At 34.8% G+C, this 105081-nt stretch overlaps 7 protein-coding genes, 2 long non-coding RNA genes and 1 pseudogene across 14 annotated transcripts; 8 read left to right on the forward strand and 2 right to left on the reverse strand.

The window, feature by feature from the left end:
- Positions 1 to 29984: 29984 nt before the first annotated feature.
- On the forward strand, positions 29985 to 33301 carry LOC18042313 (subtilisin-like protease SBT4.8). The gene is made up of 10 exons (XM_024183599.1): positions 29985 to 30086; positions 30410 to 30501; positions 30588 to 30679; positions 30753 to 30999; positions 31095 to 31599; positions 31676 to 31733; positions 31891 to 32095; positions 32198 to 32309; positions 32399 to 32612; positions 32703 to 33301. Exons 1-10 carry the CDS (start codon positions 29985 to 29987, stop codon positions 33299 to 33301), a joined length of 2226 nt encoding a protein of 741 aa, XP_024039367.1.
- Positions 33302 to 40391: 7090 nt separating this feature from the next.
- LOC112098006 lies at positions 40392 to 50017 on the forward strand (annotated as a pseudogene).
- On the forward strand, positions 42273 to 42778 carry LOC112098271. The gene is made up of 2 exons (XR_002905363.1): positions 42273 to 42363; positions 42454 to 42778. It is a non-coding gene; the product is annotated as an uncharacterized LOC112098271 (long non-coding RNA).
- Positions 50018 to 50953: 936 nt separating the features above from the next.
- LOC112098007 lies at positions 50954 to 51748 on the reverse strand. The gene is made up of 2 exons (XM_024183600.1): positions 51274 to 51748; positions 50954 to 51117 (listed from the first exon to the last, which is right to left on the reverse strand). The coding sequence occupies exons 1-2, from the start codon at positions 51746 to 51748 to the stop codon at positions 50954 to 50956; spliced, it is 639 nt and encodes a 212-aa protein (XP_024039368.1).
- An 8747-nt stretch (positions 51749 to 60495) lies between these two features.
- LOC112098270 lies at positions 60496 to 62457 on the forward strand. Its single transcript, XR_002905362.1, has 3 exons — positions 60496 to 61097; positions 61374 to 61437; positions 62149 to 62457. It is a non-coding gene; the product is annotated as an uncharacterized LOC112098270 (long non-coding RNA).
- Positions 62458 to 62658: 201 nt separating this feature from the next.
- LOC18042311 (subtilisin-like protease SBT4.3) lies at positions 62659 to 65180 on the forward strand (the record flags this gene model as incomplete). Its single annotated transcript, XM_024183601.1, has 7 exons — positions 62659 to 62807; positions 62900 to 63401; positions 63477 to 63574; positions 63666 to 63893; positions 63980 to 64091; positions 64187 to 64400; positions 64498 to 65180. Coding segments are annotated over 7 exons (1836 nt in total), but the record flags the coding sequence as incomplete, so codon positions are not given.
- A 2699-nt stretch (positions 65181 to 67879) lies between these two features.
- Positions 67880 to 68785, forward strand: LOC18042312 (protein FAR1-RELATED SEQUENCE 1). The gene has a single exon (XM_024183602.1). The coding sequence runs from the start codon at positions 67880 to 67882 to the stop codon at positions 68783 to 68785; it is 906 nt and encodes a 301-aa protein (XP_024039370.1).
- A 5780-nt stretch (positions 68786 to 74565) lies between these two features.
- On the forward strand, positions 74566 to 76803 carry LOC18042345. The gene is made up of 2 exons (XM_006432214.2): positions 74566 to 74681; positions 75191 to 76803. The coding sequence occupies exon 2, from the start codon at positions 75247 to 75249 to the stop codon at positions 76417 to 76419; it is 1173 nt and encodes a 390-aa protein (XP_006432277.1). The 5' UTR covers positions 74566 to 74681; positions 75191 to 75246; the 3' UTR covers positions 76420 to 76803.
- A 987-nt stretch (positions 76804 to 77790) lies between these two features.
- LOC18042346 (tRNA threonylcarbamoyladenosine dehydratase) lies at positions 77791 to 88946 on the forward strand. Of its 4 annotated transcripts, XM_024184065.1 has the most exons (11): positions 77791 to 78085; positions 78262 to 78369; positions 78479 to 78626; positions 80736 to 80948; positions 82294 to 82428; positions 84060 to 84194; positions 84341 to 84556; positions 85544 to 85668; positions 87673 to 87730; positions 88523 to 88673; positions 88776 to 88946. In XM_024184065.1, the coding sequence occupies exons 1-10, from the start codon at positions 77988 to 77990 to the stop codon at positions 88640 to 88642; spliced, it is 1356 nt and encodes a 451-aa protein (XP_024039833.1). In that variant the 5' UTR covers positions 77791 to 77987; the 3' UTR covers positions 88643 to 88673; positions 88776 to 88946. The 4 variants fall into 4 exon arrangements, 3 of the variants coding, with proteins under 3 accessions (XP_024039833.1, XP_024039835.1, XP_024039834.1); XR_002905356.1 differs by lacking the exon at positions 87673 to 87730; XM_024184067.1 differs by lacking the exon at positions 82294 to 82428.
- A 4476-nt stretch (positions 88947 to 93422) lies between these two features.
- Positions 93423 to 103547, reverse strand: LOC18043041 (protein FAM135B). 3 transcript variants are annotated; one of them, XM_024183293.1, is made up of 14 exons: positions 102945 to 103547; positions 102753 to 102844; positions 102011 to 102165; positions 101235 to 101299; positions 100922 to 101108; positions 98512 to 98736; positions 98286 to 98422; positions 96875 to 97061; positions 96730 to 96789; positions 96396 to 96650; positions 94797 to 95055; positions 94512 to 94717; positions 94313 to 94363; positions 93423 to 94180 (listed from the first exon to the last, which is right to left on the reverse strand). In XM_024183293.1, exons 1-14 carry the CDS (start codon positions 103190 to 103192, stop codon positions 93890 to 93892), a joined length of 2418 nt encoding a protein of 805 aa, XP_024039061.1. In that variant the 5' UTR covers positions 103193 to 103547; the 3' UTR covers positions 93423 to 93889. The 3 variants fall into 3 exon arrangements, with proteins under 3 accessions (XP_024039061.1, XP_006432281.1, XP_006432280.2); XM_006432218.2 differs by having other exon boundaries at positions 96875 to 97070; XM_006432217.2 differs by lacking the exons at positions 102753 to 102844; positions 102945 to 103547 and adding an exon at positions 102495 to 102710 and having other exon boundaries at positions 96875 to 97070.
- Positions 103548 to 105081: the final 1534 nt, after the last annotated feature.

Below are 105081 nucleotides of genomic sequence, written 5' to 3' on the forward strand. Positions count from 1 at the left end.
TTCTTTAGTAAAAAGAACATTTTCTATAAGGCACAATTAAACGGACTTGTCTTTACCATAAGACACCATTTATTTTGAAAATTTTCCAACACCTTGTCTTGCTATGGTTTGATGAAATCGTGTTTGGAAATGATATGATTATTTATTTTAAAGTAAGAAATAATTTTTAAAAACTACTATCCACTCACTGATCTCACTGAGTTTTATACTCATCCCGCTTTTATTATAATTAAAACTACTTCATATATAAGTTTTAATTATATATGATATCTGATAATTTATATATTATGGTTTATCGATATGTAAGATACAATTTTCTTTTTATTAAAATATAAGGTTATAATAAGAATTTTAAAAAGGTGTGGCAGCTTATTGAATAAGCAAACATCTACCTGCTTTTAAAAGCTACTGACAAAATGAAGAAAATTATGAAATAAGCAACGTATTGAATTTCAACCTCAATCCCAAATTGGCCCTTAGTGAGCTTCAAATTATAAGCCATTTTACAACTACATTATGAATAGAGGAAAACTATTATGGTGTGTTGACTTATCGGATTGTAGAATCAAAATTTAGAATGCAAATGATTGATGGTGTTTATTTATTAAAATAGAGGTGGAAATGAGAATAAAACATAGGAGACCCACATGTTTTTAGGAACTAAGGAATGAGAACTTTTGTCCCCATGATTTTGGGGATTAAAGAATGGGAACTTGATTACCATAAGGGATAGGGAATCAAGTTCTCATTCCTTGAACTTCTTATTTTACCCACTTAAATTTTATAATTTCACTTTTATCCTCAAATAAAATATTTTTATATTATTGTTATTGTTTGATTGTTTTTTGTTAAATAATAATAATAAGAATAATAATGATAATGGTAATAAAATTAATAATGATAGTAATAATTTTAACAATAATAGTAATCATTAATAATTGCAATTAATTACTATTAATTAATTAGTAAATTTCATAATAATTATTGTTGTTGTTAAAGTTATAATTATAATTATTGTTTTCATTTTCATCATCATCATCATTAACAATAATAATTTTGAATAATAATAATAATCACAATTATTATAATAAATAAATACAATAATCAACTAAGGTCATGTTAATAATTTGCAATAATTTATTCCGATTACAAGACAAAGCAAACATATAAATGACAATACAACTCATTTCGATTTCGATTCATACAATTAAAATAAATAATTTATTATGATTCTTATTTTCATTTCGATTCCAGCCTATTCTAACTTTAGCACACTCTTATTACTATTTAATAAACACACCTTTAAAGAATTGATATGCACATATAAGTACAAAACCAAACAATAATTGCGATAGGAAAATAATTAAATACATACTCCTGTGGTATATTGTATAACACATCAATAATAAGGGTGTCAAATAGATATGTTATAACCTTTCTGCACAAGTTATCACAATTAATTGATCATGTTGGTTAATATAGTAGTGATGATACGTATAAAAAATTAAATATAACTAGGAGAACAAATATATTTAATTGGATAATAATCATAAGAATAATAGTTTCGTAAGTTATTTATAGTTGATTAATAACGGCAAATCATATATATTATCTAGCGGTTTAATAAAAATCAACATAAATGAAAAGCCAAGCATGAAATTTTCAACTGAACTCCTTAACCATTTAACATGAAACTTTTATCATTGAACTGAGACCAATTGCCTATGCCTTGAACGCATGAGGACAAAGCTGCCAAGAAGGAACATATATTCATTTGAAGAGCTCAAGCTGAATGAGGCTGAAGGAAAGACCATGGAAACTAAGAATTAAGCCTCATGCCTGAACCATGTGATAGACCTCATCGAACAGAACAAGGAACACGATGTGGACCTGATCAATGTGGTTGTTTGCTACCTGCTTTGTGCAGGAAGATGCATTGAAAAAGCAATAAGGAGAAGAAGATAAGCTTCTGTCTTGTGTTTGACAAAAGTTAAGAATGAGGATAAGTAGGAGTTTATAGTGATCCTCGAGGCACATTTCAGTGATAAGTATGACGAATACAGAAAGAATTTGGGGAGATGGTATGGTTAAGATATTCTAATTTATTGGTTACAGTACAATCGGTTGAAAATATGAGTTAATATTGGTTCTTTGAACTCCAAAATAAACCAAACAGTGAGTCATATTAGCAAACATAGCATCAATAAATAATGGTTTGAGAATAACAATATAGTTGTTTCACCACAAAGTAGAATCCAACTAGCAAGTAGAGGATTTGTCAAGGTATGCAAGAGCACTTGTCCGTAAGACCCAATTGTGCACCTCAAAGGAAGATTTCTTAGTACAAGAAGGACAAACAAAGCAGTTTGATCTTCAGGATACACTGACATTGTTGTGAGGCAGCACTCCAAACAATAGTTTAGAACAACAAAGTGGTTTTTCTTTCCTAACTAGTGTAGCTTATTCATCTTCTTTCTCCTCTTAGGTTTCTTAACTTCTAAATAAATATGATCTTTCTTTATATGCTTATCCTCAAGATAACAAAGACTATATGATTTCCTTTAGTGTGGTAACCCAATTCCAACTCCAATATCCGAACTCGCAATTCCAAAACTATAATGGACATTTGTTTGGGAGATGCTTCATAAATCACCACCGCAAAAAATTTAACCTTTTAAGACGATATTTTTTTACAACAATTTTAAATTTGATCATGAAATACTACTTATTGTAAAACATTTTTGAAATCGTAGCCAATAGTCTTATATGAACAATAAAAGGTATTATATGAACAGTAAAAAAGAAAGTTATAATGGAATCATGAAAGGTTAGGACCATGAAATCATACAATTATGCTATACTAAGTGCACAAGTTCATGCTCATAGAACTTGATCTTAAAACGTAGGTCCTAAACTACTACTAGATACTTCGCTTGATTTGTCACCATCAACCTCTTCAATTCTTCCTAAAGCTTCCATGCACGTGTCCTTGAGGTATTCACTCAAAAGAGAAAAATACGTTCTTTGAGCAGTGGATATCTATCCATTCATTTGAGAAATCGTATGATAAGATCTTGTAAGAGTCTTCTTCTAGACTTTCTAGTTAGCTAGCAAATGCCCAACTTGAGGTAGTGATTTTTCTTCGTTAACTAGTGTAGATGCTCTGAGAGAAAGTAATTTTTGTCCTGTATATCGAGGATCTAATTTATCTTCTTCTTCTACTTACATTCTTTAATGTCTACTTTCTCTACTTAATTTCTTTTCTTTATTGTGTTTCTCATTTAGTATACATGAAAACCGTATACTTTTCTTAATCTCTTTAATCTAATAAGGAAACATAACTTTATCAATAAAACTAGAACCAAAATAGGCTTCAGTTAGGAGATGCTTCATTCGCAACTTTATTTATTAATGAAGTCTTTGTGAGCAGCACTATATTTTGGAAAAATTTAAATCTTAACTTACAAAAAAAATAATAAGCATGATAAATTAAAAAAAATGAAAAATCAAAAAGTAGCTCTATCGCTTTACCATAAGTAGACATGAATCGAGGGTGTTTGGGATTGGATATTGCTAATTTGTCGTTCAGAACACCAGCAGCTGAACACTGTTGTCGTCTCCAACCTCTAAAGTTATTATGCAAGATGTACAACAGATGGAAAAAACTTTAGATAAAAAGATTAAATCTACTAAAAGTGATCTAGGAATTCAGTGTAAATCGTTGAAAACTCAACTTGAGTTAGAAGGAATTGTTATTGACTGCCATGTCTATACACAACTCACCAAAAGTACCCGTGGTTTTATGTGACAATCGAGAGCGCAATAATTCTAACAAGGAACTACAAATATTGAGATTATGTTATTGTTATTGACTGCCATGTCTATACACATCTCACCAAAAGTACCCGTGGTTTTATGTGACAATCGAGAGCGCAATAATTCTAATAAGGAACTACAAATATTGAGATTATGTTCATGTTATTAAAAATAAAGTTGTAGTGAAGGAAATAGAGCTGTAATACATTCCAATCAGACATTAAGTGGCTGACATATTCATGAAGCTCTATTAATTCAGAGTTTTTAACAATCCAACAATTAAAGTCCAGTCGAAAAGAAAGTTACAGTGCAATCATGAACCGTATTTTTTCTTTAATTAAAATGGTTAGGACCATGAATCATACAATTAAGCTATGTTAGGTGTATAGGGTCATGCTCATATAACTTGATCTTAAAACGCCTGTCCTAAAATGCTATTATTTATTTCGTTTAGTCAGTCACAATCAACCTCTTCAATTCTTTCGTTAAAAGCTTCCACGCAGATGTACTCGAGTTGTATTCACTCACAAGACATAAATAGACCCCTTTGAGCAGTGTATGTCTATCCATTCGTTTAAGAAATTGGATAACTAGGTCTTTCGAGAACCCTTTTCTGCACTTTCTAGTTGGCCAGCAGAAACCAACTTCAAGCAATTCTTTATTAACTAGTATAGATGCGCGAAGACAAAATAATTTTCCTCTGTTGGTACATCAGGTAGTCGATTCATCTTCTTTTTTCACATATATTTCTTAACATATATTTTCTCCACTTATTTCTTTTCTTCAATATAGAAACATAACTTTTCTTAACCTCTTTAATTTAATAAGGAAACATAACTTTATCAATGACACTATAACCAAAATGGACTTTGGTTGCGAGCGGTGTCATACACCACTTTGTTTACCAACGAATCTTTGGTGAGCTGCATCATACTATGGAACAATTTAAACCTCAACCTACAAAACATATAAAAAAAAACATGAGAAATGAATAAATAAACAATAACAAAAAAAAGGCACCTCTATCTCTTTACCATAAGTAGATAGCTTAAGGGTGTTAATAAACATAGAGTTCGCAATTATCGTATTGCATGTTAATAACAATTCCTTATCGTATATTTTCTCCACTTATTTCTTTTTTTCAATATGTTTTTATTTAATATACATGAAAAAAGTATAATTTTCTTAACCTCTTTAATTTAATAAGAAAACATAACTTTATCAATAAAATCATAACCAGAATAAACTTAAGGTGAGAGATGCGTCATACACCACTTTGTTTACCAACGAATCTTTGGTGAGCTGCACCATACTATGAAATAATTTAAACCTCAACCTACAAACCAAAATTAAGAAAAACACGAGATATGAATAAATGAATAAATAATAACAAAAAAAGCACCTCTATCTCTTTACCATAAATAGATAGCCTAAGGGTGTTAATAAACATAGAGTTCACAATTATGGTCTTGCATGTTAATAACAATTCCTTAACGTATATTTTCTCCACTCACTTCTTTTCCTCAATATGCTTTTATTTTGTATACATGAAAAAAGTATATTTTTCTTAACCTCTTTGTTTTAATAAGGAAAAATAACTTTATTAATTAAACCATAACCAGAATAGACTTTGGGTGGGAGAGGCGTCATACACCACTTTGTTTACCAACAAATCTTTGGTGAGCTGCACCATACTATAAAACAATTTAAACTTCAACCTACAAAACAAAATTAAAAAAAATTAGAAATGAATAAATAAATAATAAAAAAAGCACCTCTATCTCTTTACCATAAATAGATAGCCTAAGGGTGTTAATAAAAATAGAGTTCACAAATATGGTCTTGCATGTTAATAATAATTTCTTAATGTATATTTTCTTTACTTATTTCTTTTCTTTAATATGTTTTTATTTTGTATACATGAAAAAAGTATATTTTTCTTAACATCTTTATTTTAATAAGGAAACACAACTTTATCAATGAAACCATAACTAGAATAGACTTTGGGTGGGAGAGGCGTCATACACTACTTTGTTTACCAACGAATCTTTGATGAACTGTACCATACTATGGAACAATTTAAACTTCAACCTACAAAAAAAAATTAAAAAAATAAATAAAAAACAAATAACAAAAAAAGCACCTTTATCTCTTTACCATAAATAGATAGCCTGGGGGTGTTAATAAACATAGGGCAATTATGATCTTGCATGATAATAACAATTCCTTAATGTATATTTTCTCCACTTATTTCTTTTCTTCAATTTGTTTTATTTAGTATACATGAAAAAAGTAGGGTTGCCAAAAACCCGGGCCGGGTCCAAGTATCGCAATGTCCGGTCCTGGCCTGGATGTAATTTTTAGATGTCTGGGTCAGGTTTTTTAAGCCCGGTACCGGGCCAGGTTTTAATCCGAGTACCCGGATTTTGTATTTTTTAAAATAATATATGTGTATATTTTTTTATATTTTTTGGTAATTTTATAAGTTTTAAATTTATTTCAATAAAATTTCACATGAAAATATAAACTTTAAGTGCTTAAAACTTTATATGTGTAATAAATGAGTCAAATAAATATAAATATTTAAAATAATTTATATTTTATAATTTTTTAATAAAATTCAAGTTTCGGGCCGGGCTTCGGGTTTATCAAGTGATGCCCAAGAGCTACCCGGCCCACAACGCTTGCGTGCGGTCCGGGTGGGTATTTTTGCCACCCTTAGAAAAAAGTATACTTTTCTTAAGGAAACATAACTTTATCAATGAAAGCATAACTGAAAGTGACTTTAAGTGGGAGAGGCGTCATACACCACTTTTTTTACCAACGAAGCTTTGGTGAGTTGCACCATACTATTGAACAATGTAAACCTCAGCTGTTATGACCCAATCCAGACCCGACATGATATTGTCCGTTTTGGGCCTCAACAAGATCTGCACGGTTTTGTTCTTGGGGCGCCCATACACTCCAAAACGCATCTTGCCAATTAGGGTATAGATCACCCCTTATAAACCCAGTATCTCTCTCGTGCTTTGCCGATGTGGGATTCGCCTAGGGTGTCACATACACCCCACCTTAGGGACTCAGTATCCTCGCTGAGGTTTGCCCCACCATCGCTCAAGAGGACACACGGAGCCGCTTTGATACCATAATGTCATGACCCAACCCAGACCTAATAAGATATTGTCCGCTTTGGGCCTTTACAAGACCCGCACGATTTTGTTCTTGGGGTGCCCATACACCCCAAAATGCGTCTTGCCAATTAGGGTATAGATCACCTCTTATAAGCTCAGCATCTCTCTCGTGCTTTGCCGATATGGGATTCATCTAGAGTGTTACATCAGCCTACAAAACAAATTTAAAAAAATGAGAAATGAATAAATAAATAAATAATAACAAAAACAGGCACCTCTATCTCTTTACCATAAAAGATAGCTTAAGGGTGTTAATAAACATAGAGTTCACAATTATAGTCTTGCATGTTAATAAACTTGAAAAATCAAGCGAGTTGCTAATTATGAAGTTTTTTTTTAAAAGAAGCTTGATATGTTTTGTTTATCTAAAAATTTATTAATGAAACTTTTATACTCTCTTTTATTTTTCTTCAGTGTGTTTCTCATTTAATATAAATGAAAAACGTGTAATTTTCTCAATGTTTTTAATTTAATAAGGAAATATAACTTTATCAACTAAAATAGAACCAAAATGGACGTTTGGTGGAGAGATGCTTTATACACCACTTCGTTTCTACGAAGTTTTGTTAAGCAGCACCATACTTTGAAAAGAATTTAAATCTCATCCTACAAAATAAATAAAAAGGATAGGAAAAATGAATAACAAAATAAAAAATAACAAAAAAAATAAGCAACTATATTTCTTTACCATAAATAGACATGAGCCAAGGGTGTGTGGGATTGGATATTGCTTGGGTGGGGAGATGCTTTCTTTGCCACTTTGTTTAAAAATAAAGTCTTGGTGATACTTTGCAAGAATTTAGACCTCAAGATATAAAATAAATAGAAAACATGAGAAATGAATAAAACAAGTAAAAAAAACAAAAAAAAAACATAAAGAAGCTCTATATCTTTACACTAAATAGACTTGAGCAAAAGGGTGTTTGAGATTGGATATATTACTAATTTGACATTTAGATCACTAGTAGCTGAGCAATAAAATCTTCTCAAACTAGCAAAGTTCCTCTGCAAGATGTGCAACATATAGATAGAACTTTAGATAAAAAGATAAAATATGCTCAAAGTGATTCAAAAGTTTTGTGTAAATCATTGAAAACTCAACTTGAGTCAAAAGGAATTGTTTATAGATAGACATGTCCATTACACCTCTGAATAAAAATATCAGTGGTTCTATATGACAATCAAGAGTGCAATATCTCTAGCAAGGAACCTGCTTATATAAAGGTATAACTAAATATATTAAAATTATGTATATGTTATATATAAACGAGGTAGGAGGAAAGGAAATAGAGTTGTAATATATTCGAACCCAAGATCAAGTGGCTGATGTAATGATTAAGGCCCTATTAGTGCAAAATGTTTGACCATATAATAGTTAAAGTCCCATATGAAAGGTTCAAAAGAATTGTATGGTGCTTTTTATTCAAAAGATCAGCACCATGAAATCATACAATTATGCCATTTCAAATGCATAGGTTCATGCTCATAGAACTTGATTTTAAAATAAAGATATTGTATTACTGCTTGTTACTTCGCTTGGTTAATCAACATCAACATCTTCAGTTCTTGCCTCAATAGTTTTCATGCACGTGTTTTTAGATTTTATTCATTCATGAGACAAAAATAGACTCCTTTGAACAATGGATGTTTATTCATTTGTTTTAAAAATCATATAATAAGGTCTTGTGAGAACTGTTTTCCATACTTTTCAGTTGGCCACCCAATGTTCAATCTAGAGTGGTGATTTTTCACATTAACTAGCTAGTGTAAATGCTCAAAGACAAAGTAGTTGCCTCCATTGATAGATCAAGAAGATGATTCATCTTTTTTCTCCACTTATATTCCTTAACTTCCAAATAAAGGCAATCTTTCTTTATTTCTTAAGCTCAAGAGAACAAAGAATAGATAATTTCCTTTGGTGTAGTAACCAAGTAGCAGCCCCAATATCTCAGGTTCTAATGTCCAAACCTCAAAAAAAAAAAAAAATGCGGAAGTTGCTAATAATGAAGTTCTTAAAAAAAAAACTTGGTATGTTTTTTTATTTAAAAATTCATTAATTGATCTTTTATGTTTTATACTCTCATTTCTTTTCTTTATTGTGTTTGTTTTCTTCCAAGTGCAATTGACATGGAGGGGAAGATGATTCAAATGGTCATGAAGACTACGAGGTCAAGATCGACGGGAAAGTGTAATTTATATTTTATACTAGTAGCTTATTAGATAATATATCTTTAATTTGATTCATACTAGTAAATTAATTTAAAGACATGATTCTTTATTGGGTTAGTAATTTTATGGTTCTTTATTAGTAGTTGCATGATTCTTTATTAAGAACCTTCTAATAAGGTTGTGTAGGAGAATGTCCTAGATAAGTTTGGATTGGACACTTTTGTGTTGCAATTAAAAATCACTCTTTTATGTAAGGGGATTTTGTAAAACTATAAGCTTTGCTAGTCAATGTGAATTTTATTATTGTCATTACTGATACAAGTAGATAACATATATATGGAATATTTTCTATAGTTTTGGCTTTTTTTAATGTTGCTTTAAGTTTTTTTTGGGCTGTATTAAAGACTGTTAGGAGCAACAATTTAAAGTCATAAAACTGAATGGCAATTTAGTATGAACTTAATGGTTAAAGGGACTTTTATCAGATTCACCTCGGAGGCATCAAAAGTTAGGTTGACATGTGTAAGGAGAACATAGATGACACAAGAAAAGAAGCAGAAGGGAATGAAGTTGATCTTAAGAGCTTTGTTCGCCCATCTCTTATGTTTGAGCATCATGTTTGTGGTAAGTCTGAGATGGAAGTAAAGTTTAGATGAATGGAAAGTTTACAATTAAGGGCTTGTACGCTAAGAAATATGAAAAATCGAGGAAGTTGCTAATTATAAAGTTCTTCAAAAAGAAGTTTGGTAGGTTTTGTTCATTTAAAAATTCACTGATTGCCTTTTTATATTTTATACTCTCATTTCTTTTCTTCACTATATTTATCATTTAGTATATATGAAAAACGTATAGACCAAATAAGCTACTCTTTTATAAAGTGGTATGAGGCTCCATTATTAGTTCAAAATTTTACTGTTCTGTGTCTGCTTCATACTACTATGTTTTCTATTCTAGTCAATTGCTCTGTTTGATATAATTTCTTCTTCGTTCATTCATACTTCTTTGTGTTGTAACTTAGTATAAATGATCATACAATGATTAGTATAAATGATCATACAATGATCTTGTCTTGGGAGTTCTTCATCGATCTTAGGGTTAGATTTAATCTAAGGAAGCATGGATTGTTTTTACAATATATATATATATATAGACAGAGAGAGAGAGAGAGAGAGAAATGTTCCAATCCAGAATTTTAAAGTGTGGGAATGTCCGGGAAAACGCATAAACTGTGCGGTTTAAGCGCTTTAAATTTTAAACCTTTAAAACCCTGCGGTTTTAAAGTTTTCCCGAATATTTCCAGCACTTTATGATCTCAGACCAGAAAACTACTAATATATATATGTATGTATTTATGTATGTATGTATGTATTCACAGGTATGGGAGCCCTTATCATTTACTTATTTTTTTATGCAGATTTTGCAACACCCCAAAAATTTCCCAAGAAAACACAAGGGTAAAATTGGAATGAAAACCTCACATCTTTTATCCTTCTTAATAAATCTCAAGATAGACAATCATTATTCATACTTCAAGTGAATCCTTACATAAAACATATGAAATAAGGTCTCCAAAGAAAAGTCTCTAGTGCAAAATAGGAAGTCTAGCCTAATTTAATCTTTTAAAGCAACTCCAAAGATCCACTAAGAAAAATTCTCCATCTAAGAACCCAAGCCATATCTCTAATCAATCTGCAAAATATTGGAGACGAGGGGTGAGCCGTCAACTCGGTAAGCAAATCTATGCACAATATTTGAAAACCTTTGTCATGTACCGTTAAACATTTTATAACAACATCTCCATTTAGCATAAGGGGTGGATACATATAAAAACATTAAAACATTTATGAAAACATTAAAGCGTAAACATTGGTAGCTCATGCCTCGTAGTCATCATCATTTATCATTCATCATTCATCATTTAGGGTGTTATACCCCGCATTGTTCCTCATTCAGGGTACTATACCCCACATTGTTCGTAACATCCTTGTGCAGAAGATCATCATCATACCAGCAAGCTAGCCATAGCATTACATAACATCATAACATTTGCATTGCATACATTACTACGGACCATGAGCCAAAACATTTTTGAATTCACCTTACATCCTTTCATAAATAGCATTTAAAATCTTCTAAAACATTTAAGAACTTTTCTTTGAACATTTAATTCTTTTAGAAAATTCTTTAAGAAAACATTTTGTTTAAGAAAACTAATTTCTTAAGAAAAATTCATTTTAAAATACATTTATATAAACTCATTTAAAAACGTTTTTATTTTACAAAATTCATTTAAATATTTTAGAAATCAGTTTTGTAAAAATTTTCATTTAAACATAATTCTTATAACAAAAATTGCATTTATTATAAAGCATATCATGCATGAATCTACTTACCTCGCTCCGCAACAATCAACTCAATACTTCAAGAACAAACCAACGAACTCACCAACGTCCTATAATCATCATAAAAATATCCTTATCAATATCATCTCTAACCTTAAATCAAATCTCAATCATAAACTCTAATGCCCTCAAACATCTCAATTTAAACAACTCCTAAGCTCAACCTCAAATGTCTTCGATAATTGGCCCTCAAAACATAACAGTCCATATTCTCCGATTTTTAATAAATTATTTCCTTATTGGAAGAATCTCAAATTTTACAGACCATATGCTGACACATTGAAAGTTCATTGATAAAAATTTCATAACATAATTTCTTCAAAAACTATTGAAAATAATTGACGTTTCAGACATCATCAATACTGTCAAACAGTTTTCTGTTTTGAACACACTTGCTTTAAAAATACAAAACAATTTATTTCTTTATTATAAAATCATGAAAATTTCCAGAATCATACTAGACATATATAAAAATCACTGGTCCAAATTTCATAATTTTTGAAGAAGTCTATCTATGGTGAAAATAATTTCGTAAATCACGTTATCCACTGAAATAATAAATTTCCAGGTTTTTAGACTTGAATTTGAAAACTCGTAATTAATTGAAATCTCATCCGATTAACTTGAAACGAGTTTCAAAACATTCTAGACGATGTCTAGTTTAACATACCCAAAAATCAAAATCAAAATCAAAATCAATTTGTACAAAGTACTATGATTTTCGTAATAATTCACTGTCAGCATATTTCTGTAAAATCTTAGGTTTCTACTTCTATTGCAATCATGCTTCTCCACAACAATTTAATGAAAACCAAGATTAAAACTTACCTCCAAAACTTCTCCCAACAATAACAACTTGATCCCATGTGTTGCCTATGGCAAAACTAAGAAGAAGATGAAGACTTTCTTCTTCTCTTTTTCTTTTATTTTCTTTTATTTTCTCCCTTGTAATGATAAATGTTAAGCAAATAAAAGCACCAGGTCGGCCATGCTACTATTTCCACCCCGGCATGAATCACCTCAGCCAGATGGTACGAGCAGAACAGGGGGCAACATGAGCCGATCAGAGACGAATACTGACCAGAGGTATATACCGAGCCGATACCCGTCCCCCAAAAAGCAGAAACACGATCTCATAGAATCACGGTAGTTGTGCTTTCCTAGAACCGTTGCGGGAGACGCGAGATCCCACGTTTGCCCATAATGCAGCAATTAGAGTCCCATGAGGGGCTGCCACTACCCGAAAAAGGTGGGATGAAGGGCAAACGGGAACGTGGGGGCAGCGGCTATAAAAGAAGAAGAAATCGATGAAGAAAAGGAGAGAAAAATTGAGAGAGAGGAAACGCTGCCAAATTGCAACCAAGCCATTTTCTTACAAACTTTGAGTAAAACAGAAACCATTCTCGAATCCAAATTGCACTGTTTTCCCGTAAACACCTTGTGCTAACTTAGGCATCGGAGGGTTTACGCCGGCAAAACCACCGGCGTCTCTGATCTGTTTTTGGTGAACTCAGGTCTAGTAAGGAAAGGGAGGGCGATTCCAAAGCCCGCGGTTCGAGCAACAGTTGATAAACATAACGTTGGTGAAAGAATCTGGTCGGTCCAAAAGTGAGCAGATTTCAGCATCAACATTTTGGCGCCGTTTGTGGGGAGTTGAATAAAAAGCTACCACCAAATTAGTAAGCACTGGAGAAGCAGCGAACGATTGGATATGGATGTGTCAAGAAAGGATACTTTAAGGGAGGACAATGAAACGGTAGAGACAATCACTCTCCGGGAAATTGCAAATGAAGCCCAAGAGAGGATGATGCAAGATAGACTGGAGCGGATGGAGAAACAAATGGAGACTCTCGCGGCCGTATTGTTTGAGCTGAGGGATGAGCGGAGAAGGGATTGTGAAACCCCCGTGGGAAGAGATGAAGTTGGAGCAGAACCCAGCCTCCGGAGGCGTAGAGTCGAGGAAATCCCTCCGCCCGCAGACCAACCTAATATGGTGGGACTGATGGGGATGAAACAGGAGGAGCATGAATCCCTTTGAGATTTTGTAAAACGATATCACCGAGCCGTGCTGGATCTGGGAGCTTTTAATCACCCGCAGGCGTTGAGGGGATTAAAAGTAGGTGTAAGAATCGGCCGATTGTGGTATAACTTAATAAGCCCCCTCGTACAGAATTACTCGTCGGAGTATGAGCAGGCGAGGCGAGATATAGAAATCGAAGAGGAGAAATCGGCAAGAATAAAAAGTGAACAGCTGGAAGAGCTGAGGCGAAAGGAACGAAGAGCCCCGACAGGGAGCGGGTCGGGAAAATGAGCTAGAGAATCTTCAGTGATGGGCGGAATATCAGCTGGGTCCCGCCCTTACCCCATAGCTCCGAGATCACAACAGTTCCAGCACAACCGGGCTCAACCTCCGCGTCCCCCATTCCTGAATCGGCAGTGAGAATTCCGGCAGATGGCCGCCCACCCCTATCACAACACTCCCAGAGCATTACATGCAACCAATTCCAGGGCTAGACGACCAGATCAGTTAGCGACTGTGCCAGCCTGAGGTGACATTCATGATAGCCGAGCAGTTCAACTGGTAGACCAGAGCTTGGCATATAGACAGTACACTCCATTAAAGATCTCCATGGAGGAATTGTATGAGAGGATCGAGGGACGAGGTTTGCTGTACCCTCCAGCCCCAATAACTAAACCGACTCACCGACAGAATAAGAGCAGATTCTGTAAGTTCCATGACACTCACGGTCACACTATCAGCCAATGTCGTGACCTGAAGATTTATGTGGAGGATTTAGTGAGGAACCGATACTTGGACCAGTATGTAGATGAAATGTCCCCTGTCATGGAATCACAGTACACACGGGATGAAGGAATTGAGAGGGATCTGGAACGTGAACAGCCGACCATCCGTGTGATAGCAGGAGGGCCAACATTGGCCGGGGATTCGAACAGAGCACGGAAGAACTATGGGAGATACGCCATGACTGGCAAAGAGGTGCTTCTAAATTTGCCAGCAGCCAAGAAGGCAAGAGTGCGGCAAGTTCCCATTATGTGGACGGAGGATGACGAGGAGGGCATTTTGTATCCTCATGAGGATACACTGGTGATTAAAGCATTAGTAGCTAGTACAAAATTGAGGCGAATACTGGTGGACACGGGCAGCTCAGTCGATATTCTGTTTAAGTCGGCCTTAGATGATATGGGGATTTCATACTTAAAGTTGGAGTGGACGAATACATCCTTGAAGGGATTTGGAGGGGGACGATTAACTCCCATGGGGGTCATTGAACTCCCGATTACTGTGGAGACAAAGCCATTTGAAAGGACGATGATGCTGGACTTTGTCGTGGTAGAGGAAAGAAGTCCTTACCAGATGATATTGGGGAGACCGTTCATGAGGATAAGCCAATGTATAATGTCCACGCATTATCTGGCGCTGAAGTACATAATAAATGGAGTTGTGGGTGTAGTAAAAGGCGACCAGAGAATGGCCAGGAACTGCTATGCTACAGCGGCCAAGGAAACGCTGCAGGTTACCTCTCTAGATAACCGAAGGGATTCAAAAAATGGTCGCCAGGAACCTGTTGAGAAGTTGGAGGAAGTTGTTGTAAGCAGGAGTGACCCTAGCAGAGTGGTTAAGGTCGGATCAGAATTGGGCGAAGCAATAAAAGGCGAGCTGGTGAAGTGTCTACAGTCCCATGCAGACATATTTGCCTGGTCTCATAAGGATATGCCAGGTATTGATCGCGGGGTAGCTTGTCACAAGCTGGCAATCAAGAAAGGGGCAAGGCCGGTGAGGCAGAAAAGGAGGTGCTTCAACCATGAAAGGTACGAGACCATAAATGCCGAGGTGGAAAAGCTGCTGAAAGCAGGATTTATAAGAGAAGCCAAGTACCCAGAGTGGATTTCCAATGTAGTACTGGTAAAGAAGGCCAATGGGAAGTGGAGAATGTGTGTAGACTTCACGGACCTCAACAAGGCATGCCCGAAGGACAGCTTTCCTCTACCAAAAATAGATCAGTTGGTGGACTCAACCGCAGGTCATAGTCTGCTCAGTTTCATGGATGCCTTTTCCGGATACAACCAGATACCCATGAACGAGCAGGATGAGGAAAGCACTACCTTTATAACTAATATGGGTTTGTTTTGTTACAGGGTGATGCCCTTTGGCCTGAAAAATGCAGAAGCTACCTATCAAAGGTTAGTGAACAAGGTCTTCAAACCATTGATCGGTCACACTATGGAAGTATATGTGGATGATATGATCACCAAGTCAAGAGAACCGAGAGATCATATGAAGCACTTGGAAGAGACTTTCGAATTGCTGAGGAGGTATGAAATGAAGCTGAACCTGGAGAAATGTGCATTTGGGGTCAGCTCGGGCAAATTTTTGGGATACCTGGTGAGCCATCGAGGGATTGAGGCCAACCCGAAAAAGATACGGGCGGTGATAAAAATGAGGTCCCCACGAACAGTTAAGGAGGTGCAGAGCCTTACGGGGAAATTGGCAGCATTGAACCGATTCATTTCGCGAGCCACTGATAAGTGTCACCCTTTCTTCCAAATCATAAAGAAAAGGAGGAAGATGGAATGGACACCGGAATGCGAGGAGGCATTTGGACAGTTGAAGGAATACCTAGCCCGCGCCCCGTTACTATCAACTCCGAGAGAGGGTGACCAGCTGCTTTTGTACTTGGCAATCTTTAAGTGGGCTACCAGCTCGGTCTTAGTCAGGGAAGAAGAAGGGAAGCAACACCCGGTATACTACACAAGCAAGGCCCTGGTAGACGCAGAAACCAGATATCCACTAATGGAGAAGTGGGCGCTGGCTCTGATAACGGCAGCACGTAAACTCCGACCATATTTCCAAGCCCACCAAATCGTTGTGATGACTGACCAGCCCCTTCGGCAAGTGCTTCAAAAACCAGATGCGTCTGGTCGGTTAGTAAAATGGTCCTTGGAGCTGAGCGAATTTGACCTGTCCTACAGGCCCCGAGGAGCAATCAGGGACCAAGCCCTGGTAGATTTTATGGTTGACCGTGTTGAACCAGGGGAAGAGGTCCAAGAGGAACAACCAACAGAACATGAGGATTCAAAGGGGATATGGCTGGTAATGGTTGATGGGTCACGTAGTGAACAGGGATCCGGGGCAGGAGTTATAATACGAAGCCCAGAAGGTGTCGAGGTATCCTACGCTGTAAAGTTCAAATTCCAGCTTACAAATAACCAAGCTGAATATGAGGCCTTCATTACTGGGCTCGGTCTTGCACATGCACTACGAGTAGAAAGGGTAGAAATCCGAGCAGATTCCCAGCTAGTATGTAATCAGCTCAGCGATCAATTCTAAGTAAGGGAAGAGAAATTAGGACTTTATTTGAAGAAGGCGAAGCAGATGGTTGAACTCTTCAATGAGGTAGAGGTGAAACAGATATCCCGGAGTGAAAATTACCGAGCTGACATGTTGGCTAGGATGGCCGCAACTGTAGATCCCAAATTACCTAAATCAGTTCCACTAGAGGTGAGAACCTCACCGAGTATAGGAGAGGAAGTAGAGGTAATGAGAGTAAGCACTGAAGAATCCTGGATGGATCCGATTCTTGCATACATCTGCGATGGCGTTTTACCAGAGGACAAAAGGCAAGCAAGAAAGCTAAAATGCCGAGCAGCGAGGTACACACTACTCGATGGGGTACTCTACCGCCGAGGATTCACTTTGCCCCTTTTGAGATGTCTGGACAAGGAGGAGGCAGAATATGTATTAAGGGAGATTCATGAAGGGATATGCGGAAATCATTCGGGAGTAAGAACTTTAGCCTTCAAGGCACTCCGGCAAGGATACTTCTGGCCAACCATGCACCAGGATGCAAAAAAGATGGCAAAAAACTGTAAAACATGCCAAAGCTTCTCTGAGGTTCCTACACAACCCCTAGAAAAGCTGACCACTATGACATCCCCATGGCCTTTTGCTCAATGGGAAATCGACATGATTGGTCCGTTACCGAAAGGCCGAGGAGCGGCAACCCATGCAATTGTAGCAGTAGACTACTTCACCAAGTGGATAGAAGTGGGGGTCCTTAGCCAAATCACGGAGAGAAAGACAACGAATTTTATCTGGAAGAATATCATCTGCAGATACGGAATCCCTTATACCATCATCACCGATAATGGGAGGCAATTTGACAACAACAACTTCAGAGAGTTTTGCTGGAACCTAGGGGTAGACCTGAAGTTCTGTACCCCCGCACATCCCCAGGCAAACGGACAAGTGGAAGCAGCCAACAAAGTGGTAAAGAAACTCCTGAAGGCTAGACTGGGAGAAAAGAAAGGAGCTTGGGTTGACGAGCTACCAGGGGTACTGTGGGCTTACCGGACAACTCACAAAACTGCTACAGGGGAAACCCCATTTGCCTTAGCTTTTGGTCATAAGGCGGTGGTCCTAGCAGAAATTGGAGTAGGAACACATCGGACGGAATACTTCAATGAGGAGCAAAATGGCGAGCAGATCTGTTTGAACCTGGACCTGCTGGAGGAGAAAAGGGAAGGGCCTTCGTATAAAGTGGCCTAATGTCAGCAAAGGGTCACGCGTTATTACAATAAGAACGTACGCGTGAGGCAGTTCCGAGCAGAAGATTGGGTGCTCAGGAAGGTGAACCAAAACACCAGGGATCCCAACCATGGAGCTCTTGGTCCGAAATGGGAAGGCCCGTACAGGGTGATACGAGCAACTGGACCAGGAGCCTACAAGCTGGCGTATCCAGACGGACAAGAGGTGAAGAGGTCGTGGAACGCCGAGCACTTGAAAAAGTACTTCCAGTAAGCAAAGTGCTCTACTAGTTTTCATTTTGATAAGTTATTTCTGTTATGAGCACGGTGATTTGTGACACACATATATTCCACATTTCTGTAACGCATTCGAAATTCAATAAAGATGAATTCAGTATGGAACCCTTCTACTAGCAAGCCCATTAAATGTTTACTAAGGCAAGAAAGTGCATGCTTCTGCTCGGTCAACAAAAGACCAGCAGCTAATCCTACGAAAATTCTACTAAGGCAAGAAAGTGCCGGCTTCTGCTCAGTCAACAAAAGACCAGCAGCTAATCCTACGAAAATTCTACTAAGGCAAGAAAGTGTCTGCTTCTGCTCGGTCAACAAAAGATCAGTAGCTAATCCTACGAAAATTCTACTAAGGCAAGAAAGTGCATGTTTCTGCTCGGTCAACGAAAGACCAGCAGCTAAATTTACAAAAATTTTACTAAGGCAAATAAGTGTCTGCTCCTGATCGGTCACCGAAGACCAGCAGGCAATTTTGCAAAAATTTTACTAAGGCAAACGGATGTCTATTCCCGCTCGATGCACTAAAGAACCAACAGGCAAAATCAGATAAATTGTCAAGTTATTTCGCAAAAGCAACCCGTAAGCAAAACCAGACAAGAAAGCCAATAGAGAGCATTTAAAAAAATTTTTTATAAACGTTTACAAAGCAAATGAAAATCTAAAGTCTTTACAAAAATAGACCTAAGGATTAGGAGGGTCAACGGCCTCAACAGATGAAGGGTCAGCTAACTCGGGAGGTGAAAGATCAACAATACCAGGAGGAGGAGACGCGGACCCCTGTCCCACTTCAAAAACTCGCTGCCCAGCTTCTCCCTCCTGCACCTTATCCAAAGGAGCCTTCACCTGATCCTGCTCACCCTGCTCCTTATCTCCTTGGCCGGCCTCAGCATGTACCTCTCCACCCCAGCCTCCAGCTTGCTCATGTCCAGTTCGGGATATTCTTCCTTAAGCACGGACATAATGCATTTGTAGCTGAAAGCAACCCCAGAGTCGTACTCGGCATCCAGCCGATCATCCACGTCAGCAGATTTGCCTTTCACCTCCGCCAGTTGCTCACTCAGGGATCTGATTTCCCCCTCAAGGGCGGTCTTCAAAGTGTCTCTTTCACTCTGGGTAGCCTGAAGATCAGACTTCAGGTCGCCCAACTCGCCCTCCAGTTTGGAGGAAGTGGACTCAGCAACTGCAACCTTCTCCTCTAGCTCCGCAACCAGCTTGTTCAGCTCGGCCAGCTTCTCCTTCATGCGATCAGCAAACTCAGCCTTCTTCTTCAAATCCTGGTTCTCAGCTTGGAGCTTCCTCTCCTGGCGCATGATCCAATTCTTGTAACAAGATACTATGGTGGCCAACTTGAAGGAGACCCTTTGGACAGAACCAGCTAGTTCATTAAGATTCATGCTCTCAATGTCCTGGACCATCTTAGGTCCCACTGATTTCCCATAGTCCCTCTGATACGGGGTCAGGTAATCACCCTGATCACGGACCGGAAGAGGGGAGGATCGGTCCCCAGAGCGTGAGCTGACCTCAGAACGCTTGTCAGTTGTTTTCTCCCCGACACTCTTACGAGGTGGAGGTGAGGGCAGAGCAGGAGCGAAAGCCTTACAAGGGTCAGCACTAATTTTCTTCGGGGGCGGAGGAGGGTTGCTGGAGCTGCTCGGAGCCTGACCACGCTTTCTGGTCAGCGCACTGAGGATCTTGTTATCCATTCCAGCCGCTATGTCCACTAAACCCGAACCGAACAGGCTTGTTGGTGACAGGAGGTCTTGACAGGTAGACGCGTTCACCAGAGAAGTCTCCACCTAAAGCAAAGGTCGGTCCTCAAGCCCCCTGATCAAACCCCACGACTCTAAAATAGCAAAGAAGGTTAAAGAACCCAATAAGTGGCAGTTTGATTAAGAATGTAGGCAAAAAATGAACGACCTGGGGTGACAAAATGTGTTGGAAGGTAAATATCACCACCCAACGAATGAGCTGCAGGACACCAACTTCCCCCAGCAAAGAAGAATTTGTTCTTCCAATTTTTGCACGAATAGGGGAAGCCGGTGATTGGTTTTCTCTTCGCAGAGCTCGACATGAAATAATATCAGCCTGCTTCCTTCGGGCTACTCCTCAGCTGGTATAGATGCTTCACTTCAACAAGGGAGGGCTCCTCTGATCCACACCTCTCCCACAACACATATATAGCTGAGAGAACCCTCCATCCGTTGGGATGTAGCTGACCTGGGGCCAAGTGCATACCGCCCAGTATTTTACCAAAATAGCGTTGAAGGGGCAGCCGAGTTCCTAATTTGAAACTCTCCAGGTGCATCGTTACATACCCCCGCGGAGGCCGACTAGGAACATCACCTTTCCTAGGAACCACCAGGAGAACCTCCTCAGGAATGTTGTAAAGGTTCTTCAGCTTGAACATATCAGTTTGGGTGGTGGCACAAGCTATAAAGTCAATAGGATAGGAATCCGCCTCTACCTTATGACCAATGTTCCTTTTTCGAGGGGGTCCGCTCGGTCCGGAACTGTTCCCCTCACCATCACCAACTCCTTCGGGGACCCCAACCCCACCGAAGCTATGATCCTCACCAGAACCCGACACAGGTCCACCTCTATTCCCTACTAGCTAAAGTTTGGGGGAAGGAGAAACAGCCAAGGGGCGTGGATACTCAAGGGTATCCCTACCATGGGAGGGGCCTACACTACTAGAGGGGTGTAAAAAATCAGTAGGTATGGACAGGTTAAGGTCTGAATCCCCTACTTCTTCGTCGCTCTCATCAGCAATTAACTTCCTCTTCCGATTTGACATACCGGAATCCCAAAAGAAAACAGAGAAAACTCGAGTATATGGACATAAAAAGGGCAACACAGAACCCAACCAACAACAACCAGAGGAGAAGTTAAAAGCAATACCTGGATTGAATTGGCACTGATGGTGCGGCCGTGATAGAGAAAAGACCCAGCAAGTGGATACTCCAAACACGGAAAGTGTAAGCAAAGTTCAGAGAGGGGGTTAATTAACGACGGGGAGATGAATAACCAAAACGATGAAGACATAAGTCTAGGGATTTGAAATGAAAAGGGAAAATGAAAGCATTTAAGTGATGGGGATGCCAGCTCACTCACCGAATATCGAGGACAGATAGCCCGTCGTTACAAATTTCAAATACGAAGAGTCTGGAGATGCCACGTCACTAACCGTTACAAGAGGCCCGGATAGATGTAAGCCCAGATATGCAATGGACAAGTTCAGTTAGGCCCATGCTCAGGTCGGAATCTCCCCAGAAGAAAAATGGTACCTCAGCTCCGTCCCAGTAAACACAAGACCAGATGAGAAGCTCCCCGGGTTAGTGAGATTTGACTATTAGTTTCTACTCTTGACTCGTTTCACTCACAAGACCAGAAACTGGGGGACTGGTGTTAAGCAAATAAAAGCACCAGGTCGGCCATGCTACTATTTCCACCCCGGCATGAATCACCTCAGCCAGATGGTACGAGCAGAACAGGGGGCAACATGAGCCGATCAGAGACGAATACTGACCAGAGGTATATACCGAGCTGATACCCGTCCCCCAAAAAGCGGAAACACGATCTCATAGAATCTCGGTAGTTGCGCTTTCCCAGAACCGTTGCGGGAGACGCGAGATCCCACGTTTGCCCATAATGCAGCAGTTAGAGTCCCATGAAGGGCTGCCACTACCCGAAAAAGGTGGGATGAAGGGCAAACGGGAAAATGGGGGCAGCGGCTATAAAAGAAGAAGAAATCGATGAAGAAAATGAGAGAAAAATTGAGAGAGAGGAAACGCTGCCAAATTGCAACCAGACCATTTTCTTACAAACTTTGAGTAAAACAAAAACCATTCTCGAATCCAAATTGCATTGTTTTCCCGTAAACACCTTGTGCTAACTTAGGCATCGAAGGGTTTACGCCGGCAAAACCACCGGCGTCTCTGATCCGTTTTTGGTGAACGCAGGTCTAGTAAGGAAAGGGAGGGCGATTCCAAACCCCGCGGTTCGAGCAACAGTTGATAAACATAACGTTGGTGAAAGAATCTGGTCAGTCTAAAAGCGAGCAGATTTCAGCATCAACAATAAAGACATCTTGTTCTATTTATACTAGGGTAAAAATGATCACTAAAAATTAAAAAGACTTAAATACTCTTAGAAGATCTGGGATATTACAAATTTGTTATTAAGCTATATAGTTTTATAGTTAATTGAATACTAATTTTATTAAACCATATGTCTTAAGAGCGTGTTTGCATCAACAAAGAGGGGGCTTACACACACGCACATGCACGCACACACTACTAATATGTTCTAATTAACAAACAGGTATGTAGTGCCTAAATTAGGAAGAAATAAAGTTTCATTTTTTTTTTGAAAAAAAAGTAAGCCTTTCATTAATCACAACACCTTGAGTACATCATATAATTCAGCTGGAATATTTCCCAGCCATATACAGGGAGAGTTTTTCCCCAAAGCTAGCTTAGTTAGGAAATGGGCATAAGCATTACAATGTCTTGGAATGTGATTGACAACAACTTTCTGGAAGTTCTTCATCTGGTTTTGGATCGCCAGATCCAAAACCAACTCAAAGATTACAACTAAGTTCGAAAGGAAAATCAAAGGCTAGTTTGGATAAATAATGATTTTACAAGTCCTTGCTTAGAGTTCTTACAGTATCCACTAGTGCATGAAAGGCAGCCTGAGTACACACACCACACCTTCTTTGGTACAAAGTAGCTAAATTCAAAACATGTTTGATCACCGAATTTTGAGTAGCTATGGTGCAGATTTGACGGAGCTATCTCTCCAAGTAAATTAAATTCTGGGACATTCATACTTTCATAGTATAGACCAAATAAAATTCACTTTTTTTTTATGTTATAATTAGATGTTGGATGATATGTGGGGATACTGGAAGCTTGTTTTATTTTTGAAAATGCAGCAAGTCTTTTTGTGTGTTGTCAAATTTGATGTTGCTTCCATTATATATGTCAATGTTGCTTTATGGATGATACATGAATTTGATGGGATGCATGGCTATGGAAATTTCTTAATTTCTGCTCTTTTAACTTATACAAAGTGAGCACATTGCTCTGCCTTCGTTAGCTTCTCCAATCCCAATTTCGCCATTCTAGTTGTATATATTCAAATTATTTATTTTGAAACTGGTAACTAGTAGCGCGCACACACACACATATATAATTTACATAGATTATTATTGTTGAGAATACGAGTTAATATTGCTTCTTTGAACTTCAAAATCAACTATAACAGAGACATCAATCAACAAATCCAAATTCGTCAAGGCGTGTGCGAAACACTATCCTTAAGACTAATTTCTGTACCTTAAAGAAAGATTTCCTAATTCAAGAAGGACAAGAAAATGGTTTCATTTCTATGATACAATGATACTGTTGTTCTTGGGATTATTATCTCACAACAATATAGAATAGCAAAAGTAAATTGATGAAAAAACATCAGACAGAAGTATAAGCGACATTAAAACAATCGGATTATTATCTTCTCTCTTTACTATCATAGTAGGCATACTTGGAGATTTTGTATGTCCCTCTTGTACAGAGAAATCCTTTTAAGACTTTTTCCTATTTTAATTTCAAATAATCACCCACTTTTTTTAATTTAATTCAATTTAAATAATCCAAATCATATGTAAATTTGATTTATTCAACTATAATTAGTAATTAAATCAAACACATAATTAATTTCGAATCAAATGCAAAAGTAATTGCTCTCACTTCCCTTCAATATGAAACATTAATATTTTGAAATACTAATATGATATCTAAAAGAAACACATATAACCAGAATAAAGGTAATTACAGCAGAGGTTAGCTGAGTACAAATTTTGAGTCAGTAATCCCCTGCGATCACATTAATTAATGTTATAGAATTAATTTAAAATTTCGCATGTCATACATCGGAAAAAAGTTTAGCGCAATGAAAAAATTGTTCAACAATCTATTTTCTTGGGAATTAGATGTGGTAAAGCTTATACTAGATGAATTTGTTTCCATGTAAATCTCGGCAGGGAGACACGAGAGATGCAAATGTCTAGTTTTCTCAATTTTAATTTTATTTGTCATTTGACCTTATAGGGGTACAATCGTCATTTCTCAGAAACTCCTTATTGACTTCAAAGACTGGAGGAAGGGATCCGAAGTCCCCTCTCCGACTTTAGGTGCGTTTGGGATTGAGGTGCTGTAGCTTTTAAGCTACAGCTGCTGTGAAAAAAAAGCTGTAATTATGAAACAAAAATTAATAATATATAGTAAATATAAATTTTAAATAATAATTTTGATAAAATTATTAAAGATATAATAGATTTTGTATTGTACAAGTGAAAAATCATATCAATATAGCTTAAAAGCTACAGCAGTTAGTGTTTACCAAACACTTTAGTGCTGTAGCTTTTAAGCTACAGCTGCCCAACCTCAATCCCAAACGTACCCTTTGCCGTCGCTCGCTTTCCCGCCACCGTCTGGGTCCCCGACTGTGACAGTCTACCATCACAGCCAAGCAGGCAGTGGTTTCCCGGTTTGGCTTTTAACAATACTTTGGTGAATTTATTTGTTCTTCTTACATTTTCTTTTGCTAATTAATGTTTTTTTTTTTAAATAAACAAAGACGTTATTACATTAAGGATTAAAATAAAATAATCCAAGACTCTAATCGTTTATTTTATTTTTTTTTTCAAATCGCGTTATTGAATCTGCTTTTCCAGTTTGTGCTGCTGAATCTAAAACTGTTGGTCCATTAAATTCTAGTATAATAGAAATGTTTAATAATGTTTAAATTCTAGTATGACAGAAATGTTCAATAATTGTTTAAATTCTAGTATAATAGAAATGTTTAATAAATGTTGCATTTTTATTTTTTTTTTGTTTATTTGGATTTTTTTTTTTAAATTTCTTGTTTCTTCATTGAATGCTGCATTATAATTTTGGCAGATTTTATCTGTTTAGAAACATGGATGTTGACAAAGACAATCCTCAAGATGAAGTTTCCATGTTACGTTTCTGCAAAATCACTCTCAGTTGGGATTACTTTCTCCTGGTCAAAGAATCCTGTGTATGCAACCAGATTTGTCTACATCTTACATTCACTTATAGTTATTGTAAATAGTGCTTTCATTTTTCTATTTTTTTTTTTTGGCAAAGGAGGGAAATGACAAAAATGGTAAGAAAAACTGGTAATTGATTATGCAAGTTTTCTGTGGGGCACTAATCTTTATTGCATGCCTTTACCATTTACACCATTGGTAAATGCTGTTTGTATACACTGACATGCTTAGAAGGGGGCCGGGTTTGAAGTACATTTTAAGTGGAAAGGTTAAGTGGGTATGGCAATCAAGAAACTGTTTACTTATCAATTGGGAATGGTAAGATTAGTTATTTTATCCTTTGACAGATCACTAACATTTGGTAATCAAGCCAGCTATTTTGTTTTAGGTGTGACAACATTAGCTTCTGGAAGAACCATCCATTATGATCTTTGTTTACTTGACCGTATTGTATAAAAGAATATGCATCGAATCTGTAATTTACTTGTTAAAGACTTCGCAATGGGTGGTGGTAGTGCGGTAATGTGACTAGACAATTGATGTTCTTACTATAAAGAGTTGACTAGAAACAATTGCTGGACTAAAAGTTTTAACCTTGGTGGAAATTTACTGAATGCTACAAATTGACCAAAATTATTATGATAATTGAAATGAATTGTGAAGAGATTTACTGATTTTTGAATTAATGAATTGCATTATTCAGTTTACTGGTTTCCCTCTCCTATTTTATTCTTTCTGTTTCTCTGTGTGGTATGATAAAACTCTTCCGTATCTGCTATCTTGTTTTATGTAATAAATCCTTCTTTCTTAGCTTTTCAGAAGAAAGAGAATATTCTTAACTAATTTTCTTTAATAATGGCAATTTATATCTTCTTTAATTCCCAATACATAGCCAACAATTTGAAGGCAGCATATCCCTTGTCTTCAGTTACAACTATAAATTGTATGTGATCAGGTTTGTTCAAAATTAATGGAAGAATATATTTAAGAATCACACATCTCAATGGAATAGAGAGTAATAAAGTTATGAAAATTGTGTGCTACATGAGGACGCTTTTATCTAATGCTTGGCTTCACAATTCATTTGATGATGGCATCTAAAAAATGGTGCCTATAGAACAGAGATTATTGCACATCTTATTTCAGCTGTCATGGGGTAAATAAGCTTAAGAAAAAGTTGTTTTGAAGGTTTATAACACAATTCTTATAATCATGATGTTCTTGGTTAGGTTAAATGGCTAGTGGTATAAAATAGAAATACATTTGTGGGCTACTGGCTAATGTTATCAGCACTTCTTTAGTAAACTTCTTCTAGGCTTTTAAATCACAATGCTTTATTATGATATAAGTCTGGTTTAGTGTGGCTTTTGCTTGTCTAACTCTCAAATTGGTTCAGTTTCCCAGGTTTATGGTCGTCTTGCATTGTCAGGTGGGACCTGCAACTCTTGTTCCTTTGGGAACCGGATGCAAGTATTTTTGGTATATTTTCAACAATAATTCTTTTTTTCTTTATCTTTCACTCATTATTAGCATATCATTACTCTTTTTGCAAAACATAGGATGCTGACTTGTGGCCTAACAGATGCCTTCCTCCAAATCAGTATTCAAATATTCCTTCATCTGAAACAGATAACTATCTTACCTTCAAGAGAGTTCTATGATGAGGCACTGGAAGCTGGATAAGATCTCAAAGATTTTACTACTCGTGACTGGCACAAATACAACTGCTTTGGACCATTTTCCTCAGCCCACTGGAAGTTGAATTTGTCCTGTTTCATAAATTGGTTAGCTTGTATCCAGAGCTCATGTCAAGTTCTCAGCTGGCGTTCATATCCCCTTATAGACATCAGGTCAAGCAATTCCAAGAATGGTTTAAGGAAACTTTTGGAGAGTCTACTACTGATGGCTGCCAGGTAATATGGCAATGCTTCTCTTCTTAAAAACCCTTCCTTATCTGTTTCCTTTTTCCTCTGGGAAATGTATTTCTTAAATCAGCATTTGATTTCTGCAAAGTTATGGTCATGTTTAGCCATGTAAAATTCTAAATTCTGTGCACATGCACTCGTGAACCCTGTATCAATATGTGTTTCTGAGAGTACAACAGCAGAACTACTGGCCCTTGTTTCAAAATTGTACTTCAGGTAATTCATAGGGATTAAAAATCATTCTAAATTGCGGATGTCTGCATTTTTTAAAATACGACTTTAGCATTTTGCAACATTGTAAAATCTTGAATCTGCATTTTAGAAAGTGCGGACATCTACTCTATAGAAGGATTATGTGGAATAATATACTTTCTCCATTTAATTTCTCCCTTTTTCCAAGAAAAACTCTCCAACTTCACACAGTAAGATCCTGGGATTTCTTGGTGTTCAATTGGATCCGCTTCTCAAAACTACAGTGCTGAGAGTGCTATTATAGCAGCCCTTAATGACTCTGGGATTTGGCCTGAATCAGAATTTTGAAAGGTGCTTGTAATGATGGCAAATACTTCACTTGCAACATATAACGTGATTCCTCAATATACTAAATTATAAAATATCATCTTAATGGTTGTTATTTTTCAGCTAGCCTGACCTGTTGCTATATCTTTTTCCCCGTCGAAGGCTGATTTTATTATTGATATTGAATGATTTTTTTTTATTTTTTAACAGTTAGATAATTAGAGCTTGGTGTCACCCTTCATCAGAAGCTGGAAATTATACCGCCAGAGAAATTGAGGGTTCACAGATGTCCTACACTTCCTCTACGGCAGCGGGAAAGAGAGGAAAGGATGTTAGTTTTTTCCGGACTGGAAGAAGGTACTGCACAAGATGTGGTTTTACTTTGGCGAGAATTGTGGACACAAAGTCTGATATTCTTCTCTTCATCTGGATGTGAAGAAGCAAATCTCTGAGATGCTTTTGATGATGCATGATGCCACTACAGTTGGAGTAGACCTTATAACAATTTCAATAGGGCATGCACATGCTTTGAACTTTAGCGATGAATCCATTTCTATTGGTTCATTTCATGCGATGAAGAATGGTATACTGACCTCAAATTCTGCTGGCAATAGGGGTCCCAGAACTGATCAATTGCTAGTGTGTCTCCATGGATGAAGCATGTTGAAGCCAACACCACATATCATCACTTGTAAGTCTTTAAGATACAAGGTTGTTAGGGAATGAAAAGACAATAGTGGTAGGTATCATGGACTCTTTTATTAGCATTTATACACAATGAAATTACAATGCTCACTAATTATCGGTTCTGTGAGTCATTTTAGCTCCTAACTTGTTTAAAAATGTAAAACAATGAAAGGTCTGAGCCTTCGCATTGCAGGGATTGTTCTATTCTCTGTCTTAATAGTAGCTTAGTAGATAGAAAGATTATGCTATGTAATACTATCGACCAAGATTTCGAGGTTCATCAGAGACCTTCAAACATAAATTTTCCCGTTGCCGTTGACTTTTCATCACGTGGGCAAAATATATACGCATCAGATATTATGAATGTGAATGATGTCCAAAATCCGAAGTTCTCTCATCCATGGTATAACGTACTTTTTTCTTTTTTATCCTATTTAATTTTCTGACTTGATTCTCAAATGTCCTCCAGCAAGGCATAGCTGCCCTGGAGTAGATATCTTGGCTGCAAATACATCAATTGCTTCCCTTACGGACAGCATATATAGTAGATAAGAGACGTGCTAAATATCATCCTGCTGGTGTAGCTGCATATGTTAAATCATTCCACCTGGATTGCTCTCTTTTTGCCATCAAATCTGCTATAATGAGTACTGATAATCTTTTGTCATTATAAGTTTTCATGTCCTGATTTACCTGCATGATAAGCAGCCAGAAGCTGGTTTTACATATCAATCCTGTCAAGCTGTAAATCTGGGACTCATATATGATGCTTCCAAAGAAGACTACCTAAAATTGCTCTGCAGCATTCATATGATTTTGTCTAGAAACAAAAATTAGAATTTGTTATTGATTAATTAACCTTAACTTCTCGGTTCATGTTGCAACACTGCCTGACATATAAAAAAACCCTTTGAAGTAAGTAAAAATTAGCATTACGACTTTCGGATATTTACAAGGAGTGGAATAATTAGAACAACTGACAATGCTTTTTCCATAAGTGCATGCAATCAGAAAGAAAAATCTAGCATATAATTCAGAATGTCTCAATTCATTGCATTGGTACAAAATCTCATATGTGGCTTCCTTATTTGCAATAAATGGGTGCAAAATTTAATTAGTTTCTAAATACACATTATTACGCCTGATCCTGATTAATATCCATTAGAAAACCTTCCTAAGCTCATCCAATAATGATATAGAAATTAGTGATTCCAACAAGTGATTAGCTGTAATTGCTAGATGTTTGCCATATCAAGGAAAATGAATATGGAAGCTTATCAAACGTGTCAATTCTCTTAAGTCACAGTTCACAAAATAAATAGTGTGTATCACCTTCACCTAAATAAACATGAAGCACCTAACAATGGCTAAGAATGGATTCCTTCTCTTCAATTTCTTGTCCTTCATTCTTTTCCTCCCAATGAGCATATTGGGTGGTGCCATTACTTCTCAGGATGATAGAAAGGCAAGTATGGATATTTGTTTTTCAGCATTAGTTGTTTTGAATTTCCTCATGGTCAATGAATCATATATACTTATATGAACGGCATTCTTCCTGATTTTCTGGTGGTTAATGATGCCTATATATTAATTGATAACTAATGACAATGGCCAGTTTGGATATTTAAATCTAACAAGTCATTCTCTAGTGCATATATCCACACTTTATACCTTTTGGAAAGGCGTGTAATAGACTATACTCTTGCTTCTTCTATTTCTTCTTCTTCTGCTTTTTTTTTTTTTTGGGTTTTTTTGGGTTTATCTGAAAATAAGTATCAAGTGATGTAGGTCCATATTGTCTACTTGGGGTCACTTTCCAGAGGAGAATATGAAACATCATCACAGCATCAGAGTATTTTGCAAGAAGTTATTGGGGACAGGTAGTATTCCTAAAAGTTAAGTCTAATATTTGCGTAAATTCTCTTCTAAACTCTCTCTCTCTCTCGTTCTCAATATGTGAGTGCAGCTCAGTAGAAAATGTATTGGTTAGAAGTTACAAAAGGAGTTTCAATGGATTTGCTGCCAAGCTCACTGATCATGAGAGACAAAAGCTGGCCAGTAAGTATTGCACTATGTATAGATAGACATATATATATGAATTATGGCTTTATTTTGTAACTGTGATATGCAGGCATGGAAGGAGTTGTGTCTGTTTTTCCAAGCAGAACTCTCCAACTCCACACCACAAGATCTTGGGATTTCATGGGCTTAAATCAATCTATTACTAGAAAACGTAGAGTAGAGAGTGATATCATAGTAGGCGTCATAGACAGTGGAATTTGGCCTGAATCGGAGAGTTTCAGCGATGAAGGTTTTGGTCCTGCCCCAAAGAAGTGGAAAGGTGCTTGCAAAGGTGGCAGAAATTTCACTTGCAACAAGTAATGTATTTCTCTATTTAGTGGTGTACCCAGCCTTTTCTGAGGCTTAAGAAATTTTAGCAAAAACATTCTAACATTTATTGATGATATTGCAGCAAAATAATTGGAGCTCGATATTACACAACAGATGATATATCTGGTAATACTGCTAGGGATATACAGGGTCATGGAACCCATACGGCCTCTACAGCTTGTGGAAATGAAGTTAAGGATGCTAGTTTTTTTGGCGTGGGACAAGGCACTGCCAGAGGGGGAGTTCCCTCTGCAAGAATTGCCGCTTATAAAGTCTGTTCTCCTGAATTAGGGTGTGCAGAAACAGCCATATTGGGTGCATTTGACGATGCTATTGCTGATGGGGTTGACATTATAACAATATCATTAGGAGGACAAAATACCCTAAACTTTACCCAGGATGTCATTGCAATTGGTTCTTTTCACGCTATGGCAAAAGGAGTACTGACCTTACATTCAGCGGGCAATAGTGGTCCTTTCGTAGGCTCCACAGTTAGTCTAGCTCCGTGGTTGATGTCTGTAGCAGCCAGCAACACAGATCGCCTATTTGTCGATAAAGTTGTCCTTGGGAGCGGACAGACATTAGTGGTAATATGAATCACATAATTTTGTATTTGCAAATACTCTATAAGCAAGCATTCTGACAATCTGTGTACACCAACAGGGTTACTCGATTAATTCTTTCTCTATGAAAGGGAAAACGTTTCCCCTGGTAGATGGGATGGATGTTTCAAGACCATGCAAAAGTGATTTCGACCCTCAGTAGGCTTACTAACTCTTCAATGATTCGTTTCAACTCCTCATAATTCCTCATAAAACAAACAAACAGAAATTTAGAATTCGTCTTGCATTGCAGGTTGTGTACCGATGGCCAAGGTTGTATTGATAGTAGGTTAGCAAAGGGAAAGATTGTGATATGTCAATCCTTTGACGGGTTTAATGAGGTTCACAAAGCTGGTGCTGAAGGATCCGTCTCGTTAAATGATGTCGAATTCAACAAAGTTTCCTCTGTTGTTTCATTGCCGGCAGTGGCTCTAAACGAGGACAACTTCAACAGCATCTACTCCTACTTGAAATCTACAAAGTAATAGATATAATTATATATTAACCACATTAAGTTTGGACATTTCTTTTATTTTTAACTTTATTCTAGAAAACTAATCCAATCTTTGCATCTGGGTTACAGAAAGCCCGAAGCAAATATATTGAGTACTGAAGCAGTTAAGGATTCCGAAGCTCCTGTTGTCGCAGACTTTTCTTCACGCGGACCAAATGAAATTGTACCAGACATCTTGAAGGTATATATATTGTTTTAAAACTTGTTGTCTCAGACAGAAATATATATATATGAATTATCTTGATTTGATGGTTGTTTAACATTATTCAGCCAGATATAAGTGCACCTGGAGTAGATATATTGGCTGCATTTTCACCTCTTGGTGCAGTTTCTGACGACCCAGAAGATAAGAGGCAAGCTAAATTCAACGTAGTATCTGGAACATCCATGTCTTGTCCTCATGCTGCTGGAGTAGCTGCATACGTTAAATCGTTCCACCCCGACTGGTCTCCTTCTGCCATCAAATCAGCTATAATGACTACTGGTAAAGTTCTGTCATTAAAATACAAATGTTCGGGTAACTTAATTGCAAGTTATCATTCCTAAATCACCAATTTTTTTTCTCTGCCTGTAGCGTGGCCCATGAATTCTTCCAAAAATCAAGATGCTGAATTTGCATTTGGTTCGGGCCATATCAATCCCGTAGAAGCCGTAAATCCAGGACTTGTGTATGAAACTTTCGAACAAGATTACATAATAATGCTCTGCAGCATGGGATATGATGAGCGCAATATTGGCAAAATTTCGGGAAATATCAGCACTTGTCCTAAAGGCTCAGATAAAGCAACACCAAAAGATCTCAATTACCCTTCAATGGGAGCTCAAGTTTCGCCTGGAAAGTCTTTCACGATCAACTTTCCAAGGACAGTTACTAACGTGGGCCTTGCAAACTCCACTTACAAGGCAAAAATCTTGCAAAATTCAAAAATAGTCAGTATCAGAGTTGTGCCTGAATCTCTCTCCTTTAAGTCCTTGAATGAGAAGAAGTCTTTCAGTGTTACTGTCACCGGAAAAGGTTTGCCAAATGGAGCAATTGTTTCTACTTCCTTGATGTGGTCTGATGGCAATCACCGTGTCAGAAGTCCAATTGTTGTACACTCACAGAGTCACAAGAGTGACCAAACTGAAATTCAACGTGATTGGACAACTAGTATTGGAAAAAATATGCCATAAAAATATGTACAATTATTGATTAAAATAGTTAATATCCATTTAATTAATAAATTTATTTTCGTTCAGTGGGTATTAAATTTAGAAGTAATATCCCAATCTTGCATATTTCAATTATAATGTATCCGTAGATGTAGCAGTATCTAATTTACATATTATTAGACCCGATTCCGATTAATCTCTCTATTATGAAACTTCACTACATGAATCCAATAAAGTATTGGAAAAAATATGCCATAAAAATATGTACAATTATTGATTCAAATAGTTAATATCCATTTAATTAATAAATTTATTTTCATTCTGTGGGTATTAAATTTAGCAGTAATATCCCAATCTTGCATATTTCAATTATAATGTATCCGTAGATGTAGCAGTATCTAATTTACATATTATTAGACCCGATTCCGATTAATCTCTCTATTATGAAACTTCACTACATGAATCCAATAAAGATATAAAAATTGGCGATTACTGATTAGTTCCAACCAGCGATTGGCTTTAATAGCAAGATGCATTCTATGTCAAGGGAAATAAATATGGAAGCTTATTGAACATGAGTTCATTCTGGATTATTCTGATTCACCAAAGATTATAATATGATACCCCATCAATATTGAAGGTGAGTTTTTCTTGGCCTTCACAAAAATAGTGAACTTTCTCTTTTATGCTCATTATTCCAGAGCTTGGGAGTGTACTTGCGAAGACACCGCCAAGTAAGATTTTTAGTTTAGTGTCGTCGTAGGTCTGTAAAATATACATTGGTTACAAGTTATAGGAGTCTCAATGCAAAATATGGCTAGTGAGTTCTTCAGAGTACTACTACTAGACGTCACTTGAACAAATGATACATTTTGAAGATTTTTAAAAATTGAAACTTGCATTTTCAAACTATATATACAGGCATGAACGGAGTTGTATCTATTTTTCCAAGGAAAGCGTTCCAGCTTCACACAACAAGATCTTGGGATTTTGTGCGTTTCAATGGATCCACTTATCAAAAACTGCAGTGCAGGGAGTGATATTACAGTAGCCCTTATTGACTTTGGGATTTACCCTGAATCAGAAGTGGAAAGGTGCTCGTAACTGTAGCAAAAATTTCTCTCGCAACAAGCAACGTGATACCATCAATATACTAAACATATAAAAGATAATCTCAATAGTTGTGATTTTTCAGCTGGTATGACCTGTTACTATGTCTTTTGCCCGACAGAAGGCTGACTTTATTATTGATATCGACTGATCTTTTTTTTTTTTCCCCAACAGTTAGATAATTGCAGCTCGGTGTTACCCTTCATCAGAAGCTGGAAATTATACTGATAGAGATATTGGGGACCATGGAACCCAGATTCCTCTACAGCTGCAGGGAACAAAGTAAAGGATGTCTGTTTTTTCCAGACTAGATGCTTGTTTGGTATGACTTATTTAATGACTATAAGTGCTTATTTGATCCCATAAACTCTCTTGTCATAATTTTTTGCTCTTGTTTGATTGTTTTTCTAATAGAGCTTTTGAATGATTGTTTTTCTAATAGAGCTTTTGAAGTTTAAATAAGTTATTTTGCCTCTACTACCAAAAGATCAAATTTTGGGCTTTTAAGAGTAGAGGTTGAAAAATTATTTTTAAATGTTTAAATATCTAAAATATTCTCTACTTATTTAACAATCTTATTTTATTATTTTCATAATATAACTTTAAAAAGTTTGCCTGTTAAAATAATTTTTTATATTTTTTTAATAAAAACTCTTATTGACAACCAAACAACTAAAGTTTTTTGGCTAAAAGCTCTACTTAAATAAGCTTTATTTGAAAAACTATACCAAATGGAGCCTAGGGCAAGATACTGTAAGAGGTGGTCTTCCTTTGGCAAGAATTGTGGCACATATCAATTGTATGTAACATTGTCCATGGCAGAGGCGACTTTAAGAATAGGTGAATTAGGTAGTCACTTAAGCTTCATTTGTTAGGAAGGCTCTATTGTGACACCTAGACTTCATATATTAAGAAGACCCTTTGTTTTTAATTTCCTTCATATACTCAAATTAATAGATTTTTAAGTTACTTATAGTTTGAAAGTCTATTTTTAAGTTCAATCTTTAATTAATAACTATGTTACAATTAAGAAATTTTATGCAAATTCTATATTTGATAAACTTAATATTGAAAGCATAATTAATAATTTTGTCTAACCGCTAATTCATTAATATTTTTCAAGAAAAATACTAAATTCTTTATCTATATGATTCTTAAAAAAAACTTAATTATTTAACATTATGAAATTTCTTGTGCTCTTCTCTATAACGAAAATTATTATATTTATTGGCTTACTTTTGAAGTAAAAACAAAAAATAGTTTCTTAAAATAATAGTTCTAAAGGAAATAAAAAAGGATATCTTCTGACTACTTTTGTTTTTTGAAATTTCTTATTATCTTGTTGATTGTTGATATTTAAGATATAGTTAAAATTAATTGAATTTTGAGCTCTTTTATGGTACTTTGAGTGTTGAAATTACTTAATATAAGAAGACCTCATAAAAAATTATCACCTAAGGCCCCTAATACTTTAGAGTTGGCCTTGGTCCACAGACTCTTTTATTAACATTTATACACAATGAAATTACAATGCTCACTAATTATGGGTTTTATGAAATATACTCAATTAATATCAGTTTTGTGAAATAGGGTTATTCAATTAATACTTCATTGTGGAAGGGAAAAAAGTATCCTCTAGCCCTTTCACATAGTGTTCCAAGTAATTGCTCTAGGTTTGACGTCGAGTAGTTGTAGAGGCTTACTCTAGGATTTTTGGGTATTCAACCCAAAAAAGTAGTCTATTGGATGGAGTAACATGTCTCACTTATAAACTCAAATAACATAACACAAAAATTTACGTGCAAAACTCCATGTAACACTTGTATTTTGTATTATTCTTATTATTAATACTTTATTTGATATATATATATATATATTATAGACTATAGTATTCTATGTTAATGATGTGTGTTTTAAATTTTAAAATGACTTAATTTTTTTCTGAATTTATTAAATACCTTATTAAAAAAGGAAATAAAATCCCTAATGGGTAAGAATATTAAAAGGCTTGGCATATATAGCAGCAAACACAAGAATAAAACTCACGTTTTCTAATAAGAAGAGGGGAAGATTTTGATTGTGTTCTTGTTTTCCAGTAAAGAAGATCTTGAGTTTTGAATTTGTTTTGAAGGTAGGTAAAATTTATAATCCTTTAAACTTCTAGTTTTATTTGTGATTTTATGTGATTAACTGAATGATTTTTTATGTGTTATATTGATAGAATTATGAAAGCATGATCATGTATTGATTTATGTTGTTATTGAGCGAAAGTAGTGCTATTGTTATCCAAAAAACTGTAAACAGTATAGATTCGATATTATGCGACTACTGTTTTCATTTAGTTTCATGTATAAAACTATAGTTAATTGAACTAGACATATTTATCTTTTTAGCATATGGTTATCTTTTAAAAGTTCATTGTATATTAATTGTTTCAATTTTTCAAATTTGGAACACTGGTGCTGGAAAATTCTGATTTTTAACAGTAATTCTCACTTGTATAATTAATTCTAAAACCCAAACAACCTCTAAAAATTCTGGGAATTTTTATTGTAGTACGTGCATATGTATAGTTGCTTTATATTTAAGTTCGTAATTTTTGGATTTTTATAAAAATCATTAAAAATCATAGAGTTGGGCTGCCACAATCTTGGAAACTGTTTTATAGAATTTGCGAGGGCTGATATTGAGGCGAGTTTGGGTTACTTTTTCATTAGTAAATGCCTTATAAATTTTAATTCTGATTCTTTATTGTCTCTTTGATTGTCAAAACTTGAATCACTATTTTTGAATATGTATAACTAAAGTTATGAATTTTTTAATTAGCAATCCTCTATTTATATCGTCACTTGATAGTTTTGATGTTTTTGTAGAAAATCAGTTTTTAGAGATGTATAAGAACTCTAATTAATCTTATTAACTTTTATATTGAATGCTAACATGTTCAAGTAGTTTTTTGCAATATTTGTGAATTTTTGTTGACATAGTTATAGCTTGTTAGAAATTAGCTCTTGTACAATGGTTTAGTGAATTGATGTGTTTAAGTAGCAGTTCATGGTTTAAGAACTTTTTTTTTTGGGGGGGTTTCCTATCATAAGTTAGAATTGAATAAGATATTGATAAGAATCTTGTCTTGATAGTTATAGGCCAAGAGTGAGCTCGTGTGATTGGAGTTATTGTCAATTGCTTTGGATCAAGGTAAGTAAATTCATGCATAATGTTAATTATAAGTATATATGTAAATATTTATTAATAAAATAATGTTGTCCAAATGGATTGGCAATTTAAGATTTTGAAGTTATTTAAAATGTTTTCTTAAATTTTTTACAAATAACGTTAAAATACCTGTTTTTCAATAAATGGTTTTCTTATATATATATATATATATAAAGCTTGGTCAATTCAGTGTCTTATAAGAGCTTTTTGTTGCTGAAAGATTGAAATTGAAAGACCGAAAACTATAGTTAAGGTTTTGGCTCATAGTTCGTAGTTACTGTTACTTATACAAGTGAACATCTAATTATTTTGTGTGCACCTACTGACGATTGTTACAGGATAAAACACCCTAAATGAACTATTGGCTAGGTCACCGGGAATACAGATGACACTATGTGGCATGAGCTAATTGAACAAATAAAATTTTTTATTGATAAACTAATTCTTAAATGATTATTTATTGCAAATGATTATTGTGTTATGACTTAGCTCATTATATTTTATCATGTATATGTATTAGATTATGAAATTATTATTGTTTTCTTATCTATGGTACATCATAATGATTATTATATATTTTATTATTATTAGTAACTTTATGCATGAGTTTGCTTACCGAGTTAACGACTCACCCCTCATCTTTAATATTTCACAGATTGATTTTAGAGATGTGGGCTTTTGGTCTAGAGAAAATGATTTGCTAGCTGAAAAAGCTTGGCTTTTTTTTTTAGATAAATAAATTTTGCTATTTAGGTTATTGTTTAGAGCTAAATTTTGGATTGGAGAATTATTGTTATATTTATTATTTTAGAGACTATTTTTCAACTATGGTTACTATTAATTTTCTTTTAGAAATAACAATAAGATTCATGTCAGTTTCATTTCAAATTGCTCTTGAGATTCTTGGGTGAATTTGGAGTGTTACACTCCAATATCGGAGAAAACTACAGCCGCCAAGGCTGATAGGAGGAAAACCATTTTAAGAAAAATTATTGCAACCATTTTATTATTTTCCTTCCACCTGAAATTTCAGTAACACCCAATATGTCAATTGACTTATTGTTTCTCTCACACTAGAAATTGTTTGCATAAAGAGAAACTGAACTCTTTGGTACCAAGTGAACCTGATCTCCATATATATTGTTTCTTGTTGGAGAATTATTCATTTTCTTATATAAATTGAATTCCTTTTTAGATAAACTAAGTCTTAAGAGAAAATTACTTATTCTTTAAATAAGATTCCTCCAAAATAACAAAATATCATAGAAAATTTCTTAACAATTAGGATACAAATCTTCATTGAAAAATGAAGACATATTTCCTAGCAAATAGGTTCCAATTAATGAATCAATTCGGCTCCTGAGTTGTTTGAAAATCTGAAATAATGAAAGGTCTGAAACTTTTTGCATTGCAGGGACTATTCTATTCTCCGTCTCAATGTAGTCAGTAGCTTAATAAACAGAAACATTATGCCATGGATACGACACACCAAGATTTTGAGGTTCATATAAAGCGGGTGCTGCAGGATCAATCATGACAACTTGAATCTATCTAAATGTTTTTGCTGTTGTTTCATTGTATGAAGTCTAATGAAGTAACAAGGAAAAAAAAAAAAAAAAAAGAGACATCTTTTTTTTCGTTGCCATTTTTTTTTTCACGAGCAACCAGAAGCTGAATTTGTATATCAATCCCGTTAAAGCTATAAATCCGGGACCTCCATATGATGCTTCGAAAGAAGGCTACTTAAAAATGCTCTCCAGCATGCAGAACATCTCAATTCATTTTGCAACAATGTCTTAAAAAAAATTGCAGTAAATTTAATTAGCATTAAGACTTTTGAAACTAAACTGAACAACTCATAATGCATTTTACATAAGCGCATGCAATTTGAATGGAAACTCTAGTATTTTATATCAAAGTTTATTGCATTGGTACAAAATCTTGTACGTGTGCTTCCTTATTTGCAATGGACAGGTGAAAATTTTAATTAGTTTCTAATTACACCAGATTCCTATTAATCTTTATTAGAAAACTTATCTTAGTTCATCCAATAATGGTATAGACATAGAAATTTACAAGGAAATCCATTTTCCTTGACATGGAAATTACACCTGGTAATGCATTTTGAAAACTTCAGCATTTGTTTCAAAATATCACAGTTCATTGCATTGGTACAAAATCTTGTATGTGTGCTGCCTTATTTGCAATACACAGGCAAAATATTTAATTAGTTTGTAATTACACAGTATTAAACCTATCTTTATTTATCTAAAACTTATGTAACATCATCCTATAATGGTACAGAAATTGCTGATTCGAACAAGTGACAACTGGAATTTCAAGGTAAGCTTTCTACACATGTCCAGTCCCCTATGTCACAATTCACAAGATAAATAGAGTGAGTTTCACTTAATTAAACAAGAAGAATAGAGAAATGGCTAAGAATGGACTCTTTCTAATCAGTTTCTTGTCCTTCATTCTTTTCCTCCAAATGACCATATTGGGTGGTGCCACTACTACTCATGACGATAGAAAGGCAAGTATGGATCTTCGTTCTTCAGCCTTAGTTGCTCTGAATTTCTTGATGATTAATGAACATATATACATTTTCCTCCAAAATATTCTTTTGTGCGGGAATCGCACTTTATAAAGTGCTAATATGACCTTTACAATGGTGTAAAGGCGTGCAATCGCGCGAGTGCAGACGTCCACAGCTGCGAATAATTTTAAATCTACAAACTATATATACTTGCCATTCTCTTTTTCGTCTTAAAAACAATTATAAATGATGCAAGTCTATATTGTCTACTTGGGGTCACTCTCTAGAGGGGAATATGAAACATCATCACAGCATCAGAGTATTTTGCAAGAAGTTGTTGAGGGCAGGTGGTATTTCGTAAAGTTAAGTCGAATTATTTGCTTAAATTCTCTTCTAAACTCTCTTCTCTCTATCTCAATATGTGAGAGCAGCTCAGTAGAAAATGTATTGGTTAGAAGTTACCAAAGGAGTTTCAGTGGATTTGCAGCCAATCTCACTGATCATGAGAGAGAAAAGCTGGCCAGTAAGTATTGCACAGTACTTTTCTTTATATTTATATATATATATATTTGAATTATGGCTTTTATTTTTGTAACTGTGACATGCAGGCATGGAAGAAGTTGTATCGGTTTTTCCTAGTAGAACACTCCAACTCCATACGACAAGATCTTGGGATTTCATGGGTTTTAATCAATCGATTACTAGAAAACGTAGTGTCGAGAGTGATATTATAGTAGGCATCACAGACACTGGAATCTGGCCTGAAAGCAAGAGTTTCAGCGATAAAGGCTTTGGTCCTGTTCCCAAGAAGTGGAAAGGCGCTTGCAAAGGTGGCATAAATTTCCCTTGCAACAAGTAATGTTTTTCTATACTATGTGGTATAGCCAGCCTTTTGAAGCTTAACAAATTTGAGCTATAACATTTTAACACTGATTGATGTATTGCAGCAAAATAATTAGAGCTCGATATTACCCAACACCTGTTGTGTATGATAATATTGCTAGGGATTACGAGGGTCATGGAACCCATGCGGCCTCTATAGCTTCTGGAAATGAAGTAAACTAAAAAGCTTGCTCAAAGTCAAAATGAGATTATTCGAATTTCTACTCAAAGATATTGGATTATATCTTAATTCGTTAATAGGCTACTGTTATTCGTTAGTACGATTTCACAAAAGGAAGCTAGAGGAAGATGGAGCTTTCAAGTAATGTATGCATCAAGGTAAGTGACAGAGCTAAGGAGAAATGGACAAGTACTATCATCGTTATCAAAAATTAAATTGATCAGCATTTTGTCAGTTCTGGCCATATATATTTTTCAAAGATTGGGACTGTTAGCACCGCTGTAATTTTATTTTCAAGCTCTTCTCTGTCAAAACCTATTTTACTTTCCAAAATATCTTATTCCATTTTTTTAGTTTCTTTCTGATTCAAGAAAATTAAAAAAAAAAAATCTGTTTCTTCCAAACAACTCCAATTACAATTTTTTTTTATAAAATTTTGAATTATTAAATCATATAAATTTAACTAAAGAGAATCATATATATGAACTAAATAGAATTAAAAGTGGACTCAAATGGCTATTATGTTATTTTTTTCTAAATTAAAGAAAAGTTTAGAATCTGAGCCTCCTTGTAAGCCATAAAAAAAAAAAGTTTAGAATGCAAAAGTATTTGTGAGAAAAAAAATATAAAACACTTTGATGTAGTTCCATGAATGTAAAGAGTTAGATAGAGAAATAGAGTGTATAATTAGATTTTTTTTTCTTTAAAGTAATTGCAATATGAGAGGGGTTAAGAATTTCATAGGAGTGCCACTGATTCAACTCTTTTTCAAAAGAATTGATGTTCTGGAAGAAAATTATGACTCTATCATTGCTATTAGTTTGTCTTGTAATTCAATTATTGCCGACAAGTATTAACTGTGATTATTTTTATTTTAAAAATTATTATTATTAGTATTGCAATTATTAGCCTTATAATTGCAATTAGTTTGTCTTGTAACTAAATTATTGCCGACAAGCACTATCATGCTGACAAACAATGCATGCACGTCCTCAATCACCCACGTCCTCTACTTGTGTGAATGTGTATATAAATATATCTGGAGCTAGCATATTATAAAACCAGAAGCAAAAGCAACTGAAGTTTTGAATACGGTTCACCAGAAGTTAGAAGATATCTTTTCTAATTTGAAGAATATGGAAACTCCTTATCCAGGTTCTTAGGCCATGTTCAGCTGAATGTCACTTATAATTTTTATTTTAATATATGTATTTATGAATACAATTGTTGTTATGATTTTTTCAGGTAAGAACGAATGGTCTGAGGGTAACCCAATAACTATGTACAGCATTATTAATGATGAGAGCGTGAATGACAATCTGGATCTTATTGTCGTCCCTCAATATGGAAGAAATCTCGATCACACTGGTTAAATGCTATCTTACTCTTTTGTATTATGTTCAATTAAATAAAATGATGGGTTATTAATACCTGTCAATTATATGAGTGTCTCTGTTTGTTTTAGTTCAACTTATAAAATCTCTTGAGATATACAAGAGATTTTCTTTATTTACTTTTGTGTACCATGTCTTCTTGAAAAAAGAAATTAATAAAAAATATCATTGTGTGATCCTTTTCTTTCCCCTACTGCTGTAGCATCAAATCCTTAGAATTAGATATCAAGTGGTATTCGAGCCGTCAAATGATCCATGGCAACACGCAACAAATCAAATGCTGAATTTCGCGAAGAGATTCACGAAATCCTTGCTATACATTAGTCTAGTTTATTTCAAACAACGCGTGCAATGTTCCCGTTATTGTTTAGTATGTCTTTTGTTGTTTGCAATGTAGTTAGGGATGTTAACGGGTAGGATTTGGTACGGGTTTGACATTACCAAAAGCTGCATCTGTAAAAATATTTTAATTATCAAATTCATTGTGGCTTTTATTTATTCGTTTTTTTTTTCTTTTAACAAAGCCCATCAGCTGTGGGTTTAAATGGTACCTGATGGATATCTTTTAACTTGCTAGACACGAGTCTAGCTTTGACCAAGTTGACGCCACCCTTCAAACAATCCTTACTGAACTTCAATCCTTGCATCTCGACTCTTCAATGTACTTCCCCAGAGGGGAGACCAACCCATTTGCTACAGCTCACATCTCTTCACGATACTGGTTAAAAGCATGGGGGCATTAGTCGAAGACGCTTCTTGGGAAAACCATTAGCGATTCTCAAAGACTTTGACATTGTGGACAAAGTGGTTGTAAGGGGTGGGGATTAACATGTCTCCAAACGACAAGCAGCCATGCATGTAATTAAAATTTTGTTCAGGATTGGTATTATAAACGTTTTTATTTAAAAAAAAAAAAGATTTAGATTATTGTCAGATTAAAATTACGATTGTGTTGAGGTACTGATTGTGTTAAGCTACTTTAAATAAATAATTCGCATTATATTTTAGTTAAAAAGAAGAGACTAATTCCAAACTTCTTTCTTAAATTTATTTGATAAGTAACAACAAATGTTAATATCCAACATAGAGGGCAAAAAAAAAAGTTGGGCTACCTGGGCCAAGGACCATGTTGGCCCATACCTTTGCTCTTACCTAATGATATTGATATCCCATCAATTAGGGGTGTTCACGGATCGGATTTTACGGATTAAAAATCAATCCATATCCGATTCATGATTTTGCGGATTATAATTTTTCAATCCAATTCAATCCACAAATTGATAAAATTCAATCTAAATCCAATCCATACATCTGCGGATCGGATGCGGATTTGACTCAATCCATATCCAATCCACAATTTTGCACATTAGTTTTTGAATTAAAAATTTTTAGTTCTCTCCAACTAATGAAATAAAAAAAATGTAATATAAAAATAATTTTGCTACCAATTAAATTTAAAATTGAATAAAATTTAAATAAATAAATTATTTAAATAAAGCTAAAATAATACATTTAAAGTTTCAAAATATAATACATCGAAACTAATTATTCAAATAAAACTACAATAATGCGTTCAAAGTTTCAAAATATAACACACCAAGCTTAATTGTTCAAATAAAGTTACAATAATACGTTAATATAACACCGAAATTAACTGTTCAAATAAAGCCACAATTAATTTAAATTGCGAAGTTTCGAAAACCAAACACAATTTGATCCTTCATCAGGGCTGTTGCGCCTGTCGAAAAGTGGTGATTACGGAGCAGTCCACAATGGGAACCAGGAGAAGCCGTACGGGTGGCGATCTTGAAGGTTGTGATAGTGAAATTGTTCAACTGGAACCAGTGAATATGAAGTGGCTCGATGGACTTGGGAAAGAAGATGGCTTGCTCTCGCCAGAATCGCGCAGCCGATCCGTGTCGAGAGTGTATCCAACCAGTATTGAGTGTTGCTAGTGTGTGTGACGGCGGGGGAGCTTAGGGTTTTTTGTTTGCAAATTGTTGGTGACTTGGCGTCATGTTAATTTGCTTTTGGGTGACTTTGCAAATTGTTAGTGACTTGACGTTATGTTACTTTGCTTTTGCTAGTGCGTGTGACTTTGCTTTTATTTTGTTTTACAATTTTTACAAGTTATATTTGTATATTTGATTATTTAATTATTTTTCATTTTATATTATTATTGAGTAATGGCTAAGATATGTTATAGTGCTTATGTAACTATGTAATGTCACATTTATAAATTTTTTTAATTAAATTTATAATAATTTTTTAATTATATATATATATATATATATATATTTTGCAGATTCACGGATTTCTGCGGATTTAAAGAAGTAAATCCATATCCAATCCACCAATCAAATGATCGGATTGAGTGGATCGGATTGGATTTTGAACACCCCTACCATCAATATTGAAGTATTTTTCTTTGCCTCTACAAAAGTAGTAAATTTTCTCTTTTATGCTTGTTGTTCAGAGCATGGGAGTGTACTCGTAGAGACACTGCTCATGTAAGATTTTCAGTTAAGTTTTTAAAAATGATAAGCTAAGAAATAATTTTGTTAGGGGTTCACTTAGCAGGCATTTAATATTCTCAACTTATGCAAGAATATCAGACCGAGTCACCGAGAAGGGTTTGATTCCTGATAATTGCGCCACGTGTCATATTGGAATCACGACATGTTACTAAAAAAAAAGACAAAAGATGACAGGAAATAATTATAATAAAAATAAGTACATTACTAATAGTTTATCTATCGCTTATATCAATGCATTTATTAATGACTAAATTTTTCCTATCATAATTTTCTGATAGCTTATAATAGTAATATGTATGTCATATTTAATTTTTGAGAGAAATTCAAAATTATTCAAATTTTCTGCCTTTCTTAATTTTTCTGTCGAAAATTGATTTAATTTCAATTTCTTTTTCGTCTAGAAAATGTATTGGTTAGAAGTTACAAAAGGAGTTTCAGTGGATTTGCAGCCAAGCTCACTGATCATGAGAGGCAAAAGCTGGCCAGTAAGAATTGCACAGTACTTTATATATATATTTGAATTATGGCTTTCATTTTTGTAACTGTGACATGCAGGCATGGAAGACGTTGTATCGGTTTTTCCAGGTAGAACACTCCAACTCTATACGACAAGATCTTGGGATTTCATGGGTTTTAATCAATCTATTACTGGAAAATATGGTATCGAGAGTGCTATTATAGTTGGCGTCACGGACAGTGGAATATGTCCCGAATCGGAGAGATGAAGGCTTTGGCCCTGCTCCCAAGAAGTAGAAAGGCGCTTGCAAAGGTGGCATAAATTTCGCTTGCAGCAAGTAGTGATTTTGTGCTGAACTTTAACCTGACCAACCAAACAATAAAAATAAAGGAAAGGAGAACTGATGTTGGAGGTTGCCTAACTATGTCTGAAGTGTTCTCACCCAAACGGAGGAGGTTAAGTGTGTTGGGTGATTATTGATGAAGAGGACCAAGTTGGAACCAAACGACTCCTGCAAAACAAAGCTAGATGCTAGCGTTAGGGTTGGAGCCGCCGGAGGTCGTGACCTCACTCCGACGCTCAAGTCAGACTATAAAAGACAAAAGGCTGTTTAAAGTCGCAAGGGATCTCAAAGCCTTAAACAATGGAGGACAAGTTCAGAGAAAGAAGAAGAAGATGAGCAAAAATGTGAGATGATGGATAGTTGTTACTGTTAGAACGAACCTTATGCTTATGTGGAGTGTGCCTTAGGGCCATTTGGTAATTTTGTACACATGGCACTTAATTAGTGGCTTCCCTCCCTCATTTGAGGACATTTGCGTAATTGGATTAGCAGTCTCAAGATAGTGATACTCCTAAACTTGGGAAGTAAGCAAACCACTAACCACCCTTTTGCTCCCTTGCTTTATACATGTGGCATTACCTCCATCTTGTGATCTTACTGCTTTTTAGACCACTTCAGAGGATAGCTGACGTGGCGCTTATTTATTAACTTAATTCAGGAATCTTTCTCACTATCAGTTCCTTGTATTTAACCAAAGGTGAGATATTTTTTATTTTACAAATGATAGCATGTACTGTTTACGTGTGCATTTAATAACCAAAATTCTAAGTTCTAATTATGCGCTTTCATATCATGTCTTTCCGAAATCGCCGCTCTTTGCAAAGAGCTTACCTCCTAGTCCTCCTCTAGCTGTCCTACCACTCTGTTTTAATTGTAGTGGTTTCAATTGTTTGACTCCATTTTGCCAGCAATTGGTCCACATTTGCTTCCACAATTCCCCCAAACAAATGGTTTCTATATTTTATGGTATAGCCAGCCTTTTAAAGCTTAACAAATTTGAGCAATAACATTTTAACACTGATTAATTTTAATTTCATTCAAGAAAAATAATCCAACATTTGCAACTGGATTACAGAAAGCGCGAAGCAGAAATATTAACTACTGAAGCAATTAAGGATTCTCATGTTCCTGTCGTTCCTGGCTTTTCTTCACGCGGGCCAAATGAAATTGCACCAGATATCTTGAAGGTGTATATATTATTTTAAAACATAGTGTTGCTTCATAATAGAAATATTTATATGGCTTATGCTGATTTGATGGTTGTTTACCATAATTCTGCCGGATATAATCGCCCCCGGAGTAGATATATATACTGGCTGCATATTCTCCTTTTGGTGTAATTCATGTCGATCCGTTATTTAAGAGGCTAGGTAATTTCACTATACTATCTGGAACATTCGTGTCTTGTCCTCATGCTGCTGGAGTAGCTGCATATGTCAAATCGTTCCATCCCGACTGGTCTCCTTCTGCAATCCAATCAGCTATAATGACTACTGGTAACCTAATCTTCTATCATCAAAACATAATATGGTCGGATAACTTAATTTGAAAGTTAGCGTTCTTAAATCACCAAATTTTGTTGATGGCCCATGAAGTTTTCGAAAAATAAAGATGCTGAATTTGCATTTGGTTTGGGCATATCAATCATGTTGAAGCTGTAAATCCAGGACTTGTATATGAAACTTTCGAACAAGATTACATAATAATGCTCTGCAACATTGGTTACGATGAGGGCAATATTGGCAAAATATCCGGAAAAATCAGCACTTGTCTTAAAGGCTCAGATAAAGCAACACCAAAAGATCTCAATTACTCTTCAATGGCAGCTCAAGTTTCCCTAGGAAAGTCTTTCGCAATCAACTTTCCAAGGACTGTTACTAACGTTGGCCTTGCAAACTCCATTTACAAGGCAAAAATCTTGCAAAATTCGAAAATATTTAGTATCAAAGTTGTGCCTGAAGCTCTCTCCTTTAGGTCCTTGAATGAGAAGAAGTCTTTCAGTGTTACTGTCACTGGAAAAGGTTTGCCAAATGGAGCAATTGTTTCTGCTTCTTGATGTGGTCTGATGGCAATCACAGTGTCAGAAGTCCAATTGTTGTACCAATATTTTTTACGCATTGCATTACGGGTATTAAAATATTATTCGCATTAAATTAATACTAATGATATATTTGGAAGACCATGAGAATGGATTAAAGGGGCAGCATTAATTGCTTTTGCTTTATAATAATAATAATAAATAAATATAACTTTTTAATTTGATATAATATTATATTATTTTTTATTTTTTATTTCTACATTATAATCTATTAATAAATTTATATTTTTTTACGGGAATAAATTTATAATTTAATAGAACTAATAATAAATATTTAAATTTGAATAAATTTGAATAAATTTGAATAATATTAACTAAAAATTAATAATAATATAAAATATTAATACAATTTAAATATACTAATATAATATAATATATAATTTAAATTAATCACAAAAAATTAATACGATACAGTATAGCACTAAATATTATATAACATTACTATAATACAGTGTTAATATAATACAGCATAATACAATACACCAGTATTAAAATAACACAATACAATATAATATAATCCAATATTTCAAACGTACCCTACATTCACAAGAGTGACCCTACTGAAATTCAACATATTGTACTAGTATTGGGAAAAAATACGCCTTTAAAATATGTACAATTATTGATTCAATTAGTTAATATCGATTTAAATCAATAAATTTATTTTCGTTGTGTGTATTAAATTTTGACGAGATTATGTTTTATGTCCCAATCTTGCATATTTCAATAGTAATGTATCTTTAGATGTAACAGTATTTAATTTACATATTATTACACCTGATTCCGATATCTCTCTATTATAAAGCTTGACTACATGCATCCAGTAATGATGTAAAAATTTGGGGATTTCTAATTAATTCCAACCGGTGATTGGCTGTAATAGCATGATGCATTCCATGTTAAGGAAAATGAATATGGAAGCTTGTTAAAGATGAGTTCATTCTGAATAATTCTGAATCACCACAGAGTATGATATGATACCCCATCAATATTGATGGCGAGTTGTTCTTGGCCTTCACAAGAGCAGTGAACTTTCTCTTTTATGCTGATTGTTCCAGAGAGTGGGGGTGTACTTGCGAAGACAGCACTCAAGTAAGATTTTTAATTTAGTGTCTAAAAGTGATGAGCTAAAAAAGAATTTTGTCATGTGGTCACTTAGTGATTTTACAGACTACTAAGGCGGCAAAATTCTCCCTACAAATATTTAACGTAGTTTCCTAACCTTAGACCGAGAACCTCAGTTATAACAGTTTTATGCCAGCTAATTTATGCGCTTTTTACTATATTGGTTACAAGCTACGGAAGGAGTTTCAATGCAACATATGGCTGGTAAGTTCTTCACAGTACTACTACTAGATGGCACTTGAATATATGATACATTTTGAAGATTTTTTAAAACTGAAACATGCATTTTCAAACTATGATATGCAGGCAATGAAAGGAGTTCTCTCTTTTTTCAGGGAATACACTTCAGCTTCACAAAGGAGATCTTAGGATTTTGTACATTTCAATGGATCCACTTATCAAAACTTGCACTGCTGAGCGTGATATTATAATAACCCTTATTGACTCTGGGATTTGCCCTGATTTTAGAAGTGGAAAAGTGCTATAATAGTGGCAAAAATTTCACTTGCAACAATTAATGTGATTCCTCAATATATTAAACTATAAAATATCATCTCAGTGGTTGTTAATTTTCAGCTAGTATGACCTGTTGCTATATCTTTTCCCCCACAGAAGGCTGATTTGATTATTGACATTGAATGATTTTTTTTTTTTTTTTTTTGCGGTAAGATAATTGGATCTCGGTATTACCCTTCATCAGAAGCTGGAAATTATACTACTAGAGATATTAAGAATCATGGAACCTATACTTCCTCTACAACTGAAGGAAATGAAGTAAAGGATGTTAGTTTTATAGGGACTGGGGCAAGGTACTGCAAGAGGTGGTCTTCCTTTGGCAAGAACTGTCGCACATAAAGTCTGATATATGCTAGTGCTGATGGAGTTGCTCTTATAACAATTTCAATAGGGCATGCACATTCTTTGAACAGTAGAGATGAATCCATTTATGATGACCTTAAATTCTGCTGGCAATAGTGGTCCCTATAACTGATGAATTACTAGTGTGTCTCCATGGATGATGCCTGTTGCAGCCAGCACCAGAGACTGACTCTTTAGAGACAAGGGTGTTAGGGAGTGAAAAGACAATAATTGTACGTATCATTGTCCGTGGTAGGGGTGACTTTAAGTATAGGCGATTTGGACAATTGCATAAGATCCCATATTTTAAGAAGGCAGTCACCTAGACCCCATGTATTAGGAAGACTTTTTTTTTTTTTCCTTAACGTACTTAATAAGTTTTTTTTTTTTTTTGGCTTTTTAGGCTAGGCCAATTGATTTCACTGCTGGGCCTTTTACCATTTGTTGGCCCATTTGTCAACATTTTTTCCGGCTTTAATTAAGACCTTTGCTTGTGACTTCCATTTTTTTCCCTTTGGGCCTCTCCTTGACTTTGTTTGGCCCGTTATCTACCTCATCTTCATCTTATCTGCTTCGCCCATCATCTGTGTTTCTAGATTCCTCCATTACTTTAAAACCTTCCATAGCCTTCCTAATATGTTTTTCCCTCCAATTTTCATTTCCCGCTTGTGAACTCATGTCCCTAGAATAGTTGTCATTGCCAACTACTCTACTCTGCTCTATGTTAATCTCTCTGCCAATTCTTTCCTTCTCTTTCAACATATTTTCCAACTCAGCAGCACTCAACATTAATTGCTTCTTGCTTACACCATCCTCTTGACTAATAACCATCGGTTCTGCACATTCCCCTTGCTTCTAACCTGTTTCATTTGGAACTAGCCCTTTTGATTCATTCGGATTATGTTAATGTTTGTTTCGAATTAGGGTATTAACTCATGTTACTTCTGCTTTTGATTTGCGCTTATCATGGCTGAACCTCTCTCTGCTCCTATTATGTTTCCCCTTTTCTACCTGTGTGGTTGCTGTCATCCAACTACCATAAGGCAACTCCTCTTTTGGTTGGCCTCTATACTTCAAGCATTCCCTGAATTGATGACCTATATGTGCACAGTAAAAACAAAAATCTGGTAATCTTTCATAGAGGACTGGCATTGGAACTGTGATCCCATCCTCTTGAACAAACACTACTTTCTTCAATGGCTATGTTATATCAATTGAGATTCTAACACGAGCAAACTGGCCTATGCATTCACCTGCTTCGTCGGTATCAATTTTCTTTACTTGACCGATTTTTTCACCTAGTTTTTGAATGGCTTCTTTATCCATACACATGATTGGAATGTTATGAATTTGGACCCAGAAGGATGCATGTGTGAATGATTGGCTTTTTATATCACTAATACCGGTTGGTTCAGATAGCACCAAGAGAGCTCTGTCAAAGTGCCATGGTCCCCCTATTAATACTCTCTTCTTCTCTTCTTCAGTAGCAAACTTGAAAAGGAATATGTTGTTCCCCATGCTTTCTATCTTTACTTCCTTTACTGTTCTCCAAGCTTGTTGCATAGCTGCTTTCAAGCCTTCCCTATTTATTCCTTTGGTGAGTAGTACTTTCCCAATCAGACAGTTGGTCGCCAGCTTTTCTCCTTTTATCTTCATTCTTCCCATGACAGTTACTATATCTTCCTCTTCTTCCTTTAGAGCCACCGCCTGACTCTTTCGTGTTAGCATGTGTGAGTAACAGAGCAGGGGATTCCAGCTCAAGAGCTGACGTGTCAATATTCGTTATACATGTTGCTTAACGTGTAACAAATTGATTTCAATTGTAAATAACATATTCCAGTAGCTTCATTAATTAGTTAGAAAGATTTGTTTAAGCTACTATATAAACAAACACTTGTAATCTTTTTTATTAACTTCATTGAATACAGATTCATTGATATCAGTATATTCTCTGTTATTTTCTTTCTCCTTCTATCGTTTTCTTATCTACCAAACACATCAACAACATTTCTAACATGGTATCAGAGAGTTAGCACCAGCAACATTAGAATTTGGATAAGTGACATGGCCTTGAAAACCACTTTGAAAACCATAACCCCTTGGTGATCCAGCATATTGACCATTATTATTTCTTCCAAAACCATTAAAAGGTCTTGGAGGAAAATTATTTGGAGTGAAGCCTCTGCCATAGTTTCCAAAACCAGGTCTGAAGTTACCTCTGCTGAAATTCCTCTGAGGTACAAATGTAGGATTAAATCTGTTTCTGCATTTTGTAGCACCATGACCTGGAATGAAACAAATTTGGCACACTATATTTGACTCATGATTGACATTATTTCCTCCTTGATTAGCATTGCTGAAACCTCTATTTCCTCTTGGAAAACCAAAATTACCAGATCCACCTCTTGGGAGATTTTGATTCTTTTGTGCAATGTTAGCAGAGAGATTATGAATTACATCAGCACTGATCTTCCCTTTCTTTTGCTCAATCCTCATTTCATGACTAAATAACAAGGAATATAATTCATCTAGACTCAGATTATCACTTCTAGCAAGCAGAATAGTAACTAGTGACTCATAATCCTGAGACTCTAAACCAGTTAGAATGTATGAGATCATATCATTGTGTTCAACAGGCTTTCCAGCAATAGCTAAACTATCAGCAAGATGTTTCATCTTAGAAAAATAAACATTCATTGACATAGACCCTTTCTTAGAGGTCTGTAACTGCATTTTTAGTGGCACAATTCTTGCCTGAGTTTGAGAGATGAACATGCGTGTAAGAGTTTCCCAAAGTTCTTGAGAAGAAACACATTGAATTACTGAGGTAAGTAGATTTTCTTGAATAGATGAGAACATCCAGCTTAACAGTAGCTGGTCAGTTCTAATCCACAAAGCAAACGCAAGGTTTTCAGTTCTAGATCTAGAATTACCTTGAGCTGAGCTTGATGCCTTACTTACTTGATCAAGGTACTGATCAAGACACGGATTAGTTCCATTGATGAAACCTTCCAGACCGTTTCCTTCGATTGAAGCCAGAACTTGATTCCTCCACACTATGAAGTTGTTGTGATCCAATTTGATCGGAGTGACAAAGTTATAAGAATGAGAATTTTGATTTGAGTTAGCCATTGGCTCTAATACCATGTTCCAAATATAACTAACTCTCAATCTTCCTCATATAACTCTCACAACTCTGGTTCTGATCATCCAGCAGCTTTTAATTGTTTCAATGGAACAACTAATGCTTCTCAGTTTCAATCATCAACAAGCTTTCATACTGATTCTTCTCCTGAAACTGTGGAAGATCCGTCCTGGTACATAGACAGTGGAGCCTCTACTCACATCACAGCTGACTCAGGTAAACTCTTTAACATGCAGCCTTATTGTGGTACAGAATCACTTCTAGTTGGAAATGGAAATGCATTAGAAATTAAACATATTGGATCTGCAGTACTTGATACACTGACAACTGAACCTTTACTCCTAAAAAATGTCTTACATGTTCCAAATATCACCAAGAATTCATTAAGTGTTTCACAGCTTTTAGCTGACAACAATGTTATTGTTGAATTTGTTGGAATTCTTTGTTTCATTAAGGCCAGGAAAACAGGAACTCTGTTACTTAAGGGAGTAGCTACTGGAGGCTTGTATCAAATAGAAGATTTGTCAAGTGAAGATTCTCAAGGTTCTTGGTGTCATAGTCAAATAAATAAACATGTATCAATGTTTGCTACTCTCTCTAGTTCAGTCAATTTCAGTCCCTCTCCTTTTGAGTCATGTAATCCAGCAGCTTTAACAATGTCTGTGTCATCAGTTGGTGTTGATTTACTTTATAAGAGACTTGGACATCCAGCCTCACACACACTTCAAACTGTTATTAAGACTTGTAATTTGTTTGCTGGAATTAATAAAACTCCAAAAATTGCATTCTGTGATGCATGTCAGTTTAGCAAAAATCATCTTAAACATTTTGATTTTGTCATTACCAAAACAACAGCACCTCTGCAATTATTATATGCCGATCTTTAGGGTCCTTCACATACAGCTTCCACTCAAGGCTACAGCTATTACTTGTCAATATTAGATGATTACAGCAGGTTCACTTGGATTTTCCCTTTAAAAGCCAAGTCTGATTCATTACAAGTTTTCACTGATTTCAAAACCTTTATTGAGGAACATCTTGAGAGAATAATTAAAACTGTCCAAACAGACTGGGGAGGGGAATTCAGATCATTTTCATTATTATTAACAGCCTCTGGTATCCATTTCAGACACCCTTGTGGACATTCACCATAAAAATGGTAAAATAGAGAGAAAACATAGGCACATTGTTGACATTGGTCTTACCTTACTAGCTCAATCAAATTTGCCACTTATTTTTTGGTGGAATGCTTTCCACACTACTGTGTTTCTTATAAACAGATTACCAACTCCAGTATTGAATAATGTCTCACCCTATTTCAAACTCTTTCATCAAACTCCAGATTACTCATTCCTAAGAGTTTTTGGCTGTGCTTGTTACCCTTATCTTAGACCCTATCAAAAACATAAGCTAGAGTTTAGGACTGGTAGATTCATCTTCATTGGATATAGTCCAAACCATAAGGGCTATCAGTGTTTACACTCATCAGGAAGGGTATATATATCCAATCATGTAGTGTTTAATCAGAATTCTTTCCCATACCAGCCTAGTGTTGATTTTTCCTCTGTGTCAATGTCTTGTTCAAGTACAAACAATCCAGAGTCCACTTCTTCTATACAAGTTCTCTCAGCACCTCCCTTAACAACAGAGGTTCCTGCTCAATCTCCACATTCATCACAAGAAGTTTCTGGTAATTTCAACTCACCTTTATCTCAACATTCTTTACCTTCTTCTTCCTCAAATCACAATTCACCAGATTCTTTACATTCAAGCATTCCAATTCCTTTTGTTCCTGCCCATCAGCTACCCAATTTTCAGCCACCTGGTCATAGCATGATCACCAGGTCCAAAGCTGGAATTTTTAAACCTAAAACATGCATCACTGTACTTTTAGCCCAACCATCTGAACCCAACTCAGTAAATCAAGCACTGCAAGATCCAAAATGGTTTAATGCTATGCAGGAGGAGTTTAAAGCTCTTCAAGCCAATCAAACATGGGATTTAGTTATTCTTACAGCTCCTGTCAAAGTAGTAGGAAACAAATGGATTTTCAGAATTAAATACAACTCAGATGGATCAATCTCAAGATATAAGGCAAGACTTGTTGCAAAGGGGTTTCATCAAACATATGGGATCGATTACAGTGAAACTTTCAGCCTTGTTGTTAAGGCTTCAACAGTGAGAGTGATATTGAGTTTAGCTGTGATAAACAACTGGATAATAAGGCAGGTTGATGTTAATAATGCCTTTCTCAATGGCATTCTTGTTGAAGATGTATACATGGCTCAACCAGAAGGCTTTGTGGATCCAGAAAAGCCTCATCATGTGTGCAAATTAAAAAAGGCTCTATATGGACTCAAGCAAGCTCCAAGGGCATGGTTTGACAGGTTCAGAAGAGCTATGACATCTCAGTGGCATTTTGAACATTCAAAGTCAGATTCCTCATTATTTTACAGATGGGATGCAGGTGATATTCTACTGGTCTTAGTATATGTAGATGATATTATCATTACAGGCTCTAATCAAAATAATGTGTTGAAAGTAATCTCTGATATGCAAGCTACTTTTGCTCTTAAAGATTTAGGAGAGCTTAGCTATTTTCTTGGTATAGAGGTTACTAAAAATTCGACAGGCCTTCAATTATCTCAGAGCAAATACATAGTTGATTTGCTGAACAGGCATGAAATGGTCACTTGCAGTCCAGTACCAATTCCCATGGTCACTTCTCATTCACTTGTTAAGAACTCAGGAGCTATCATTCCAAATGCTTCTCAGTATAGGAGTGTTGTGGGGGCTCTGCAGTATATGACTTTGACCAGGCCAGAATTAGCTTTTTCAGTTAATAAATTGAGTCAATTTCTTTTAGCTCCAACAGAAGAACATTGGCAAGCATGTAAGAGGATACTCAGATATTTGAAGGGAACAATTCACTATGGCTTACAACTTCATTCAACTGGAAGTCAGCATATGCAAATAAATTGTTTTAGTGACTCTGATTGGGCTTGTGACAGAGATGATCGAAAATCAGTAGCAGGGTATGCTGTGTTTCTTGGACCTAACCTTGTTTCATGGTCTTCAAAGAAGCAACATGTAGTCTCTAGGTCAAGCACAGAGTCAGAATACAGAGCCTTAGCTCTGGCAACAACTGAAGTTATGTGGGTAAAAAGGTTACTTACTGAGCTAAAGATTAAAATTGATCACACACCTATTATGTGGTGTGACAATCAGGGAGCAATATCTTTGGCTATGAATCCAGTGTATCATGCCAAAACAAAACACATTGAGCTAGATATACACTTCATTCGAGAAAAGGTCCAAGCTAATCAAATTGAAGTTAACTATGTGCCTAGTGAAGATCAGGCTGCAGACATATTCACAAAAGCTTTGACCTATGGACAATTCAGTTATCTTAGAAGCAAGCTGAACATATTTCCTACATAGTTCAGCTTGAGGGGGGATGTTAGCATATGTGAGTAACAGAGCAGGGGATTCCAGCTCAAGAGCTGACGTGTCAATATTCGTTATACATGTTGCTTAACGTGTAACAAATTGATTTCAGTTGTAAATAACATATTCCAATAGCTTCATTAATTAGTTAGAAAGATTCGTTTAAGCTACTATATAAACAAACACTTGTAATCTTTTTCATTAACTTCATTGAATACAGATTCATTGATATCAGTATATTCTCTGTTATTTTCTTTCACTTTCTATCGTTTTCTTATCTACCAAACACATCAACAACATTTCTAACATTTCGGATTAACTCCTCTGTATCCATTGTTTATTGTACTCTCTTTAATAGTAAAGCTTCACACCTAACTCCCCTAGTTGCTTTTAAAGAGTTTCTAGATGGCTAGCTTATTACAGAGTTTTTGTGAATTAAGTAAGAAAGGAATAAAATAAAAAGAAAGACCTAAAACAAAACACAATCGATAAATGAGTGAAGAAATCAAGCCATGAATGCTTCAATCGCCTTTCATTCTAGCACTTTTTCTAGAGAGAAAAAAGTATTGTAGAAGAAAGACTTAAAATAATGTTTTCGATGTACTTAATAAGTTACTTATAGTAGGAATGCCTATTTTTTAGGTCTCTCTGTAATTAGTACTTATCTTATAATTAAGAATTTTTATACAAATTATATATTTGACAAATTTAATATTAAAGAGTATAATTAATAATTTTGTATGATTGTTAATCCATTAGTAGCTTTTAAGAAAAAGATTAAATTCTTTTATTATCCGGTTTAAAAAAAACCTTAGTTATTTAATATTATAAAATTTCTTGCAGTCTTCTCTATAAAGAAATTTATTGTATTTATTGGCTTACTTTTGAAGTAAAAACAAAAAATAATTTCTTGAAATAATAGTTCTAAAGGAAGTAAAACAAATATTTTCTTAATTGCTTTTCTTTTTTGAAATTTCTTAGTATCTTCTCGATTGTTGATATTTGAGATATAGTTAAAAACTAATTGAATTTTGAGCTCTTTTATGTTGCTTTGAGTGTTGGAGCTAAGGAGTGTAAGTAGACCTTATAAAAAAATTTTGCCTAATGGCCTCGGTACACTAGAGCCGACCTGGTCCATAGACTCTTTTATTAACATTTTATACACATGAAATTACAATGCACACTAATTATAGGTTATGTGAAATTGGGTTATTCATATAATATCAGTTTTCTAAAACAAGGTTATTCAGTTAATACTTTCACTATGGAAGGGGAAAAAAAATATCCTTTGGCCCTTTCACATAGTGTTCTAACTAACTGCTCTGAGAGGTCAAGTAGTGGTAAGGGTTTAGTCTAAGATTATTGCATATCTTACTTAAAAGAATAATTTATTGGGCGGAGGAAAATATCTTACTTAAAAGAAAATTTATTGGGCGGAGGAAAATATCTTACTTATAAGCTCAAATACCTCCCATTTACTAACTCTGATATCACTTGTTGGGGACTTTTAGTCTCACCAAAGACTTTACAAGCAAAAATATCGAACAAACAATCAATAGAAAATATAGATGAAAAATAAAACCATTTACATAACACAAGAATTTACCTTCAAAACTTCTATACCAGAAAAAAACCATGGTCGCCAAGGACGATGAGAGGAAAATCCATTATATGAAAAATTATTGCAATCATTTTAGTATTTTTCTTGTACTGAAAACTATAGTGACACCTAATCTCTCAATAGACTTACCGTTTCTCTCACCTTAAAAATTATCAGGTTAAAGAGAAACTAAACTCCTTGGTAACGAGTGAACCTAACCTACTTATTTATTGTTTCTTGTTGGAGAATTATTCATTTTCTTATACAAATTGAATTCTTCCTTGAATAAACTAAGTCTTATGAGAAAATTACTTATTCCTTAATTAGGAATCCTCTTAAATAAAGAAAATGTCCTAAACATTTTCCTAATAATTATGATACAAATCTTTATTGAAAAATAGAGAAATATTTCCTAACAAATAGGTTGCAATTAATGAATCGATTCGGCTCATAAGTTGTTTGAAAATGTAAAATAATGAAAGGTCTGAAACTATTTGCGTTGCAGGGACTATTCTATTCTCTGTCTCAATATAGATAGTGAACAGAAAGATAATGCCATGGATACAATACACCAAGATTTTGAGGTTTATTAAGCGGGCGCTACAGGATCAATCGTGACAAGTTGAATGCATCTAAATGTTTTTGCTGTTGTTTCATTGTATATGAAGTCTAATAAAGTAACGCAAAACCAAACAAAAAAGAAAAAAAAAGTGGGAAATTTTTTTTTCATTGCCTTTTTTTTTCCCCATAAGCAGTCAGAAGCCGCGTTTGAATATCAGTCCGGTTAAAGCTGTAAATTCGGGACCTGTATATGATGCTTCCAAAGAAGACTACTTTAAAAAGCTCTCCAGCATGCATATCATGTTCTATAGAAACTCAAATTTGACTAATAAACCTTAACATCTAAAATCTGTTTGTTATAATATAATTAATAAACCTTAACTCAAATTTGATTAATAATTCATGTACATCTCATCCAAATGCTCTCCAGCATGCATATCATGTTTTATATAAGCGCATGCGATTAGAAAGAAAACTCAAGCATTTAACTCAGAATATCACAGTTCATTGCATTGATACAAAATCTTATGTGTGCTTCCTTATTTGCAATAGACAGTTAAAAAATTTAATTACATTCTAATCACACCTAATTCCTATTAATCCCTATTAGAAAAATATCTAAGTTCACCCAATAATGGTATAGACATGCATGGGAATTTATTTTCCTTGACGTGGAAATTAGACCCGATAAATGCATTTTGAAAACTCTAGCATTTACTTCAAAATATAACAGTTCATTGTATTGGTTCATAATCTTATGTGTAATGCCTTAATTGCAATACACAGGTAAAATATTTAATTAGTTTGCAATTAAACATTGTTACGCCAGATTTTTATTGATCTCTATTAGAAAACATTTATAAGTTCATCCTATAATGGTATAGAAATTGGTAATTCCAACATGTGATTAGCTCGGATTTCAAGGTGTTTTCCATATCTAGGAAAAGAATATGGAAGCTTTTTGAACATGTCAGTTCTCTTAAGTCACAATTCACAAGATAAATAGAGTGAGTTTCACTTAATTAAACATGAAGAGTAGAGAAATGGCTAAGAACGGATTCCTTCTCATCAGTTTCTTACCCTTCATTCTTTTCCTCCAAATGAGCGTATTGGGTGGTGCCACTACTACTCGTGACGATAGAAAGGCAAGTATGGATCTTCGTTCTTCAGCCTTAGTTGCTCTGAATTTCTTGATGATTAATGAACATATATACATTTTCCTCCAAAATATTCTTTGGAGCGGAAATCGCACTTTATAAATTGCCAATATGAACTTTACAATGGTGTAAAGGCGTGCAATCGAGCGAGTGCAGACGTCCACAGCTGCGAATAATTTTAAATCTAAGAACTATATATATTTGCCATTTTCCTTTTCGTCTTAAAAACAATTATAAATGATGCAGGTCTATATTGTCTACTTGGGTTCACTTTCTAGAGGGGAATATGAAACATCATCACAGCATCAGAGTATTTTGCAAGAAGTTGTTGAGGGCAGGTAGTATTTCGTAAAGTTAAGTCGAAATATCTGCTTAAATTCTCTTCTAAAAGAGAAACACCAAGTTCTACGTTCTAAGACCATCCCTCTAGTAAAAGTGCGATGGAAGAATCATACAAAGGAAGAGGCTACCTGGGAGCCAATCTCACTGATCATGAGAGACAAAAGCTGGCCAGTAAGTATTGCAGCGTACTTTCTTTTATATATATATATATATATATATTGTAATACCTGTGAATGTAAAATGGCATGAGGCGGTGAAAGAGTTTATAAGCAAAGGAATATGTTGGAAACAGAGGAAAAACACATGCACGTGCAAAACAGAGAGAGAGAAGCTGCCAACTTACCCGATCTTGACCCGCCGGATCCGACCCGACCCGCGACTTTAACCCGGACGGATTTCACGTTTCCGACCACCGTTTTGGCCGAGCTTGGTACCGATCTGAAGCTTAGAAGCCGACCGTCGTTCCCCTGCCATCCTCACTGCCGAAAACGAACCGGAACGCCGGCGATCGAAGCTTGAAACCCGCGACTGCTTCACTTTACTCCGCCGAGATTTTCGCCGGTTTTGAGTGACACCACCGGTTGGATTTTGTTCCTCATGACTCCCTCTTCCATTTCCGACCATTCATAGGCACCGAGAGTCGTCGTTTTGCTGCCGGTCGATTGTTGGAACTCACGGCTGTCGAGCTAGATTCCGGCGTCGTTGCCGCGCGTTGGAGCTCACCGCCGGTACCATTGAACTCAGCGTGATTGGCACTTTAAGATTTGAGCTTCCTGGCCAGCGTTGACCAAATTCCGGTGACCGTTGACCGGCAAGGGCATTTTGGTAATTTCACACTATGAGGGCAATTTTGTCATTTCTGAGCCTGTGGATATTTTAGTAATGCATAGAATTGTGAATTGGGTGTAATTACGATTTCGAGGATAATTCGGTGATTTATGATTTCGGAGCATGTTAATGATTTACGGACTCAAGGGCATTTTAGTAATTTTATCGTCACGGGAGTTGTTAATTATGGATAAATGTTCGTTTCGAGTTATTGCATATATTTAGTCGGAATTCCGATTTACGGAGAATAATTATGTCGTTTCCTTGATTTAGGAGGATCCGCGAGCGAGAACCGGTCCGCGGACGTAGACGATAACCGACTGTGAACACCGTCACTGTGAGTGGAATATACGAAACTTATTTTTAGAGTTAATTATGATAGTAAAGCATGGTTGCGGAATAAGTATTTTTAAATGTGCTGATTTAATGATTTCTCGAAATGGATTTTATTCACTTGTTGATATTATATGAAAATGTTTGGTTAATAATTTTGCGTATCGATTTTGAATAAAGTGTGATATTATTTGAAAGTTAAGAAAAGTGGATTCAAATGTGGTATGATTTAAAATGTGGTAAAGAGGTATGTGAATATGAGTACAGTGATATAGATGAGGGGTAATAAGGGAGGCCCGCCAAACTGAGGGGTAATAAGGGAGGCCCGCCAAACTGAGGGGTAATAAGGGAGGTGCGCGCTCTGATTGTAAGGAGGCCTTTGGGGCCCGTCTGAGTACACACAGAGGCTTTGGGCCGTGTGCTTGGGCGCTTTTGTCCTTTGGGGACTAGATTATGCATGCAGAGATATGATGAGATATGATTTTCAGATTTGTGAAATCGATATGATTTGGTGATATGATTTCTATGGTTGGTAATCTGATTTAAATATTTAATGATTTATTTCTGATTTCTCACTTATGGTTTAATGAAACCGTGTTTGGATATGCTTATTTCTTTTAAAGTAAAGATCAATTTTCAAACCTACTATCCACTCACTGATCTCACTGAGTTTTAAACTCACCCCGTTTTTATTATATTTTCCCCCCCTCACCAGGAGGTTGCAGGTACACCAGACCGACCCAGCGACTGTATATATTTTGAGTCTTGGCCACGTGATGGTGCTAGAGTATATAAATGTTTTTGTTGGGACATCTTGGTCATCTTGTTCTTTTGGGGTTGTATATTATATAACTCAGTATTTTTGGTTGAGTATGTTGAGCACTGGAGTTTGTTGTATATTCATATTTGTACTTTGGGAGTGTTATATATATAAAGGAGACTCTGTCGAATTTTCAGCAGATTCTTTACGTATAATATTATTTTTAAGTCTGTTTTGATGTAACTAGATAGACTCGCCTGGGGGGTTTCGGGGCGGGTCGTTTCATATATATATATATATATATATATATATATATATATATATATATATATATTAAGTTTTATCTTTATTAAAGTCAGAGTTTATCTCTTGTAGGCACCATCATGCTTCGTCGTAGTAGTAGATAGATGAAACAAATCAAAAAATAGATTTTTGTCCAAGAATGAAATTTTATTGGAACTATCGATATCCAGTGTCGAGAGTGATATTATAGTAGGCGTCATAGACACTGGAATCTGGCCTGAAAGCAAGAGTTTCAGCGATAAAGGCTTTGGTCCTGTTCCCAAGAAGTGGAAAGGCGCTTGCAAAGGCGGCATAAATTTCCCTTGCAACAAGTAATGTTTTTCTATACTTTGTGGTATAGCCAGCCTTTTGAAGCATAACAAATTTGAGCAATAACATTTTAACACGGATTGATGTATTGCAGCAAAATAATTGGAGCCCGATATTACCCAACACCTGTTGTGTATGATAATATTGCTAGGGATTACGAGGGTCATGGAACCCATGCGGCCTCTATAGCTTCTGGAAATGAAGTAAAGGATACTAGTTTCTTCGGAGTGGGACAAGGCACTGCCAGAGGGGGAGTTCCATCGGCAAGAGTTGCTGCTTATAAAGTCTGTTCTCCTGCAGGGTGCACGGAAGAAGCCATATTGGCTGCATTTGACGATGCTATTGCAGATGGGGTTGACATTATAACAGTATCAATTGGAGGAACGCATCCCGTAAACTTTACTGAGGATGCCGTTGCAATTGGGTCCTTTCACGCTATGGCAAAAGGAGTACTGACCTTACAGTCGGCTGGCAATAGTGGTCCTTATCTGAGCTCCACAGTTAGCTTAGCGCCGTGGTTGATATCTGTAGCAGCCAGCACCACAGATCGCCTATTTATTGATAAAGTTGTTCTTGGGAGCGGACAGACATTAGTGGTATGATATGGATCACAACCCTCGTATTCACAAATACTCTATTAGTAAGTATTCTGACAATCAGTATACGAACAGGGTTATTCGATTAATACTTTCTCTATGAAAGGGAAGAAGTTTCCCCTGGTAGATGGGAGAAATGTTTCAAGACCATGCAAACAGCCGTTGGCATTTCAGTAGGTTCCCTAACACTGGTTCAGTTCAACTCCTTAATTAATTCCTCATAGAACAAGAAAACAGAACTTTAGAATTCATCTTGCATTGCAGGGTGTGTACCGGTGGCCAAGGGTGTCTTGATAGTACCTTAGCAAAGGGAAAGATTCTGATGTGTCAATCAAGTGACGAGTTTTCTGAGGTTCTCAGATCTGGTGCAGGAGGATCAGTCTCATTAAATGATGACAAAATCGGAAAAGTTTCTTTTGTTGTTTCATTCCCATCAGTGGCTGTGAGCAAGGATAACTTCACCAGCATTTACTCCTACTTGAAATCTACAAAGTATTGTATTAACTGTTATACGTTGGCCATTTCTTTCGATTTTAATTTCATTCAAGAAAAATAATCCAACCTTATCTGGGTTACAGAAAGCCCGAAGCAGAAATATTAACTACTGAAGCAATTACGGATTCTGATGCTCCTGTTGTCGCTGGCTTTTCTTCACGCGGGCCAAATGAAATTGCACCAGACATCTTGAAGGTATATATATATATTCTTTTAAAACATAGTGTTGTCTCATATAGAAATATTTATATGACTTAATGTTGATTTGATGGTTGTTTAACATCATTCAGCCGGATATAAGCGCCCCCGGTGTAGATATATTGGCTGCATTTTCACCTTTTGGTGTACCTATTGGCGATCCGTTATTTAAGAGGCAACTTACCTACAGTATACTATCTGGAACATCCATGTCTTGTCCTCATGTTGCTGGAGTAGCTGCATATGTTAAATCGTTCCATCCCGACTGGTCTCCTTCTGCCATCAAATCAGCCATAATGACTACTGGTAATCTAATCATCTATATCATCAAAACATATAATGATCGGATAACTTAATTTGCAAGTTAACCTTCTTAGATCACCAAATTTTGTTGATTCTGTAGCACGGCCCATGAATTCTTCCAAGAATAAAGATGCTGAATTTGCATTTGGTTCGGGGCATATCAATCCTGTTGAAGCTGTGAATCCAGGACTTGTGTATGAAACTTTCGAACAAGATTACATAATAATGCTCTGCAGCATGGGATATGATGAGGGTAATATTGGCAAAATTTCTGGAAATTTCAGCACTTGTCCTAAAGGCTCAGATAAAGCAACACCAAGAGATCTCAATTACCCTTCAATGGCAGCTCAAGTTTCACCTGGAAGGTCTTTCACAATCAACTTTTCAAGGACTGTTACTAACGTTGGCATTGCAAACACCACTTACAAGGCAAAAATCTTGCAAAATTCGAAAATTGGCGTCAAAGTTGTCCCCCAAGCTCTCACCTTTAAGTCCTTGAATGAGAAGAAGTCTTTCCGTGTGACTGTCACTGGAAGAGGCTTGTCAAATGGAACAATTGTTTCTACTTCCTTGATATGGGCTGATGGCAATCACAATGTCCGAAGTCCAATTGTTGTACATTCACTAGGATGACAAAAGCTGAAATTCAACATGATATGTGCATCTAGTATTGGAAAAAAGAAATGCCATAAAATATGGACAATCGCTTGCTAGTTAATAAATTTTTCTTGATTCTGGAAATATTAATTTATCCAGGTTATGCCCAGTCCTGCAATATTAAAAGTCCCAAATATTACATTTCATAGAAACCTTTTTATGAGTTTCTAATCACACATTATTACGCTTGATTCTGATTAACCTCTATTATAAAACTTGGCTACAGCATCCAATAAAGATATAAAAATTGGTGATTACTTCCAACAAGTGATTAGCTGTAATAGCAAGATGCATTCTATACTAAGTAAAATGAATATTGAAGCTTATTAAACATGAGTTCATTACCCCCGCGGCATTTGCCTGACTGATTCTCGAACAACCTTGTTTAGTTGACCCCCGAATTTAAGTCGTAAGAGAGGTAAGGGTTAAACATTAATTCGGGCTTTGTTCACTCTCCTATTTTTCAAATAAATTAAAAATAAAAATAACAACATCATGAGTTCACTATCGATTATTCTGATTCACAGCTGAAAATATAAAAAGAATTGGTTTCTTATCAACATGAACATATTGTGGGCTTTCGTTCATGACAATATAAAGTTCAAGTACTAGCTTTTTCTGATGATAATGAACTGTTTGGATTCTAGCTTATTAGTAGTAGCTTATTTTAATTTTTTTCAATATTGGTATTATATATGTTTTTTATTTAAAAAAATTTAAGATTATTGTCAGATTAAATTTACGATCGCGTTGAGCTACTCTATAAATAGGTAATTCGCATTATATTTAGTTATAAAGAAGAAACCAATTCCAAGCCTCTCCCTTAAATTTATTTGATAAGTAAGAACGAATGTTAGTATCCAACTAGGTGCTAAAAATTGTTGGGCAACTTGGGCCAAGGACCGTGTTGGGCCATACCTTTGCTCGCCATAACTTTGCTCTTACCGAATGATATTGATTTCCCATCAATATTGAAGTATTTTTCTTTGCCTTCACAAAAATAGCGAACTTTCTCTTTTGTGCTGGTTGTTCCAGAGCGTGGGAGTGTACTCTTAAAGAGACTGCTCATGTTAGATTTTCAGCTAAGAAATAATTTTGTAAGTAGGTCGCTTAGTAGGCATTTAATATCCTCAACTTATACAAGAATATCAGCATAAATGTCAAATAGCGAGCTGAGCACGCATTTTATAAATGCTCATATAGAGATGGGTTTGATTCTCCGATAATTGTGCCACGTGTAATATTAGAATCATGATATTTTACCAAAAAAAAGAGAATAAATAACATAAAATAATCATCATAAAAGAAAGTACATAGCAGATAATTTATCCATCATTATGTCAGTGCATTCATTTATGACCGAATTTTTCCTATGATGATTTTGGAATGAGATCCTCCTCTCCTGACTTGATCATTATCTGAGCTTTTAATGATCTTTTGACATGTGTCATTATTAAATTCAATGGCCAAGATTTATTTGTAACTAAATTATTTCCACAGCTTCTTAAAATGATGTGTTTTTATATAGATGTTTTCCCGCTACACTTTCAATTCCCGCTCCTATCAATTTATTCTCTCACCATCAAAAACTTTTCATCTCCTAAATAATTAGCAATTGTGGTAAGAAAAAAATTGAAAAAACTAGTTTACTCTGCTGAACGTGAACTTCAACAACAATAATAATCCAACGAGTTAGCTTATGATTCTATAACGCTTCTTGATTTCACTATAGTTTTATCCCCAGCAACTTGATATAATGTTAATAATTTTTTTTAATGGTTGCTACAGGTTTGTTGTTTTAGTTTTCATTGGTTCTTTAAATGGCCGCAACTGATGTTGTTTTAGAAAATTTTAGCGAATTGTATTGGAAACCTAAATATGGGATGGATTTTGATTCTGATGAATCAGTATATGATTTCTACAATGCGTATGGGTCAAAAGTGGGGTTCAGTATTAGAAAAGAAACCTTTGGTAAGAATAAACGTACAGGTGAAATCACCTCTAGGCAATTTGTTTGTGATAAAGCGGGCATGTGATCGAAAGATAAACAAGATCATTTAACTGTAAAACCTAGAGCAGAGACGAGAATTGGTTGTGGTGCTCAGTTATGTGTTAAATTAGATAGGAAGAAGAACAATTTTTTTGTTTATCATTTTGTCGAATCACATAATCATTCTCTTGTAATGGAAGAGTGCACTCATATGTTATCTTCTCAAAGAAGAATATCCAGTTCACAAGCAATGGAAGTAGATTTGGCAGATGGATTTGGAATTTCACTTAAGTCTACTTATGAGCTAATGGTAAAGCAAGTGGGTGGAAGAAAATCTCTTGGATACACATGACTCAATCAAAAGAATTACATTAGAACGAGAAGACAAAAGCAAATGGCATATGGAGAAGCAGGGTATATTCTAAATTATTTCTCTGAGCAACATTTAAAAATCCTTCATTTTTTTCCTCTATACAATTAGATAATGAAGAGCAAATCACAAATAGATTTTGGGCTGATGCTAAAATGATAATTGATTATGGTCAATTTAGTGATGTTGTAAGTTTTGATACGACTTACAAAATTAATAAAGAGAATTGGCCATTTGCAGTGTTTGTTGGACTGAATCATCATCGAGAGATTGTTACCTTTGGTGCAGTATTATTGTATGATGAAACTGCTGATTCCTTCATTTGGCTATTTGAAACATTTTTGCAGGCTATGTCTAGAAAGGTTCCAAAAACAATTTTCACTAATCAAGATGTTGCAATGGCCAAGGCTATCTTAAATGTCATGCCGGATACATGCATACCATAGGCTTTGCACATGGCATATGATGCAAAATGCCTTGAAGCATGTAAATGGTGTGTTTAAAGGTACTAGTACAATGAAAAGTGTCTTGTCGGTATTTATGGATAGTATTGAGGATGAAAATGAGTTTCTAGTTGCTTGGGATAACGTGCTTGATGAATATGATGTACATGGTAATATTTGGCTAAAAAGAATATTTGAGTTAAGGCATAAATGGGTTTACGCATATGTTAGCCAAGCATGGTCTGCTGGAATGAAGAGCACTCAACTTAGTGAGAGTTTTAATGCAATTCTAAAAGATTACTTGAAATCAAATCTTAATATGCCTCAGTTTTTTATGCACTTTGAAAGGATGGTCAATGATAAATGGCACAAGAAATTAGAAGCAGAGTATGAATTATGTTATAAGTTGGTCAATATGAAAATGTCAGTTAAAATGTTGGCCCATGCAAGGGAGATTTACACAAAGGTAATTTTTCAAGAGTTTCAAGACCAATTTGAAAAGTCTATCAATTTATTTGTGAAAAAAGACTCTAGGGATGGTGAATATTTAGTATGTACGGTTGGTATGGATGATTTTGAAAAGGGATGTGTCAAAATAGAGAATGATGGCACATTGGCTTGTAGCTACAAGAGGTTTGAGATGAGGGGAGTTTTATGTAGCCATATCATCAATGTTCTTAGAGATGTTATAGATGTCAAAGAAATTCCTATTGGGTATATTTTAAAAGGGTGGACAAAACAAGCAAGAGCGGAATGTATCAAAGACATGTACAGGCGTGAAATCCAAGCAGATCCTAAGTTGGAACAGACGTGTCGATATAGGTCTTTATGCTCTATATTTACCAAGATATCTAGCTGGGCTTCCGAAAGTAAAAAAGCATATAAGCTAGCAAATGCGCATGCCATGGATTTGGCAAGATTAATTTAGGATATTTTACGTTTGGAAATGGATGGTAGTGTGCAAGAAAAATTTCAAGAATCTCCTTTGACTCAGCACATAGATACTGTCAAAGTAAAAGGTCTGAAGAAGAAAGAGTCATCTCGTGGAAGACGTAGATTCAAGAGCAGTTTGGAGGTAGCCTTGACAAAAAATAAGAAAAAGAGGCTAACAAATTGTTAGTCTCAAATAATCCAGGTGATTGTCTGTATTATTAATTAATTAGTTTTATATTGATACAATATTGAGCAATTGCTTTCATCTGGATTAATTTTTGCTTACATTGTTCATTGTCACAGCCACATGTTCAATTGCTTCCGGTGATTAGTAATACTCATTCATTAATGATTGATCATTTTTATTTTAAGTGCTTTTGCTTTGCCTTTTGTAATAATTTTAAGTGCTTGCTTAGTAGGCATTTAATATTCATATTCTCAACTTATAAAAGAATATCACCATAAATGTCAAATAGCAAGCTGAGCTCGCATTTTATAAATGCTCAGATCGAGATGGGTTTGGTTCCCCAATAATTGTGCCACGTGTCATATTAGAGTCAGGATATGTTAAAAAAAAGACAATAAATAACATAAAATAATCATCACAAAAGAAAGTACATAACAAATAATTTATCCATCGTTTATGTCAGTGCACTCATTTATGACCGAATTTTTTCTATCATGATTTTATGATAACTTTTAATAATAATACGTATGTCACATTTAATTTCAGATAGAAATTCAATTTTTTTCAAATTTTTTGCATTTCTTAAATTTTGCAGCTAAAAATTGATTTAATTTCAACTAAAATTAATATAAAAATTATATTATTGATAATATTTAGAATTTTATTATTATTGTTTGAATTGAATTAATATTAATCTTACTTACTATTATTTGAATTGTATTTTTTATTATTTATTTTATAAATTCTCAAACTGTAATATTATTTTCAAAAATTAAAATTTTAAATATGAAATTAATATAAAACGTAATATTAAAAGTTATAACTACCAGTATCACTACATAGCTTTACAGTATAGCAATTAAACAAATTATATATCCATTCCTACCATTCACATTACAATAAACAATCCAAAGTCTAGCAACTGCATGTTCAAATTCCAGCCCAATAGCAAGCAAAACCGCAGAATCATTTTCTATCAATCCTGAAATTAACTTTTAAACAAAGATGCACACCAATTGCAACAACACTTGCATATACACAAAACCATCAAGTAGTTTAATTTTCCTGCAAACTGCAATTTAATTCCAGCAACATTATCATATGCAACTTGACTTCTAATCCTAAACTAAAGAAGAACCCTAGAAATGCAATAAAGCAAATTATCCAGACCCAACAATATGCTCCTAGAAGAAAGTGACTTAAACAATGAGACACCAACTAATGTGGCATTGATAAAAAGAATGCATTATAATTTGAAATCAAAACATGAACAAAACAATGGAAGAAAAATTGTGGATGCACATAATGAGATGTAATAAGTACTATATTCCAATAAACTTGCACAAGCACTAAGTTGTCTTCACTTTTTTTACTTTGATTATTTGGTTAGATTTATTAGTTGCAAGAATGTAACTAAGGAAAATAAGAGTAACACTATTATAGTGCAAGAAACATAAGAGAATTCAAAGTTGTGCTATCAGTCCATAAGTGATAGATTGCAAAACATTAGTAGCCAACTGTAAAAAATTCCAAAGTGTAGAAGTTTTCATGCTCTTAGATAAATTTCATCTAGCATGAAATAGGGGCTAGAACTTGAACTATTGAAATAATAATAGTAAAAGAGAATAAAAGGCACAAAGCATGTGTGACTAATCATTACTCAACAGCCAATGTATGTTAACATTGAAACCTGACAATTAGAAAGTACTCTAAACCTTTTCAACCATAAATTTAACAATTAGAAGTAATAATTCAAATGACATACTAATTTAGTATGCTAACAAGATCTTTACAGATAACTGCATATAGGTCCCATCTACTCATCCTATGTTCAAGGCGTAATCATTGATTCAATATGTCCAAGGGAGATCAAACTCTCAACATTGATCTATAATTAAGCTTTCAAGAGAGCAAAAGATATAAAATATTGAAAAAAAAGAAAAAGAAAAGAAAATTGATACATAGCAATGAACTTATCAAGCTTCGAAGATTAAATAAGCTTTTAAGAAAGCAAAAGATGTAAAATATTTAAAAGGAAAATTAATACATAGCGGTGAACTTACCAGGCTTTTGAAATCCTCAGCCGTCAAATCAACATTTGTATTTTTATCATATGAATTTTTATTTCTTCAATATATAATTGTCTAAAAGCTAAGTATAAATAGAGATCAATTAGTCTTGTCTTTTGACAAGTTTGTTCGTCTTGTCTCACTGACAAGTCAGATTGTCTCTTAGTTGGTTTTGCTATTCATTTCTCATTCACTAGCCTTGTTTTTACGTTCCTCTATGGCTGGTTCAAGTCGTCGTGGAGCAGTTGATTTGCATATTGAATGTGCACGTTTGTAACTTGATGAAGAGGAGGAGAGTGGTCTTGAGGTGGCTGGAGAGGAGGATGAAAATAATGGGGGAGTTAAAATTGATTCTCGTTATTGCCTTGTGGGACATTTCCTAACTGATAAGGTGATCAATTTTGCTCTATGAAGAATACTATGGCGGCCTTATTGAGGTCGGGAAAGGGTGTTTGTATCAAGGACTTATCTCATACTCTATTATTGTTTCAATTCTTTCATGACATTGATGTAAGGAGGGTTCTCAATTCTGGACTATGGATATTTGATCAACACATTCTTCTTGTTCACATATTAGGTGCTGATGAGCAACCCCAAAATGTTCCTTTGTTCCATACTACCTTTTGGATCCAAGTTTATAATTTGCCACTTGGTTTCCAATCTAAACGGATCTTGCATAGTATTGGCAATTATATTGGTTCTTTTCTAGAGTCAGATGATAATAATCTCAAAGGTGTTTGGCGAAATTATATGCAACTGAAGGTGTCTCTTGATGTAAGGAAACCTTGCAAGCGACGAATGCGGTTGAAATGAACATGAGGGGAATGGTTTTGGGTGGATTTCAAGTATGAACGACTCAATGTGTTTTGTTTCATTTGTGGTCTTCTAGGCCATACTAAGTGCAATTGTCTTTCTTTGTATGATAGTGTGGATGGTAATGTTGTTAGACCCTATGGTATATGGGTGAAAGTATCGCCTAGGCAAGGTATGATGAATTCCGGTGAGCGTTGGCTGAGGACAACGCCACCAGAGATAGAGGAAGGCAATCTTGGCAACTGCTCAAAATCAGGGGTTGCTATGGTAGTGGATTAGAATGAGGCCACAAAATTCGCGAAGGATGGGAGCAAATCTCGTGGGAAAGAGCAATTTATGGCAACTTCCTAGTAGTAGTGCTTGGCATAATTTATGGCAACTTCTTGTTCCGGCAAAAGTTAAAAACTTTCTTTGGCGAGCAATGGCTAATGTTATTCCAACTGCCGACAACCTTTTGCAGCGTCGAGTAGAGGTACAAGCTTTCTGCCCCATTTGTCACACTTCATTTGAATCTGTATACCATATCTTGGTTACTTGCCCTTTTGCTAAAGCTTGCTGGTTATCCTCTGTGATTGGATTTAATGGGAGTTGATTGAGCTTTGTTCATTAGTTGGAGGATTTGTTTACTCGGTGTAATATTGATGATTGTAGTCTGGCTGCTATGGTTTGCTGGGGATTGTGGTTGAATAAAAATAATAAAGTTTGGAACGATGTCAATGGGAGGGTCCAATCTGTGTTAGTCAAATATGGTCAAAATCATACTTCTATCCTAATATCTTCATAGAGTAAGTTTTTTATAGACAATAATTATATTATAAAACCACCATTAATCCATGACAGAATCGAATTTCTATCATAAATTTATTATATTTTATGATATAAGTTATTTTGCTAAGAATCTATTACAAATTTCTGTCACTTATTGCTTGTTATCTTGTAACGCATGATAATATTAATAAAGGCCATTATTTCAAGTCTTTGATGGTGCCGCAAAGATACATAACCATCATTATTAGGGTCTATGGTTGGATGAGTCTTTTAGAATGGACAAATATCGTGTTATTAGGTTATAATAAAATGTGACGCCTACACATATATTAGAATTACTCTTTTAAATAACCTTGTGCCACTAGATTTAGATGTTTGAATTGATGCAATAATGAACATTTTGCACTAGCAAATTTTCATCACAAAAAAAGCCTTCTCAATATGAGGTATGAAGAACCCAAACTAGAATAAAACCATGTTAGGGCAACACCAAAACAACAAAAAAAAAATAATAATAAATTAAAACGTTGTTGGAGAAAAGCTACCTTCACACTAGGGTTGGATACCATTTAGTTTGGTTTGGTATAGGTTCAGAATCGAACCAAACCTAAACTAATTGGTTCATTATTTTTTTAATTAAATACGAACCAAACAATAGAACAAACCAAACTTAACTAAATTAATTCAATTTAGTTCATTTCAGTTTTTTGGTTTTTTTTATTTGGTTTGAGTAATTTTACCTTTTATATTTAATAAAGAAACAACATAATAGTAATAAACTATTACTATAACCACAATCTTGAGTCCATAAATTCAGAAACAATAAATAACATAATAAAGCCCAAAAATAGTCTAGAAATCTACCCAAATTACAAAAGAAACTTCATAACCTCATTGCCAATTTTATGTCAATATCAATGCTTCAACCATGTCATGAGTCATTTTTTTATTATTATTATTGATCTAGTTTAGGTTAGGATTTTCAATTTTTATTTTTTATTTCCATAAATTCTATTTTTAAATTTTTTCTCTGAATTGTTCAATTTGGTAGTTTGGTTTGGTTTTAAACTTAACCAAATAAAAGCACCAATTAGTTCAGATATTTTTAAACCTTTTAGTTTTTGTTGTATGAACAGAACCAAATCAAACTATTATATATATAGATATATATATAGATATATATATATATATATATATATATATATATATATATAGTTTAGTTTGATTTGATTTGAACTGAATCAAACCATATGTCCAGCCCTATTTCGTGCAATGAGGAAATAAGATAAATAATTAAAATCAACTTTTTCATGAATAGATAAAGGCTTAACTAATCTTTAGAGAAGGCCGATGAGAGAGAAAAGTTTCAAAAGGGAGATACTGTAATTTTACTAAAATTTATGTGCTCTTTAACCATTATCATTAATTATTACTTTAAATTTGACTCAATTATGTTGAGACATTTCAATTGAGTTGCTTTGTCTTATGATTCACAGTTGTGGAAAATAAATTTATTAGTACATTAAAAAAATCCATGTAACATTAGCTAGTAACAATAATAATATAATGGTTTGTTAAACTAGTTTGTGCCACACATTTTTTTTATTTAGGCGTGGTTAAGAATTAAGATATTTTTATTTAATGACTATTGATCAGAATTTTTTTAAAATAAATTTTAAAATTTTAAAAATTAAAATATTCTTATTCAATAATTATCAATCATATTTTTAAAAATAAATAAACAAAATTCGATTGCGGATCTAAATCTATATCTAAAATATTTTAATTTTTGTGCTTTTAAGGGGGGTTTTGGCTATACGTTTGAGTAATAAGGAAAATTCATAAATAAGGTAAATACAAACGCCTGCTTAGCAAAACCATTTATTTTTTATTTGAAATATTTTAAGGTGCGCTTTAACTTTGTGACTTGTTGTGGGTCTTGCCAGTAGTCTCTTACCAAGGCGATGGGCTATCAAGTCCTCAGCTGAGGGTTTCTCAATTCGAGATCCACCATTTTACTTGGATTTTGCTCTCTCTCTATCTGCTCTGCATATGTATGTAATTTTAAATCTCGACTTTTAAGCTTATTGTTTCAATGCACATAAATAAGTTATGCCTGGATTAAATTCTCAGTATCAATAGCGTTTTGTTTCTATTCTCAGCTCAATGGTTTGATTACACTTTGTGCATGGAACAATTTTTGGAATCTGGGCATTGAAAATTTTGTTGATTTAGGTGGTTTGCTTGAAAATTCGGATGATATGCTCTCTGTGTTTCTGATGTTTGTGTAGTTGTTGATGATTAGAGGTGGGTTTGTTAAAATTTCTAGGGATATCTAGGTGGGGTTTTTCCTTTTTGGAATTTTTGGATTTTCTTAATTGTATTTATAGATGGTTGTTTGAAACTCTTGAGATTCTTGCAATGTCAATGGGTTCTCTAAAACAATGTTATGATATTTTAAGTACAGGTTTTGGGAATATTTGGCTTTTGATCTTTGATTGAGTTCAATATGAGCTTAAACTGTATTCATATTTGGGATTTGATGCATTTTTTAAAACTTCAGGTAGCTCTTGTGAATCTTTGGAGTATTCTTAAGAGGTCTATCTGGGAGTTGTCATAATGCCGTCTACTGATAATCAGGGTTCTTCCTCACCATTTCACTCATTTGGTCGCTCAATTTGGAGTATTAGGCGCGAACAGGTTCATTCTGTAGAAGGGCATCATGATTCCAGTGCTGAGGAGTTGGAGCTTGAATCCTTCCATAGACAGATTGCAGACCATTTTAATGCGCTATCAGCTGTTGCTGATGATGAACTGCTCTCTATTGCATGGATACAAAAGCTTTTATATGCATTTGTTTGCTGCCAGGAGGAATTCAGGGCTATTTTGTTGAAAGACAAAGCACTAGTGTCGAAACCACCACTGGATCGATTTGTTGCTGAATTTTTTGAAAGAAGTTTGAAGGCGCTTGATATGTTTAATGCAACTCGTGATGGAATCGAAAAGATTCGATTGTGGCAAAAGCATTTGGAGATTGTTCAATGTGCCCTGGATTCTCATAAGAGGACAATCAGTGAAGGTCAGTCCCGTCGAGCAAGAAAAGCTTTGATGGATTTGGCTCTCACAATGCTTGATGAGAAGGATTCTGGGTCAGTATTTTCACAAAGAAATCGGTCCTTTGGTCGCCATAACACCAGTAAAGATCACCATCATTGCTTGCCAGGGCATTCTCGTTCTCTCTCGTGGAGTGTTTCTCGATCTTGGTCAGCTGCTAAGCAACTCCAGTCAATTGCTAACAGTTTGGCACCACCTCGTGGAAATGACATTGCAGCTACAAATGGGCTTGTGGTCCCTGTTTTTGCAATGAATTCCCTACTCTTGTTTGTATTGTGGACTCTTGTTGCTGCAATCCCTTGTCAGGATAGAGGCTTAAATGTACATTTTTCAATTCTGCGTCAATTCTCATGGGGCGTTCCGCTCTTATCACTCCATGAGCGCATTACAGAGGAATCTAAGAAGCGAGAGCGACGAAATTCCAATGGGCTACTATATGAAATTTATTTGATTGACAAATGTGCTCGGCAATTGACAGACTTGTTGGATGTGGCTCAGTTTCCGCTGCCAGAGGAGCAAAAAATTGAACTCGAACATGGAATTCAGGAGTTAACTTTGGTTTGTGAAGTGTTGAAGAACGAATTGGATCCACTGGAACGTCAACTGAGGGAAGTTTTTCGCAGTATCATGAATATGAGAACTGAGGGTCTTGAATTCTTGGGTAGTGGAAGCGAGTAATTCAGTGGAAAGGAGTAATTTAAGAAGTAACTTGCTAGTGAGCATCAAGTGTACAAATTTGTGACAGTTGTTGCTAGCCATTTGCAAGCAGGATGACTGACTGGAGATGGTTGGCAACAATAAAATTTGAACAGGTAGCTTTCTTGTATTTATTTTTGTATTTTCTGTAAAGAACATAGTATCTGTATTGTAAGTTGCTTTTTCCGGTTTTATTTCTTATCATTTTATTGGTTTCTTTTCTCTTATAGTTTCCATGCTTGGAAACTCAGATGTTACAGTTTCAAGTCAATTTCTGTGTGGCACCATATATATGTTTCAGAACACTTGTTCACCAGAGTTTGGACATATCTGGACAGATCTTGGCTAATACATGATTAGTTAATATATTCTGATTGTCTAGTTTGTTTTGCTTTGGTTATGAGATATGATTCCACTTTAGCTGTTCTGATGATGTAATTTAAATGAAGCTGATATGAGTGTGCTAGCGAAGTGTTTCACGCTCTGCGGATCAATGAAACTCGGCTAGATCCTTAGCTTTGCCTGAAGAAAGGAACAAGGCTACGCAGTGACTGTACAAAGCATAACCAAGAAGGATTACTGTTCAAATGTTATTATCGCCAGTTTCATAAGGAAATGGCGATAAATCTCCATCAATAAACAGCTCTTAGCTCCCAATTGTGCCCTTGTAACTTGAAAGAAAGCTGAAAAGAACGAAGCTCTTGCTACTTTTTTGGTTTAATATCAAAACTACCCTTTTTATTTAATCAAAATTAAACAGATAAACAAAGAAAAAGAAAACTCCCATTTTTTTCTCACGAAATATTAGCGTCATGTAACAAAAATGGATTAACCATTAAACACAATTCTTCATTTTTGGCTTAAGTAATTGATAGGTTGGTATAAGAAGAATAAATTTGCTCTCATGCTATCTGAACGTAAAAAATAGGGCTCCAATCGGTATAAAAAGACCCAGAGTCCCTAGGATTCATAAGGAGTAGAAAAAGGGCAAAAAAAAAAAGGTCAAAAAAGGTATAGTGATAATTTGATTCTTCGTGGTACTGAATGGGGGAGAGAATCAGATTTTTTTTCCCTTTATTTTTCACTTTTTACAATTTACAAAAAAAAGTAATAGGAGTTAATTGACTGTAAGCACATCAACTAAAAAAAACTTTTTGCATCTAATTATTCATTCGGTAAAATTCATAAACTTAATATGGGAGTCGACAAAAAAAATAATAACTTGGTGACGGACACGTACCATTGAACATATCACTATACTTACAATGGCCAGCCTAGTAATGCAATAGTGCAAACGGCGCAACTAATACTTAAGTTGGTCATAATTGTGAAACTATAAATTTTGAGCTCTCCTAAACTTGAGAGGTCAATCAGTCAATGTGATATTATGATGGGCCAAACTATGCAAAGTATAAAGTTCGTTAGGTTAGTACAAAAAATATACAAATTTCGAGGGCCCTAGCGTTATTACTGTTGGAACTTAAGAAGCGAAAACCGCCGCCAAATGCAATTGAAGCTGCGACTTGCAAAAGCTGACGACGGCAGCAAAAATGGCGGAGACAGGGAAACTCAAGAGCTTAGCGTTGTTAGGAACTGGAGCTGTTTTGGGCTCTGTTTCTACCGTCTTTCTTTATAAGCTTCTTTCAAGGTAAATATATGAGTTACCCTTGAAAATCAATTAAAAATATATATTTTTGGATATATATTATATGAAACAAATGTATTGTATTGATCTTAAGATGATGGAAGCCTGGGTAAATGTTAATTACAAGCTCCCCTGAATCCCTATTGTGACCATTCCTTTTTTCCCCTTGTTATTTGCAGAAATATAGCGAGGTCACACCTCAAAAATGTACCCAATTGCATGACACATAATGGGATACCTGCTTTGGATCTTTTAAAAGACGAAGTAGTTTCTGAACAATTGACCAGGTGCCATTATTTTCACTTGCTAATTAATTATTGTTTTAACTTTACCATGAAGCTAAGTTTTCAGCATTTAGGTGAGTTTTCTATATTATTATTTATTTATTGTTGCTAGGAATATTCAATTCTTTGGCGTCGAGTCTCAGCAGAAAGTGTCTGGATCTTATGTTGTTGTCATTGGTCTTGGAGGGGTTGGGAGTCATGCTGCTGCCATGCTCTTGAGATCGGGTGTCGGTAGGCTCCTCCTTGTTGATTTTGACCAGGTTGGTATGCTATTCTATATTTATAGCTTTTAGTATCTTGCTTTATCTTGTTAGTGTTTTTCCTCATTTGGTTCCTAGAGTTTTTCACCCACAACACCTTTAATAAGTATAGTCAAGTTTTGTTGAAGAATCAACTTTTTAATCTTTGTCATGCACTTTGCTTTCTAATGCAATAAATTTTCCGTTAATCATTTAATGACATCCAGCATTCAGTGTTAAAAATTATGTCTATTTAATAATTAAATATATTTTATAAATCTGAAATACATACATGTTTATCATAATATTTATAAACTTTTGAATTTAACAAACGGCTTTAATTTCAAAACTTGAGAAAAACCTGAATATATGTAGCCATATTTCCATGGAATCAATGGAAAAAAACATAAACAAAAGAACTGAAACAAAAGAACAACTAAACCTTGCACTTTATTGATACATAAAAAACTAATAAAGTCTACAAATTTCATAGAAACATTCTCAAAGAGGGTAGATACAGCTTGCTTTGCAAGTGTATAAATTGGGGTTAGGGTCTCTTACCATTTTCATGAAATAATAAACCAGTTCACCAAGTGCAAGAACTAAAAATTTAAATGGTTAAATCTGTTTCTGGCTTTACAATGACTTTTACTCTTCTTTTTGACTTTACAAGACAAAAAAGGAAATACACACTTGAATCCAGTGTATTTTGTCCTATAGTGTATTAAAATCTGTGTTTTTTTATGTCTTTTAGCTGTTGGATTCCATTATTATAAATTTACTCTCTCTCTTTCCATATATATAAGATCAGCATTATTATTAATTTACTCTCTCTCTTTCCATATATATAAGATCAGGACAACTTTGAAGAAAGAAGATATCTGGTGAATATTTCATGTAAACGAGATTCTGGAATGTCACGAACATCTCAATTTTACAAAATGATGCAAGCAAGAAAGAATATTTCTGCTGTTATGAACAAGTTTCTTTAAAAACCTTGCTTGTCTGTTGCAAATTTCAGTTTCCTTTATTGTTTATCAATGGCCTTAATAAGACAGTGTACTCTCAATCATCATAGCTGGAAAGAACTAGTTTAACTTTGTGGAACCATAGTTAGTTTCTTGCTTCGCTTATGAATTCAAGGTTCTTTCTTTCTTATTCTAGAAAATTAACAAGCCATTGATAGAATTTTGTTTTTTAATTTCTCTCTGTTTTTTCCTGTTTGGTGACTTTTTTCTGCCATCAAAAAATTTGGGAAGCTATACATTTATGAGTTTCTAGTTTCTTGTGATAGAAGAAGGAAATGCATGTGTCAGAAATAGCCTACCTTGCAATAAAACATTATGTTTCATTGTTTGTATTAGTGCAGTTATATTCCGAAATTTGAAATCGACATGTTGGGAGAATAAATATTTTGCATGTGCTTTCCAAAATAAAAGCATTACATGTAACTTTGAAGTTCAAGGTTATTCTATTTGATCTGCCATCGAAGTTGCATGAATTCATTTGAATGCTTTTAGTGCATTGTGGTATTTGCTTGAATATATGGATTGGTTACCAATATATTGGATACTTGTCTTCATCTATGGGCATGCTATGGTTACCAATATATTAGATACTTTTGTAGCTAACAGATGCCACTCATTAATGAAAAATCTTTCCTTCTTCAAAGGGTACTCTGGTCGGATGTTATGTCATCCTTAATATTGATAGGAGAGTCCAGTTTAACCTAGTTGCTTTACATTTAGCTGTACCTGGAACCATGTGTCCATGCTTATGTTATGTACCATAAACATATTGCATGGTAACATTTTACCATTGATTTGAATTCAATGAATTTTCTATTTTATATATGGTGTTATTTTTTCAGTTTTTAATTATTGTTATTATAATTTTTGTTGTTGCCTTTGGCCATCCTAGCCTCTCAATCGTTCTGGTAGTAATACATGAAAGTTATTGCTAGCAAAGGTAGAGTAATAGTTTTGCTTTAACTTTCTTTTCTTTTTTTCTTTTTCAAAAAAGGAAAAAAAAAGATAAAATAAAAAGAGACATTGAAGAGAGGTCTCAATTGTATTCAAATTGTATGTATTCCTACAAAAGGTACTTATAATTTGTTCGCTATGTGAGAAGGTATCAGTTTCATCACTTAATCGGCATGCAGTTGCAACACGAGCAGATGTTGGTACTCCGAAAGCCTTATGCCTCAAGAAGCATTTCTCTTCAATCTTCCCAGAATGCCACATAGATGCAAAAGTGCTATTATATGATGCATCATCTGAAGAAGAAATTTTGTCTGGCCACCCTGATTTTGTTTTGGATTGCATTGATAACATTGATACAAAGGTACCTCTTCTTGCTTAAAGTCTAAGTTTAGAACTAATTTTGATCACTGCCAGAATTATTTCTTCAATGCTAGATATTTACTATATTTTCATACATGGTCTTCTTTTTATAGTTGTCGTGTTGAGTTAGGGATGATCTTTCTTTTTGCTCTTTTGATATTGTATGCTTGTGATAGGACTTAGGGCTAAATTCGGGCTGGTTTTTATTGATTGAATCAAAAGAAAGAACAATCTTGACCTATAATTTGAGGGGTAGCTCATCTCTCCCAAAACTCCTAATTACTCTTAATACTAGACAAAACTCAGCATAAACCCTAAATGACTCCTTAATCTCTTATTTATACATGAGCCCTAATTAACGAATAAATAAAATTTCTAAACTGCCCCTGCCCCTAAAATTACCAAACTGCCCCTGCCCCTTTATATTTGCGCCTAACATAAGTTTTCATTAGTCTAACAGCATGGCCGATTAATTCCTATAATCATCTGAAGTTATGATACCTAGCCTTTTGGGCATGAATGGAACTGGACAACTTTTACTTTGATTTTTAAGTTTGATATATGAAGTTGCAACTTTAGATAGATCTAAACATATAAAAGCTTAAGTTGCTATGTAGGGTAGGAGGATAAAAATTGTATTTAAAACTCTTGATATTCCCCTTAAGTGGCAGCCATGGTGATTGTGGCATGGCAGGCAAGATGAGGTTTTAAGGAAGTCAAGAAAAAGGGTGTTGTAGGAGAAAAATTTATTATTGAATATTAATATAATCAATTTTCGCTTTTGCATAAGAATGAAAATGAGAAATTTATTATTGAATATTAATATAATCAATTTTCGCTTTTGCATAAGAATGAAAATGAGAAATTTTATGTTTTTCTACTTTGATGAAAATGTCATTGGCAAAGTGTTTAGCAAAGAAATAGATCGAATCATATTATCTTAAAAACTTATGTTGAGATATGTTTTTGTTTTAGATTTAGTAGACTGCTTATTAATGGGATATCTTGTTAGATTTTGAATACCATTGTTGGGGACTCTCCTAAAAACTTAAGCTTTTGGGATTAATATCTATTCCACATAGAATAATTGTATTATTGGACTATGAAATTCTTTGTTTTGAATCTTGAATCAACTTTAGATTCGGTCATTCGATCTTAAAGATGATTCTATGTTTGCAAGAACAAGCTTATACAGTCGGCCATGAATGTATATTTGGGGTTTGATATTAAAATTACTATTGGGTCTTTTCTTCTGATCCTAAACATTTGAAATTAAGAGTTATTTAACATGGTATGTTTAAATTGTGATGTTCACATTGTAAATTGTGAAATTTTATCTATAGTAGGTGGCACTTCTTGCTGCATGTGTACGTAGGGGTTTAAAGGTTCTATGTGCAACAGGAGCTGGAGCTAGAGCTGACCCAACAAGAATCCGTGTGGCTGATTTAAGAGAGTCAACAAATGATCCATTATCCCGAGCTGTAATGTATCTGGCTTGTTTCTATTTGCATCTCTTTAAGTGCTTGGCAAAGTATTAAATGCTTGTCTTTTTGGTCCTACAGCTTTGTTGCCTAGATAATTCATTATGAATTAAGGATGCCGATATATGCATTTGGTGCTAAAATTTATAGTTCCTGCTTGCAGATATTCCCAAGCAACCTGATGCATTTTTGCTGTTAGTGAATATAAATATATTAGGGAATAAATTATTTTCATAAGCATGAATGATGTGTGTAAAGCTGGTCCATCTGTCATATTCTAGGACACGCAATATATATATATATATATAGAGTAATTTTACAATAAGGGAATCCCTTACTTTATTGTAAGGGATAGGTTAAAAGACGAAAAAAATACGCACTCTAATATAGTTTATTGAAATCTGTGTTTTTTAACTTGTCTTTTACTTTAATAAAATAAGGAATTCCATTTTTCTAAAGTCACGACACACACACAAACACATAAAATCAGGACAACTTGAAGAAAAAGATGTTTGGTGAATTTTTCATGTAAAAGGGATTCGCGAATGTTATGAACATCTCTATTTTACAAAATGATGTGGCTAGAAACAATAATTCTGTTGTTATGAACAAGTTTCTTAAAACCCTTTCTTTTCTGTTGTGAATCTCAGTTGCCTGTATTGTTAATTAATGGCCTAAATGAGATAGTGTACTCTCAATTATCCTTGTTGTTCCACTGGCAATAAAATCCTTTGAAGCTTCGTCTTTTTTATTTTCTTCTTTCTATCTTTCTCTTCTGAAGGCTTCCTAACTCTTTCTAGATATAAAAGCTCGTATGACTTTGAAATTCTCATCAAACGTAAGAATTTTCATGTTTCTAAATTTTATGAAGTCATGGAACTATGTTAAACTGTTAGAAATTTCGTTGCACATTCTTAGCTACAATTCATTGGTATTGGCACTTGAGCTTCATTTGCAAATAGAAGTGTAAGTACAGAGATACCTGGGTTAACCGCAACTTCTTCAACAATATACCACCAGTGGTTTTGGAGTCGACCTTCCTTGGCCTACATGAATGAATTTGCTATATAATTGTTATATCATGATTTTCTTTTTCCTTTTTAATCAGATAGCACTATTTTCATTTTTTTTTTTGGCCATTGCACCAAGAATATGCATGAAGCTATGAGGTGCATCAAGAGTATGTGGAGCTATAATTTGTTGATGTCCCTGATTCCTGTAGCATAATTTTTCTCTTTTTTGTGTATCACCGTTTATTGAATAGAAGTCTACAATTTCTCTTGTATATCGTCCGCGGGGGGGGAGGGGGGGGGGGGGGTGTCCGCATAATTCTCTATTTTGTATATCACTGTTTATTAAATAGAAGTCTACAATTTCTTTTCTATATCATTGAAGGAAAAAACCAAAAAAAGAAAAAAAGAGAAAAAACTGAAGCTGATACCCTTAATCTTATGCTAGTTCATAATTCCCAAATAGTATCGCGAACTTTTAATTTTTCGTTTATGTGGCTGTAGAAGTATATATGCTGTGGTAGTTACCCTAAACCCTAAATTTTATTTCTTATAATAACTAGAAATGTTATATTCAGAAAACTTGAGTTTTATGTACCTAATGGAATTGCTATTTTTCAGGTAAGGCATCGTTTGAGGAAAGATTATGGCATTGAAGGCGGTATTCCTGTTGTTTTCTCGTTAGAGAAACCTAAGGCAAAGCTGCTTCCATTCACGGGTCCCAGTGGAGAAGATGAAAACCCTTCAGATTATCAAGTAAAGATGCTTAGTTACTATTCTGAATTCTTTTATTGCTTTTAGTTAGTACTGATATTGATAATTCAGCTCTCATTTACCAAAATCCATAAACATATATATATCAAGCAATACATTCACATTCATAATTCTTGTCTTATTTACAGATGGTGCCCGGGTTCAGGGTTCGCATCATACCTGTTCTGGGTAGCATTCCTGCAATATTTGGAATGGTCATGGCCTCCTATGTTGTGACACAACTGGCAGAACTGCAAGTCCAAACTGAGCCTATAGTAAATATGGATGTCGACCATTACCGTCTGCTTCATCAACGCCTTACTGAGCATGAGGAGTCATTATATGGCACAGCCAAGGAAGTTCAGGTATGAAAATATTCCTTTACACTTGTGTTGGCTGATAATTGTAGTTTTTTAGATTATTTTTCCATCTGTTGTCCAAGTAAAATGTTTGGCACCTTTTCACTCTGTTTAGAATATATGCTGACTATGATGATAGGTTGATATAGGTTTTACATTTATTGCTCCATTGCTTGTGCTTCTGGGCATTTGGAGATTGTTTTTTTTAAAAAAAAAAAAAAACTTCTTGCTAAAATTTCATCTATTTATTTTGTACTTGGAAGAAATCTCTTATTTTATAATTGTAATTGAAAGTCAATAGCACTAGAATTAACATTACTTGTTGAATAAGTGTAAGGTTTTTATTTTTATTTGTTTTTAAATAAAAGGTTTTGGCTTTGATACCAATTTATGGATCTTTGCTACTGCACACTAGGTCATGGATTTTGATTTTCTGGAAATATTAATCCTTGTGCATAAAACAGATTGAAAAGTTCTATAGAAACCTATTACATAGCACATTTGCAATATGTAGTAGATTTAGCGGACGAGGGCACTCTTGTTTACCATTTGCCTTAATGTCATTCATGTAATCAGTGCCTGAATAGTAGTTTGAGATATTGAATGGAATTGGATAATTAGATCCTCTTTTCTTTTTCCTATGGATTGAAAGTCCTAATCTTGTCGTATGTATACCTTGGTTGCTGTAATCTTCTTTTTCCTATGGAGTGAAAATCCTAATCTTATCGTATGTATATTTTGGTTGTTATAATCTTTTCTTTTTTTTCTTAAACCACTTATATAGAAAATTAATGGATAATTGAAACTCACTATTAGCAATGATTCTAAGCTAGTTGTATTGTGTTTATGGAGTCAATAGAGCCATTAATGTCTTTGTTTCATTTTCAGTGAAAGTTGCTCAACTACTCTCAAACTCAAAGCTACGATGGACCATTTATGTAATAAGTTCATATAATTATACCTTATTACTTACCAGGCTTTTATCTTTTACAGGTAGATGTTGAGGAAGTGATGTATGTTGCAAAAGAACTGTGGCATGGACGAAGTGCTTGGGAGCATTCTGCAAAAGATGTGGGGCGTGGGATGTGGCGATCAGTCAACGAGTTGATGCTTGTGAGGTAACATTTGTTTCTTTTCATCATAAATAATATGATCAACGTGATCTTTTACATATGGTGAATGTTAATAATGCATAACAGAAAGTTCAGGGATTAAGCTTTTCTCTGAACTGTTTTCAGTTTTAGAGATTAATGCTAAGAATCGTATGGTAGGATTAAGGAATAGAGTAGGGTTTAAGGTCAAATTATGAACATCTGATAACTTTTCTGGCCTTCTGGACTATCTTATAGTTTGTAGGCTCCAAGTACATATATTGATGATGGCAATGTTGTGATTTTATGTGCTTAATAATTTTAGGTTTTCTTGCTACCTGTCTTGTCTCTCTTCTTATATGGACATAATATTTGTTGGAGAATTTATCATTTCCATTGCTTCATTGAACTCTTCTTGTAGTATCATTGATTTGGGTTACATTAGTTTGGTTAACAATGAACTCCTGTGAAAATTTCATCAAAATTGAACATAAAACGGATGGTACAGGCAAAAGGTTTCTAAGATGTTGCCTTCCTAGGCAGCATGCATAAAATAAGTTGAATTCCTCCAGCCAGTTGGTTGGACCTGTGAATAGAAAGAGACAATGGGGGAAAGAAATGGATAGATGGAAATGAATATATAGAAAAAGCAATAGAAGAATCCAATTAAAGCAAATAAAATCCCTTAACCTCTAAAGATAAAATAATTTTATGTGTGAATGGCTGTAACATCATTATCCATCAATACCCCTCAGCTGAAAGAGTCTCAACTTTGGCTGGTTATGGTACTAAAAATTATTCTTCAAAATGTGTTAAAGATATTAAAATCCTTCTGAGCCCAAATATGAGGTGTGTCTACTGGTTTGTTTGGTTAGATCAGAAACTTTAAAGAAGATGCTGAAGTTGATCATTCTAGACATTGGCAGTTACAAGTGAGGTGAATGCTATCATGGTGTGGTAACAGGTGAAGGACTTGCAAATACAACCAAAGAAATCAAATTGCACAACGTTAAGCATTCGATGAAGAGATTTCTTGGACTAGTTTATAATATCCCATATTGCCAGAAAGAGAGTTCTTGGACTAGTTTACAAGCCATGGGCTCTCTTGAATAAATAGACGCGTTTTGGGTTGCAAAGCCCAATGACAAAACAGTGATAGAATGTTTGCTCAAAGCAGACATTGGACTTGAATCTTGCCAAGACCAAAGAGGTGTCTATCAGAAACTAAGCCGTGTAGACCTTGGTGATGCATTTTTCTCACTCTTCTAGTGACATCTTTTGCACCTGACCTATTGAGATGACCTAGCTAGTATCTATAGTATATTCTCAAGGAGCTTGTTGCTGTGCTCCCTGATGATTTAGGCTTTCTGAAGATAAGATATTATCGGCAAAATGTTTAATTGCGTTCTAAATTGGACCTCCACTGTGCGAGACGAAGGAGAGAGATTTTTTACTACTTGTGAACTCATCTGAAAGTCGGTCCTAAAATTTGCTAAATGAGTGAGGAACATTTGTCAATTTAGTACTAAGATCTGGAAGTCTTGAGAAAACAGAGTGAAATAAAATTGGAATAGCCAGGCAATGACCATGTCTGTCACCACTTTCACTTGATTTCAACTTTTGTGTCTCACGTACTTGAAGCTATTTTTACTTGCGCATTTGCTTGCTTATAGTCTGTGTTTCTTGAAACCCTAATTAAGTGTGTAGAGACCTTCAGAACCCTGTATTGTAGCACCAACTGACAATTAAAGTGCTAAATCTTCACATGCCTACACGAATTTCTAATAACTATTTTTTCTCCACTATAAGAGTATAATTGCGTTCGGTGATCTCATTTAAATTTCAGCTAGTATCATTTACAGTCAAAATACTGACCAATCACGATATTCTCGGTACAGTGGCTGACTGGCTGTTTATGAATTTAGTGTTATGGCTGTGCAATATGTATCCCAATGAAATTGTTGTCCTTTTAAGGGTGACATTGACTGGCATTGCATTGTTGTTAGTTTATTCATTTTTTTTTAAATTCAGGTGGGACCGAGAAAAACCAGCAACTGTATCAAACTTGGTTCTTTTGAAATTTAAAGAGGTATCTTGGAGCTTCCCTATCTCTAAACAGCTACAATAGATTTTAAAAGGCATGCTTGTTTGTCGTAATATTACTCAATTATATTTCCTGTTGAATTCATATATAAGTTTAATTGATTTTAACTATTTTGTTGTGTCACAACTATTCTGCACTGGTAGTTGCTTTGATCTTTTATCAAATAGTTTGTTAGAAAGCCACATAATCTAATTACTTTCTAGCTGATACACCATATAGGTGTACTGTTTCTTTTTTATTAATTCTTAAAAGCATTTTATCACTGCAGCTGAACTGAATCATTCCTAATTTTATTGTCCACTTACACAGAAATGAATATTGTTGTTTCCCGTCTGGAACAAAATTGTCATGTTACAAGCATGGTTCCTTAATGTTATCACTGTGATTTTAAATATATTCCATGTTTTTTCAAAATCCATAGCTTCATATATTTTAACTTCTCTTGTCAAAACTGAGAGAACTTAGAGCCACGATATCAGTTTATGTTTGGTTAGGTTAAGGCATCAAACGTAGTGGCAGGATGAAGCATTTTATTCTTTCCACAGAGAGAACAAATAACTTATTGGAGTATCTTAGGAAATAAATAGAGAAAGAGAGCATCTTGTAGTCAGTGACGGGGTTCTGTTTATTCTTCCCTTCCCCTAAAGGCTAAAACCTAAGGGGCTTCTAAGTTATCAAATGCACCCCTGATGAGAGGATGGTATTTATTTTGCACTTAATTATTTTTCTCGATTTCCAAAGACCAACTAGCATAGCATTTGCTTTTGTTCTCTGCAGGCAGATGAACATGAGTCAAGGACACTTGACGATATCAAGGAAAAGGAACCTGCCTTTTTTGAGAGGGTTACATCTGTGTTGAAGCGAGCTGAACTGGAATTTCTGTTGCAACTATTCTGAAAGTTTGCAATCCAACTTTTGATGGAGACTGGTCCGTCTCTCTGAGTCTTGACTCCTTTTCATTTTCCCATCTTGTTTTTTTCCTTTTTGAAATTTAGAATTAAGTATTTGTTTTGTTTATATATTTCAACAGATGAATCCAAGAAAACAACCAGAATTTTTTAGTGGGAGTCGACCAAAACTGGGTTTCGGCTTTGGCCTATCGCCTGAGTTTCTGTTTCTTCTTTTTATGAATCATGGAAGAGGGTCTGGCCCTTTCATTGTAATGTCGTCTAGCGAGGAATAGAAATTTTTTTGTTGGACATTTCAAGTTTTGGATTTTATTAGACATTTCAAAGCCAATCCCAGATAATTATTGTCTGATATAGCTACGTTTGAAAGTAAAGATTAGATTGAATCTGAATTATATGTATAGATTTATCTTTTGTTTCATATATTAAATAGTTAAAATAACTATGTAAAATTTAATTTAATGAAGTTAAAATAACTATTTAAATAAATAGTTATATTAATTTTTTTTTAAGAGAAATTCATTAAACAAAAAACTATTACAAATTCTTCAGTAACCAACTGAGGTGGAACAATACTCTACTTTTTAGGACCTGACATAAAACTCCCACCCTAGCAACACTATGGGCAACAGCGTTCGCAGATCGACAGACAATTGAGAATTCCTCTTCTCCCAAATTTTGAGCTAAAAAATGACATTCCTCAACTATGAGTCCAAAGCCATTCGGACTTGACCGGTTCTCAGTTAAAACCTTGAAACCTTGAAAACTTGAAGACAGTCTAATTCAATTACCACACGAGGAAGTCGCAGATTCTTCAACCAACTAAGCGCCTCCCGAACTCCAAACGCTTCTGCTTCTTCTAGCCCTAAAACCGCCAGCAAAACTATCACACTTTGCAGCCAAGAAAGTGCCATCAGAATTGCGAACCAAACAGCCAAAACTGATCTTTGATTGAGAAGAAAACACAACAGCATCAACATTGCATTTAACCCAACCAACATGAGGTCGTTCCCAGCACACAGCCCCATTAATCCCAAACAGCTTCCAACTAATGTCTCTTTGAGGTAAAAACACAGAGCTACTAAATTTTTTTTTTATTCATTTCTTTTTTTTTCTTTAAGGTTTAGTCTTAAGTTTTTCCAGACTTCGGTATAGCTTACCAAGACTTGGGTCGGTATGCAAAATGAATTATCTTCCCGTCTAAAGTCCATTTCGGTTTTAGATATCAATAGTTCAGATATAGGGCTGTCATTTATATACCATACCAAAAGAAGTTATCTACTCTTTGTTATCAATGCTTCAGAGAGCTTGTAAAGGATTCAAATCAAACGTTATCATCTTATTTTTCGAATGAATGAATACACATTCTTTGTTTGAAGGAGTCTGTTTATGTCTTATGAACGAATAAGCAGATGAACAAACCCAGGTGGTCAAAACCTTTGGTCAACAAATTTTGTTGGTCGCGTCGTGACTCCCCAACAAACATTCTCACGAATTAACAAGCAAATTTCAAACTTAACATTTACACTCTTAGATTATTTCTTGGTATTACATGAAGGATCAGTAAGCCTATAATTATTTTTACACCTCTAGATTATTTCTTGGTATTACATGAAGGTTCAGTAAGCCAATATTTTTTACAAAATTATCTCTGAGTAGAGATTTGACACTTATTTCAACAAATGTATTATTATTTTAAAATAAAATTCACGTGGTTTTATGACGTCTACAGTGATTGTGTAAAACTTGTAATAATATGTTGTTCAGTAAAGGACCAACAAAGTGTTGGTTTCACTAGTAAATGGAGTCCCCTTAAGTAACTTGACTGGGTTTGCTCCTCAGTTCAAGTTGCAGGGAAGTCGCATTTGTTGGGACAACCTGCCTCCCGGTTCGAGCGGGGACTTCTAGTCTGAGTTGTGGTACGGATTTAAAGGTGTCTCCCACAGTTGAGGCCCTCCCCAGAATACCTCGTGTTCGAGCGGGGACTTCTAGTCTGAGTTGTGGTACGGATTTAAAGATGTCTCCCACAGTTGAGGCCCTCCCCAGAATACCTCGTGATTAAGACAAAAAAAAAATGTTGTTCAGTAAAGGGAGAGGACCGGCTTTTACATATATATTTTATTCTTTATTATTTTCATTTGATAGTAGCCATTACATTTATACGCTTTAGTATGATTTTTAATTAGTTTGTTTAGAAAAATAGTTGGAAATTCATTCCACTCTTTGACAACATCATCAGGTAACAAGTCTATTCTCGTTGCCTTAATCAACCGTATCGCAACATCTCTTGCTAATACTCATTCTTGAACTTGATCTTAAATCATAGGTTCTAAACTACTACTGTATTCTTCCATTGGTCTACCACCCCCAACCTTCTCAACTCTTTCCTCAACAACTTCGATGCACGTGTACTGGAGTTGTATTCATTCGCAAGACAAAGAAGTACTCCATTGAACAATGGATGTCTATACATTTCTTTAAAAAAATCAGATGATAAGAAAAAATTAAAGTTATCTTTCTTTATTATATTAAGAGATTGAGATAAGTATGCATTTTTCACGTATATTAGATTAAAAGGATCAAGAAAAGTATACGTTTATTTTACATATATCTTTAATCCTTCATTATTTTTATTTGAGAGCAGCCATTACATGTATGCGCTAATTTATTCCTCTCTTTGTCAACATTATTCGGCAACAGGTCTATTTTGGTTGCCTCAATCAACCGTATACTAACTTCTCTTATTGATGCTCATTTTTAAACTTAATCTTAAAATATGGGTCATAAACTACTGCTATATACGTCTTTTGGTCTATCTGCATCAACCTCTTCAATTCTTCCCTGATCAACAATTTTCATGCACATGTACTGGAGTTGTATTCATTCACAAGACTAAAATAGATTCCATTGAACCTACCCATTTCTTGGAAAAATCAGATGATAATATAAAATCAAAGTTATGTTTTCTTATTAAATTAAAGAGATTTAGATAAGTACACGTTTGTCATGTATACTAGATTAAAAGATTAAGAAAAATATACATTTTCTATGTACCTAACTGATAAACATAATTATTAAAAAAAAAAGAAATGAGAGTATAGAATATACAAAACCAATTATTGAAATTTTAAATAAACAAAACTTACAAAACTTTTTTTAGATAACTTCACAATTAGTAACTTCCTTCATTTTTCATGTTTATTAGAATGCAAGTTCTTAGGGCAAAGACGTAGAGCTACTATTTGTTTATTGTTATTTTTTGTTTGTTTATTAATTTCTCTTTTTTTTTTCAAAAATTGAGGCTTAAATCATTCCATACTATGGTATTGCTCACCATGACTTCGTTAGTAAGTAAAATGGTGCATGAAGTATCTTCTGACCCAAAGTCCATTTTGTTTTTTGAACATCAAGAGTTCAAATATTGGGGTTACGATTTACATACCGCACTAAAAGAAGTTATCTACTTTTGTTTTTCTTGAAGTTCGGAGAATAAAAAGCAATCGTCTTTATTTAGAAGCTAAGTAATGTAGGTGGAGAAAGGAGATAATTAGCTACCTAATGTATTGATGTAGGAGAATTAGTATGTTTTACAGCATCTACACTGGTTAATGAAGAAAAATCATTGTGTCAAAAAGCATGAAAAGGATTCTCACAAGCGTTATCATCTGATTTTTCGAATGAATGAATAGACATTCATTTTTTAGATGAGTTTATTTTTGTCTTGTGAATGAATAAACACTAGAACAAACCCAAGTGGTTAAACAATTTGGTCAACGAAGTTCGTTGGCCACATCAGTGACTTCCAATAAACATTCTCGCCGATTATGAAGCAAATTTCAAACTTATGCATTTATACCCCTAGATTGTTTCTTGTTATTATACTAAAGTCCAATTAGTCTGTAATTATTAAAAAACATCCTTAAACTAAGATTATATTATATTTTTTAAAATTAATTTTGCATGAAACTATGACTTCTAGACTGATTGTGTGAAACCCATAACCAATATGATGTTTAGGGAAGAGCGAGGACCAATTTTTACATTTATCTTCAGTTTTCAATCACTTCAATTTGCTAGTAGTTATCACAAGTATGCTCTTTGCTCTTGTTAGCTAATTTGTTTGTTATGTAAAATAATTTTCTTTAATTACTTTGATTGCACATATGAAGCTAATGGTATGTTTCCTTATTAAATTAAAAGAAAAATTAAGAAAAGTATACCTTTTTTATTCTTACAGAGTGATTGTATAAAACTGATGACAAATAGCATTTAGCAAAGAGAGAGGATCAATTTTCACATATACCTTTATTCCCACATCACTTTGATTTGCTAGCAGCTGTATGCTCTTTGGTCTGGTGGTTAATTTGTTAAATAAAATAATTGTCTTAGAATACTTTGAGTGCACTTAAAAAAAAAGAAAAAAAATAATAGTAATAAACAATAAAGCATTCAAATGAAGTAACAGCCATAACCATGTATCTTAACAATAATCTGATAACTGACAAAACAATCAAATGTTATTCGCTGTTTTCATTTACTACTAAATATGATACAAGATAACATGCATTTCTATTTTTAAAAATGTCCAATTAAAATAAAATAAGTACAGAAAATACCCGTTACAAAACACCCCAAATGAAATGCATTTACAACTTTAAGCTAATCATATTACCACAAAGATCTCGCGGGATGCATTACAAGCCCACCTACAATTTAGGTTACTGCAAGTGCAAGGTCTATTACCTGTACGGGAAACTAGTGCAAGCAAATTTAAGGCTACAAAAATATTAAATTTCATTTGCATAGTGTACGTACAAACCTAATACTAATCCCCAAAATCCGACCTGCTTTTGACATCCAGTCTCTAAAAATACAACAGATACCACAATATTAAAAGGTTTGCAGTATCACTGAAATTCACATGGGTAAGAAGGAAAATTCTCCTGCAGTGAATCGGCTTCAAGCTAATAATTTTTAGCTTCCGATGTCTCAATATCACCACCTAGTTAGCCTGGACCTGAAGCGTTTTAGTTCTGAGGTTAGAGATCGATCGAGCCTAAAACCTAGGCTGAATCAGGACTCCCGAAGATGATTAAATACAGCCAAACAAAGACTGCAGTGTTTCTAGACTCACTTGAATGGTTTATCAACAACTCAACTTCTCCTAGAAGTGACAATGCTACAAGAAAATCAGGCTGGAGACAGCAAAATGACAGGTGGACCCATGCAGATGTAATTAACGAAACAGATCAGGGAAAGACCATATTATGAACCTCGCAAAACTGTCAGACTCCAAAAACTCAATATGGGCAGTCCGTCCAATGAGATTATTCAAGTTCCTACCATGAGAAGAGGTATCAAAATTGACATCACAGCGCATGAAGACTCGATGCTCAGATGAAGGGGCACGTATCTGGTCCAAGCAATCATTTAACATCTCCTGAAAGACTTTCCCCTTTTTTGAATAATCCCAAAGAGATGCCTGGGCTATCTCAATTCTAGCAGAATGATACGGAACATAACCATCCTGAGAGGCATTGTCTCACATGTTAAAATCATCGGCAGCAGGAAAGATGACTAACATTAAACTTTTCTAAACAATCAGAACAAATTTATCTATCTATTGTCCAATTATAAGGTTACAATAGAGGAGCAATACCTGGGGTGAAGAGATAAGGATTATATTTCTGAAGTTCTCCAATGTCCTATGCTGAAATAAGGAACAAGAAAATGAGGGAGGGGAGGAAGAAGGTTTTAGCAGTTTTCAGTGTGTAACAAACTAGCTTTAGAAGCTTATGCTTTGAAATGCAAAATATCTTAAGAGGTAGGCAGAATTCTTTTTGCAATCCTTTCAATACCTTACAGAGTTTGTATAAGAAAGTGTTCTGGAGATCTGGATCATCTGAGAAAGTAAGTTGATGAATACATTGAGTGCCCTTGAACTTCTTCAAGAGCCACAACCCTGAGTTAAACAAAGAGTTTGAACTATACAGATAACCCAAGTGTGGACCGGATATAGAAACATATGTATACAAGAATCTCAGATATGGTTCCATCATGCTCTCTGCAATACATGAGCACACATTAAGCAATCAATCACAAACTAGTAGGAAAAAGCATACGGCCTGCAATGGTGTACACACCTGTTAATGCAGCTCTTATAATAATGTTCCCAATAGAATGCCCAACAAAGCTAAGCATGATATCTCTTAAGTTACCACTTCTAGAGGCTTTATCCATTTTCCTTTTCACGAAAGAAATCACCTCCTCAGCCAGTCGTTGTCCCATTTCTCTGAAGTCTCCATATGTTTTGTCTTCATTTACCTCCGACATAAGAAACTCTATCTTGGGATCTATCAAAAGCCACTGATTCCGAACAAGCCGTAAATCCAGATGATGTCCCTATTGATGTATGAAACAAGATGAGTACTATCAGTAACATGAAAACTAAAGTGATACCAATCATAAATGAAGGGGACTGCATAGAATAAAGGTCAGAAATCAAATCAAGAGTGATATAGGAAGGGTAACAGGGCATGTAATACTTGAAATGAAGTGAGATCTTCAATACCACACTTATAATCCAAATATACCATGCATGTTTAAATAATTTTAGAGACACAAACTAAGGTTTTTTTTTTTTGAGAAGAGACAAACTAAGTTTAAAAAGTAAGAAAATGGATAACGGTTATATAAGAAAATCAACTAATCATATAATATAGACACACTCTCAGGAGGAGACCATTACAAAATAAGCCTAAATACTTCTTATTGAAGAAAAAGAAGGGTAAAATTCAAGTTATCATCCAGATAGAAAGACAATCTTCAATTTATCCCTAAAAAGTGTAAAAACTTCAATTTACCGCCATTTTCGTTTAAAAGATGAGGGCAAATTGGGGCACATTGATGACTCTTTCCATTTTTTGGTCTAGTAAAGGGGATAACTTATTTTGGGGGGTATATTGAATTGTCATTCTAAATAGGGATTAATTGAAGTTTACCATTGGAAAAGGAGGGGGGGGGGGAATCATTTCACAAATTCTATAATGTAAATTATCGAATCTCAATTCTAACATTTATAGGATATAACTTTATCCTCACTGAAGCTTCTCCATTATTGTCATAATTATTGTTAGGCTCTTCTGGTTGATTTTAAAACAAAATTGGTCTTCATTTAGTACATACACCTTTTAGACAATATAACTTCGAGCAACAGAGGGACTAACTATACAAACTAACCTAATTTGTATGGACAGAATTCACGAGCTATAAAGTCTTTTGTTGCCTTATGAAAAGTATAAAAACATCATATATGAAAACAAACATATATGTATCAGCCACTCTAGAATTTGCTTTTAGAAAGTATAAGGTATCATATCCTTTCTCCATCAATCTAAAATACAGAAACTAGTGTGGTGAAAAGGGAAGTTGGTCTCCTTTGACCTGGGCCATTTCCTAATGAATCCATACTCTTCAATCCACTTTCTTTACATGCACAGATACAACTATCTACATCCCCATAACGAGCTGAGAGAGGAATAACTCTATGCACGCATTTTGTAGAGTTCATTCCCACATTTCATGAAATTATTTTACTGGATTCCTTATCTTCTTAGTAACTATTTCTAACCAACTGAAATTGGAGAATTAGGAAGCAAAAGAGATTAAACAGAAGAAAGAAAAAAGTATGAACAAATTCAAGCTAGGGAAGAGTAGAAATTCCAGCTCTAGATGAGACAAACCTGAAACCCATGTACAAATACAACTATTTTCAAAACCCGGCCACATTGTTGTGAGCTAGCTCCAGTTGACTTTTTCACAGCCTCACTGCTATGTCCACTATGTACACCTGGGTTATCTCTCTGGTCTGGATGACAGAAATATGAATTTCCACTGGTTTTATGCAATGGTGCTTGCACAACACGATCTACGATTACAATAGGAATGCTTGAAGGATCTCCAAAAATATACATGTCTTGGAGTGACCGATTGTTGATCTGACCAGAAGCAACACCAATTCATAAATTCCCAGGAGCAAAAAATATGAGAATGAAGCACTAAAAACCAATATCTTACTCTCATCTGTGCAATGCTTCGTCGATGTAGCTCAGCACGCATTGCTGCACTTTGAGCAGGCTGTCCAGAGAGGGGAAAAGATCCAGATTAAAAGACTAAGCAGTCAATAATGTATACTACAAAAATAAGAAATGATGTTAATTACATCATCGCTGATGCCAAACTTCCGCAAACTCAAAGCTTTCCCTCGGGTACCCGGGTATGAAGACTCATCAACTCTGCTACTGATAAAATGATGAGGCAGCTCAACCTTAGAGTACACCATCCATATTGACCATTCAGCCCTGCGGTCACTAGCCCATGCATCACGCAGATATTCCATTATCTTTCTTCTGTTAGCCCTGGAGGTGAGCAATTTAGGAAACAGAACAGATGATGCTTAAGCACAAAATCAACAGATTCAGCAAGTTAAGAGTAACCATGATAAGTATGGTATCAATCAATCATCAATAAAGGAGATTTGAAGACGTTCATTCAGGCTGAAAAGGAACTTCCAAGCCTTTCATAAAGAGATAAGATAAAGAGTTTTTTTAGGAATTTAATTTGCATTAGAATGTCAACAAGTTGCATTACTTTTTCTAGTTTAAAATTTGTCAAAAGAACATATATATAAAGACATTTTGAGAGCATAGACCGGAGTTTTTGTAAATATATCCCATTAGATGAAGTACTTATGAGAAAGCTCAAATGTCATCTGGAACAACATATGACATGTAATTATTACCAATTCTGATGATAATCATGTAACTTATGCATCAGCTAGTCAAGGGCATCACAAGCAATTTATTTGTCAAGAAGTCCGAGCATATATGGCAAGGGAGCGTAAACTTTACGAGATACTTCATGAAATGATGACAACAAGAGACTCCAGGAGGGCAGTTCTGGAGCATGGATAAATAGTTCATCTTTAGTGAACTTAACCCCTTTAACTTTTTTTCTTACCATCTTTCAAGAATGTATTTATTAATCAATCCATTAGTAAATTTATAAACAGTATTTTCAATTCTTATTTCATAGGCAGTTCACAAAAAAATTTATTTCTTGAAATTAAAATACCTGCAGAAAAATCAAAATTGTATTCTTTAATTAACATGGGTAACATGACTCCAAAAATTTTTTATTCAGGGCTGTATTCGACTACAACTCAGTAGTAAATCTGCACTAAGAAACTATCTTTTGCTAGAATTGTGAATCAATAGAACTCTATTAGTTTTTATTTGCTCAAAACAAGTATCATGATTCTTCTCCAACCCTCTATATCAGAGTCCACGCCCTAATCAAAGTAAAACAATTTGTTGAGCCATTAGGGCATGAATGGGTAAATACTAAATAAAGTGATCAAATTTCTATATTGTCGCAAGCGTGATTTGCATAACGTGATAAAATTTAATAAAACTTAATTAATTTTTTCTAGAGCTAACTTAGCCATACATAAGTAATTAACTAAAAGGTGCTCAAGTTGTATGACGAAACAAAATAAAAATAAAAGCAAATATAATGAAATTTAAGAAAACCAGGAGATTCTTAAATCAATTAAATCCAGTGCAGAAACATGCCTGTGAAACATCAAAAATGTATTCCACAAATACAGAATTTGATTGCCCAACGTGTGGAAAGCATTTAATAGATCATCCCATGGTAAGGAGTGAGACAAACCATCACTTTGAAGATCTTTTGCACCATCTGCTTTCCGCTGAAGGACAGGAAAGGTAAACAATAAGTGTTAATGAAATCACTATAAAAGAAGCAAAAGTAGTTCAATGCCAGAAATGAAGTAAAGACCTCAACACCATTCTGTGGCATGCCCAAGAGTTGCACTGGAACTTCACCATCCATTGAACCAAACAACATATCATCCAAATCAATTGCTTGGTCAATTGCTTTACTAATTTCTTTTAGATCTTCAAGAAGAATGTCACGAGCAGAAAATAGGGCTTTAATAAGCATGAGCTGAGTGGAATCTACAGAAGCCAATTGACTCCATATCTTCTGGGCTACGAAGTCAGACTGTAAGAAAAAAGGGTTGAGCAATAGCCATATAGAAACTAAGACCAACATTAAAAAATAAATAAATAAACAAAAATGAAAATAAAGAAAGAAAGAAAAAAAGGAAAGTCCCAAAAGGCTTCATAATAAATATATGGATTAAACAGTTTAACAAAATAAATTCGAGAAAATCATGGCTTAGACAGAACCATCCACAAAAAGATCTTCAAAGATACAACAGACTTTACAGGAAGTTAATATCATATAGGTTTAGTCATTGCAGCCTACGAGTTCCACTCTCTTTGTAACCTCCAAACCCTCCCAAGCAAATCCACTGCAGATGTCATGAAACAATTTCTTGCTGTATTGCATTGAAATACAGAAGTGAAGAGTTTGACTCTATCTTCCTTCAGCGTAAGGAAGCATAAGCTAGGTGGGAGATGGCATTAACATTTGAGGTTTCTTATGTTATGAAAGTGTCAGGAAGCAAGATGCTGTTGTAGCTTCAAATGTTAGTTGACCTAGCTTGATGTGGATTATCCATAGAGAGGAATAATAGGGATTTAAAATGCATTGTGTCACCTCATAATATATGTCAATATGACTACTTGAGGGATTTTGTTACACATGGCTCTCAATTACTTGTCCTCTAAAAATCACATATCATTTTGGACCTTTGTATACTATTATCTCAACTCCTACTCCATTTCTATATTGGTTACTCTGGCTTCCAGAAGATTTTCTTTTTTCTTGCCCTGTATTGGATAAATAAAGAGTAGAAAACCTTGGGAAAGTGTCCAGATCCAGAATAGCTTATTGATTCCAGAAGCAACCATATCTAATTGCCTGTTTACATATCAAAATATCTTATTTGATTTCTTTTTTTTTTTTTTTTGGTCGAAGAAACAAAAGATTAGATTTAGAACTATATGATATATGCACAAAGATTGATAGGGCTATAAATCCACAAAAACTAGGACAAGAAGTCCCATCAATACACTCAAAAAACTATATAGATCAAAAATAGCGTAAACACACAAAAACCCATGAAATCAAATTAGATATCTTATTTGATTTCATCTCTAAATAATATAAGAAAATTTTGATTTAACATTATTCATGCCACTTTCTAAAAAGATATAAACAGTCCCACTGCAGAAAGATATAAGCGTTGTTAGAGAATATATTGGCGGTTGTTTACAGCAGACAGGAATGACCTCCTATGTAATTCTTAACAGAAATAAGCCAAATTTTGTACACTCAAATAATCTAAAATTTGAAAAATCAGATCATTACTAACATTGTTTCATAATCTGGGCAAGTGCTCAGTCACAGGTCGTGCATGACACATCAAGATTCAAGACCATACTCTTAAAATGTTAACTAATTAATGCAACCATGCAGAAATCTTCATTAGAAGGAGTTTATTTTCATTAAATATACATCAACGTCTTCTCCCTAAAAGTTATGTTTCAAGTATGAAGGAGGGAAATGCAAGAGGGGGAGAGAGAGAGAGAGAGAGAGAGAGCTATAACATTTTCATTTTTTCACTTTTTGTGCAAATCATTCCATCAAACATTTTAAGGGGAATTTCTTTGTCAAACAACATATGTTTGGAGCACGTGTTGGTCAATTTAAGAATTTCAATCTTCCACTCTGCCTCTACTCCCTCTTTTTTGTGCCTAGGGTCAAAATTATAGGAATTAGGCAAAACAAATCGGTGTTCTATTGGTGAAAGACAGGGGAAAGGAATAAGGGGTGGAGGCAATCCCATATTCTGCTCATAAAAGAACTCCAATGTTGAAAGTTGCTATGTCGGTATAACATTATCTCATCTCAAAATTCCAAGAAAAGCAGACTACATTATCAAAAAAAAAAATTATTCAAAAATTCATGGACAATCATGAAGAAATTTCTGACCAGGAATACAAGACAAAGAATTCAATTAAAGATAATACACAAGGAGATAGTGAGATACAGAATCTACTTTGAACCATCACAATCTTCACTAGGAATATTTCTAGTAACCCAATCAATACTCAATGGAATTACTCAATTGGCAATATTCTGATAAACACGTGATCCACAACAGACTTGGAAATCAAGACCAAATGTTAGTAACTGCGGGAATGTGTAAAAGAAATGAACATGTAGTTTTGACAAGTTCATCAACTTAAAAAACTAGAACTCTGAGAAATCTAGGTACCTTTGGTGGAGCCGTGGAAGAACTAGCTTTTAGTAGACTGACATGTACACTAACATCAACAAGGACAGCATGCAAAGAATCAAAATGAACAGGGCAATAAGAATGCAACCCTAGAAGTGCTTTGGGAGGGATTCGAAATTCATGAACTGCAGCAGGGCAAGCGTCCAGAGATGACTGCAAGTCAGGGCTGCATATAGGGCATTAAAAATCACCACTTTAGGTTCAGAGAACTGTTGAATGGCTATAACATTCCTTCAAATTGGTGTTTAACTTCATTTCAATAGTCAATAAACAAATAGTTTCATCAACTAACCTGTTCTCCAGCACAGAAGCATACATCAGCTCAAACTTCAAAATGACAGCAGATGTTGATAGAACCTGCAAAACTAATGTTATATCAATTACCAAGATATTTATGAAAACCATCAAAATCTAACAGTATACAGGAACATGCCAAGAAGTTGAGATGGATATTCTTTCAAAACCGAGGTTACATTGGATTCACAACTTGCTACTCTTTTTAAATCATAAAAATACTTATGTTTCATCCATTATTTTTTCTTTGAAAATAGATACGTCGTAAGCTACTCCAAGTTTGAGCTTCTTTTCCCTCCATTTGCCATAAAAATATGTGATAATCGAAATTTGTGTATGATGAGGAAGGTAATAATCCTAATGTAGGTATTAAGCTAGCCTTGCATAATGAGGAAGGTAATAATCCTAATGTAGGCATAAGCTGGCCTTGTGAGTTGCTGCCATTTGGACAAATAAGCTGTTTCAATTTCTACATGCCTATTCATTTTTGGTATCCTGTATATGCTACTTCAACTTTTGTTGGGAAGACCAAAAAAATTTAACTACAGGACCCAAAAAAAGAAAAAGGTTCAGTATCAGACAAGAATTTTTTTTTTTTTTTTTTTTGGGGCTCCTTTTTGCCTTTTGCACTAACTTTTGTGCTATTTTTGGTACATAGAGCATTAATCTTTTTGGGTTACCTTGTTTGCTATTCTGATACCTCCAAAGCTTCAACTCATGTCAGAAATACAGTTTAAAAAGCAAAATACGAGTGAGAACAAAGAAGTCAACTACCTCATATTTGCTAACAGATAAATTGAATGCAATCATAACTGATAGATGCACATCCTGCCTCGCATATTTGATCCGAAAAGGCTGTGTTGAGAAACTATTTTCCGCATCATCAATTCTCCAAACTCCATAAAAATCATCAAAGCCCAGTTGAGGAGCTGCAGATAAAAAAAAATAGCAGCATCTCTTAGCTTTTCAATTTATCTAAAGCAAACATTAAAATTCAAAAGACAACAACAAGCTCTCAGCAAGATCAAACATTCTTGTTCAAAGTAAAATATCTCTCTTCACCGGGTCAATGACAAAATGCAGAACATTAAAATAAATAGTCTTATCATTAATTTTAATCCTATGGAGTTTGATGGGTGAGTGTTTGTTCCTTTCAATCATTTGGTTGAATCTCAAACAGCTAGCTATTACTAAGTTTCTACCAAATCACATCATCGCCCTTCCCAAAACTTGCTAACAAAGGAGAATATCAGCGTACCACTAGTCCCGCGAGAACTTCTCAATCAATTAAATAGTGATTCACCACAATGCGTCTTGAGAACATAACACTGAAAAATTCAACTTGTATATAACACTATCAATTAGCAACCCAAAATAAACAATGCATCTCACAAATCAACAACTATAAGATTTAAGTTGGTGGGTAGTCTACTAACAGCTAAAAATGGATGATTAAAGAATATTATAGATATAAGGATAGATATAAGCTTCACATTTTCTACAAGTAATAAGTAACCTTCATATTGAACAACCCTTGCCGGTGTTCCCACAGCACTACTACTGTACTCACTATCTTCCCATCTCAAAGTAATCTTAATTTGATACCACCTGCATTTAGCATTCAATTTTATAATTAAAACTCAAAACAACAACTAATCAAACATCCAAAACTAAGTAAATAAATAAATAACATGAACTTACTACTTACCCTTGCTGGAAAAGGTCAAGATTATGAAACCTATGAATGTAAATGGCGATTTCATGCACAGCATCTAATGTAAACCCCGCCTCCGCCGCCGCCGACGCTATTGTTACTTGTGCTGCTGATGCTGGTGGCGATGTTGGCTGCGGCGGCGGCGGCGGCGGCGGAGGAAAATTAGGGTTTGGGAAGTCTGCATTTGGCAACCTCTTTGTTGACCAATTTTTACCAACGAACCATTTTAATCTACGAAACATATGTAAGCTTTCAATTTCATACTCTCACACTCTCCTCATTTATTCATAGAAATTAACAAACAATTTTAAGCAACCCAGTCAACACTTAAATTTTTTTTTGGGTTTTTTATTTTTTATTTTGGCTCATTTGAAGAAAAATAATTTATTTTTTTCTCAGTTTGACAAATAATAGTAATAATGATGAAAATGAAAGGCTATAGTAATGATGATAGCTAAGATAAGTTGCTGTGCAGTGTGAGAAAAAGAGAAATTAATGAAATTTGTTTTTGTCTTTTTATTGAAAAATAAACCAGGGTGTCGGATCGGTGACGACACCCGGGTGTGTTAAGCCCGTGATTTGTTTTTAACTCTCTTTTTGTGTGAGCCACTTTGGCCGAGTGGTTCGGGCTGCTGCCCTCCAACTCAAAGGGCAGCAGTTAGAATCCCCATAAATATATTATGGGAGTATTTTTTTTTAATTAAATTTGAGTGAAAGTAGTTTTTTTTTTTATCTAAGTGTGAAGAGTAGACATTATCCAAGTGTGAGGAGTAGACATTCCTTCAATATTTGTGAGGGTTAAAATTTGGGCAGCGTTCTATTAACATTGATGTAAGTTGATTCCAATAATAATTTAATTTGTAAATATTAATTATAGTCTCATATAATATGAGTTGTAATTTGAGCAATACTCTCATGTAATAAAAAAAAAAACTCTCTTTTTGTGTTTGCTTTTACATTATTTTGTCTCACATTCGACATCCCGTTATAAGAATCAGTTGGATCCGAATTAATGACTGGGTCGCATGTATTGGATCAGAATTGACCGGTCGAGTTCTTAAAAAGAAAACACAAAATAATTAAAATATTTTTAAAATTATATATTCATTGATTTACTTTTGTTTAAAAAGACAAGTTTTATCATTTTACTCTTCTATATTTATCTAATATCTTAGAAAATAAGTGGGTTTATCATCACCAAAATATGAATATTATTTAGTTTGTATATTAACTGATGCGGTAAATAATATGTATCTATTTGATTAGTTTAAGTGATTGATAATTAATAAATTATTATTTTTAATTCAAAAAGTGAATTATTGTTAGTGATACACGGGTTGAAATACAAACAAGTTTTTAAATTGAATAAGCGCCATAACTCTTTTTTTAAGCACCATAATCATTTTTTTATTCTTTCTAATAACGTATGTGAATATTTTAGCAAACAATTAACTCACTTTTTGGCCCAATTTTATGCGTGAGGATCATTAAAACTTAAATACTTTTTATATTTGAGTCCAAGATCCAACTTGAGAGATAAGGATCGACCTTCCAAAGGTTTGCATCCTAAATTCGAGTCTTGCTCGTGTGGATGTGTTAAATAAAAAAAGAAAAAAACACTATTTATTTGATGTGTCGCATTGCATTTTATTAGATTCAATTCTATTCTATTAGACGATATTATAAATTTTACATTATTCAATAGTGCATAATTGACTTGGACGAGTGCCCTTCAAAAATAACATTAATGGAAGAGGGAGATATAATATAGGAGTGCGGTAAGAAAATATATATATATATATAGAGGGGGGAGGGGGGGGGGGGGGGGGGGGGGGGGGGGGTTGGAAGAGGAATTGTATTACTTAGTCAATATTCATCAAAATTGCTTGAAAATGAGAATAAGGCCTTAAAGCTATAGTCAAAGAATCTTTGTAGAAACTAATATCATATGACAGCATTAATTGAGTGAGAAGTCGCACAATGAAAATAAATCGGGAAATTTACGAAAATAACCATAAAATTTTTACTATTTTTCGAATTAACCCTCTCAACTTTTTTCTATCAACATTAGCCAAACACACGCTTTTCTCCCCAAATTACCCTTCTTACAAACGAAATGAGACAGGGTCCG

This window comes from Citrus clementina, unplaced genomic scaffold (assembly GCF_000493195.1).
Source record: "Citrus clementina cultivar Clemenules unplaced genomic scaffold, Citrus_clementina_v1.0 scaffold_5, whole genome shotgun sequence".
NCBI lineage: Eukaryota > Viridiplantae > Streptophyta > Magnoliopsida > Sapindales > Rutaceae > Citrus > Citrus x clementina.

Coding starts and splice junctions, on each gene's coding strand:
- LOC18042313 (XM_024183599.1), top strand. CDS start 29,985: ATGGCTAAGAATGGATTCCTTCTCTTCAATTTCTTGTCCTTCATTCTT. Junction 30,087..30,409: donor CTTCTCAGGATGATAGAAAG/GCAAGTATGGAT, acceptor CAAGTGATGTAG/GTCCATATTGTCTACTTGGG. Junction 30,680..30,752: donor TGAGAGACAAAAGCTGGCCA/GTAAGTATTGCA, acceptor TGTGATATGCAG/GCATGGAAGGAGTTGTGTCT.
- LOC112098007 (XM_024183600.1), bottom strand. CDS start 51,748: ATGCTAACACGAAAGAGTCAGGCGGTGGCTCTAAAGGAAGAAGAGGAA. Junction 51,118..51,273: donor AATTGATACCGACGAAGCAG/GTGAATGCATAG, acceptor GTGCACATATAG/GTCATCAATTCAGGGAATGC.
- LOC18042312 (XM_024183602.1), top strand. CDS start 67,880: ATGCAAAATGCCTTGAAGCATGTAAATGGTGTGTTTAAAGGTACTAGT.
- LOC18042345 (XM_006432214.2), top strand. CDS start 75,247: ATGCCGTCTACTGATAATCAGGGTTCTTCCTCACCATTTCACTCATTT.
- LOC18042346 (XM_024184065.1), top strand. CDS start 77,988: ATGGCGGAGACAGGGAAACTCAAGAGCTTAGCGTTGTTAGGAACTGGA. Junction 78,086..78,261: donor CTTTATAAGCTTCTTTCAAG/GTAAATATATGA, acceptor TGTTATTTGCAG/AAATATAGCGAGGTCACACC. Junction 78,370..78,478: donor GTTTCTGAACAATTGACCAG/GTGCCATTATTT, acceptor TATTGTTGCTAG/GAATATTCAATTCTTTGGCG.
- LOC18043041 (XM_006432218.2), bottom strand. CDS start 103,192: ATGTTTCGTAGATTAAAATGGTTCGTTGGTAAAAATTGGTCAACAAAG. Junction 102,166..102,752: donor AAGGGTTGTTCAATATGAAG/GTTACTTATTAC, acceptor TTTTATCTGCAG/CTCCTCAACTGGGCTTTGAT. Junction 101,300..102,010: donor TATCTGTTAGCAAATATGAG/GTAGTTGACTTC, acceptor TTAGTTTTGCAG/GTTCTATCAACATCTGCTGT.